This window comes from Desmodus rotundus, chromosome 4, assembly GCF_022682495.2.
Source record: "Desmodus rotundus isolate HL8 chromosome 4, HLdesRot8A.1, whole genome shotgun sequence".
In the NCBI taxonomy this organism is placed as follows: domain Eukaryota; kingdom Metazoa; phylum Chordata; class Mammalia; order Chiroptera; family Phyllostomidae; genus Desmodus; species Desmodus rotundus.
Window position 1 is genome coordinate 142,511,247 of NC_071390.1, and position 144,179 is coordinate 142,655,425.

The 144,179-nt window shown below is 38.1% G+C and overlaps 3 protein-coding genes and 1 non-coding gene across 7 annotated transcripts; all 4 read left to right on the forward strand.

Annotated features, from left to right (window-relative positions):
* The first annotated feature begins 29,529 nt into the window (after window positions 1-29,529).
* On the forward strand, window positions 29,530-33,502 carry COMMD3 (COMM domain containing 3). Of its 2 annotated transcripts, XM_024576294.3 has the most exons (8): window positions 29,538-29,787; window positions 31,078-31,189; window positions 31,295-31,358; window positions 31,466-31,500; window positions 31,858-31,918; window positions 32,006-32,062; window positions 32,154-32,213; window positions 33,142-33,502. In XM_024576294.3, exons 1-8 carry the CDS (start codon window positions 29,649-29,651, stop codon window positions 33,199-33,201), a joined length of 588 nt encoding a protein of 195 aa, XP_024432062.2. In that variant the 5' UTR covers window positions 29,538-29,648; the 3' UTR covers window positions 33,202-33,502. The 2 variants fall into 2 exon arrangements, with proteins under 2 accessions (XP_053778570.1, XP_024432062.2); XM_053922595.2 differs by lacking the exon at window positions 32,006-32,062 and having other exon boundaries at window positions 29,530-29,787.
* An 837-nt stretch (window positions 33,503-34,339) lies between these two features.
* Window positions 34,340-44,787, forward strand: BMI1 (BMI1 proto-oncogene, polycomb ring finger). 3 transcript variants are annotated; one of them, XM_024576275.4, is made up of 10 exons: window positions 34,340-34,957; window positions 39,724-39,854; window positions 40,187-40,283; window positions 40,868-40,923; window positions 41,017-41,067; window positions 41,225-41,333; window positions 41,413-41,458; window positions 41,882-41,980; window positions 42,357-42,437; window positions 42,522-44,787. In XM_024576275.4, the coding sequence occupies exons 2-10, from the start codon at window positions 39,743-39,745 to the stop codon at window positions 42,849-42,851; spliced, it is 981 nt and encodes a 326-aa protein (XP_024432043.1). In that variant the 5' UTR covers window positions 34,340-34,957; window positions 39,724-39,742; the 3' UTR covers window positions 42,852-44,787. The 3 variants fall into 3 exon arrangements, with proteins under 3 accessions (XP_024432043.1, XP_045039798.1, XP_024432051.1); XM_045183863.3 differs by lacking the exon at window positions 34,340-34,957 and adding an exon at window positions 35,218-35,440; XM_024576283.4 differs by lacking the exon at window positions 34,340-34,957 and adding an exon at window positions 38,892-39,129.
* Window positions 44,788-67,637: 22,850 nt separating this feature from the next.
* Window positions 67,638-114,709, forward strand: SPAG6 (sperm associated antigen 6). Its single transcript, XM_071221351.1, is given in 9 exon segments — window positions 67,638-67,721; window positions 74,261-74,447; window positions 97,077-97,279; window positions 98,150-98,321; window positions 99,484-99,635; window positions 102,844-103,032; window positions 111,064-111,103; window positions 111,106-111,179; window positions 114,644-114,709. Coding segments are annotated over 9 exon segments (1,167 nt in total).
* Window positions 84,074-84,180, forward strand: LOC112319673 (U6 spliceosomal RNA). The gene has a single exon (XR_002976351.1). It is a non-coding gene; the product is annotated as a U6 spliceosomal RNA (small nuclear RNA).
* Window positions 114,710-144,179: the final 29,470 nt, after the last annotated feature.

The window sequence follows — 144,179 nt, forward strand, 5'->3', positions numbered from 1 at the left end:
CACTGCAAATCGGGGCTTTATTTATTATTTTGTTGATTGTCTAAAGTTAAATTGATGGAGAAATGTTAATAATACAGACTAAACTTAAAGGTATGTCATGTGTATAATCATTATAGAAATTGAGAAAACATACTTTTTTCCAGAGAGCTGGTTTCACCTACCAAAAGCTTCATTCTCTGAATCTCCCAGAGATTTTTTTCTGAATAAATCAGTCAGTGTATGTTTCTAATGACTAAGGAAACTGATGGATGCACTACTTTATTTATAATGGGCCAGGTATTTTTTTAGTAGCATGTAGCAAAAATCTCTACAATAAATCCACAGTATTCAAGATGGGCAGGATTCTGCCTTTCATTCTGAAGCATAGCTTCAGCCTGTAACAAGAACATTCCAACATTTTGTATAGTAGTCGAATTCCTATTTTAAATTGTTCATCTTTCTATACATTCCAACTTAACATCTCTTCCACATATTATGACATATACCTACTGTCCCCAAATGTAAGTTTATATTCTGTTGTGGTACTATTGTACATACTTTTTGAGGAACCAAGCTACTCACATTAAAAGTCAGAAACATTTATTGAGTACCAACAATTTGCACAATATTGTAGCTGAAACTTTGGGAAAATAAGAAAGTCTTGTTTAGTCCTTAAAGAACTTTATCATACAATACTAGAGATCATGTGAACACAGTGACTATAATTCAAAATAGAATATATAGGGAAACATGAGAGGATTAAATTACTATGAAACCTACCTATTTCAGCTAGATAAACACTAAGCAATCATAACATCTATAACAATAAGCCATGCTTGACAAAGTCATTTAAACAAAAATGTTATTTTTTTTCAGTTGAGAGGATGACTGAGATGAGCTTAAGAGTCAGACAGATCTGGGCTTGAGAAGCAACTCAATAATTTGCTTGCTGTATGTATCAGTTAATAGTTCAATCAGGAAGGCAGAACCACTAGAAGTGATGTGGAATAAGAGATTCATTATAAAGATTACACCTTACACAACTGTGGGAGAAGATGTGGTAGGAAAGCTATGTAAAGGAGGGGATAATTGGAGGATCAAATGAAGTAGCTAACCTGGGAGCCCATAAAGGGCTCTATGGAAGGCTGATTCCTCAGCTGGTGGCCCTGACATCACTCCAGACCAGAAGGGAAGGCTGTTGGTAAGAAAAGCTGGACAAGAAATAGTAACACAGTGTGTTAGCTCTTGTTGTCTCTCACTGCATCTAATCTGTCCTAGGATTGAGAGTGCCTGAAAGAGAAGATGCACAGAAACTGAAGGAACCGCTTACTGCCCAACGCCAACAAGATGAGCCAGGGGATCAGCAATAGTGTGCTTTTGAGTGTCGTGGCTGCCACCTCACTTACACATTCCAAGGCTTGCACAGATTTGTCTTGCAACAACTTTAAATGAGAATCATACAAATCAGGGAATCTTAGGAAACATAATTCCAAATTAGCTAAACTGACAGTGTAAATCTACCACAATTTGTTACCTCGGGTAAGAAACTAAAACTCTCTTAGCTTCAGTTTCCTCATTAGTGAAAAGGGAATAATAATTCTTACCTGGAAGCACTGTTGTGAAGATACATATCTTAAGGCATATCTCTTCTTACCTGGCATGTAGTCTATATTATTATTTATCCCATAAAACAAATAGCTTGAAAGCCTATAATGCCACTTTTATGGTATTTCATTCTATTTTTCACATTATCCTCTTTTGATAAGATTATCATTATGATTTGCTATTTTATTTGCCTGTAATAATTGTCAGTTTTATATGTCTGGCTAAGAGATCCAGAGCTAATTTAAAGTTTACATTTTAGATCTTCTCTAGGATTGGAGTTCGGGGAAGATGGCGGCAACATAGGTGGGAGCAGAGTCCACTTCCCCTCAACGCCAGGGAAATACCTAGCTGATCTGAGGAGCAGAGCGAACAGCCAACAGTATTCCAGCATATACGAAGATCAGAGACCAAAGATAGAGGACACTGAAAGATCTGACGGTAAGAAGAGTGCTCAAGGACAATAAGGTCCACGGGACCCAGGACCGCGCGGTACAAGGGCGGCAGAAGCGCCAGCCCTGGCGCAGGGGCTGCGGCAGGAGTCTTGGGAGAGGGCCAGGCTGCGCTGTGAGCAGCCAGGTGCTTGATTAGACCAGGGGGGCTTGAAAAGGAGGAATTTCTCAAAAAGAAAAAGAAAATAGAGACACTCAGGGGCTAATTAGAGAACTCTCGGTAGTAGCCGAGACCCCTGGCGCCCCTCCCCCTCCACCCCTGGACTGCTACGCTCACCTGAGGTCCGGTCTCGCGCGCGAGCAGATTAGCGAACGGGACCCACACTTGAAACCCCGGAGGGGCGCCCACACCTGAAACCTCCGAGATAATTTGGAGCAGAGACTAGCTGCTCCACCCACAGGCCCAAAACCTCGGAACCGAGTGCCGCGTGATTCAGTCCCAGGGCGGCCCCGCCCGCCCGAGAGACTCAAGCCCAGGGCGGCTGGATTGGGCCCCCAAGCACAGAGCCTGTGGCTCAGCGGGCTGCGCGCGCTCACCAAGCTCAGGGCCGGCTGGGTGCCTGTTTTCCAAATACAAAGCTGCTGGCGAGTGTCCTAACCCCAAGGCGGCTGAATCCGCCACCTGCGCGCCAGCGTTCCAAGCCCGGGCGGCTCGATTGGTCCGCCGGCTGCGCGCTCAGGGCACAAAATAACGTCACAGACCCAAAGCGGCTGGATTCCCCTGCTGCGCACGCACGCGTCACAAGCCAAAGCGGCTGGATTGGCTGATCAACGGACTGATTGACTGCCAGGGACCACACCTACAAAACAGCGAAGAGTGTGACCCAGGAAGAGAGAAAAGTGAAACCAATCCTTCCAACCACCCCCTCCCGTTTCACAGACAGGACACCAGCAGAAATAACCTGACCGGTTTAAAGCCAACAGAAGATTTTTTTTTTTTTTTATCCTTTTTCTTTTTTTTCCTTTCCCCCTGAATTCCTTCTTCCTCTCTCTTTTTTTCTTTTTTTTCATTCCTTCTTCTTCCCATCCTTTACCATTTTTATGTCTTCTTCCTGCCTTCTTTTATCTATTTCTATGTTTTAATTTTTGCTAAAATTCCTTCTTATCTTGCCTCCGATCTTTCTTTATTCCTTCTTCCCTCCTTCCTTCCTTTCCTCCTTTCCTATTTCCTTTTTCCCTCCTTCCCATCTTTGTTTTGGTTTGTTTTGTGTGTGTGTGTGTTTTTTTTTTTTTTTCTTTTCTTTTGCCCCCCCTTTCTCTTTTTCCCACAGGTGAGACAACAAAACCTGGAGTGCTGAAAAGACTAGAGTTAGACCGTGTTAAACACATAAACGTCAGCTCAAGACCAGTGAGCACAGGAGAGTAAGGAGACAGCACCACCGAATCCCATTGGCATTCTACCATAGAAGTTCATATCATAAATCCAGGGAGTCAGAACAAAGCAATTTAAGACACAGAGGCCAACAAGAAGAGCCTCACAAACAATGGGAAGACAAAGAAACAATTCCCAAATGAAAGGAAAGGAGGAAGTCTCAGAAAGAATACTAACCGAAAAAGAGGCAAGTCAACTATCAGATACTGAGTTCAAAGCAATGGTCATCAGGAAACTCACTGAGCTCTCTGAGCTCAAAGAGAACTACCAGAAACTACAAGGAAACTACAATGAACTCACTGCAAACTATATCAACATGAAAAAGGAAATAGAAAATATCAACAAGAGCCAAGAGGAAATGAAGAATACAATTTCTGAATTGAAGAACACAGTAGAGGGAATTAAAAGCAGACTTGACGAAGCAGAGGATCGGATCAGCGAGCTGGAGGATAAAGTAGAAAAAAACACCCAGAAGGAGCAAGAAAAGGAAAAGAGGCTCAGAAAGAATGAAGAGGCAATAAGGGAAATTCAGGACAACATGAAACGTAACAATATCCGTATAATAGGAATACCAGAAGGAGAAGAAGAAGAGCAAGGGATAGAAAACCTGTTTGAAAAAGTAATGATGGAAAATTTCCCTAATCTGAGAAGAGAAAAAGTCACCCAAATCCAGGAATCACAGAGAGTCCCAAACAAGAGGAACCCAAAGAGACCCACTGCAAGACACATCATAATTAAAATGGCAAATTTCCAAGACAAAGAGAGGATCTTAAAGGCAGCAAGGGAGAAAAAGGAAGTAACATACAAGGGAGCCCCAATAAGGTTAGCAACTGACTTCTCAATGGAAACGCTCCAAGCCAGAAGAGAATGGCAAAAAATATTCCAAGTACTGAGAACCAGAGGCCTGCAACCAAGACTACTTTACCCAGCAAGGCTCTCAATCAAGATAGAAGACCAAATAAAGAGTTTCCCAGACAAAAGAAGTCTAAAAGAATACAGCTCCACCAAACCAGCTCTGCAAGAGATGCTAAAGGGACTGCTTTAAGGAAAGGAAGGAAAAGAGAAAGACAGAGGAACACAGGTAGGAAATAATGGCAATGAATAACTACCTATCGATAATAACCTTAAACGTAAATGGATTAAATGCTCCAATCAAAAGACATAGAACAGCTGAATGGATAAGAAAACATGACCCACACATATGCTGCCTACAAGAAACCCATCTCAGGACAAAAGACTTACACAGACTGAAAGTGAAGGGCTGGAAACAAATCTTCCAAGCAAACGGACAGGAAAAAAAAGCAGGGGTAGCAATACTCATATCTGACAAAATAGACTTCCAAAGAAGGGCCATAAAGAGAGACCCAGAAGGTCACTTCATAATACTCAAAGGAAGAATCCACCAAGAAGACATAAACATTGTAAATATATATGCACCCAACATAGGAGCACCCAAATACATAAAGAAAATCTTGGAGGATTTCAAGAAAGATATTGACAGCAACACAATTATAGTAGGGGATTTTAACACCCCACTATCAAAAATGGACAGGTCTTCCAAACAAAAGATCAACAAAGATATTGTGTCACTTAACAATACCTTAGAGGAAATGGACTTAACTGATATATACAGAGCTTTTCATCCCAAAGAAGCAAAATACACGTTCTTTTCAAGTGTCCATGGAACTTTTTCAAAGATAGACCACATGATAGGACACAAAGCAAGCCTCAACAAATTCAAGAAAATTGAAATCATATCAAGCATCTTCTCTGACCACAAGGGTCTGAAACTAGAAACCAACGCCAAGGGTAAAAACCCAAATCACTCAAAAGCATGGAGACTGAATAGCATGCTATTAAACAATGAATGGGTCAAGAATGAGATTAGGGAAGAAATCAAAAACTTCCTGGAAACAAATGAAAACGAACTCACAACAACCCAAAACCTATGGGACACAGCAAAGGCAGTCCTGAGAGGGAAGTTCATAGCAATACAGGCCTACCTTAAGAAGTTAGAAACAGTTCAAACAAACAACCTAACCCTACGCCTACAAGAACTGGAGGAACAACAACAAAGACAGCCCAGAGCAAGCAGAAGGAAGGAAATAACCAAGATCAGAGCAGAACTAAATGACATAGAGACTAAAAGCACAATTGTAAGGATCAATGAATCCAGGAGCTGGTTCTTTGAAAAGATAAACAAAATCGACAAGCCTTTAAGTAGGCTCATCAAGAAAAAAAGAGAGAGGATCCAAATAAACAGAATTAGAAATGAAAGTGGAGAGATTACAACTGATACCACAGAAATACAAAGGATCGTAAGAAATTACTATGAAGACCTGTATGCTAAGAAATTTGAAAACCTAGATGAAATGGACACATTTCTAGAAAAATATAATCTTCCAAAACTGAATGAAGAAGAAGCAGAAAACCTGAACAAACCAATATCAGCAAAGGAAATTGAAGCTGTCATCAAGAAACTCCCATCACACAAAAGCCCTGGACCAGATGGTTTCACAGGAGATTTCTACAAAGCATTTAAGGAAGAACTAACCCCTATCCTTCACAGACTATTCGAAAAAATCCAAACTGATGGAAGACTCCCAAACTCTTTTTATGAAGCCAACATCATCCTAATCCCAAAACCAGATAAAGACACAACGAAGAAAGAAAACTTCAGGCCAATATCGCTGATGAACATAGACGCTAAAATTCTCAACAAAATATTAGCAAACCGCATCCAGCAATATATTAAAAAGATCATCCACCATGACCAAGTGGGATTCATCCCAGGGATGCAAGGATGGTACAATATTCGCAAATCAATAAACATAATACATCACATCAACAACAGCAAAGACAAAAATCACATGATCATATCAATAGATGCGGAAAAAGCATTTGATAAGATACAGCACCCATTTCTGATAAAAACACTCAGCAAAGTGGGAATAAAGGGAGCAGTCCTCAACATAATTAAGGCCATATATGAGAGACCTACAGCCAACATCACACTCAATGGACAAAAACTTAGAGCTTTCCCACTAAGATCAGGAACTAGACAAGGATGCCCTCTCTCACCACTCCTATTCAACATAGTATTGGAAGTCCTAGCCACAGCAATCAGACAAGAAAAAGCAATAAAAGGCATCCAAATTGGAAAGGAGGAAATGAAACTGTCACTGTTTGCAGACGACATGATAGTGTACATGGAAAACCCTATAGACTCCACTCAAAAACTACTCGACTTAATAAATGAATTTGGCAAAACAGCTGGATACAGAGTCAATACCCAGAAATCAAAGGCATTCCTGTACACCAGCAACGAAACTGCAGAAACAGAAATCAGGAAAAAAATCCCATTCGATATAGCAACAAGAAAAATAAAGTACCTAGGAATAAACCTAACCAAGGAGGTAAAAGACCTGTACTCAGAAAACTACACAACACTGAAGAAAGAAATTAAGGAAGATACAAACAAATGGAAGCATGTACCATGTTCATGGATTGGAAGAATCAACATTATCAAAATGGCCATACTACCCAAAGCAATTTATAGATTCAATGCAATCCCTATTAGAGTACCCATGACATATTTCACAGATATAGAACAAACATTGCAGAAATTCATATGGAACCATAAACGACCTCGAATAGCTGCAGCAATTTTGAGAAAGAAAAACAAAGCAGGAGGGATCACAATACCTGATATCAAACTGTATTACAAGGCCACTGTAATCAAAACAGCCTGGTATTGGCATAAAAACAGGCACATAGACCAATGGAACAGAATAGAGAGCCCAGAAATAAACTCAAGTCTATACGATCAATTAATATTTGACAAAGGAGGCAGGAGCATAAAATGGAGCAAAAACAGCCTCTTCAACAGATGGTGTTGGGAGATCTGGACAGCTACGTGCAAAAAAATGAAACTCGATCACCAACTTACGCCATACACGAAAATAAACTCAAGATGGATAAAAGACTTAAATATAAGCCGTAACACCATAAAAGTCCTTGAGGAAAACATTGGCAGGAAAATCTCAGACATTCCACGCAGCAAAATCCTCACAGACACATCCCCTAAAGCAAGGGACATAAAGGAAAGAATAAACAAATGGGACCTCATCAAAATAAAAAGCTTCTGCATGGCTAAAGAAAACAGCACCAAATTACAAAGAGTACCAACAGTATGGGAAAACATATTTGCCAACGATACCTCAGACAAGGGCCTGATCTCCAAAATATATAAAGAACTCACTCGACTCCACTCCAGGAAGACAAACAACCCAATTAAAAAATGGGCAAAGGACTTGAACAGACACTTCTCCAAGGAAGACATACAGAGGGCCCAGAGACATATGAAAAGATGCTCAGCATCACTAGCCATCAGAGAGATGCAAATTAAAACCACAATGAGGTATCATCTCACACCAGTCAGAATGGCCAACATAAACAAATCCACAAACAAATGTTGGAGAGGATGTGGAGAAAAGGGAACCCTTGTGCACTGTTGGTGGGAATGCAGACTGGTGAGGCCACTGTGGAAAACAATATGGAATTTCCTCAGAAAACTAAAAATGGAACTGCCCTTTGACCCAGTAATTCCGCTGCTGGGATTATACCCTAAGAACACTGAAACACCAATCCAAAAGAATCTGTGCACCCCAATGTTCATAGCAGCACAATTTACAATAGCCAAGTACTGGAAGCAACCGAAGTGCCCATCAGCAAACGAGTGGATCCAAAAACTATGGTATATTTACACAATGGAATTCTACGCAGCAGAGAGAAAGAAGGAGCTTATACCCTTTGCAACAGCATGGATGAAACTGGAGAGCATTATGCTAAGTGAAATAAGCCAGGAAGTGAGGGACAAGTACCATATGATCTCACCTTTAACTGGAACATAAGCAATAGAAGAAAAAAGCAAACAAAATATAACCAGAGACATTGAAGTTAAGAACAATCTAACAATAGCCAGGGCGGGGGTGGGGGGTGGGGGCGGGGATAGTGGGAAGAGGGTATTACAGGAACTACTATAAAGGACACATGGACAAAACCAAGGGGGAGGGTGGAGAGGGGGGAGGGAGGTGGGTTCACCTGGGGTGGGGTAGAGGGATGGGGAGAAAAGGCATACAACTGTAATTGCATAACAATAAAAAAAAAAAGAAAGAAAGAAAAAAAAAAAAAAAAAAAAAAAAGTTTACATTTTAGTTGTTTATCTTTTTTTATAATGTTTATTGTTATTCAATTACAGTTGTCTGCATTTTCTCCCCATCCCTCCACCCCACCCCAGCCAAACCCACCTCCTCCCCACCTCCTCCTTCCCCATTGATTTTGTCCATGTGTCCTTCATAGTAGCTCCTGTAACCCTCTCCCTACTATCCCCTCCCCACTCCCTTTGGGCTATTGTTACATTGTTCTTAATTTCAATGTCTCTGGTTATATTTTGTTTGCTTTTTTCTTTTGTTGATTATGTTCCAGTTAAAGGTGAGATCATATGGTATTTGTCCCTCACCACCTGGTCGTTATTCATCAAGAGTTTAGGTGCCCCCCCCCCCCTTGCCCTCATAAGCTTGTTGCAAGTTACTTGATTCTCTTAGGTATTAAGAAAATTTTAATTCTGTCTGTGACATGTGTTCATTAAAAAATGCATATAAGCAAAAAGAAAACTCACATCACACAGAAATAAACACAGTTACGTTTTCAATGTATATATGTATGTATACACACATGGGTGCACACACACAATTTGGGATTTTTATCCTACATAATGTGAGTTGATACTAAATATGTTGTTTTGTAACTTATTATGTTTTACTTTACAACATGGGATACTGTAGGACAGGGGTGTCAAACTCATTTCCCCAGGGGTCACATCAGCCTGCAGTTGCCTTCAAAGGGCCGAATATAATTTTAGGACTGTATAAATATAACTCCTCCTTAACTACGGGCAAGGAGCTCAGCACTGCCGCGGGTTAGACACAAGATCTAAAACAAGGTGGAGGGCTGGATTCAGCCCTTGGGCCTTGTGTTTGCCACCTGTGCTGTGGGGTAAATGGAGGCAGTCTGGCTTCCTCACCCAGGTGTCTGGATGACCAAGGGAAGCAGTTTTATCATAACCTTGAATGGGCCTGATAAGCAGTGTTCTCATAACTTTGAGACTGGGTCCAATAAATGGTTCCCATAACATGAAGTGGGCTCGTATGTGCAGAGTCATGCTATGTTATATATATTTTTTTGGCTTTTTGCTGACTTTGCTTGTCTTTAGTACTTTAGCAGATAGGGGCTTCTCACTAGAGGGATGTGCAGCTTGCAGTGTGCGTGGCTTGCCCACCCGTGAATAAAGGCATGTAAAGCATCCCCATAGCTCTGCGCATTTCCTTCCATCTCCCTGAATCTAGAGTGGACCTGCCCGGCCTTGATAGGCTGCAACACAGTTGGTGTAAGCGTCAGGATTCACATGGTATGGAAATGGAGGAGCCTCTGGGATCTCCCAAGGGGAGCCTCAGTGGGTAGTCTGATATGAGGAGGCTGTGGCACCCGGTGGTGAGCCCCCTGGCCTCATGCGGCCCCCCAAGGGGGTGGCCCTATGTCAGTGGCACACCTGACACCATGGAGAAAGCCCCACAGGAGGTTGGGGAAGACCCTGGAAAAACCCATTGCTCATGGGGCCATGGGGGCCATGGGCTGGGTGTTTCAGCTTTGCAAGCTGAGAAAAAAACTGCTTCCCTTAGTTACCCAGATACCTGGGTGAGGAAACCAGACTGCCTCCATTTACCCTACAGATATATATTTTCATGCATTTGTGTGAAAATTCCCAATTGAAAAATAGAACTGGAGAATGGGTCAAAATATATAATCCTGTAAGATGTTGGTAACAAGGAAACTAAATAAAACAAAATTCCAAAAGATTATTAAAAGTAAAACAAAGGTAAAAGATACATCGGAAAATGCTAACAGAAAGAAAGCAGGAGCCATATTGTACATCAGATCAAAAAAATTGAATTCAAGGTCTAAAGCACACAGGATAAGGACGTCTGTGTAAATGACTTTGCTTTCAATGCATCATCACAAACTTGTTTCTTACTCTTCTTATTTCTTCCCTAAGCCTTTCTAACTCATCTACTCCTCTTAGCATTTTTTCAGCATCCAAACACCTAACAGGACTGTCCTCTTTAAATCCTTGGACAGGATGGGTCAGCCTGTTACTAAGGTTTCCTTCTGCTTCCTGGCTTACACCTCCTTCAGAAAATTGAGGATTTCCTTATGCCTCATGTGGTACATATTCTGAAGGCTGGCCTTCACCAGCCTTTGGCTTGTTCTGTAGTTTTCCTTCATTTTCTTCACAAGACTCTTGAATGTTGAGTATTTTTCTATTACTTCCTTTTTGGATTAATTAATCCTGCATGGATCCAGGGGATTTTTCTCCTTCCCTCACTTGATTTGTGTCATGCCCCAAAAACCAAGAGTCCTGAAAGGACCCTGGGTTTTCTTCTCCTCCAGCAGTAGGGAGCTGCTAGAGGGAATCAGGCCCTTGACTAAAAGGACTTCTGCACATGTCTGATTTGCTATTTTATTTTCATTTCACATTTATTTTTAATAAGATTAAGAAAAGTATTCTTTTGTAAAATTTGAAGGCTTAATCATATTCCTAAGGATTTTTCTTACTAATCTTTTTTTAAAGAAATTACATTTAATCTTTTGAACATATACTAATATTAGGTTTAGTGTGTCATTTTCTTTGGTTAAAAATGATTTTTAATATTATTGAGAGGAAAACTCACGTGCAGTTAACATTTGCATTTATGGCCCCCAAATTGGCATGTGACTTGGATAATATGAGTTTTCTTTAAGTCATCATCAGTCTTGTCCTCAATCTAACTGAGTGGAATTTTTAGATTTCTCCAAAAATTTTGTGATCCTCTTTTGATGCTCTCTTTTCCTTTGAGGCCCTTGAGACCAACATCTATGCCAGATTCAGCAATAGAAACATAAGATGCCCCGTTAAATTTGAATTTAAGATAATCAATGAATAATTTTTAAGATAAGATATATCCAATGAAATATTTAAGACAAACTTATAAAAAAACCATTCATTATTCATTAGAAATTCTAATATAACTGAACATCCTATATTTTATATAGTAACCCTCTCTGATTCCCCAATCCTTCAGAGGCACCCTGACCTCACTAACTCAGGAATCTCTCCTATTGTCATATATTTCAATGCTATTTTGCTGACAAGTCCCATAGCAACTCTACACTCAACATATCCCAAGATGAAGCATGACCTTGACCTCTAAAATGGCTAGCTTTTTCATTAAGACATCTGCATCTGCACTATTGACATTCTTCTCATTTCCTCAGATAGACATTAATTCTTGACTGCACTTCTCCATTTCACCTACTAAATTCTGTTAATTCTTTATTTAAAGTAATTTCCAGGTGCCCACTTTCTTCTTCATTTTCACTGCTACCACCTCTGCCCTCTCATTGGCTAGATCATCTCCTTAACTCCAGTCTCCTTCTTTGATAAATTCTGAATTACATTCATCTCCCTAAACCATTAATGTTTCATTTTTCTGTGCTTCTCAAGAACTTACAACTGCTTGCAATTGTCTACTGTATTAAGCACTATAACTACTGTCAAATCACTCGATCTTTGAGAGATAATGTTAAGAAAATGAAAAGTGGCAGCTCTCTGAATAGTACTATATCCATTTTAAAAATAAATCATAGCTAAAAACATTAAAACAAAGAAAGATGCAGGCCCAGGTGGATTCCCTGAATTCCAAAAAACATTTATTGAAAAAATGATGTTAATTCTGTACAAACTGTTCTAGAAAGTAAAAGAGGAAGGAGGTCAGCATTACCCTGACACCAAAAAGGAGACAAAGACATTAGGAGAAAGCTACAGATCAATATGCTTCATGAACATATATACAAAATCTTCAACAAAATATTAGCAAATTATATACAGCAATGTATTAAAAAATAATACATCAAGACCAAGTGGGCTTTACCTCATGAGTACAAGTTAGTTTCACAATTTAAAAATCAATCAATGTAATTCAACAGACTAAAGAATTGTATGATTATCTCCATAGTACAGAAATTGCCTTCAAAAATAATTAATCATCTATTCATGTTGTTAAAAAAAAACTCCCAACAAACTAGGAATATAAGGGATGGCATTATGTTTCTCAACCTAAGAAAAGATTAGAAACAAGGTAAGGATGTCTACTTTCACCACTCCTATTCAATACCATACTAGAGGTCTTAGGCAGTACAATAAGGCATGGAAACAAATTAAAAATCCACATAGTGGATAAGAAGAAATAGAGCTATCTCTATTTATAGAAAGCATGATTGTCTACACAGGAAAATCCCAAATAAAGTCTATAAAAAAGGTGCTTAATGGGTTTAGCAAGGTCATAGAATATAAGGTCAACACACAAAATCAATTGTATTTTTATATTCTTGCAATGAATAATTTGAAAATGAAATGTTTTAATTATCATTTTAAGTAGCACTGAAAGCATAAAATATTTAGGCACACGAGGTCTGTCTGGAAAAAATCCAGCCATTGTTAATATAACAAGATTGATTTGCACAACACTGATGTAACCTGGCACCCAAGGAGAGTGGACAGGAATGTACACGTGTGAACAATGACAATTTCACTGTACTAGTCAGTTGGGGTGGTAGACACTGTTGAGTGAGCATGTGTACTGTGTGGCCATCTGATTCAAAATGACTGAGTAGAGCAATGAATCTGCATCAACTTTTGAGTTAAGCTTGAACATTGCTTAACTGTTCAGCAAACTATTCAGATGATGCAGTAGGACACAGCTATAGGTAACAGTGATTGGCAGCTTCATCATGACAATGCACCTGCTCATGCATCATGTCTCTTGCAGAGTTTTTTTGTGAAACATCAGATCACCCAGGTGACTCAGTCACCCTTACAGCCCAGATTTGGTGCCCTGTGACTTCTGATCTTTCCCTAAACTAAAATCATTTTTGAAAGCAAAGAGTCTTCATACTGTCGATGAGATTCAGAAAAATATGATGGATTAGCTGATGGCAACTGGGAAAACTATATGAGGTCCCAACATGTATACTTTGAAGATGACTGAAGCATTATTGTCCTATGTACAATGTTTCTTATATCTTCTTCAATAAATGTCTCTATATTTCATATTACATGGCTGGATACTTTCTGAACAGATATCATAAATATAACAAAATATGCATAAAGTCTGCATGCTTAACTATAAAACGTTGATGAGAGAAACCAAAGAAGACACAAATAAAAGTAGAGATACGTCATGCTCTTGAATTGGAAAACTCAATGTTGAAAAAAAAAAGTTAAAAGATTCACAGTACCTGATTTTAAGGCTTACATAAAGCTATAGTAATCAAGATTGTGTGGTATTGACAAAAAGATAGACACATATATCAATGTGTCATAGAAAATCCAGAATTATTATTGAAGATGGCAGTGGAGTAGGTGGAAGGTACACTCCCTCCTCCCAGGACCACACTGGAACTACAACTAAAATATAGAACAATCAACCAGAATAACCAACTGAAGACTAGCCAAACAGAAGTCTTATAGCTGAAGACTTACAGAAGCAGCCACATTGAGATTGTTATAAAATGTGGAGATGTGAAAAGAGCTGACCTTGCTCCTATCATCAGCAGCTGAGATTCTGGATAGTTCAGCTGCAAAGGTTCTCCCTGAGGAGCATGGGGCTCTCACCCCATTCCAGGCTCCCCAGCCTACAGTACCAGAGATGGGAAGAGGTGTCCACCTCTTTATATCATATCTGGTATAAAATATCAGTTGGTATTCTGTCTGCCAGGGAGAGAGAGAGTTTGCTAGAGACACAGGCACCCCCTCTTAAAGGGCCAACACACAATCTTGTTTTGTAGCCACTCACTCTGAGCTCTGGCAGAGGGAGGGTGAATGGGATGAGGGTTGTGTGAGGAGGGACTGGGGTTTGTGAATCTGGGGAGAGAGCTGAAGGGACAACCACCAAGATCCCTGTGCTGAGTTCCATTCCCACACCACAGATGCCATCTTTCTTGGGTAGAGCAATCCCCTCTTTATGGCATCTGCTTGAGGGAATTTAATAGCCCCACCCTCTGGACATCCTGTTACCTCAACCTGTGGAACTCACACCTTGCTGAGGAGTCAGCTACTTGGGCTGGGGAGTAGAGATCCAAGCAGAATCAGGGGATATCAGTGACTGAGTTGGGCAGCTTTGGAATGGGAGCCATTCACCCCACTTTTTCATGAAACTGACTGCACCTCCCCCTCAGAGGAGAACCCCTAGCCCCATCATCCAGGCTATCAAAGGCCCCACCCTGCTGAGTGCAAGCCCCCTAGGAGGTCTGGGATCCAAGACAGACTGAGTTGTGTGGCTCTGGAGTGAGGACCACTTTCCCACATTCCCTTAAGCCTAATTGGCACCACCACCTCATGGGAGATCCACTATCCCCACTCTCTTGACTTCTGGCAGCCCAACCTGTGGAGCTACAGCTCCTGGAGGAATCTGGGACAGACTGAGTTATATGGCTCTAGGATGGGGGCCATTTTACCTTCACACGCTTGACTGGTACAGAGCCTTCCTTTCACACAGCCAAATTTTGGTCCGTCTGGGCCAGATAAACTCTGCTGGGCTCACCCTGACAACTCCCTGAAACCCTTCGCCACCACAAATTTCTGTGGGGACCTGGAAGGGGGCAAGTAGACTTGGTATACTCTGAAACTTTTGCTGAGTGGCCTCAGATCCAGAGCTAGCACCAAGTGTGAACCTGAATCAATCTGGGGAGTACCTCTCACCCCTACCTGGTGACTCACTGAGAACCTACTTTATGCAACTCCATTACCACCAGAGGTTCTTTCAGTGACTCAGCCTATCAGACAGAGGCAGGCGGAGGTGGATCTTGGGATGCCTTGGGTCTTTTGATGACCTCTCCCAGGCTTAGCGCTGGTAGAGGCTGGCATTGGTGCTCAGCTTTGTCCTTCCCACAAACACCCAAACCTAGCCAAGGAAGATACATACTGTAGATTGCATAGTAGCCCCAAACAGGATGCCCAGGGCAACATCTGTAATTGACCTGTATCAGAGACCCTCCTAAGAGGCCCTAGAACAGACACACCAGTGGCCAGATTCAGGCAACATCAAAGCAGCATCCTATTTTGCTTTGTGTGTTCAGTTCCTGATAGTGATTCATACACTGTCAGCCAGCATGAGGGTTGACACCACACATGAACAAGCCAATAACAATCAAGTCTTAATTACATCAGGAGGGCTCACATAATCCACACAAGGGACATTCTGGGAGCACCCAGCTCAGGTGATCAAAGAGACTACACCCTGAGTCCCACAGGACACCTACTGCATAAGGCCAACCTACCAAGACTGGGATATATAGCAGATCAACCTAATGCACAGAAACAAACACAAAGAGGTAGCCAAAATGGGGAGACAAATGAAAGAATAGGAGAAATCTCAAGAAAAACAGCTACGTGAAATTGAGGCAAGCAATTTACCAGATACAGAGTTTAAAAAGTGGTTATAAGGATGCTCAATGAACTTAGTAAGAACTTCAAGAAACTTAGTGAGAACTCCAACAACATGAAAAAAAACATAGAAACCATGACAATGAACCAGTCACAGATGAAGAATACACTAGAAGGAATGAACAGAAGGTTGAATGAAGCAGAGGATTGAATTAGCAATTTGGAAGACAAGGTAACAGAAAATACCCAATCAGAACAGTAAAAAGAATTTAAAAAATAAGGATAGTTTAAAGGAACTTGGGACAACATGAAGCATAACAACATCCACATCATAGAGTACCAGAGAGAAGAGAGAAAGCAAGAAATTGAGAATGTATTTGAAAATAATAATGACTGAAAATGTCCCTATCTGGGTGAAGGAAAAAGATACACAAATTCAGGAAGAACAGAGAGTTCCAAATAAGATGAACCCAAAGAGTCCCACACCAAGACACATCATAATACAAAGACAGAATCTTAAGAGCAGCAAGAGAAAGAAAGTTACCTACAAGGGAACTCCCATAAATCTGTCAGCTAATCTCTCAACAAAAACATTTCAGGCCAGAAGGGAATCTCATGAAATATTTAAAGTGATGAAAAACAAGGACCTACAACCAAGACTAATTTACTAAGCAAGGCTATCATTTAAAATTGAAAAAGAAATAAAGAGCTTACCAGACAAGAAAAACTAAAAGAGCTTATTATCACCAAACCAGATTACAAGAAACATTAAAAGATCTTCCAGAAGAAGAAGATGAAGAAGATGATGATGAAGAAGAAGAAGAAGAAGAGGAAGAACAACAACAACAACAACAACAACAACAACAGAGGAACATAATTATAAAGAATAAAATGGTAATAAATACAAACCTACCAACAATCACTTTAGCTGTAAATTGCTTAAGTGCTCTAATCAAAAGATATAATGTAGCTGAATGGATAAGAAAACAAAACCCATATATATGCTATCTACAAGAGACCTACCTCAGGAAGAAAAGCACACATAGAGTAAAAGTAAATGGATGGAACAAGATATTTCATGTAAGTAAAAGTTTTAAAAAGCTGAGGTAGCTGTAATTTTCTCAGACAAAATAGACTTTAAAACAAAAGCTATAGGACTTCTGGTCAAGATGGAGGCATAGGTAAACCTGGCTCACCTCCTTGCACAAATACATCAAAATTACAACTAAACTACAGAACAAACATCACTCAGAATCATCAGAAAAGAGCATAAGGAAACAAAAAAACCATCAAGCAGAGCTACAAAATGGAGATGAGCATTCTATCAGATACAGAATTCAAAACACTGATTATATTGATGCTCAAGGAATTCAGTGAGTACTTCAACAGCATAAAAAAGACTCAGAAATGAAGGGTATACTAATGGAAATGAACAATGTACAGAGAATCAACAGTAGACTGGATGAAGCCAGGAATCAGATCAATGATATGGAACATAAGGAAACAAAAAACAACCAAGCAGAGCTACAATAAAAAAAAAGATTTCCCCCAAATGAGGATAGCATAAGAAGCTTCTGGGACAACTTCAAGCCAACCAACATTCACATCATAGGGGCGCCAGAAGGAGGAGAGAAAGAGCAAGAAATTGGAATCTATTGGAAAAAAATAATGAAAGAAAACTTCTCTGATTTGGTGAAGGAAATAGACATGCAAGTCCAGGAAGCACAGGGAGCCCCAAACAAGATGGATACAAAGAGGCCCTCTCTAAGACATATCATAATTAAAAATGCCAGAAGTTAAAGATAAAGAGAGAATCTTAAAAGCAGCAAGAGAAAACCAGTTAATTACCTACAGAGGAGTTCCCATAAGGCTGTCAGTCAATTTCTCAAAAGAAACTTTGCAGGCTATAAGTGATTGGCAAGAAATATTAAAAGTCGTGAAAAGCAGGGACCTACAGTCAAAATCGCTCTGCCCAGCAAAGTTATCATTTAGAATCGAAGGGCAGACAAAGAGCTTCCCAGACAAGAAAAAACTAAAGGAGTTCATCATCACCAAACCATTATTATATGAAATGGTAAAGGGACTTATTTAAGAAAAAGATCAAAACTATGAACAATTAAATGGCAACAAATACATATCTATCAACAATTGAATCTAAAACAAACTAAGTAAACAAGGAGAACAGAGACAGGATCATGGATATGGAGTGTCTTGATGGTTGCCAGATGGGAGGGAAGTATGGGGGAATGGATGAAGAGGTGAGGGGATTAAGAAGTACAAACAGGTAATTACAGAATTGCCGTGATGATGCAAAATACAGTATAGGAAATGGAGTACCCAAAGAACCTATGCATGACTCATGGATATGAACAAAGGTGTGGGGATTGCCTGAGGGAGTGGGGGGTGCTGGGTGAGGGTGACAAAAGGGAGAAAATTGGAACATCTGTAATAGCATAATCAATAAAATATAACTAAAAAATAAAAAATAAAAGAGCTCAGTCAGAATCACTTTAGAGTCCCTGAAAGTAAAGAAGTACTAAGCAGTTCAGAAGTTTTTATTTCATCTTATAAGTAGGGGTTTATATGCTTGAGACCCTCAGATGCTTACATCATGTGCACAACAGCTATAAATTTGAATGAAAAAAAAAAACCTATGACAGTAAAAACAAAACTATAATTACAGAATTATGTTATTTGGTTATAATACATGTATGGAGCACATGCATGATTTGGCTCTGAGAGCTTTTTCAAGAGCCATGTAAAACAAGTTGCCATTATTATGCCCACTGTACATTTGAGGAAAATGAGACAGAGAAAATAAGTCCAAGATCATAGAACTACAAGTGGGTAGGATAAAGCTGTAAGCTCCACTTGTTCTGTCTCTGTGCTCTACTATCTTCATTCAACTAACATTCTTGACTAATATGTACCAGGTACTTGTCTAATTAAAGGACTTTTCATAAATACAGCAAAGTAAAAAAGTAACAACCATAAAAGTTTAAATCCCATGAACTTCAGTATACTTTAAAAAAAGCATTCTAACTTATTTTTGTGATTTATTGTGATTCTCACAGTTATTAAAATAAAAATAAACTTTTAAAGCAAAGTTATGAAAATCCCCCTATTAAAAGCAATAGAATACATATCTGGACAAATACCCCCAAAGTATTTTTTATATTTCTTGTCGCTAAATCTTGTTATCCTAATCGAATATGTTATTCAAAAGATTGATATTCTACTTGAAACTAAGGATAAACTCTAATCATTAAAATTGTCATTTAAGTTCTTATATTTCCAAAATAATTATTTAGATTGTCTTAAAGGAAAAAATAGTAACAACTATTTTCACTTTAAAAAAATAGTGCAATATTATTCCAATATACAAAGTAGCATTATCTACTATTCTGTTATATTTAGCTGGAACAATCTTAAAATTTCTGCATAATATAAAACTGTACCTGAGATTCTAATGACATTTCAATGTAAAGTTTTTTTTAAACCATCTTAGAAATCATGATATGTTCAAATATAACCAAAGGGAAAAAGCTTAAGGCAAACACAAATAGACTGCCTTCATGCCATTTATGTCAGTGGACAGATACTTAATGCTTAGGTAAAGAATTTGTGTTACTTTATTGACATATGATTACCTCCCACCCCCCATCCACCCCTCCCCCTGACAATTACCTGACAGGATGTTTGCTTGCAAAATGACTACTTTCCTACAGTCACTCTTGATTTTAATATAACAGGGTATCATTATGACTCAATTTGAACATTAGTCATCATGGAATATCATAGTCTGTACAGACAAATATTGTTCATAGTAACTTCTACAAACAGAATAAAAGCAAAATAAAATTCATTTAAAAGTATTAGTTTGAAATGCTTTAGTTTTCAAAAAATAATTATTGGTTAAAATAGCTCACAAACACTTGGATTTAAGATTTTTATTTATGCCCAACTTATTACAAAAAAATTTAAGGCAACCTTTAAATCTATAACATACATAGAGAATATTGTTTTCCTTATATTATAATTGGCAAACATAAAATCAATATTTCCACTATATACTATTGAAAGAGTTCCTTTAAAAAAGAATGTATATTGTCTAGAGAAATTTATAAAACACAATCCTCTCTTCACTGGTACCACTGGTTTGATAACACAACTCATTTCCATTCTCAAATATTTTAATTACTATTTTAACAAAAACAGAAATTTTCTTAAACCTATGTCAATTACTCATCTATATATTGTAGCTGGGCCTCATTTAAAATTTTCTGTCAGCTTCAATTTTGAGAAAGGCAAATGACAATTCAGTTTTCATGGCTTAATTTGCTGATGTATTTCCATTTATACATTATCAAATCTCTGATTTTTTGGTCTATAATTTTAGAGCAGTGAAAGTACAATAAAATTACCAATATCTGAGTAATTTTGATTTAGAATAATCTTGCTCCAAATGATCCAGGCTTATTTCCACTTAGAGCAAAAGTAAATTAATTACCCAGATGCTATTTAACACAGGTCCGAGTGTCTAATTACATGTACTAAATTGACTATGTTAGTATATTTCTCCCTTTCACCTTGTTGCTAGTCATTCATTACAGATGCTCCTTGACTTATGATTGTATTGTGTCCAGGTAACCCATGTTAAATTGAGAATACTGTAAGTCAAAAATGCAGTTAATACACCTAGCCTACTGAACATCATAGCTTAGACTAGTCTGCACTAAAAACATACTCAAAACACCTATAGTAGCCTACAGATGGGCAAAATCATCTAACACAAAGCCTATTTTATAATGTCCAGCATCATGAGAGCGAATCATATGACATATTGCTACCGTGGGAAACTATCAAAGCTCGAAATTTGAAAAGGTTTCTACTGAATACATATCACTTTTGTCCTATCATAAAGTTGAAAAATCATTAAGACAAACTGTTATAAGCCAGAAACCATCTTTATTTTCTTGGTATTTTATGACATTAAAAACATCTTATAAAACTTGCTCCCCAATCCCTTTCCATAAAATACAGAGACTTCTGGCCAAGATGGAGACATAGGTAGATATGCTTTGCTTCCTCGAACAACCAAAAGAAGGACAACAACCAATTTAAAAACAAAAAACAACCAGAACGGCCAGAAAATTGAGCTGTCTGACAACCAAAGAATTAAAAAAGAAACATTCATCCAGACTAGTAGGAGGGGCAGAGACAGGCAGCCAGGGCGAAGAGGATGTGAGGTGAGGTGGTGGCTGGAGGACCCAGCAGTCCCACATTCATGTGGGATAAGCCGGGAGGAACAACTGGGAGCAAGAAAGACTACAAAACCCAGAATTCCAATACGGGGAAACTAAAGTCTCAAAACCTCTGGCTGTAAAAACCTGTCAGGGTTGCAGAGGCGAGAGAAATACCCAGCCTCACAGGAGAGTCCATTGGAAAGACCCACAGGGTCCTAAAACATACACAAGCCCACCCACCTGGGAATCAGCACCAAGTGCCTAATTTGTTTGTGGGTAGTGAGGGAAGTGACTGAAAGTGGAGCGAGAGCTGAACAAACAGCATTGTTCCCTCTCTCACCCTTCCCCTACATACAGTATGCGCCACAATGAAGCAAAGTGGGCTGCCCTGCCCTGATGAATACCTAAGGCTCCACCCCTTACAACGTCACAGGTGTGCCCAGACAAAGAAATATGACCCAAATGAAAGAACACATCAAAACGTCAGAGAAAGAACTAAGTGATGAGGAGATAGCCAACTTATCTGATGCAGAGTTCAAAATACTGGTAATGAGGATGTTCACAGAAATGGCTCAGTATGGTTGCAAAGTAGAGGAAGAAGTGAAGGTTATGCAAAGTGAAATGAAGAAAAATATACAGGGAACCAACAGTGAAGGGAAGGAAACTGGGACTCAAATTAACAATTTGGAACAGAAGGAAGAAGTAAATATTCAACCAGAACAGAATGAAGAGACAAGAATTTAAAAAATGTGGAGAGGCTTAGGAATCTCCAGGACAAATTTAAACATTCCAACATCTGAATCACAAGGGTGCCAGAAGGAGAAGAGGAAGAGCAAGAAATTGAAAACTTATTGGAAAAAATAATAAAGGACTTCCCCAATCTGGCGAAGGTAATAGACTTCCAGGAAGTCCAGGAAGCTCAGAGGGTCCCAAAGAAGTTGGACTCAAAGAAGCACACTCCAAGACACATTATACTTAAATTACCCAAGACTAAAGATAAGGAGAGAATCTTAAAAGCAGAAAGAAAAGGAGACAGTTACCTACAAAGGAGTTCCCATAAGACCATCAGCTGATTTCTCAAAAGAAAGCTTGCATGCAAGAAGGGGCTGGAAAAAAGTATTCCAAGTCATGAAAGGCAAGGACCTACATCCAAGATTACTCTCTCCAGCAAAGCTATCATTTAGAATGGAAGGGAAGATAAAATGCTTCCCAGATAAGGTCAAGTTAAAGGAGTTCATCATCACTAAGCCCTTATCATATGAAATGTTAAAGGGACTTATCTGAGAAAAAGAAGAAAATAAAAAACTATGAACAGTAAAATGACAACAAACTCACAACTATCAACAACTGAATGTAAAACAGAAACAAAAACAAAAAGAAACTAAACAAACAGCTAGAAAAGGAACAGAATCACAGAAATAGAGATCACATGGTGGGTTATCAGTAGGGAAAGGGAGCAGAGAGAGTGGAGAAAAAGGTACAGGGAATAAGAAGCGTAATTGGTAGGTACAAAATAGCTAGGGGGAGGTTAAGAATAGTATAGGAAATGGAGAAGCTAAAGAGCTTGAATGTACGACCCATAGGCATGAACTAAGCTGGGGAGGGGTGCAGGAGGAGAATGCTAGGGGGAGGAGGGGTGCAGGGTGGAGGGGGATACAGGGGGAAAAATGGGACCACTGTAATAGCATAATCAATAAAATATACTTAAAAACACACAAAGGAATGCAATTTTGAAAATAATACTTGAAAGAGAACTGTATGTTTAACTTTAATAAAACAATCAAAGCTTAGGGAGAAAAAACCTGAGTCTATGGGGGATGGGGGGAATGGAAAGTTTACATGTTTCATAGGTGCCTGTTTTCACAATTATAAAATTACTTTCTGAGCATTTATTATAGTGGAAAAATTAGTTTTGTATAAACTACGGTAATTTCTGAATAGTCCTATCTGTGCAAAAAATACAAGTGAAAGTGTTGAATCCAAGTATTCTAGGATTTTTTTTTTTAGTCCTCACCCAAGGATATGTTTTCATTGATTTTAGAGACAGAGGAAGAGAAAGAGAGACATCGATCAGTTGTCTCCCACATGTGCCCTGATCTGGATGGAACCCACAACCTTTTGGGTGTACAGGTGATGCTCCAACAGACTGAGTCACCAGGCCAGGACCTCTACTAAGTGTTTTAAAAATACGTTTAAAGAGGTATTTTTGGACTGAATTATGCATAAAATTCTTTCAAGTCTATGTTTTATTTTTATAAGGGAGATAAAATATGTATTCTCTTAAAAAATAAGAGATTCAAAATAACCACAAGTAAAATGTTGAATCCCTACCTACTATTATTTAAAATATCATACATATCCCAAAATATTAAAACACTTTACCTAGGCCTTTCTTTGCCAGGTAAGCAAGCACTTTTAAAATATTAATTTTTGTTTAACTGTTTATTTATTTTTTAAAAATTTTTATTGTTATTCAATTACAGTTGAATAACAATAAAGCATACGCCTTTTCTCCCCATCCCTCCACCCCACCCCAGCTGAACCCACCTCTGTCCCCCACCTCCACCCTCCCCCTTGATTTTGTCTGTGTGTCCTTTATAGTAGTTCCTGTAATCCCCTCTCCTCACTGTCCCCTCCCCACTCCCCCCTGACTATTGTTAGATTGTTCTTAACTTCAATGTCTCTGGTTATATTTTGTTAGCTTTTTTCTTTTGTTGATTATGTTCCAGTAACTGTTTACTTTAAATGAGATAAAATCTCATAGTGTTTTTAGTGTTTGTATTGTATTTAATTCAGATTATGTATTCTTATGTACACAATTTCCATTCTGAAATGATTTATTTCATAAGTGATGGTCAAATCTTTCATTCGATAAGCAAGTGTAGATTACTGTTAACTAAGTTTTAGTTTATAAAATACTCCTTGCATATTTTTGTTTCCATTTTATTTAAAAATTATACTCCTTTAAACAAGTAAATATGAATATTTGTATATTAATGAAATTTCAAATTTTAATATGTAAAAAGCATGCTTTCAAAATATAAACTTTTAAAAATTATCGGCTTTAGATGATAGTTCATAAAGTAGGCCAATTTTTTCTATTTTTTGTTGAAATTCACCAATGTGACAAAGCTCCCATTTCTGAGGTATGAGAAAATAGTGTTAGAGATTCCAAAATCAGAATTAAAAAAAAAAATCTGTTAGATACTCTGTTGTTGTAATCTAAATATCAAGATATAGGACATTTTGAAACTGATTAGGTTCTGGACATGACAGATGAAACTTCCAGTCTACTCCGAGCATTATTTTGAGGGTCAGTTGAATTCAGTGTAGCTACACAAATCTGGCTGCAATGGATTGTGTGGGAGAAAATAAACAGTAAATAAGTTTTCTGTGATGTTTCTTCTCATGAAGGGAAAAACTAAACTACCCTCCCTCCCTCCCCACTTTCCTCTCTTTTGTTCCTCTCCTTCCTTTTCTTTCTTTCTTTCCTTCTTTCTTTTTTCTTACACTCTTTCTTTCTTTTAAAAAATATTTAATCTCTCTCTTTTAAAAAATATGATAACAATTTAAGGGGCAGTCTGTATATATATGACAGAATTCATGAGATGTACTCATCAAAGTAAACTTGTTTCAACTTTGCCCATGCTTCATTTTAATTCTCTTGTAGCTAAACCATGGGTTATTCCAGCTGAAGTGGTAATCTTTATAATTTAAGAGGAGAAAAAAAATCAACCTGTTGTTGAGGTAGAAATAGTGCTTGTTACCTAAATTGTCTATTTGAAAGAGTTTATTGGATGATTGGTCAGTCCCTAATGTTCATATCACTGGCAAAGTACATGTGAATTATATGATTTGAGGAGTAAACTTTTTTATAATCCATGAAAAGATAAGTAAATTATAATCATTTAAATCACTGAATTTAAAGATAAATTATTAGTTTTTATTTGTCTACTTAGAGAAATTCTAAGACATAATTCAATCTGTTCTTTTCTCATTAAATGTAATATGGAGTATGATTGCTTTCTTTTTTTAATTCCTGGCCTTTAAATTAAAATTTGCCTTCATCCCTTAAGAAACTGCATTTGTTTATTCTCATTTCCTTTAAAAAAATCAATTCCTCATTTTTTATTAGCTGAAGACTTCACAATTTTAGTCTGTATGACTCAGATGTTGCCATGTAATATTAATTACTTTGCTTCAAAATAAGGGATCAAGCTTCCTAAAATAAGCCCTAAAGGGCAGACATGACTTTTCTAATATGCACAAAATCTTTTTAAAACTTCAGAGTGATTAGATACAAAGATTTTAAATTAAAAATTATAATTTGACTTTTATGTACATACCTTTAATGATAGTCATCTTATTCTGACCCAAAGCTAGTAGAATTATGGCATAACATTTGTTGATAACTCCCAAATTTCACTTCACAAATTCAAAAGTATTCTCCTTTTTTGACATTATCTTGACTATAGAATTTTCTGTTGCAAAGTTTAACAAAATTAAAGTTTGCTAACTTCAGGAAATGCTTTGAGACATTTTCTTAAGAAAATCAATTTCTTAGTAGTGTGATAATTTAACCTGTTAAAACTTAGATTTAAAATATTTAATTGTTTATTGTTTTATCACATTTTGAAGTTTTATACTTGATATTTATTTCCCTGATACAACTATCTTAAAAATGAAATTTTAAAATGGTACAAACTTATGTAAATATTACTAAAATAGCAATTGTATTATGTAGCCAAAATGTTTTGAATAAAAGTTTTAAAAGAAAAATCCCAAACACTTGGGCAAAAACATAAGTATGAATTTGCTAAGTGTTTCAGATAACATTGTATCATTGATTTTCATTCCTTGGTTCTAGTTTCTTGAATGTAACTAGCACTTCACTTTCCTCACATATTAAGACACAATTTCATTTAAATGAATTTGAGTTTAATCTAAAAGTCCACATATACAAGATAGGCTATATTATGTGAAGGAGAAAAAGGCTCTACTTGGTTATATTAATTATTATAGCAATCAACATCTAGAAATTATCAGGAATTAGATTACATATTTAATTTGAAAATAAAAGCTTTGTCATCCCCTCTGAATACTTGATGTGGTCTGTGTGACAACATGGGTGACAGAAGACTCAGTGTGAAACCACTGAACTCTGTGATCATGAATGTGCAAACACTTGACCATTCAGATTCCAAGTCCCACTCTTTGCCTCACCAAGATATTTAATAAAATAAAAGAATGTACACAGATGTTATAAACTTCACTGAAATAATTTTAATCCATACACTCAAACATCATATATAACTCAGTTAAGTATTCCCTCCAATTGTTCATTTGTGGTTTAAATATATTTAAAATAGTAAATTTTATTTTTATTAATATTTCCCTCAAGGCTTTAAGATCACTAACCATCAGAGAATCAGTATAAGGGGGGCAGAGAAAAATGGTTTCTAGTGTATAGGTAATTTTTGAGCATTTTTAACTTTCTTCTCTCTAGAAAACGAGCAGGAATCCCATGGACAGGAATAAAAAAGAACTCCACTAGAATAGTTTATACGCCAGGTAAAACTTCTGGATGTCTCGTGCGTGCTTAAGCACATTGGCTTTTTTTTACTCCCCATGTATGTTCAACAAACCCTTCAATGTAAAGGAATACTTTTCTTCAGCTTTCTTTACACAAAAGCAAAAGTACTTACACTATCTAAAACAATACAAGAAACATTTTACTTCATAAAACTAACAAAAAGAGCAATGAGGCCTTTGGGAAAAACTGACCACATAGATCCTACAAATGCCCTAGACCACTTTAATTGTACTCCCAGTGCAGAAGCCTATATTAAATTGGTTTCAACAAAACAAGGGGGGAAAAAAACCAGTCCAAAGGATACAACACATTTTAAAACACTGTTTAAAATGATACTTCCTAATTCTTTGAATACCTTCTAGATTTTCAAAAAGAAAAACAAATTTATCAGCATTGTCTATCTTGATATTTGCAGTGTAAAAGAAAAAATTCATTAACATGAGAATGTTTAAATATCTATTTTGTTATTTTCAGCTGTGCATGATTGTTATTTTTAAAGGCTCTTTGAGGCCAAATTTAGTCTATTAACTTTAAGTGTACAGAATGTTAAACATTCTAGTGAAAGCTCGAATGCTGTTTTCAGTGATTAAATCACAAATTTTAAATAGTTTTTTTCTTCACACATTTAGAATGTGTCAGTACTTAGTTTTTCTAATAACATAAAATAGGCTCATTTTGTTGCTGAAATCAAGAGAATCTACATCTGGATAATCATGCCATTTTGAGTATCATACTTCAGTGTATTTCTGTGGCTGAATTGTCAAAGACACACGAGTTCTGTCTGCATTGAAACAAATACTTAATCATGTGCCTCCTTCAAAGGGAGTTGAAATAAATGTACCTACAGTAGAAGAATTCAGTTTTTCTAGCATCAGGAAACATTACGGTTAAAATTTTTGTGTGAGCCAGAAATGTACCCATCACTTGGGCCTAACACATAAAATATATTGAGGCAGAAGAAGACAAATGCCCGACAAGAGAAAGTAATTACATCTGCACAAGAGAGTAGCATAACAGCTGTTGGGGACATAATCCTTGTGAATTTTCTAACTTTTATGCCCACAAACTCACAACCATTTAATTGTATTTCCTTTCCTCTTAAAAAAATTAAAAAAAATCTATGCTCAAGCATTAATGTTTTCTTTCTCAACACCAAATTGAATATGATTACAATTTCAACTCAAGTTTTATTACAGTATTAACAATCAGTATTATGCAAGGTCACAAAATATATGTGTAATAAACATAATGAGCTTGGGTGTTAATGTTGTTTAACATTTACACAACTCTGCCCTGTAAAACATACCCCTATGTAAATCAGATATCTGGAAATTTGACTGATATTTTACTACTGAGGGGAAACAAGGAGTTTGGAAAGAAAATAAGAGATGGGAAGAAAAGATGAACATGATTAATAGGTGTTTGTTTTATAAAGAGGCTAGGAAGACTCTTTTAAATCCTTCACTGCTCCTTCCTATGTGCTCACTGAAGTGAAGAGGTAGTTCACATGCCTTTCAAAGCCTTCAAAGAACTTAGTAGTCTGTTACTGATGCTAAATTATTCCACTTGCATCCTGTTGTATATCAGGTGCTCTCCATGTATTGGTGCAAGGTGAAATGTTGGCTTTATTCATTAGAAACTTTCTTTTTCAAGAAAGCAGTTAAAATATGCCTAGAAAAGTCTTTCACGTTGAGTCCATTTCAAATAACCTCTGCTGAAGACTAAAACACCTTTCTAGTTCCTTACCCTTTCCCTCCCTCCGCAAAAAAACGGCATTTTTACTTTTCTTTTTAAATTCTTTTGATTAAAAATGCGTAATCTACTTCGCGTTTTTTTCTTTAAAGAATCACTCTTATTCTCCAACTTCGTAGAAATATAAAGGAGAAGTTACACTTTATTCAACATTTGAATCTTTAAAGTTATGGGTACCCAAAACAGTAACTTAGTTCTAATTAAAATTCTTGCTGTTCCTAACTGTATTTTACTAAGATTACTGTCTGATATAAATATATGAAAATTCCTTGAGTAATTAAAAATGGACTCATAGATGTGCTGAGTACAGTAGCACAAAATGTGTTTGCTTTTGAAAGGTACTTATTTGCAGCGGCTTATACAAATTTTAATAATTTTGTCAAATATCTTCGTGAATAATTTATTAACCCCTTGATCGTTTTAGTACACTACGTACACACGCGCGCTGTATTGTGTATGTGTACACACACGCACACCCTACGCAGGAATCAATTGCCATATACCAGAAATGACAATGAAAAGGGAAGAGCAAGAATTACATAATTAGATGTCCACAGTCTCATAAAAGGGGAGTGCGGGGCTGTTAAGCAGGTGAATAAAAGAAACATCCCAAACTAAAAATCAGTTGCCTCAAATTGGAGCTTTCCGCAGGCTGTCGCGCTGAGCGGGGAAGGCGTAATTTCAAGGAAGTGGGGGTGGGAGGGATCCCGACACCTTTCACCACCTCCCCGGGGGGGTCTGTCAGGGAGGCGGCCGCGGAGACCCGCAGCAGGCGGTGACAGTACCAGGTGAGCACGAAGGGGAAGAGAAAGCACTGAACGCGTCCACAAAGCATGCGGGGCCTCCCCTCTCGCGCAGGACTGGCAGCTCTGCCGGCCCGCGCAGTAGGAAGCGGCAGCCAACAACAGGGCGCGGGTCGCAGGAGGTGGGCGGCTAGGGGCGAGGGTAGGGCGGCTTGGGGCGCGGGCCGGACGGCGGGCGGAGGAAGCTCTGGGCCGGGAGGCCCACAGCCTGCGCCGCAGCCCGGAGCCGCGTGCGCGCGCGGCCGCATCAGCTGAGTGCGCGGCGCGCATCACGTGGTGCGCGTGTCGAAGGTCACAGCGCGCTCACAATGGAGCTCTCGGAGTATGTGCAGAAAGGCTTCCAGTTGCTGGCCGATCCCGACTCTTTTGACTCCAACGCCTTCACGCTTCTCCTCCGGGCGGCTTTCCAGAGCCTACTGGACGCCCAGGCGGACGAGGCCGTGTTAGGTAAGCCGCTCGGCTCTGAGCTGGATCGGCCTGGGTGGAGGGGCGCTCAAGGAAAGCTGCGAGACCGAGCGAGACGGGTAAAAGCCCCGGGAAGAGGAAGTCTCCGGGCTTTGCCCTTCGCTCCGGACTGCAGAGGGTGGAGTTGTGGCTCTGCCAGAACCCAAAGCGGACCCTGAACATTGTTCTATCTCCTGTCGGCACCTGCACACTGCCGGCTACGCGCTCCTGGCCTGATTACCCCCTCCCAGGCTCTTTGTTGCTTTCTAAAGCCCGTGCTTAAGTCTTGTTTGTGGCCTAAACATCTAAGGTTTTCAGCCTGGTCTGGGGAAAAAGGCTGTTTGACACTTGGATTTCATCAGGCGAGCTCTCTGGCAATTCAAGCTTTTAGTGCTAGGCTGGCAAAGGTTTTAAAGGGTCTGTTTCCAGAGTAATTACTAAGGCAAATAGTGGTGATATTTTACAACTTAGAGTAATACCTCAAGTTCCTACGATCACTCCAACACTCTAGTTAGGTGTGTTTTACACCTAGAACGTTAAGAACGGTGCATAATGTTTTGTTCCGCACCAGTTACCAGGAGGCGAGTCTCTTTTAAGTGGTGTGGTCAGTGATTGCCGACTGGGTGAATGTATGGGTTGAAGACATATTTTAAGACAGATCGCTTTTAGATAATTTTCTTAAATATAAATATCCCAGCAGTTCAAATTTTTGTGTTTTTTTCCCTGTGGTTTCATAAACTAAACACTTGTACAAAAAATATGAAAGTGGAAGTTCTTTAAACGAAAATAGTAACCACCACCTGGGTAATTTCAAAAAAAAGGATGGCTGTCAAAATCTGAAAATATTTTGAAAATTATATTTAATATTCTGAACTCGTGCCCTCGCTTCCTTTGATGTATTAATGTCCATGGAGTCATTTACCCTATAATTAATCTTTAGAAGGAATGTTTATTCATTCTTAAATTTTCACCATGTAAAATATTTATGTTCTTATTTTCTTTTGAATTTACTCCATCCAGTATTAGAATGAACACTGCATGGTTATATTTTCTTTAGGACCATAATGCTTTTTAAAAAACAGAAAAAAGACCAGGAACAGTAGAATTATTGCTGCGCTCTTTATTGTTTTGCCACTGACGTTGTTGCTCATCTCATTTACTTATAATTGCCAGTCCTTATAGTGGAATTATTTTTGCTATCTTGTTAAAGGGGGGGTTTACCCAAATTAAAATATCCCTTTTAGAAAAGACTATAAAAAATTTATTACAGGCATCACTGGCAATTTATTTTAGATCATCCAGACTTGAAACATATCGACCCAGTGGTTTTAAAACACTGTCATGCAGCAGTTGCAACTTACATATTGGAAGCAGGAAAGCAAAGAGCTGACAAATCTACTCTAAGGTACGAGATTTATTTAAATTCCATTTATTAGCAAATAGTAACTTTATGATTCCAATTTTAGTTTTTAGTATGGGAACTAAACTTTGGCTTCTTATTTTCCTTCAGCACTTACCTAGAAGACAGTAAATTTGATAGAGAGCGAACAGAACTATTTTGCACGGAATATCAGGTTATTTATGTCAATTTTTTAAAATTAAGAATTACTATTGTTTCCTACTCTGTTTGCAAATTTGTGTTTTCTTTCATTCTTTTCTCTTCTTTTTTTTTGTCCTCCAGAATAATAAGGATTCCCTAGAAATCCTACTGGGAAGGTACGTACCTTTATAAGGTGTCAAGTTGAGCTACTTTTCACTTGCAGGTATGAATGGAGAATGCTGGTATGAAAAAAAACAGGGCAAAAAAACAGGGATCTTGACCAAACGAAAAGGGGCCAAAGGGCAAGTTAAACGATTGAAGTTAAGCTAATGTTTTTAAAGATAAGTTTATTGAGGTAATTTTAAAAATGTTCTTTTAATGTGCAGAACTTGAAAATGAAGTTTAACAATATTTCAAGTTCAGAATGGATTAAAATTATGTGGGGGAGGGTTGGAAGGTAGACACCATACTTAGTAAAAATACTGAAAGTTTTCTGTAGATATTATGTACAAAATTATGCTTGTATCTTTCAGTATAGGCAGATCTCTCCCTCATATAACTGATGTTTCTTGGCGTTTGGAGTATCAGATAAAGGTAAAGTTTAACTGTTCTCTAGGGTTACTTAGGAAAGTTTTAAAAATATAGTTAAAGACTGAAATGGGTTGTGTTGTGTTGTTTTAGACCAATCAACTTCATAAGATACACAGACCTGCATATTTGGTGACCTTAAATGTAGAGGTATTTATGCATTAGCCCTGTCTAAAAATTAAATGTGTGATGGAATTTAATTTACTTGTTTTAAATAAACAGCATTTTTTTCCTTCTCTAGAACACTGATTCCCGATCCCACCCAGAAATTAGTTTTAGTTGCAACATGGAACAATTACAGGTACAGTATTAGTATCTGTGAATATGCCCACCTTTTTATAGATGTTTAACTGAGAATTAATGCTTTTAAAAAGTTCAAAAGAAGAATAATCTAACCCATCTATCAGTAGATAATGAAGGTTGGTTAAGGATTTAATGGGAAGGGGACTTCAAAAGCAATATTTTAATGTAAGCTTCACTTTTGAAATTAAAATGTTACTAATAGAGAATTGATGCATTTTTACTGATCCCTCCAATTAAACTTCTGAAGTGTGGTGTTGAGTGAAAATTCCTTCAGTTTGTGATCAGTTTGATCCTATAGGACAAATAAAGTTACAAATACGGCTTTTAAAATGTCTTCTTTGCTTTCAGAAATTGAATTAAACTTTCAAAACAGGATTTTAAAACTGGTTTTAAATGACTTTTGATAAATGGGAAAGTATACATAAAATTCTAAAACTTTATATTGCCAGTGTAAGACTGGGGAAATTAAAAACTACATTGATTAGTGGACATGACAGCGAATTTATTTCCCACCACTTAAAAAATGAAGATCATTGCTTGAAATGATTTTGATGAAACTTAACTTTCCAAAAGACATGTCCAGAGTTGTTTTTAATGTAACCATTAATCAAACTTGGGACTTTGAGAAAATGTGAATACACTGTAATCTTTGTTAGAATAACATGGGAAATTTAATTTAGATATGTCTTTCCTGGTAGGAGAATTTGGTTATAAATCATATTTCAAATCTGAGGGCAAGTAACTTATTTGAAGATGAACTATTTTAGAGGAAAAGCTTCTTTTGATGGTCTGTCAAAGGTTAATATCCTCGTGAATTTTAAACTTGTTTATCAATTATCTCCCGACTTTGTTCTTGACTTTCTCGAACTTGGATACTTCTTTCCCGTGTTTTATCTTAAAAACTTAGCATTATATACATCTTTTAGGACTTAGTGGGGAAACTTAAAGATGCTTCGAAAAGCCTGGAAAGAGCAACTCAATTGTAACTTGGGGAGGTTAGCGATCCGCCCGTGTTCAGAAGACCAGGAACTCCTTGCTGTCGGCAGAACCATCGTTTGTGCGAAGTGGATATACTGCTTTTTAAATAAAAGAAAATTCTTTTTGGATTTATGCCGTTCATAAACTTTGACGCTTTTTTTTACACTTGTGAAAGTTAAGAGGGAAATTCTGCCTAAGTATTTGAATCTTTATTAATTGCACATCGATCAATTTTGATCACTTTTCAAGTCTTACAAAAGGAAGTAGACAGTATTTACATTCTGAATAAATAAGTTCCCACCAAAACTACTGAGCGTTTGTTTGGATGTGAGTTTGTATGTCAATTATTACTGTGAAGACAGAGCTATTAGCGTTAACTTTTAACGACCGCCTTTTCTCTGGATTAAAATTAAACTCAGTGGGAAAGGATGCGATCTCCGGGGTTTGTTGAAGACTCCAACTTCAAGACTTGGAGAGCAGGCGCGGTCCCTCTGCCGGGGGGAGCTGGCGCGTCCCGTTACCTGCGCCGGAGGGCTCGATAGCAGCCGGGGCCTCCCCCGCGGGGCTGCCGCGGTCCGCCCGGCCGCGCGGAGCCCCTGGCCGGAGAGAACAGCTGCCCGTGCGCGCCCCTCCTCGGCTGCTGGCGGGAGCTGGTGCGGCCGCGGGAAGACAGGGGCGGGCGCTGTTGTTTCCACAAGCCCAACTCCGGCGCAGGTTCCGCGCCGCGGTGCCGGAGTCTGGGCCGCAGCCCCTGCGGGCGGCAGGGCCGAGAGGGGGTTGGTGACCAGTGCTCTCTTCAGCTGGAGCCCTGGGATTGTGCGCCGCGGGCGGAGGCGTACGGCAGAAAAAAAGAAATAACGGAGGGGGTGGGGTGGGCTGAGCAGCGAGCAGCGCCAAAGCGATGCCGGCGTCGAGAACCGGGTAGCGCGTGTGGCGTCGTGGAGAAACCTCGCCGCTGCCGCCGCCGCCGCCAAGAGCGAGGGGGAGGGGGTCGGGTCGCGCTGCTCCGAGGGGAGGGGGCATCCACCGGCCCGACTACACCGACACTAATTCCCAGGCCGCCCTTAAGGAATGAGGGGAGCACGTGACCCGGTGGGGGGGCAGGGGAGGGGGCGGGCGGACTCTGAGCCATTTTGGAGCCGGTGTCAGTTTCCACTCTGCCTTCAGCGGTGTATTTTTTTCCACCCTCCCCTCCCCCCTCTTCATCCTCCCTCCCCTCCCCCCGCCTCTCCGCACGCACATACACAGCGCCCCCCCACCCGCCCTTCTCTTCCAATAGCAATATGAAATAATAATCGTAGTATTAAAGGCAGAGATCCGGGCGAGACAATGGGGATGTTGGCGAGGGAGCCCCGATCCGGATTAGAAACACCTCCCAGCCCCGCAGAATAATACTGATCGCGCCCCCTCCGCGCGCTCCCTCCCCCGAGTGCGGAGCGGGAGGAGGCGGCGGCGGCCGAAGAAGAGGAGGAGGAGGAGGAGGAGGCCGAGGAGGAGGCGTTGGAGGCCGAGGAGGAGGAGGCCGAGGCGGAGGAGGAGGAGGCCGAGGCAGAGGAGGAGGAGGAGGCCGGGCTCGGGAGGCAGCATGAGCCGAGCGCGGCGGCCGCGGCTCCTCTCGGCTGCGCTCGTTGCCCATTGACAGCGGCGTCTGCAGCTTGCTTCAAGATGGCCGCTTGGCTCACATTCATTTTCTGCTGAACGACTTTTAACTTTCATTGTCTTTTCCGCCCGCTTCGATCGCCTCTCGCCGGCTGCTTTTTCCGGGTACGTAAGAGGCGAGGCGCCTCCAGGCCTGGGCCGGGGGCCGGCGGGGGCCGCGCGGGGCTGGAGCCGGCCGCGGGTGGACGGGGAGCGCCCCCCCCACCCCGCGCCTCGCCCCGCCGGCCGGGAGGGCGCTGACAGCGTGGGCGCCGAGCCCCGCGCCGCCGCCCGCCGCCGCCGCCGCCCTCCGGCCCCGCGCGCCTCCCGCGCCCGCGAGCACGCGCCCGCGCCGCCCGCCGACTCCCGCGGCGCCGGGACCGACCCGCAGCCCGCGCCGCGCCGCCGCCGCCGCCGCCGCCAGCCGGGCTCGGCGCCGCTCCAGCCGCCTCCCGCTCAGCCCCGGACGCGCCGCGCGCGGCCCCACGTTTTAGTTGCTTTCTCCCCTCAGCGCCCCTGTACACCCTCGCGACGCACATGGCCCCCGAGAAGAACACTTGTACTTGCAGCCTCGGCGGCTCTGGCGGCCGCGGCGCCCTTTGTTGAGAGGTAGATTTGGGCGAAACGGGGACGGGTTCCTGAAATCGGGAGCTGCTCGGGTCCAGCGGCTTCCCTCCTCTCCCGAAGAAAGGGCTTTTGAGGGGTTTAAACGACCAGAGAACGCCCCCATTTTATAGGGACGGGTTACGCGGGGGGCGGCGGTCCTGCCAAGGTGGATGTTAGACGGGGGGGAGCCAAGAGAAAAATGTTATTAACTTAAGTTGGAGGGACACTTGTGTGAAATTGGATGGCTTGTAAGATGGCGGTTCCCAGTGTTTCCAAGGTCTTCTGCATTTGTGTTTAAAATGGTAAAGTTTTCAAGGTGTTATTTGTTATTAGTCTTGAGTAAGTTCTTTAAACATCACTTGGGAAGTGCTCACTGGGAAGTGGCCATTTCAAATTTGGAGCTTTTTTTGGGGGGGGGCGAGTGATGATGGTGACTGGACGTTAGTCTTGCAGGAAGGTTTCCTTTCTTTCGAGCTTCTTTTTCCTCTTTCTCTTTTTCCCTTTCGGAAACTACAACTTTTCTCAACCTCTATTATGGGATGCACCTAGAACCATGACCTAAAAGTCTACTGCCTTTTATACGTTTTGCTAAATGCCATCATAGGTCATAATGGCAAAGAGATGCTTTGGAAAAGAAGCACAAAAAAAGTGATTGGATGTGTTTATGCAGTCTTCTGGGTTTGACAGCTATATAGCGTGATCTTTTTCACAGAGATTTACAGTTAATAATTGGAAGTAAACAAGTAGAAAGACTTTGATCATTTCCAATTGCAACAAAAGGATTTAGTGGGCTTAGTAATCACAGTAAAGTATTTGAAGAAAAGGATGTATTAACCCCTTCCCTTAACATAGGCAAAATTCTGGGCATGGTTTTTCAAATCCGACTGTAGGTTGGTGGTACCTGGAATGTTATGGGCAGTTCAACTTACTCCTTAACTCCCAGTTCTGGATACACATGGTACGCTGTATTAAATACTTGGCCCTTAGAGATGCAAATTGTTGACAGTATATACTAACTTATGAGACTATGTTAACATTTGAGTTTTAAATAAACTAATCAGAATCCCTTAGAGGTTGATTTTATGAGCAAACTTATAAATTTTTCATAGTTGAGTACATTCCTATACTTCTGCCCCAGAGTGCACGTGTTTGAAATACCCTACTTGTGCAAGTTATACATCTAGTAACAGTATCTTTAAAGCCATGAAAAAGTCACTGTATGTGCACTTGTGTGTATGCACACACACACTTTTGTAAGATGGATGAGCATTTCATTGTTATTGATAAATCAATTAAGATTCTACCAAGTTCTTGGATGTGCATTAAGTGCCCAAATAGGCAAAATTCTCCCTAGGAGCCAAGTTAACCCCTACTTCACCCATACTTGTATTGAGCTGTGAGCCTCAACTGAGGTTATGAAGTTCATTTGCATTTCTTAGATTGCAGTAGTCAAGCTGATTGTTAACATAAGAACTTGCTTCTGTTTTCCTTCATTTTGACATTACTGGTGTCAGGCCTCCAACCAAATTGACATCCCCAACTAAGTATGCTATAATGGGAAGTTTAACTATTGAGTATTTTTACCATTGTACGTTTGGTGCATCTTTGCTTGATTAGCTGGCAGTTTCTGTGTTGGAACCTAGACGGTTTTCATTTCTAAGATGCAAGTGTTTCTTAAACCTTATCAACATGTCAAATGTTTTCATTTTTCATTAAGCTGCCAGTACTTTCAAATGGAATAAAAAGACAAAGAGCTGGTTTTTATATAGTAACAAAGTTACACTATTTAACATTGTAAATGATAATAAGGTTGTAGCCAAATTCTTCTGAACTTAGGTTGAGGAGTTGTATGAATTAAGACTTAGGATGAATTTGAAAGGGTTTTGGTGAAGTACATGTGAGCTAAATGTTTAAAGCCAATCAGTGTAGATTACCCTCCACTGAGATTTGATTGTTCTGTGTGTTAATATTTGTGTTTGTTGTTGGTTTTCTGAAAAGTAAAGAAGGAAAGGCAGCTCTTTTTATTGAAGCCCCTAACTTAAAACTTCATGATCGGTGACATTAGTGTGGTATGCTTTCACTGGCAGATGGAAGTATATCACCTTACTTTCTAGGAAAGGTCCTGCGGTGTCCCAAGGAGAGTCGTCTTTAACAACCAAGAACATTTGTCTTTAATCATCAAATAGAGTGGATTTAAATATTGCTACTCTTTACGGACACTGCTCCACCCAAAACTCCTCTGCAACCCAACTTAGATTTGTATCAACAATATGTTGGAAAATTCTTCTAAACAGGTAACCCAAAGATAACCGAGGAGTCAAACATGAAGCTTTCTGGTTGAAGTCGGTGGTTGCCACTGTAGGCACTTTCATAAAAGAGGTTTTGTTTTGTATTTTATCATTTTTTAGTACTCCAAAGCTTTAGTGGTATTTCCCTCTTCTACCCTCCTCTTCTACAGTAAAATTTCCTAAGAATTAAAACCTCAGATACTTCAAGTTTCACAAGCTCCCAGATTTCTATTCAAGGCACCTTTGAGAATGTACTTCAGACAGGTCTAGAAGCTTAGTCTTATTTTATGTTCTGAAATGAATGAAGTGGGAGTAAGAAATGTTATTTTTCAAGACTACTACACGAAGTAATTGACTTCCTGGATTGTACATTGGTGTATGGTTTCTGACAGTACACCACCGTGACTTTTTGTAACATATACTATCAGTTGGGAATGTCATTTCATCGTGTGGGGGTCTCAATGGAGTTTAGGCTGAAAAAAAATGACATTTGTTTTTCTCTCCTATGGTTGCTCTGGGTTGACAAGGTGTTGATTTAGCCTTGGGAATGGGTTGGTCACATGGTTCTTTACATATTGTCACAATTGTACCCATTAAAGTAGTTTTTCTTGCATCCAGCATAGCTCAAATAAAATACAGGGCTTTGCCCCATTCTTATCTTCTTGTAAAACAGATTTTAGTTTTCAGCCTTTCTAAAACTTTATCGCTCATCTAACGATAGAACTTCATATTAAAGAAAAAAGTTTTAAAGAGGTTCAGTTTAATAAACATTTTTGCAATTTGAGCCCTGAAGGTTTGGGGCTAAGTGCACCTTTGGCAATTCTCAAGAGATCCCTTTGTGAAATTTTTGACCTAGTGATTGCTAACAGGAGAGACCGAAAGAGTCAAGCGAGATCTGAAAGAAGCGCGGAGTCGACGTGGAAAGAGGCCCCCAAGAGTGTCCGAAATGGCCGGGAGTGCGGTTTGCATTTTCCTTTACCGCTCGCCCACTCCGGGGTCCTCCCAGCTGCCCTGCTGGGTTGCAGCGGGCGGGGGTACCGTTCCCTAGTGTCTCGGGCCTCGCGGGGCCGCCCCACCCCCCCCTCCAGCGCTGCTGCGCCCGCACCCCACCCCGCCCCCGCGCCGGCCCCGCCCCCGCGCCGCGCCAGCCCCTCCCCCTTGCCCGCCGCCGCCCCGACCGCCCCGCACGCCCGGCCGAAGCTCCAGCTCGGCCTGGGTCCGCACTGAGTTGTAGCTGTGGCCGGATGCCAAGTGTAAGTGTAAGTTGCTATGGAAACCCCGACTGAGGCCAGTGCCGAATCTGGAGCCAGACGGAGCCACGGAGCCAAAGAGCTGGATCCGCCCCTCGCATCCCGGCCCCCGAGTGTCCGCGCGCTCAGGCCCCAACCCGAGGCCGACTTGGAGGTGCTTCTCCTGAGGCCCCAGCACCCAGCTCCGGAAATGCCAGGGATGCAGATAGAGCAGAATTTGTTTTCCCTTTGTGTTGCGTAAAAAACGTGCCAGGTTCTGGTTGCTGGAAGCGCCTAAAACAACAGGAACCCCTGGAAAGCCAGGGCATGCTCCTGGGTTTTCGATTGAAGATCCATAAAGAAGTTTTACAATAAATTCAGAGACCGAACGAGCCCTAGTGGTTGGTAAATATCTGCGAGGACCGTGTAGCGACTGCAGCGGCAGTGGGGCTGTTAGGCTGGAGGACAAATGGAAGAAAGAGACCCGAATACTCTTGGCTCCCTGCCCCCACCACAGACCTTTTCTTTACCCTGCTGGAATGACTGGAGGGACCACAAGTTAACTTTAGTTGGAACATTTTTCACCATTTTAGTAGACTTGATTCGAGTCAGATTGTAAATTTCTTCTGTAGAAAACATTGGGACAATCTAGTTGTACAGTGTTAAGAGTTTCACGAAAGCCTCAGCATTTCAAAGTGTACGGTTACTAAAAGTTGGAGATAATGTCGATTCTCTTTCTGTGAATTATGGCCATTTCTATGTCTTGTAGGATTTCTTATCAAGCAGAAATGCATCGAACAACTAGAATCAAGATCACTGAGCTAAATCCCCACCTCATGTGTGTACTTTGTGGAGGGTACTTCATTGATGCCACAACCATAATAGAATGTCTACATTCCTGTAAGTACAAAGTTTTAGACCTTTTTTGTGTCATAGATATTTCCCATTTCATCCTGAAATAGGGAAATTTAACAATTCCGCAGTCCTTGAGAATGTTGTTAAAAAGTGATGGAATCGATTCTTCTCTTTCATTTAGTGACTTTTTATTAATATAAATTTAATAAAATATATAAGTATGCAATGTGTAAGTGTTTATCAGGATACAAGTTTAATTAGTTGAAAACATCTTTTGGCATTTACCATTTTGCTAGTATTAGTTCTCCATTTCTGACACTTATTTTAATGGTTAGCATATAATTTCTAAGCTTACAAAATGTGTCTGTATTTCTTAGTCTGTAAAACGTGTATTGTGCGTTACCTGGAGACCAGCAAGTATTGTCCTATCTGTGATGTCCAAGTTCACAAAACCAGACCACTACTGAATATAAGGTAGGAAAATACTTAAAAGCCTTGTTTGTAAGTGTTGTTGGAATTGCATAATTTAGTGAAGTTTATTTCTTCACAGAAAATACATTCTTGAGTCCCACCTAATATGTAGGCTTTTTGGAGTGTAGCCCTTAATTTCTTGCTGTGTTAACAGTGACTAATTTTAAACAAAGCTCAGTGTTATTCAGGGGATTTTAAGATTTTTAAAAACTGAATCAGTTCTCCATTTTTGCATTGCTTTATTGACTTCATGACAGGCAAAAAAGTGAATGTGTTTAAAGTGCTTCTATTCTCGTCCCTTTATTCCTTCATAGCTAACTTAGTAACTTAAAGGGCACATGTCTCTCGACTTAGAGAAATGTGAAGAATTTATTGGTGAATATAAAATATATTTCTACTGATTTTTGAGTGCTACTACATAAAGAACTTTCATGCCTATAATTAATGATCAGATTGATGTAATTATAGACAGTATAATTAAGTAAAATACAATAGCATCAGGAAAACAAAGAATATATTAGTAACTTATGAGCATTTTTAGCTTTTGTCATATTGATAGTTTACTTTTCTAATTTATTCTTTTTCAGGTCAGATAAAACTCTTCAAGATATTGTCTACAAATTAGTTCCAGGGCTTTTCAAAAGTAGGTAACTTCCTTAAAAATGAATTTTTAAACATTATCAGTTTTACCCATTATACCAAATGTTTAAGTCTTCCCCTCCCGTTCCCCCTTTAGATGAAATGAAGAGAAGAAGGGATTTTTATGCAGCTCATCCTTCAGCTGATGGTAAACTCTTGGGAGCTGGGAAGACATTTTATTTGGAGGGAGAACTTATTCAGTAATTTCTCAAAATTGAATTTAATTTGAAGTATCACTTCTCATATATATAATATCTAATTAAATACTTAATTTTTTAAGATTGAATTTCAAAATGTCTTTATAGCTGCCAATGGCTCTAATGAAGATAGAGGAGAAGTTGCAGATGAAGATAAGAGAATTATAACCGATGATGAGATAATAAGCTTATCCATTGAATTCTTTGATCAAAACAGGTAAATTCTTTAGAAATATGTTTTATATTTATGTGTTTATTAGATAAATTGTTTCACTAATAAATGATCTGTTTCCTAGATTGGATAGGAAAGTAAACAAAGACAAGGAGAAATCTAAGGAGGAGGTAAGGTTCCATGTCCCCAAAGCATAAAAGAAACATTGTTTAGATTCTAACATTTTACAAGTATATGTTGCCCTTTAGAATATTCTAGGGTCAGATGATGCTGTCAAATAGAAGAAATTTGTCATGTTTGATGTTTAGGAATTATCTATATCTGGTAGTTAATAAGTAGAATTTATTTTCTATGTGATTACTATTGTTACAAAATATTTTAAATAATTAATGTTTAATGCTTTATTTAAAGTTTCCTTATTATATCAGGTACCCTTTCATTTAATATTTATAAAAATAGTAATCTCAAAGCATAGTTGAGAATTTAGTCATATCCCAGTTTTGGGGATACCTTTTATTATATTCAGGCAACTTAAAACTTTTTTTAAATCTGGAAATTAAGAATAAAAAAATTATTTTTGTAAATGTGCTTAGGTGAATGATAAAAGGTATTTACGATGCCCAGCAGCAATGACTGTGATGCACCTAAGAAAGTTTCTCAGAAGTAAAATGGACATACCTAATACTTTCCAGGTATGTACTTTATATCATTTGTACGTTTTATATAGATCTCTCTCTCTCTCTGTCTCTTTTTTTAATTCAGTGACTTTTTCCTTTTTGGATTCTGAACCAAAAAAGCAATAGAATTTTTTTTAAATTTAATGTAATTTAGTATTTAATTTGGAAGTATCTTTTAAAATAACTTCTGTCTTGTGCTGTGAAAACAAATACCTAAATAATTCAGGAAATATTTTCCCTCGTTTGAGATTTCAAGAGGGATTTTTTTGTCCAAATGTTTGGAGAAAATGTTTTTTTAAAGCATGTTTGGATTATATTTACATGACAAAAGAAAAATCTAGACTGACTTTTGTTCTGTGTCATACTTAATTGAAATACCATTTTTCAATAGATTGATGTCATGTATGAAGAGGAACCTTTAAAGGATTACTATACGCTAATGGATATTGCCTACATTTATACCTGGAGAAGGGTAAGTAGGATATCTAATACAGATTTGTGGTAAACCGTATTTAAAGAGTTAAGACTGATTTTTTTCCCCCTTTTGACTTTGTAGAATGGTCCCCTTCCTTTGAAATACAGAGTTCGACCTACTTGTAAAAGAATGAAGATCAGTCACCAGAGAGATGGACTGACAAATGCTGGAGAACTGGAAAGTGACTCTGGGAGTGACAAGGCCAACAGCCCAGCAGGAGGTATTCCCTCCACCTCTTCTTGTTTGCCTAGTCCCAGTACTCCAGTTCAGTCTCCTCATCCTCAGTTTCCTCACATTTCCAGTACTATGAATGGAACCAGCAACAGCCCCAGCGGTAACCACCAATCTTCCTTTGCCAACAGACCTCGAAAATCATCAGTAAATGGGTCGTCAGCAACTTCATCTGGTTGATACCTGAGACCTTAAGGAAAAAATTTTGAACCCCTGATTTATATAGATGTCTTCATGCCATTACAGCTTTATAGATGCTAATACATGTGACTATCGTCTAATTTGCTTTCTTTTGTAGTGACGTTAAATTTGGCTATAAAAGATGGATTAGATGTGATACTGATGTGGACGTCAATTGAAAAGAAAGATTGTTCCTATAAAGAATTGGTTTCTGAGAAGGCAGGCAAGATTTTTTTCTGTGTGTTAGGAAAGACATGAAATGGCTTCTGTAACTGTTTTTTGGATTTGAAATTACTCTGCAGTGGATATAAAGATTTGGCCATAGTTTGTTAATTTCAACTAACGCCTACATTACATTCTCCTTTATTGTTCTTGTTATTAAGCTGTTTTGTGAACCTGTAGAAAACAAGTGCTTTTTATCTGGAAATTCAACAAACAGAAAGAATATGCATAGAATAATGCATTCTATGTAGCCATGTCACTGTGAATAACGATTTCTTGCATATTTAGCCTTTTGATTCCTGTTTGATTTTTACTTCTGTTGCTACGCAAAACTGATCAAAGGAAAGTAAACTTCAGTTTTACAATCTGTATGCCTAAAAGCGGGTACTTCCGTTTATTTTACTGACTTGTTTAAATGATTCGCTTTTGTAAGAATCAGATGGCATTATGCTTGTTGTACAATGCCATATTGGTATATGACATAACAGGAAAACAGTATTGTATGATATATTTATAAATACTATAAAGAAAATATTGTGTTTCATGCATTCAAAAATGGTTGTTAAAATTCTCTAAACTGGTTCGACCTTTGCAGATACCCTATGTTTGAGCCTTCTCGGCATAGAATATTTTTAACGTGGATATCTAATTCTAAAATCTGTTCCTTTGGAAGCAATTGGCAAATCATTACACTGACTTTCTCTAATGGTACATGTTTACTTTTAAAATAGTTGCAGTAAAGAAAAACTTTTAACTAAGGAATTTGGAAATAGTGTCTTCATTTCCCATTGCTTATAGTGAAATTAATGTGTTTTTAAAATACATATTGATCACTATGACCTGAAAACAAATTTTAAAATAAACCAGCAAATTGCTGGAAGAAGGCATTTTATCTAAAATTATTTTAATATGTGATATAGTAGTAACTTCAAATTTAAGATTTGCTTTTACAGTTTTAAACAATGGCATATGCCCTTTCTCTAATGTCTGGAAATAGAAGCAATTTATTATGAGCTTCTACAGGTATTAATTTTTAAATAGAGTGAGCATGTTGAATTTAAAATATGAATAACCCCAACGCTTTTTAGTTTGTGTTTTGCTTTGGTCGAACTTGGTGTGTGTTCATCACCCATCAGTTATTTGTTGAGGGTGTTTATTCTATATGAATATTGTTTCATGTTTGTATGGGAAAATTGTAGCTAAACAATTTCACTGTCCCCAGTCTGCGAAAGAAGCACAATTCTATTGCTTTGTCTTGCTTATAGTCATTAAATCATTACATATATTGCTGTTACTTCTGCTTTCTTTAAAAATACAGTAAATGAAGTTTTATGAAACCACAAAATACATATATTTTTATTTTGACCTAAATTTGTACAGTCCCACTGTGTTGTTTCTAATTATAGATGTATAATTAAATTTTCATTTGTAATTTGGAAAAATCCAATGAAAAGGATATTCATTTAGAAAATAGCTAAGACTAATAAAAATTTGTTATGAAAAGCACAATGTGCAGAAATTTTGGAAACCCTATTGTGGATAACAACAGGTTAAAAGCTAAAGAGAATCCATTGATGTCTTAAATAGTGATGTTGCTAAGAAGTACATGATTTGTTGTATAATTAATTGCTTGAAAGCCCAATTGAAAGATGTATCTGTTTATTTACTTTATAATCTTTGAAGTAAAAGTTACCCATGTTTGCCAATTTCGGTGCCAATTTAACTCATTTTCTAGGCCTCAAGTTTTTCATGATTTTATCTAAGACAAAGAAAAGTTAGTGGAAGTTTCAAGTGGTAATTTTACTTTGGATGATCATGTGTATAAAAAAAACTTTTTCAAAGGCTAAAAACTTCAAATGCTAATGGACTGTCATTTGACTTATACAAAACCAACTTATAAGATCAACATGGAACTTTAACAATGGACTTATTTTTGAATTTATTTATTAAGACATCGGCTATTGCCTTTATGACTTAACACTTGTCATACTTGAAAACGTACATTTATTAGAAAAAGGACCGACCCCCCCCCCCATTTGGAAGTTGCTTCAGGCTATTTCAGCTAAAACTTCTTTGTTTTTTATTGAAACAGAAGATTACATTGTTTTGCATTTTCCCATTATCAGCCATCACAGTTCTGACAACAAAGATTTAAAACTTGCTGAACTACCACTTTAGAAAATTTCAACCTTACAAAAACCTGTACCAAAGCTGCTAACTTTTGTAACTCTTAGCCGTAAAAGCAGAGTACATGAAAAGTCGGCTTTAAGTTTGGCTTTTGCCTCTGAAAAGTATCCTAGGATTCTATATTACAAAGTTAGTACTAACAATATTTTCCACAGAAAATGCCTAAATTGATTTCACAGATTTTAGCTTAAATGCAGGAAGAGAATGAGGCTGTTTGCTGTTGTGTAAATAGTGATCTATCTTGCTCTACACATGCATACCACTTTACAAGTACATTTTGCTTTTAAAATTGCCGGCCGTTAATTGCATTGGGTTGGGGGGGGGGAAAAAGTTGCCTTACCCCACCACATTGCTTACTTTCCATCTCTGTACGTGCAAATGTTAGGATCTCTGGAGGAATAATGCAGCCGGCAGAGTAATCTAGTAAGGGGCTTTTCTTCATCCCTTCCTCTTACTATTTTCCTGGTATTTGCAGTTTTAGTTCATTTGCGAAGTCTTTTGATACACTCATACAGGCCTACCAAGGTAAAGTTTTGTTATGAAATCTTAACAGGCATTTAATAGGACATACTACTTGCATTGCCAACAAGAAATGAACATGTTTGGTTTTTTAAGAATAGCTTACAGTAATCTTAGAGGGGATGGGATTCTAATTTTAGAAACAATGTGAACAGGGAACCTACACTATTGTAGAATCCTGGGGTGAAGGAAGTGTTAGTTTTTCTTTTGTATATATGTCTATATAAAGTTTTGATAAATGTATCTTTTCTCATTGCCCCTGGAATGACTGGAAATTCTGATTTAGTTTAGTGCTTTCCCCCATTAAATCTAATGTGAATTTTTCCCAAAAGTTCTTGATGAAATTACATTTAAATGACCCTTTTAAAAAAACGAGACATTTTTAAAGACATCTAATGGTGCAAAGAACGCAACGCAGCTCCAACATAAGGCTTTGGGTTAGTTAGATAACATCATCTCACTTCAGGATGTTACTTCGAGTATAAAATGAACAGTACAACAGGTGGTTCTTGTTCAGGTCGCTTTAGAAAAAAATTGACTCCTCTAAAATAAAACCTTGAACTAAACTGGGACCTCAGATTTCAGGTAGTCGAGTCCTTCACTTATTAGAGCCTCCCAGTAAATCAGACTTGGGGAAATAGCACCGAGAAGACTGTGAGCCTGTAGATCTTGCAAATCTCAAGATCGCCCAGTTTTGATTATGAAAGTCTCCGAAAATGTTTACACAGTCGAGTGTTTCCTGTTTCCGCAGTTAATTTTTTTTAACGTTTTTCTTCTTTTGGTTCTTGAAACGGATTTCCTTTATTTGCACCAGTTTCTTTTTCTTAGTGTGCATTTTCTAGAGGTCTCATAAAGACTTCACCATCAACTTTTGTCTTCAAGTCAACGGCATCAAAAGTCATTTATCTCTGGAAAGATAGCACTCTAAGGTACTTGTGGGTTTTCTGAAGAAATCCAAGTGCACTTGGAAAACTCATTGCGAAGTCTCATTTAACCCCTCAAAAAAAAAAAAGAAAAGAAAAGAAAAGAAAGTAAGCGTTCCCAAACTTCCAATGAATGAGTTCTATCACTCCCATGATGTTAACTCTTGTCTTTAAGATATTTTATATACCCTTCCAGACACTGTCAGAAGGAACTCCCCAAATAGTACGTGGTGGTGTTCCCTCAGAATCACTTACATTTCAACACAAATACTACTTCTTGCTCTGATTGTTGGACGTGGGGGCCGCCGTAAAATCCAAACCTCACAGCGAACGTGATTTCAAGTCCGGAACCGGTTCTGCGCTCCCCAGCCTGCGTCCTCCGAAGTAGGTAGAACCCCACTTGCGAGGAGACGTGGACAGCTGAGGAGCAGGTGCTGGGGGAGACGGGCTGACGACTGCGATGAGACGGGCATCGTCACAGAGACAGACAAACCGACCGGCGGGTGACAGAGGTCTGCCCGGGCCTCCACACCCTCCGGGGTGGGAGCTACTGCAACGCAGCCCGAAGCCGAAGACAGGCGCGCACTGCACGACTCGGACGAGAAAGCCGGGGCGACGGCGTTTAGGGTGGAAAGATCAGTGGCTCTCCATCAGCCCCTAAAAAGCCTTTTTATGTTCTGGGGCTCAGTGGGAAGCACCCGAGACGCCCGCCTGCGGAAAATGACCTCCCTTTCTCGGCAGCGCTGCCTTCCCGGTCAGGGCACCTTCACCAAACGGACACGTTAGGAGGAAAGGGCCCTTCTCCCACTCAGGATTCCACCGGCAGCGGTCCGAGGAGCGCGAGGAGCCGCGGCCCAGGCCTCCGCCGCCCCGCGCGCGGAGGACCCCGGCCGGCCGGCGCGAGCCCGGGGCACCGGGAGGCCATCTTGCGCGTGCGCCGCTCGCCTCGCGCCGCACTCGGCCCGGCGGACTCGCGTCCCGCCAATTTTGAAAGCTAGATCGTCAGGCCCTTCGGGGCTCGGCTGGCGGGGAAACGAAGTCGTTTCTCCAACGTCTGCCCGGGTGGTGATCGGCGGCGACAGCAGGGTGCTCAAGGCAGCACAAGGCGGCCTCCTTCCTGCCGGAGGCGAGGCAACCACGGGCCTGCCCGGCGGCGGAGGCACAGCGCCCGCGGGCCACGGACCCACGTCGGGGGGGAGCGGGCAGCGGCCTCCAGGGCAAAGCCCGCAGAAGCGCGGTTTTGCGGGGCCATTCGAGATGACCGCTTCCCTCTGACTCCTGCTTCAAGTCCTGTGTCCTTTCTCCTTCAATAACGAGGTGTCCTTGGAGTTGGGGATTTTGGTGGATGTATCGTAAACTAAATTAACAAAACGCAAACCCGCCACCTTGAAGGTTCCCCGAAGCTGCGCTTCGCAGGCACACGACTGGAAAGGCCGATGAGAGAGTTCTGTCCGGCCGGGCTTCTTGGGTCGGGAGAACGGGCCCTGATGCTTTGGGAAGGAAACCTGACCAGGCGACAGAGTCGAGGAGAGGGGGTGGCCGCGCCGCAGGAATCCGAAGATCTTGGCGAAGAACCACACCTTGGGACCCACCGGCGACGCCTGTGTGGGCCCCCGGGCAGGGCAGACCTGGGAAGGGCCGGTGCCCCCGCACCCCCGGCGCCCTGGGCAGAGAGCGGGCGGTCGGAAGTGCAAAGTCGCCTCCGAAAGCCTCGGGGACGCAGCCAGCTCCCCGCAGAGCCCGCGCCCGCCGGAGCCCCCGGGAATAAACGCCCTCTGACCCGGGGTCCCGCGGGCGCCCGGGCGCCGGGAGAGCGGGGAACGACTTTGGGGAGAGAGGCTCGGGGGGCGGCAGAGACGTGGGCGCGGCCTGACGCGGGTGGCGCGGGCGAGCGCTCTCTGCGAGCGGCCGACTGCAGGAGCCGCCATTTGGTGGCGGGTTTCGGCATTTCAGTAGCACGTTGTGTTGAACGTCACAACTGGCTTGTCTGTGGGGCACGATTCCGTCCCCCCAGCACGGTTTTAAAAATGTAAATCTCCCCCTGGGTTCTCCCTTTCCCCCTGGGAGTGAGCCCCGTGCCCACTCGTGGGCGGCTCCGCTTCGTCCAGCCTCTGGACCCCGGGGTGGGGAACTTTCCCTGGGGCGACCACGGCCGCCACCGCCCGAGGGCCAGGGTGACGCGCGACCTAGTCCCGCGCAGCCCCGCGGGGGGGTTTCCTCCCCGTTTTTCCAAGACAGGCTATTCCTCTCCCCGGGAAGAAGAGTCTCGTTTCCTTGGGGTCCTGACGGCCTCTCCTTCCCGCCGGCCCGCGGCCCCCCCGGGCCCCCGCCGCGCACCTCTGGGCCGGGAGGCGGGCGAGCGAGCCGGGCCTCGCGGGCCGGGAGCCACCCGACGAGAGGCGGCTCGTCGCGGAGTGGCGGTGGGGATCCCGCACTCGCACTTCCGACTCTGCCCGGAGCCCCGCAGAGACCGGGGGACTAGAGAACGCTGTGCAGCGCCCGGACACCTGGGGTCCCGGCCCGGGCCGTCCTCTTCGAAGGTTTACACGAAAAGCCCCCGAGTGTGAGGAGCCTACGGAGTGGAGAACAAAGGGCCGCGGGCTTAGGGTGAGGCGGGGTCGCACGCGAGGTTGCCCCGCGCTCCCAGGCTCCCAGGCCGAGCGCGAGCAGGGCGCACTCCGGACCTGGAAGGAAGCAGGCGGGTGCTTTGGGGAGCCCACAGCCCCCGGCTTCCCTGCAGACTGAAGGAACCCAGTGCTGGAGCCCCAGCTGCCATGTTGCATTCACGGAGGGCGCCAGTAATTTGACGCTCCAGAGGCAAAGACACCTCCAACCCGGGAGCCCTTGGGCCCTCCGTGCGGCACAGCTGCGGTCAAGGCCTCAAAGGGCCGCAGAGCGCGGGCGGGCGGGAGAGTCCTCCGGGCGGCGGAGTCGCCGAGACCGCGGCGCCGCAGCCACTTTCCCTTGCCGCCACCTTCCTTCCAGGAGCTGCGTGGCTGCGCGCTCCGCAGAGGCTCGGTTGCCAGTAGCAACCACACGACGGCGATTTGCAGCCGGGGCCGCTGCCGCAGTCACCGCTGCCTCCCGGCACACCTCGGGGTAGAGCATTTGCAGCTCTGGGGGTGGCCCTCGTTGACATCGCTGGTCCCCGCCCCGGGTCCTCATTTTTTCAGGATCCTCAGCTCCGCTCCAAAGCCAGCTCCCGGGGCTTGGCCCTGCCCCCACGGCAGACAATAGGGGAGCTAAGAGCGCACTCGGCAGCGCCCGCCTCGCTGAACGGGCACCTGAGCCCCCGAGAGAGGGGCGCTTTGCTTAGTCCCAGCCCCAGGTGCCCTGTCTGCGCCTTGAACCGAGGTTCTTTGTCAGTCCATTAGAAAGCTTTCTTAACATCATTAATAAGGATGGTGGGAAAGAAAGAAGACCAGACGCCTACTCCCTTTCTAGTAACGTCATCACAAAGAAAAGCTTAAGATTGTGTCTGCTCTTGGTAATGGTGGCTTTCCTCTGGGTTAGAGCCACAGGCAATTGCTACTATCTTCCATCTTTGTATGCCACGAATATTTTGCACGAAATCCACAATGTAAGCACTCGTGTTAGTTTAAACATTATATCCATATACTTATCCTTGTTTATACAGAAGTGGATGGTTCATTTCATCTGATGAACCACATCACCCCTCGGCAGTGTGGACTGAGTGGTCTAAAGCATAAAGAAAATGACTGACTGACCCACACGAATGTTTCTGCCTTTTCTACTTTCTGTGGTTCTGGGACACTGATTTATTTTTTAAATAGGACCCCTTTTAAACAGGTTTTTATTGAAGAAAAATCTCCAAAGTATCCAGGAAAATCTTATTTAGCGAGTAGGATAACTCAGGAAATATGTACACTGCTAAATTTCTTCACTCTTAATAACTGTCCTGGCTTTAAATAGTTATTTAGTTCAGTGTTCTTCGTGGATTGAAATTTCATGTAAATCATAGGTGTGCTGAAATTTATAAGTAGAAAGCTTCTTGAGGACAAGCATCTGTTTTATTTATCTTTGTATGCTCCAGAGTCTTTTCTTTTTTTCACACAACTCAACAAATATCTGTTGAATTTCCAGAGGATTCCAGAAGTTCAACAACCCTTATTAGAAAAACAAAACCTTAGTAATAGCTATTATAAAGCTTGGATATCTTTAAAGAACTCATTGAAAAGCTAAACATTTACAAGGCTAGTGGCATTAATCAGATATCTTCATTCATCATATTTTTACCTAATTATATATCAGATATGGTACATTGTACTAAAAGTATCTGACAGATGTTTCCAGAATTCAAAGAATAATAAATTGTAAATAAGAAGTTGTAACTTTGCTGTTTTCCCACCAAAACTATCTGAAAACTGGTTAAATAGCCATAAGTAAGATGAAATATTAAAATGACTTTCATAATTTCATAGAGCACAGATATGCCATTAACTATCTTTAGAGTTCAACAGGAACATTTAAGGGGCTAGTATGGGATATTGCTAATTTTGCTAACACAATAGGATATTTCTTGAAATATCCTATTTAAGTAAGCTTTTAAACATACTGAAAGTAGTTAATGTCTTAATCATATCAGATGGCAAACTCAAATCAACATGACTCCTAAAATGACTCTTAGGTATGATGTTATAAAAGGGTTTCACCTTTAATCTGCACAAAATGTCAAGTTCACTAAATGAGACAGTTTACTTCAAAGAAGAAAGTTAGCACTACTTAGTTCCTGGAGGCAACATAATGACCTGTAGCTTGCCCAAATACCCCCACCACCACCTTAAAAATAGGAAAGCAAGGCTTTAGTGAAAAGTTCCTTTCTATGGTCTTTCAAGAATGAAAAGCTCCAACAACTTGCTTTGGACCAAGTTAAAGAGATTATCTCCCTTTTTCATTACAACTGTGTCTTTCAATGAATTGAAGGATAAGATCAAAGTACATTCATATTCATGTGAATTATCGCTATTGACGTGAATAATGATGGATTTCATTGTTTTATTTAAACTGAAACCAGAAAGCTGCTGCTTTTGAGTCTATACCCCTAAGGCTGTAGAATTTCTTCCATGAGTACTCAAAGGCAAACAATTAAGTTTGACAACCACGTCATATACATAATGTACTTCCGCACAGAGGACCTTTTATTGGAATTGGTTACATTTCTATAGAATTTTACTGCATAATTTTTTACTCCATTCCAACATCCTGAACAAAACTCCATAGTTCAATAAACACACTTCCAAAATATGTAAGTATACATTGTATTTGGAAGATTATGTTTAGAAAGCATCTAGCTGTTCATGAATCAGAAAATTAATGTTATCAGTAATTAACTCAGGATAGTGTTTTTGCTTTGAACATGATTCATTACAGTTTGTTTTCTAGTGTAACTGAAGAACTCAGAATAAGCTTGGGAAAATGTGTTTACCAGCTGTTTCTTTCTACATATGCCTCATGACAATTTTCTTAAAATATTTTCACTTGGGTTCTCTTCAAATTATCCCATCACTTTCCAAAGAAAAAGAGATTATGAGATCCAGTGGACCTTATTCACTTGTATTAAAAGATCACTCTGCTCAAATTACTCACCTGTTAACTTTTTTGTCACTTTGGGAAACACTTTTAAGGAAATTTACTACAATAAAGTAAATTTACAGTGGAATAAGTGCAACCTTTAAAGTAGACTTAAGGGGATGCATTTTTATGAACTTTAATATACACAATTCATATAGGCTCTCTAAACTTAAAGAGACACTCTAGTGCAACATCAGGCTATTATAATGGTCTGCAGTGGGTTCTGGGCATATCCTTTCCCAGAAAGTTAATTGATGCCAGTTACTCATAGCACTCACAAACTTTTGCCATTCATTTAAAGCATTAAGTATTACATTTTTAAAAATAAGGTTTTTCTATCCATCTATGCTACAAGAAGTCTGCTAAAGAATATCTTTACTATCGCCATTTGGTATATTTAGTATTGCAAGGCACTCTTTAAGCAAAGAGTTTGTAAGTTTGTTTTTCTTCAGGACTTGACCACAAACATACTGGCATTATTTGTAGAGTTCAACGTGTACCTGTAAACCTCCAAGACCTTTACCCTTGACTTATAATTAAAATGACAAGCAATTACGTGATTTTTCACCAGGAAGAGAAAAAACACTCCTAGAATAAAGAGCACTTCTTTATAACTCATTTCCTACCTTACTAATGGGAAAGGTGTTAGTATTTTCTTATAGGTGGCCATTAATCTTTTCTTATGCTTTTCATATAAGAAACTTTATTCCCTTTAAAAAATAAATATGGGGTAATGTTGGATTATGAAGTAAAGTAACCCAGCTTTAGCAGCATTCAGATGTTTTCTCTGAATCAAAGAAAAAATGACGGGAGTTGCAAAGTGTAGTGCAAATATCTCCTCTTAAAAAATGAGATGCTGTGCCATCACATCTTCCAATTAGTCTACGTTAAGGTAACTCTACGCTCTGATAATCCCTGTGGGGACATGCAGAATGGATAAATAGCCTATGCTATTTTTGTGAAAGCAGAAACATTGAAAACCGTTTCTCTGTACTTTTGCTATATTTCCTAGGCGTCAGAGTAATGCATGAGTAAAAAATTTGGCTTGCGTCTTGATAAAGAGAAATGACGTCAAAAATTAAAAAATTGAGGCTCGCACATGCGCAGTGAGGTGCAGCTTTTTTTTTTTTTTTTTTTTTTTTTTAAAGTAAGCTTTTGGCTCTTCACACAGCCACTGGGATTCCGCCTGCGCGACCAGGTCTAGGGAGCTAGGTGGCTGATGTAAGGTAGTGCAGGGTTCCCCAAACCCACTCCAGCCGAAGAGTCTGGAAACCCCACAGACTTTCCTCCCCTGCTCCCCGCCCCCCAGTAGGACTCTCTTTATAAGTCCTCGGGGCAGAAAGTCAGCGGGAAGCAAGGCCGACCCAACCGGCCGTGGCGAGTTTTTCTGGCTGCGCCAATGCTTCGGTATTGGCTCTGGGTTCCGTTCGCCCCTGCGGGCCGACCGCCCCACTCCCGGGCCCACCGGTCTGTCGCGCGGTGGGCAGGCTCGGGCTGGGGGCCGGGACGTCTCCGCGGAAGCTCGCGCGGGGTGCGGCTCCTACTGGAGGCTTGGCCACGGAAGCAAAGCGAAAGAACAGAGGCCTCTTCATCTCTCCCCGCTCCGCCCTTCCCCACCCCTTGCAGAAGCCGGCTCTGTGGGACCCACGGCGCCTTCCCTCCGGGTCTCCAGGCCCGCAGCGCGCGGGGCTGCGAGGGAGCTGAAGAGAGGGACGCCCCCCGCCCGCCCCCTGCTCCACGCCTGCGCTCCCAGCGGCCCGGGAGGCCCCGCGGGACGGAGGCCAAGCGGCCGAGCCTGCGCTGCTCTTCCGCACTCGCGCCGTGGGGCCGCGCGCCGCCCCTTCCTCCCGCCCGCGCTCCCTGCCCGGCCTCACCCGCGGCCCCCTTTTCGGCCTGGCCCAGCGAGTCGCGCGGGGGCCGCAGGGGTTCTAACCCGAACGGTAGCCTGGCGTAGCCCCCACAGACTACCGGCACCCTGGCTCGTTAGAAAGTGTGCGGGGAACGCAGAGGTGCTCGCTGGGGGTTCTAGAAACTTCGGGTTAAAGGAAAGGTCCTGGACGTCAGGGAGGTGTGCATCTTTCCCTTCCTCTCCAACTCCAGCACCCCTGCCAACACTGAACTGGGTGTCTGCCCGGCCCGCGCCTTCGAAACCGGAACCCCGCGACCACGCCGCGCAGGGACCCTCCCGCGTCAGGCTTTGCGGCACTGGTTGAGAACCCTGGGTGCGGGGCTGGCAGAATCTGCAACTGGCAGATCATAGCTCTGATGCGGGCTTGGGGGGCTCCAAGGGTCGCTTTACTCTGTGGCACCTCCTATCTTAGTCTCTTGTGTCTTGTACTAATAAAAACGTGGTACCTATCTTCTCAGAAGTCCAACAACACCAAGATTTTATAGGGGTGGTGGGCTTGGGGGGCGTTTAGAGGCTGACACTTTTGGCAGGGCGCTTAGAGATTTCTACCTGGTGACATGGGGTTTGGATACAATTTTTGAAGAACACCCACGTAAGTCTTTAGAAAGATGATATTCATACAAATACACACACACACACACACCAATTAGCAATATTTTATTTTTATGCATGCACATTGTCTTAGAAAATATTATGCTGTATTTCAGACTTCTACATTAGAAGCATCAATCAATTTTTAGTATCAATCACTTTGTGGTATGTGGTGTCTTTGGAGGTGAAATTGTTCTTGTGTGTAATCCCCCTGATGACAGTTTACTTTGGGAGTGTGGAAAAGCTCTGTATCTACTGAATTAGTGGAAAAGATCTTTAGAACTTTGGGGCCAGCTAAATCACTGTCATCTTAACATTTTATTGACATTAACACTAAAAAAAAAAAAACCCGTAAAAACTTTAACGTTTAAAATGTAAACAGTTGACTTAAGTCTTGAAAAGCAAACAATGGGAGTAAGACATGGAAATGTTAGTCTTCCCCTTCTGGACCAAAAAGTCTGAGAGTCTTCTGCTCTGCTGACAAACTTGATGGCAAAATTGGTCTGCTCAGACCCAAACGTAAACTCATGGCGTTTTCCCCCAAAGAGTGGCAATGCAACATTTAAGATGTAATATGTTTGTTTACTTCATTATAGATATTTTGAATCCACTAACTTGGTTATGGGGTATGTAATGCCTTTATTTTTTTATTAAAAGTATGTAAATATGGAGTTATTTCATTAATTTAAAACTTAGTGTTGGCAAAATGACTATTGTGTTCTCATAACTTGAATTACATGCAGTTGCCAAATGAATGCCTATTTAAATACTAACACTATGTTTTAATTGTTTGAGGGAGGAGAGAAGGAAATTTTATACCTAGATAAAACAGCTAATTTTTCTTAATAGCAAGAAGCCTTTTTTTAAAAAAAAATATCTATTTATTTTTAGAGAGAAGGGAAGGAAGGGAGAGAGAGGGAGAGAAACATCAACGTGTGGTTACCTCCCCTGTGCCCCCCCACTGGGGACCTGGCCTGCAATCCAGGCATGTTCCCTGACTGGGAATCAAACTGGTGGCCCTTTGGTTCCCAGGCTGGTGCTCAAACCACAGAGCCATACCACCCAGGGCTACAAGAAGCCTTTTATTATTTAAGTGATGTTTTAGATAGTCTTACCACTTCACTTAGGTTACCCTAAGTCCTTCATGTTTGCTCCCAAAGCACTTACAGTGCTTAGAGCAATTACAGCCCTTAAAACAGGCAGGATGCAGTACGTGCTTGTTGAATGAATTACATTCAACAAGCACATACTTTGTTTACATGTCTGTCTCCCACTAGATTTCATGTCTTAGAAGACAGGGACATTCTGTTACTAGCAAACCATCTAGCACATACGTATACACACTTGATTCATCTCAAAGCAGTTTTAAAAACGTGGATGTTAATATCTAAGTACCATATATAAAGCTTTAATTTTTAAAATTGAGCTAGGAGATAAAGAAAAAAACCCACGTATGTTAAAATTAACAAAATTTCTTTTAGGCATGTGTAGAATATATTCCCATGATAATGGGATTTTCTGAATTTCCAAAGCAGGTTTTTAAAGAGATATGGAACAGAACTTTTCAACTAACTTTATACTGTCTTTTGGGAGTTTCATTTATATAGAGGAATACAAAGATGATTTTGAAGTTACATAAGGTTAGCTTTTTACAAAAGAGCCAAAGTCTTCCAAATAAATCTTTCATGGAAACATTTTTGCAAGTTTTTTAGATAATATGTTTCATTCTCAATCAAATGTATTATTTCATGTGTCAAGTACATTGTATATCTGTATTTAAGGTCAGCTGGTACTTTAGGAACTTTAAGTTATTTTAAATAGCACTTTGAAAAAAACCCTGAAATATCCCTTCAAATAGTATTTTCCCCCTCACTGCTTAGCTGTTAGAAGTGTGTATGTGTTCGTGGGGGCATTCAGTTAACTTTGTAAAAACAGAATGGTATTTTAAAGTTAGGAAGTTGGGAAATGGGTCAGAAAATACAGCTTGGCTTTCTTGTTAGTAACAATAGTCTGTTGCCATATTTTATTTGAATTCCTAACTATATTTATATTATGATCATTCTCTTATATTTATCCATTTAATTTTAAAGACTTCTAAAAAGAAAGCTAGAATTAAGGATGAAGGATCTAGTTTCTTTAATATGTCCAATTTCAGATATGAAGGAGGAATGCTATATTGTGTTTTATCAGGAACAATACAATTTAATCCATAGACATTGTTAATGACAGGCTCTTAGCAATCTATAGTTAAAAATAAATTAGATACCACCTGAACTTAAGTTTTCAAACTTTGTAGCATTTCTTAAATAGACTTAGGTTTATAGGTTTAGACCCTTTTCACCACTGAGCTCTAATCTCAGTACTTTTAAGGTAGAAAATACATAGTAAAAGAAAAGAAAATACATAGTAAAACGTTTACTAAAAATGGAAGCTGTACTAACTTAGGAGTTTAATTGTTTAAGGACTGAAACCAATTATGGAACCTTTTAGTTTTAAGGGGATTTCTTTTTTCATAATGCAACAAGGAACTGAAAACAAAATTACAATGAAGGTTTATTTGTAATTTTAATTATTTGCTTAATCAGTTTCTCCCCACATCTCAAAATAAAAACATACAACAACCTTAATTTTAAAGGCCTGTTTCCTTATGGAAATGTGGAGATCATTGTGAAACTTTTGCCTTGGATTTAAGTAAAGGGATTGTGGGTATCACTGGCTTCTGAACTGCGGGGCAAAAGACAGGCAGGCACCTGCCTTACTGAGCACACTGCTCTCTCTGATTGCTGGCCCATTCCCCAGCTATTTGAGGACTCATAGAATATCAGGACTTCATCAGAGAGCTCAAGTCAGAATGAAATCTCCAAGATTATTTTATAGGACTCGCCCCAAAGATAAGAAGCAGCCACGTTTGCATGCTCCCTTCTATTGAAGAAGACATATCAAGAGGTTTCCTGTCTTGGCACTACTCAGCAGCAGCTGTGACTATCTACTCACTTGGCACCTGGTGAAATTGTAGTTTCTGCTGGGGAAACATTTCAAATTGACACCTGTGATTGAAACATATGGTCTACAGTTTTTTAGAGAAGCTAGAAACCAGTAATAGACTAAGTATACAATTTTTGTTAAAAGAGATCCAGTAAAGAGTTCAAGTTGTATAAGCTAGGGAAGTCTGGTTAAGATCATTTGAGTTAAGAAATTCCAGGTAAAGATTCTCTCCCCTCCACCTTTTTTTTGAAATGTCATTCAGCAACAAAATGAGCCTGCATTTTCAAAAGTGAAAATATTCTAAATATCATACAAAAGTGAGGAAAACAACAAAGCTAGAAGTAGTAGGAGAAAGTCACCGAAGACAGGACATTTATCCCCTTGTTTCCCCTTCTGCTTTTCTCTTTGATTATCTAGGAGTGCTTATTAAATGCTTTCAACACACTATAATTCAGTGTATGAACATCGTGTCTTGACCCAGCAGGAATTCTGAAAACTGAAATGCCAGGTATATGAAAGCTGAACTAAAGGGGAAAACGTTTGGCTTTAAGGTTGCATTGACAATAATATATTTGTCAGATTATACCATGCCACACTGAGATTCCTCTTGACTGTCGAAGGCAAGACGACTCGTTGACCACTTTCCTCGTGTCCCCGCACTTGCACCGGGTTTTCCCCGCGCGTGGGGTTCCCGTTTGGAGGAGTCGCGTGCAGTCGGGCCATACGCAGGTCTGGGGCGGTTTGTAAAGAGCCTATGCTCCTGGCGGCGCCCTACCGGCGGGTTAGTGACCCCGGACGGTGCACGACTCCTGCAGCGGCCGGCGCTCGCGGCACGTCGGGGGCGCCCCCAAAGGCGGAGTTCCCCCAGGGCCGGCCGTCACTCCCCGGGCGAACCGTGCGCCCTGCGGCCGTGACGTCACTCCCCGGGCTGTCGGTAGCAGCGAGACGGCCGCATTCCGGTTCCGGTAGGTTGACCGGGAGACTCGGGTACACAGACTGGACCGGCTCCCGTCCGAGGCCGAGTCGTCGTCTCTGTCGCCCCGTCCACTCCCGGACTCACGCGCCCCGCGGGCGGACTAGCCGGTGCCGGGCGGAGAGCCGCGGGCGCCCTGGGGCAGAAGCAGGTGCTACGAGACAGGGGCTGGGGCGGGCGCCCCGACGGCTGGCGGCGGGAGCGGGGACGAGGGGGCAGCCCGCTCCACGGTGTCGCCGGCCTCAGGGTTCGAGCAGGACCAGAAAGCCCGGACTCAGCTCGCGCAGATGGTGGCAGAGCGGGCGACCGGACCTCAAAACATCGAGAACGGGGCGAGCCCTCGCCGGAGCCCGCGGAGCCGCGGACCCGCGGGGCTGTGCCACCTGGGGCCCCCGCCTTGCTCAGCGCCTCGAGTGCTCAGTCTTGTCCCTTGAGTCCTCAGACCTGCCTCGCCGTCACCCGTGTCCCCAGCCAGTCGCCGCCCGCTGTCCCCCGACCTCTCCTCGCCCCGAGTCCCCGGTTCCCCTCCCCAACCCTCTCCTCACCCCGGCCTCCTTTCCCACCCCCTTCCCTGCTGGCTGAGTTTTGGGGAGGAGAAAAATGGAAGGCTGGAGGACGGCGTCCCTAAATTCCCCCAGTTCACCGCGAAGGCTGCACAAACAGTCAGACCCTTCAGCGGGGGTTTGGGGGGGAGGCTGAGACAGTGAAGCTTACAGACTGGTGTGAGAGACGCCCAACGTCCCTATTTCCATCTTCATCGCAACCAGGCAAGTGTCAAGTTGGAAGTCAAAGCCAAAGGAATTGCCTGGAAGTCATTTTACGTGAATGGGAATCCACCCTAATCAGCCCCGTTTTATCCGGGTGCCGGTGCATGTCACCCTCCCTTTGATCACCTTCCACTTCTTTACACCAAAGGAATTCCAGAGTGGTTGACACATTATTTCTCGTTTTGCATTAGTGAAAGAGCAATGATGTGCTTGAATATTTTCCAGGAGATTCAAAGTCGGTAAAGACCTAAATTTGAGAAATCCTTATGGTGTTTTTATTTCACCTCTCAGCCCGAACTCATGCAGACTATAGAGGAAGAGTTGTGTGCTTGTGTATGTGATTTGCTTCTTATCTGTTAACAAAGCGATAAGATAACGAAGGCTCTCTTTTTCTCTGCTCTTTTCTTCTCCTCCTCCTCTTCCTCCTCTCTCCCTCCCTCCTTTTCTCTTTCTCGAAATCTCTCTCTCATTAAGCATGATTCCATCCACAATCTGAACTCAAAGTAAGATTAACATTTTATCACTATGGTGTCATGAAAAACCTTCAATTTTATATGATATGATCTTTAAAACTTATTTAAATTAACATGGAATTAAAAGAAAATTAAGAACATGTGGCAGGGCAAGAATATTTAGACATAATATTTTCTCTGTTCCCCAACCTCCAGGGTAATTACTAATGTACCTAGATGATATATTTTTAAAAATTTTTGGTCACAGGAAGTGATTTTGGTGTTTATTCCTTGTATGTGTTTATTTGGAGTCAGGAGATGTATTTAGAAGAGAAAGTGTATTTTATAATCACTTAAAAACTTCTTATTTAGGGATAATTGTAAATTCACATGTAGTTGTAAGAAATAATAGATCCTGTATACCTTAAAACTGTAGTATGATATCACAACTAGGATGTTCACATTGATAATTCATTGATTTAATTCAGGTTTCCCCAGTTTTAATTGTACGTGTGTGCTCTACAGTGTTATCCTGTGTGTGTCCATCACCACCATAGTTAAGACACAAAACTCTTTCATCTCCACAAGGATGGCCCCTTATATTGCCCTTTTATAGTCACACCCACCTCCCTATTGTCCCTAACCCTGGGCAGCCACTGATTTGTTTTCTATTTAAAACCTTTTGTCATTTCAAAGTTGGAAACCTTTTGTTCTACATTTGTTTCATGTGGATGACTTACTTTCTTCTGCACGTATGTGTGTGCTTTCATGCATGCATATACTCCTCAAAGTACTCAGAACAGTCCTGGATACACAAATTTTCATATATACTGACTAATTAAAGATGATTAGATTATATTACATTTTTTAAATGCACTCATTTTTTTAGATTATTTTTTTCTTTCTCAGTCCTACTCAATGGACTTTGTAAATGGAAATTTGCAATTTACATATATTTACTTTTTGGACAATATAAAGCTAAACTAAAACAATTTAAAGGGTAAAATGATTGACATTAAAAATTTGATACTGAAATATGGAAGTATAGATAACACTTAAGACACAGACTGCTATGCTTAGTGTAATAGTAGCGAGTTTTCTCTTCCCATAAATGTACAATGTAGAATATATTATGGAATTTAATCAATCCAAACTTTTAGGCTAAGTGATCACCAAAATATAAGTGACTTAGATATGAAATTTTAAATAGCCAACTATTTCCACTTATGGTCTGGCTTATGAAGGAATGGAATACAAAAGGAATATAACTTAATGTTTTAAAGTTACCTACACTTGACTAAACCTTGATGGAACACTAATAAGATTTTTCCTTTCCTGAGAAATCTATTTTAACATATTTCATGTTAGCTAGATTTAATTTAAGTACCTGTTTAGTTATTTTAAATAGAGACAGATCATGAATATTTGAATATATTTATTTTTAATTAAAAAATAATCTGTAAGCTTTGTTATGAAAACATTTCTTAATAGTTTATAACTTAAATATTCAAATGGTTTATTCTTTTAAAAAATCTGGATTTAAAAATGCTTTTGAAGAAGTCACTGTATGTATGCATCAATTATATGTTCTCATGAAGCTTTGTTTTTTCAGACATATGACTTTGTTTTGGTAGCCTAAGATACCAGTGCATTTTATTCCTGACTTTGACATAATTTCTGCATACATGGGAAGGTTTTTACTCACTTTTTCTGATAAACTACTTAAATAAATACATATCATATCCAAGATCATGTGAAAAACATTTCCATATACGCATGATGATAAATCAGTAGTTCACTTGGTAAGAATTCTTGAATTCATTCACTGTGAAAGGACTTTAAAGGTGAAAATCACCAATGGAGTTTTATTTCATTTTAAATCTCTGCTCTTTTTCATTGTGTTTTTGATGTGCTAATCAGTTAATGAGAGAATTTGTCTTATTAAATATTCCCAAAGTAATTACTAAAGCAAGCGAAGTGTTGCTAGATATATTCTTCAGAGTACTTGGACAAAACTAAGTTTGATTTCTCATCAAACTTGGTTCTAGAAAGACTGTACAATGTGTCTATAACCTAGGATTCTTTTTTCTCATTGAGATTTTATTTCTTCTAAATAAAAAGAGCATTCATGAAAACATTAAAAAGTTTATTGGTTGTGAAAAGTCTCTTTATGTACCATCAAACCCTGTACATTTGAACCATTACATCTTGCAACTATTTAAAAATGAATTTTGATACTTTTCCTGTTTGAGTAATGCCTGTAGTAGTAGAAATATATATTGCTACTTCCACCAATTGTAGAATTTGAGCAAGTTAAGGTGGCTTTTTGGTTATAAAATATAAAAATCATGTTTTATGGCATATTAGAATACCAGGCCACTCTTAGGTTGTTTAAGAGGTCTTTTGAAATAAACCAATAAAAGTTCCAAGTAAATTATTTTTAAACTGCTTAGCTAAATAAAATAAACCTTTCTGAAGCAGATATTTTTATAAGTAAAGTGGTGGTAAAGTTTAAAATAGTACCTTGTAATATATTACATGTAACCTATAGTAAAACAGTGAACATGGCAAATTAGTAGGTATGCACATTTTCAGAAGAGTAGAAATACAGAAGTTTGCATAACACTTAAATATGCATCTGTCTGAAGCTGATTTGCAAGTTCAGTCAATTTAATGGGTTCAGAATTCAAGAAAATAAGTAATATATATTGACATAAAGTGATTTTAAATTACATGTGTCTGGGGCAGGGTTAAAATCTTCAGATTAATTATCCAGCACTTCAATTTGCTATGAGAATGAAAAGCCTGTGGTAAGCATTTATGATGTATTTAAAACACATGTGGTAGGTAAATGTATCATGATTCTCTTACAAAAACTGCTGTTCAATAGGATAAAGATAATTGGTGGAGCAACTTCAAAAGACCTAATGAATTTTGCGATTTAAACTTGCTGCATTTTGTCAATATAAAAGGAGTCATAGTTGTAAATATATGGTAAATCAAAGCACTGATCTTTTTTTTTAAGATAGGGATAGAGGTTTTTTTCACATATGTTAAAGTGGAAAATATTCTATGGAAGTATAAAATCCTAAAAATGTAGCATCTAACAATATGTCCTAAAATCAAGATTATTCTGAATTTTATTGTATTCCAAACCACTGTTCCTACATGAACATTTATTTATTTTGTTATATAAGCATTGGCACATAAATAGAAAATAATATAGTGAGGTCTGTGTATCATTGCTTTCGTAGGAAAAACTGGGTGATTAAGAGAAAAAACAAAACCCAAGCTATCAATCAGCTTATAAGAATGGGGCTTAGAAATGGCAAATGGTGTGGGTTAAATTTAAATGTTACATGTTAAATGTTTTTGAAAGGTTCTTTAAATGTTTTTAAATTCCACTTTACATTTTAATGTTTCTTTATGGCTAGAACCTTTTCCTATACTTCTTTGCCTAATTAATTTATACTCATTCTTTATGAGCTCTGTTTAGATGTTGATTTCTCAGGGAAAACTTCCTTGGGCCCTCATAGTAAGTTAAGCCTCCTGATTTATCCTTTTCTTGCTTCTAATATTTCTCTTTCATAACACTTATTCTAATTGCAATGATTTAGTTTCTGTTTTCTCCACTGTGAATTCCATGCCTAGTATAATGCTAATCATAGAGTAGATATTTAACATGTTTAAAAAGAATGAAGATGTAATTATTTTTGTGTTTTCACATCTCTTAAAAATCAGGGTTTTGTAACAGCTGAGGTAGGTAGAGTATAGATCTTCTACAGTGTGGATACTTCAACAAGGTTGAATAATTACCCTCATCACAAAGTGAGTTAGTGGCCAAAGTGGGACTAAGACCTGTTTTTTAATTGCTGCCTGACCTTGTGCTCTTTCTGCTTGTAGGAATTAATAAACCATTTCTAAATGGTTCTAGGAATTCCTAATAAACCTCAGTGTTAACTGTTAAAACAAGTTGTCTGTTTAGGCCTTTGGGTACCAAGGCTGTCCAGTAATTGTGTATATAATTGCCTTTTGAGGTTTCCTTGAGGACCATTATGGGAACTTGAGTGGAGGCCAGATGCAGAGGACTAACTTTAATAAATATCTGGAGATTTGAGGGAAAATGAGTTAGGAGTATTAGGTTAAACTGGACTCAGAGCTCTAGAGGACCTTCTGGCTTCCTGAGGCTTCTAAGGAAAAGCCATATCAAAACAGAAACTCGTTTAAAGCACCTAGGGAAAAGTGTGTAATTCACTGGGAACTGAGACCCAAGAGAGTACTGCAGAGAGTTGTTGGACTGAGACCCTGCCGGGATCAGGGAAGGTGCAGAGGAGACTTCATCAGAGCCCCGGGCCCTGTGATTGATTGCCTTTTCTCCTGGGCTTTTTGATAACACATGAGGTAGAGCACAGTGAAGGGGAAGGCACTTGATAAATGTTGGTTAATTGAACGTATACTTAACACTTCCCTTTGTTTCTCATTTAACCATACTTTATATGAAGGATTTTTCTTCCATGTTTTTTGTGGGGCAGAACTTTGGGATTTCTACTGAAGTAGATGTACTAACCCTAGGAGAAATCCAGGGCCACATCTAGAGAAGAAAATTTGGCCTGGCCTTGCAGTGTGCATGGGCTGGCCCATCAGAACAGAAGTCAGACTTCCCTAATTTTCAAAGTAAATAATGATTTGGTTTTGCTATTTGCTCCCACGCTTTCTATCATTAGGGTAGCTCATTAAAAAAATTGTTATTATTTAAGTTCTGTTAAAAGTCTAGGTTAAATCAAGTAACATTTGTGTTTGTGTGTATGTGTGCATGTGTGTCCTAAGGAAATGATTTCTACTTTTCCATATATTCTGTCTCTGTATCAAGTCAGAATCACTATTAAATTATGTAATTTACTAGATTATATTAGTTTTCCATAGAAATGTCTTTGTAGAATTAGTCTAATAAAATGCCCTCTATTTAATTTTTAAATCAAGGGCTTATTTTAAAAATAGACAATTTCCCATAGCTTCTTTAAATCTGCCATTGAAGATATTGTCCATTTTGTTATTGAATGTTTTTAATATAAAGATACATACACTCTTTTATTTAACTGTCTTAACTATTATATGTCAAACTAACCCCTGGTATGGAATTTCCCAAAAAGAACTGCTCCTACTTTATTTCATGATATATTTCCCTTTTTACTTTTGCTAACATAAAACTCAGTGCTTTGTTCAGATCTCAACTGAAGCAACTCTCCCTAACCTATGTTTCTAATGACATTCTCAATCCATGTCTTCACTACATGGCTCTTAATAATTATCTTTGTATACATGTATTTTAGAGTAAAGTACCTACAAAGAATTTAGCATAGGTGGAGTATGAATAAAATAAAAATTAATTCTATCTGAAGATACATTTTTGAACTAACTACCTTCAAAAATTTTCCTCTTCAAATGTCATTCATGAAAGCTCTTGGAGCAGACAGTCCTTCAGAACTGTCCTATATATTCTCTATATATTAATTTTCACCATTTGTTCATTCATCATTCAATCAACATTTATTGAGTGTCCAAGTGCCAGATGAATGCTTAGATGCTGATCATATGAAAATAGAAAGCCCTTAAGGGGCTTATTTGCTAATGGAGAGATATATAAATAAGTGAAATACTGTTTGATAAGTGTCTAAAGATAGACATATGGAGCACATATGGAAGGTACTTAACTCAGGCTTTGGGAGTGAAGGGTGCTGTTTATAGGAGATTTCTAGGAGGCATTCCTAGGAGTTAGCCAGACGAAGGAGGGGAAGGAGAAACTGCATACAGGAAGAGGGAAATTATGTGGAAAGGCACAGAGACAAGAAAAAATGTGGTATGTACTTGATAGAAAAGACAATATTTAGGTATGTCTGGAGCTTTTGGGGGGTAATAAAACAAGGGAGAGAAAAGTCAGTGTCGAGAGAGGAAGACAGACCTAATTATGAAGAACCTCTTCTAAAGTTTGGATTTATCCTGATATTGATAGAAAGTCATTGAAGAGTTTTAATTAGAGGAACACTGGGATCCATTTTGTGTTTTAGAAAGATGATTTCCCCAATAGTATAGAGAATAAATTAGAGAGGATTTAAAAAGGATCAGGAAGACGAGGTATCAATTTTTGCTGTACCAGTCACACTGGATACAAGATATGCAAGACTTCGGACTTAGTAGAAGGGGCAGGTAAGGAGACATGAGTACATGCTCATTCAACTCAAATCTCACATATATAGACAGTGATGGCTATGACATAGTGGAGAGTCAGACATACTGGAGAAATGAATGGAATTTCAATTTAATAAAGTAATAATGACAGCTACAGTAATGTTGGTGTAGAATAATGTCAATCCAGCAGGTTATACCCTTTGTTATGCATTCTAAACCTGGCAATAGGCCAGTTGTAATTGGTAAGTAGTACATGCTACATATCATTAAATTAGTAAATAAATACATACTCTGCTTCCTTGCCTTCTTAGAAGAGTTGCTAGCTTGTTCAGTGAGTCCATGGTCTCAGTCCCATATTCCTCTCACCTCTCCCCCTACAAAGTGACATATCAGGTGTGGTAGCCCTTCACTCATAAACAATTGAGTTAATAGTGAATCACCAAATAAAATTCAGAAGATACTAACTATAGTATTAACTATAATGAGAATAATTTTTAAAGGAGAAAACAGATGATTTTTTATCTTAATGTAAAAAGACTATACATACATTTTGTGATTCATTATGACCCTTTAAATCAATTATAAGACTCTTTGTGTGTTGTAAGGGATATAACATCTAAATACATAATTGAGAGACTTCCAGTCAAGATGTAGGCATAGGTAGACACGCTTCACCTCCTTGCACAACCACAAGAAGGATCAAAACTAACTTCAAAACAAAAAACACCCAGAACTGCCAGAAAATTGAACTGTGTGAAAGTCCTACAACCAAGGATTTAAATAGGCCATATTCATCCAGATGGGTAGGAGGGGCAGAGATGGGGAGCTGGGGTGGAGAGGATGTGGTGTGGTGGTGGCAAGGTGACAGCAGTGGCTGGAGCAATGGGTGGTCTCATATTCACATGTGGTGGATAAAAATTGGGAAGGATAACTGGGGAATGAGTGATCCCAGCCCCAGGCCAGACTGTGTAGCCCAGGGTTCCAGTGCCAGAAAATTAAAGCCTCATAACTTCTAGCTATAAAAACCAGTGGGGGTTGGGGTGGTGGAAGAAACTGCTGGTCTCACAGGAGAGTCTGTTTGAAGGGCCCACATTGTCCTAGAACTTATGCAAACCCACCTACTCTGGAGCCAACACCAGGGCAGCAGCTAGAGGGGCACCAGTCGAATTCGAGAAGTGGGTGCATGATTGGAAGCAGGGAATGTGCCAAGCAAGCCTCCAGCAGCCAGGCAGTGGCATTGGCCCCTCTCTAACTCCTCCTCCACATACAGAGCCACAAAATGGTAAAGCAGTTTGCCCCACCCTAACAAATACCAAGGGCTCCACCCCATACAACTTAACAGGTGTACTAAGATAGGGAGTCAAAGCAGCTCTACGTAATACACAGAAACAAACACAGGGAGGCTGCTAAATTGAGGAAGCAAAGAAATGTGGCCCAAATGAAAGAACAGGATAAAACCCCAGAAAAAGTACTAAGCAAAATGGAGATAGCCAACCTGTCAGATGCAGAATTCAAAACACTGGTGATAAGGATGCTCAGAGAACTCATTCAGTACAGCAAAAGCGTAAGGGGAGAAATAAAGGCTACACTAAGTTAAATAAAGAAGTTAAAATAAAGGGAACCAACAGTGGAGGGGACGAAGCCTGGAATCAAATCAACAATTTGGAAGATAAGGAAGAAATAAACAGTGAACCAGAACAGACTGAAGAAATAAGAATTCAAAAAAAGAGGAGAATATAAGACGACTCTGGGACATCTCCAAAAAAGGGCCAATATCCAAATCATAGAGATGCTAGAAGGAGAAGAGGAAGAGCAACAAATTGAAAACTTATTTGAAAAAATAATGGAAGAAAAATTCCCTAATTTGATGGGGGAAATAGACAAACAAGTACAGGAAGAACAGAGAATCCCAAACAAGTTGGACCCAAAGAGGACCACACCAAGACACATCATATTTAAAATTCCAAAGGTTAAAGATAAAGAGAGAAGCTTAAAGGCAGCAATTGAAAAGTAAATAGTAACTTACAAAGGAGTTCCCATAAGACCGTCAACTGACTTCTCAAAAGAAACTTTGCAGGCTAGAAGGGATTCAAAGTGATCAAAAGCAAGGACCTATAACCAATGTTAGTCTACCCAGCAAAGTTATCATGTAGAATTGAAGGGCAGAAAAAGTGCTTTCCAGGCAGGGTAAAGTTCATCATCACCAAGCCCTTATATGAAATGTTAAAGGGACTTATATAAGAAAAAGAAGATCAAAACTATGAACACTAAAATGACAATAAACTCACTATTATTAACAACTGAATCTAAAAAACAAAAACAGCAAACTAAGCAAACAACTAGAACAGGAACAAAATCATAGATATGGAGTTCATTTGGAGGATTATCAGTGAGCCGGGATAAGGGGAAGAATGGGGGAAAAGGTACAGAGGTTAAGAAGCATAACTGGTAGGTACAAAATAGACAGGGGGATATTAAGAATAGTATAGGAAATGGAAAAGCCAAAGAACGTATATTCATGACCTATGGATATGAACTAAGGGGAGGGGATTGTTGGGGGGAAGGCAGATACCAGGTGGAGGAGGGGAAAGAGGGAAAAATTGGGACAACTGTAACAGCTTAATCAATAAAGTATACTTTAGAAAAATAAAATAAAATCATAATTGATTGGATAGTTATGACAACGAAAAAGCATTTCACAGAAAACAAAACAACTAGACATATGATACCAAAAATTATTATTTCTTTGTTTTTAAGATTTTATTTATTTATTTTTAGACAGAGAAGATGGGAGGGAGAAAGAGAGGGAGGGAAATAATGTGTGGTTGCCTCGCGTGCATCCCCCACCAGGAACCTGGCCTAAAACCCAGGCATGTGCCCTGACCAGGAATTGAAACCAGCGACCCTTTGGTTCATAGGCTGGTGCTCAATCAACTAAGCCACATCATCCAGGGCAAATTTATAATTTCTTAATCAAATGCAGGAACAGTAGCCTGAAGTACATAATCATAGAGGCTGGGAGAAATGAAATCAAGTCCTGAAAATTCTTACTCTTAAAAAAAAGCAAGGGAGGAACACTTAAATATTTTCAAATAAGATATGACCAGTGAAGGAAAATGAGAATGTCTTAAAATTCATCAGTGTCATGAAACTTGCTTCAGTAAAAGAATAACCATATAAATGTATTATCTTATTATAGAAATAAAAAATTAAATCTATTAAAGTTGATGAGTATAATTGGTTAAACTCTTTGATAGGAGAAAATGTAGTGTTTAGAGTAGTAAAATCAATGTGAGTGGTGGTTTCTAGAGCCAAGAGTACAAGAAGAGTTAGTTGGGCAGTGTCTGGCATGAATGACACCCCTCTTTAGTCACAAAATCTTTTATTACAAAATCATAAGCATATAATTATGTAACAGAACAATATCAATCTCAAGCACACCATATGACATTTTAGGTGAAATGTTCAAACTGCTGGAAAATGTCCACATTGTGTCAGACATTCATGTATCCTACCAACCACTCAAGCAAGCCTTACTTCTGCCGGAACCTTTATATTCAGAACTGTGCTAGATACTTTGAGAAACAGAAGAGAAGTATGAAACATAATCTCTGCTCTAGAGATGCTTATTATTTTACTATGGAGATAAGACATTTTTTCACATAAATCAAACTAGATAACCACATAGCATGCTATGTCAATAATGGCTGCTGTGCTTTGCACATCTTTGAGAGTACCATTTATATCATAATCTATATGAGTAGCATCCCCTGGATTTGTGCGGTACACAGCCTGCTCAGCCATACTTTATGGACCTGGGAATTATTCAGTCTTCATTTTCATTTGTTTCCCTGAGAGTAAGTAGTAAAAACAATAAAGGTTCCCATGGCTTCCCATTTCACTAGAATAAGACCACAAAATCTTAATTTGACTGATTGCTAAATTTGATCCGGCCCCAACCAAACTCTCTAGCTTTATCTCTTGCCACGTCACCCCTCCACTTGACATTTCAGGCTGATCTGAATTTATCACGGATTCTTCAACAATCTGCTACAATCATGCATCCCTTGTCCAAGCCAGAAACCTGAAAGTATCACATTCCACCTTCTTCACATTAATCAGTTTGTCTCCTAAATGTCTCCTTAGACCTTTAGCTTTTCTCTTTGAGTCTTGACATTGCTGTTCACCTGGTGTTGGTTCCTACAACAGTTTCCTAAGTCGTCTTCTTGTCTCCAGACTTGTCTATTTTTACCTTTTTCCCCATGTGTAATCAGAGTGGTCCTTTACAAAGTACAAATTTGATTCTGTCACAGCACTGACATTAATGGTCACATACAATTCAAAATACTTGCCCTGGCTGGTGTGGCTCAGTGGACTGAGCATCAGCCTGCAAACCAGTTGCTGGTTTGATCCCCAGTTAGGGCGCATGCCTGGGTTGTGGGCCAGGTCTCCAGTAGGGGGTGTGTGAGAGGCAACCACACATTGATGTTTCTTTCTCTTTCTCCCTCCTTCCCCCTCTCTCAAAACATACATTGTAAAAATCTTTTAAAAAAACCCCCAAATACTTAAAAATACTATATTGGACCCTTCAGGATTTTTGTTTCTGTCAATTTCTTAGTCTTCTTTCTTGAACATTCTCTCTCCCCTCTTGTACTTTAGTCACACTGCACTCTCAGTTTTGTCAATATATCAAACTGTTTTTGGTTCTTAGCTACATAGTTCCTTTTGGTTGGAATACTCTCCAATCTATTTACCTCTCTACTCCAATTTGTTAGCAGGCAATCTGCTCAGAAGCCTTCAGATATAAACTTAGGTGTTACTTCTCCTGAGTTGCCTTTTCTGTGTTCTTTAAAGCCTGGGTTAGATGTTCTACTCTATGTTTGTAGAGCACACTCTACTTCTCATTTAGTTGCATACATCACAATGTGTTGCATTTGTTTATCTCTCATAGTGTCTTTATAAATTTCTTGAGGTCAAAGACAATTGTGTTTCAGCACGTAGTCTAGTCTCTCTCTCTCTCTCTCTATATATATATATACATACATTTTTTAAATTATAGTTTATATTTGATATTATTATGTATTCATTTCAGATGTACAGCATAGTGCTTAAGAGATCAGGTACTTTACACTGTGCTCCTCCCAATATTTCAAGTACCCACCTGGCCCCATACATAGTCATTATGATATTATTGACTATATTCCCTATGCTGTAATTTACACCCCCATGATTATTCTGTAACTACAAATTTGTACTTCTCAATCCCTTCACTTTTCTTACGCATCCCCCCAACTTCCTCCCCTCTGTCAACTGACACTCTATTCTTTGGATCTGTGAGTCTATTTCTATTTTTTTTTAATTTTGTTCTTTAGATTCCCCATTTAAGTGAAATCATATGATATTTGTCATTGTCTGTCTGAGTTATTTCCCTTAGCTTAATGCCTTCTAGGTCCATTCATGCTATCACAAAAGGTAATATTTCATTCTTTTTCATGGCTGAAGAGTATTCCATGGTGTCTATGTACCACAGCTTTTTTACCCACCTGTCTATTGATGGGCACTTGTGTTCCTTCCATATCTTTGCTATTGTAAATAATGCTGCAATGAACATAGAGGTACATATATTCTTTCAAATTAGTATTTTGGTTTCCTTTGGATATATTCCCAAAAGTGGAATCACTGGGTCATAAAGCAATTTCATTTTTACTTTTTTGAAGAACCTCCACACTAATCGACATTCCCACCAGCAGTGCATGAGGGTTCCATTTTCTCTACATCCTCAACAACACCTATTGTATGTTGATTTATTGATGATAGCGTTCTGACAGGTGTGATGTGTTATGTCATTGTGGTTTTGATTTACATTTCTCTGATGATTAGTGATGTTGAGCAACTTTTCATATTTCTACTGGCTGTCAGTATGTCTTCTTTGGAGAAATATCTATTTAGGTCTTCTGCCCACTTTTTAATTGGATTATTTGTTTTTCTGGGGTTGTGTTGTATGAGTTCTTTATAAATTTGGGGAATTAACCCCTTATCAGATATATGATTGGCAAATATTTCTTCCATTCAGGAGGTTGTCTTGATTTTGTTGTTGATTTCCCTTGCTATGCAGGAACTTTTTAGTTTGATATAGTCCCATTTGTTTATTTGTTTATTTCCCTTGCCCAAGAAGATATGTCAGAAAAAATATTACTCAGAGAAATGTCAGAGATTTTACCACCTATGTTTTCTTCCAGGAGTTTTAAGGTTATAGGTCTTACATTTAAGTCTATAATCTACTTTGAGTTTATTCTTGATATAGTGTAGTAAGGTGGTCTAGTTTCTTTTTTTGCATGTATCTGTCCAATTTTCCCACTACCATTTATTGAATAGACTTTTTTTTACCCAATTGTATGTTCTTGCTTCCTTTGTCATAGATTAATTGAACATATAGGCATGAAATTATTTCTGAGCTCCCTATTCTGTTTCATTGATACATGTGTGTTTTTATGCCAGTACCATGTTGTTTTGATTACTATAGCCTTGTAGTATAGTTTGATATCAGGTAATGTAGTACCCCCTACTGTGTTCTTTTTCAAGATTTCTGTTGCTATTTGGAATCTTTTGTGCTTTCATACAAATTTTTGGATTATTTATTTTAGTTCTGTGAAATATGCCAATGTATTTTGATGGTAATTGTGTTGAATCATAACTGATATGTCTTGAATGAATTTTTCATTCCATGGTAATTTCTAAAATATGTGGTAGAAAAGGCTCAATTTATGGGCCCATAAAATCTTAAATTTTTCTTCATCAGAATAGAAGGTATTGATTAATATACACTACTAATAATAAAATGTTGGGAGCAACCTAAGTGCCTATTAGTGAATGAATGGATCAAAAACCTATGGTACATTTACACAACAGAATACTACGCAGCAGAAAGAAAGAAGGAACTCCTACCCTTTGCGACAGCATGTATGGATCTGGAGAGCATTATGCTAAGTGAAATAAGCCAGGCGGTGAAAGACAAATACCATATGATCTCACCTATAAGTAGAACCTAATCAACAAAACAAACAAGCAAGCAAAATATAACCAGAGACATTGAAGTTAAGAACAAACTGATAGTAACCAGAGGGGAGGTGAGAGGGGATAATCGGGAAAAAGGGTGAAGGGTTTTCAGGAACAAGTATAAAGGGCACATGGACAAACCCAAAGAGGGGTAGGATCAAGGGTGGGAAGTGGGGATGGCTGGGGTGTGGGTGGGGGGAGTGGTGGGCGGAAAATGGAGACAATTGTACTTGTACAACAATTAAATAAAAAGAAAGAAAGAAAGAAAACCAATTTTTTCATTCAATCATAATAAATATCACTGAAGTGTACTAAAATTCAAACAGTAAACAACAAATGATAAAGGTAAAACTACCTTTAAAAAACTCTTTTATGTATTAAACTATGCATGATTATTTCCATTATAACAAATAAAGTAACACTATAACAGGACTACTGCTATTGATTTCTAATCAAGTAGCAAATTAGTCTGTCAAGATAAACTTAGTATGTTGTCTGGTTCAGTATTATAATTGCATTCAGATATCTTATGCCAGCTTCAGTAAATGGTAAAGATGGGGTTTTCAATAAAAATACTTGAGTATTTTAAATACTTAAATGTAAATGTGTTAGTAATATCCATATTAATAACCATTGCCAGCTAAAATTTTAATTATTTTGATACAAATAATACAAAATATATTTGTTTACTACAATCAAATTAGAGATAAAGTGTCAGAGGAATAAAAGTGATTCCTTAATGCATCTACTAAATTGGATTTTGTAGGTAAAGTTTTTATAAAAATGTATTTTAATATTTCAGCTTAGTTTGAAATCAAGAACTATGTTTGCATTTTTTAAGTTCTACATTTTTGTGTACATTAAACTTGGTAAAAAATGGGAAAAAATCAAAATATGGCAGGATGTTTTTCTTTCGTATATAACAGCTGTTGAGGTTTATTATATTAATGTTATCTTTACGATGGTTTTGGTCTATTTTAACTTTTTGTTATATAAGTGCTCAACTCACTTTGAGTTTTGTCTCTTTTACCTATTTTATCCTTGTAGCATTTCTACAAGAAAGCAGCTGCCTTTGTATTACAAGTAATTGATAAACATTCTCCTCAACTAGCTCAGGCAATAGTTGATGGTGGAGCACTGGATATGCTGCTGATATGCCTGGAAGATTTTGACCCTGGATTCAAAGAGGCTGTAGCCTGGCCACTTGGATGTATAGCAAGACATAATGCAGATAATGGAGCATATTTTAAACTAGGATTATTAAAGTTTATATTTATTAGGTAAATCTGGCTTTGTTTAGTAAAGCATAGGTGAGTTTTTAATGATGTTTCTGTATATTATGAGACATAAGCTCTAAATGATGCCCAAGTTGTTTGGGTTATAAATTCATAAAAATGTCTATACATTCCAGTCTTTATCTGAGTTAGCAGAAGAGAAATCTGTAGATGGAAAGAGAAGGGGGCAGGAATTGGGCAAATGACATATTAATTCTTAAAGGCCTTGGCAAATTGGTTCAGTTAAAAAATTATTCTAGTTTATCACCCCTCAGGGTACATCGAGTCTTCACTCTTACTTATAATATAGGGTATTCCAAATCAGTCAGGAGCCATATCATATAAGTGAGTAATGCTAAACGCATATGGACATAACCTGCGAGGACATGTTGTATTCAGCTTGTATTGGGCAGGGAGGAGGAGAAAAAGAAGGACCACCTTTGCTTATAAACTGACAGCTCAGTGCCAGGACTTCTTGTGTGAAGGTTATGCTGACGCACCTGATCAGTAAAAAATACATAGGGAACAGAACTGCCCCCTTTATCGAAGTTGCTAAATAATATGAACAAATAACACAACAAGCCTATGCAGTTTAACATATGTAAAAATGACCTACTTTGTTAGTAATCAAGGACTGCATATGAAAACATCATTGTAAACATCTTTACCCCCTTTTATTACTTGGGGGAAAAAAGAGTAAAGCAGAATTAGAGCCAAGCGGCTAAGAGCATTGTGGTGTTAGACAGGACGAGTTTGAGTCCAAATTTTATCATTTGTTTGCTATGTGACATTGAGTATGGCTTTTAAACTTTCTGAACCTTTACTTCCTCATCTGCAAAAAGAGGATAACTACTTCAGAATTACTTCAGAGATTTGTTGTAGATGGTCAAAGTAGCTACCTTAGAGATTTGTTGTGAGGATGATGAGATAGTACATGTCAAGCACTTAAAACAGTGCTTGACACATGGTAAATATTCAAAAAATGAAAGGTATTAGTATTAATACTGATAGTTAGAGAGGACATGATGATGTTTTATACCCATTGGTGGAGGCACTACAAATTGTATAAACTTGTGGAAAGTTGTTTGGTAAAACTAATCTAAGTCACAAAAGAGTTTATGGTTATTCTAAAAAGTCTGCTTTGGGAATTGCTCCTAAGGAAATAATTCCACAGAATGAAAAAGTATATTCATGCAAATGTTATTGTAACATTATTTGTAATAGCAAAACCCCCCAAATATTTGGCAGGAATTTAGAGGTTAAATTATGGTAGTTTACTTAATGGACTCTCATTCAACAAAAAGTGATTATAACATAAAAAAGAACAAAATTATATATTATAACTATAATAATATAAAAATAAGTTTTTATGTGAATGTAAATTATAAAAAGATACATGTTTGCATTACTAGGGTGTTAGAATTAAGGATATTTTTCTTCATTTTCCAGGTTTTCTTTCTTTGCTTTTTTTTTTGAAGTCTAGCTTTTTCTAAAAATCTTTCTTGTATCTTTTCCATTACATTTAGTCTTTATACACCCCTCTCACTCCAGCAATCACCACACTGCTGCCCATGTCCATGAGTCCTTTTTCCTTTTTGCTCAACCCCTCCACTCCCTAACTTCCCCTCCCTCCGACTGTCATCTGTTCTCCATCTGTGAGTCTGACTCTGTTTTGCTTGTTAAGTTTGTTCATTAGATTCCATATATGAGTGAAATCATATGGTATTTGTCTTTCTCTGGCTGGCTTATTTCACTTAACATAATGTTTTTCAGGTCCATCCATACTGTTGCAAAGGGTAATATTTTCTTCTTTTTTTATGGCTGAGTAGTATTCCATTGTGTAAATGTCACATAGTTGTTTTATCCACTCATCTATTGATGGACACTTGGGCTGCTTCTATGTCTTGGTGATTGTAAATAATGCTGCAATGAACATAGGGGTGTTTATGTTCTTTCAAATTAGTCTTTTTGGTTCCTTAGTATTTATTCCCAGAAGTGGGATTGCTGGGTCAAAAGGCAGATCCACTTTTAATTTTTTGAGGTATCTCCGTACTGCTTTCCACAGGCAGCTACACCAGTCTGCATTCCCACCAACAGTCCAAAAGGTTCCCCTTTTTCCACATCCTCACCAGCACTTCTTGTTTGTTGATTTATTGGTGATAGCCATTCTGACAGGTGTGAGATGGTATCTCATTGTGGTTTTAATTTGCATTTCTCTGGTGATTAGTGACATTGAGCACCTTTTCATATGCCTATTGGCCATCTATATGTCCTCTTTGCATAAGTATCCATTCAGATCCTTTGCCCATTTTTTAATTGGGTTGTTTGTTTTTTTGGGGTTGAGTTTTCTAAGTACTTTATAAATTTTGGATATTAACCCCTTATCAGATGTGTTGGCAAATATGTTCTCCCATTCCGTGGATTGTCTTTTTATTTTGTTGATGATTTTCTTTGCTATGCAAAACCTTTTTAGTTTAATGTAGCCCCATTTGTTTATTTTTTCTTTTACTTTCTTTGCCTGGGGAGATATAGCTATAAAAATTGATATGAGTAATATTCAGAGATTTCACCACCTATATTTTCTTCTAGGATTTTTATGGTTTTGGGTCTAACATTTAAGTCTTTTGTCCATTTTGAATTTACTCTTGTGTGTGGTGTAAGAAGGTGGTCTAGTTTCATTTTTCCTGCATGTATCTGTCCAGTTTTCCCAACATCATTTATTGAAGAAACTATCTTTAGCCCATTGTATGTGCTTGCTTCCCTGTTGAATATTAATTGACTATAAAGGTGTAGGTTTATTCCTGGGGTCTCTATTCTGTTCCATTGATCTATGTGACAGTTTTTATGCCAGTGCCAGGCTGTTTTGATTACAATGGCTTTGTAGTATAGTTTGACATTAGGTAGTGTGATTTCTCCAACTTTGTTCTTCTTTCTCAGGATCACTGTTGCTACGTGGGGCCTTTTGTGGTTCAATATAAATTTTTGAGGTATTTGTTCTATTTCTATGAAATATGTCACTGGAATCTTGATAGGAATTGCATTGGACCTATAGATTGCTTTGGGTAGTATGGACATTTAAATGATGTTAATTCTTCCTGTCCATGAACATAGTATGTGCTTCCACTTATTTGTATCTTCTTCAATTTCTTTCTTCAGTGTCCTGTAATTTTCTGAGTACAGATCTTTTACATCCTTCATTATTAGGTTTATTCCTAAGTATTTTATTCTTTTTGAAGCAATTGTGAATGGGATTGTTTTCTTACTTTCCCTTTCTGTTAGTTTGTTATTGGCATATAAAAATACAACTGATTTCTGGGTATTAATTTTGCATCCTGCTACTTTGCTGAATTAGTTATCAGCTCATGTAGTTTCTTGGTGTGGAATCTTTCAGGTTCTCTATGCACAGTATCATGTCACCTGCAAATAAGGACAGTTTCACTTCCTCCTTTCCAATTTGGATGGTTTTTACTTTTCTTCTTGTCTGACTGCTGCATCTAGGACTTCCAGTACTATGTTGAATGAAGAGGTGAAAGTGGACATCCCTTCCTTGTTCCCCATCTTAAGGGGAATGCTTGCAGTTTTTGCCCATTGAATATGATGCTGGCAGTGGGTTTGTCATTTATGGCCTTTATTACATCTAGGCATGTTCCCTCTATTCCCACTTTGCTAAGAGTTTTTTTTTTTTTTATCATAAATGGGTTCTGGATTTCATCAAAAGCTTTTTCTGCATTTATTGATATGATCATGTGGTTTTTATCCTTCACTTTGTTTATGTGGTGAATCATATTTATTGATTTGCAAATGTTGTACCATCCTTGCATTCCTGGAATAAATCCTGCTTGATCATGGTATATGATCTTTTTGATGCATTGCTCTACTCAGTTTGCTAATATTTCATTGAGGATTTAGCATCTATGTTTGTCAGGGATATTGGCCTATAACTCTCTTTATCTGGTTTTGGAATTAAGATAATGCTGGTCTTGTAAAATGAGTTTGGGGGCCTTTCCCCCTCTTGGATTTTATAAAATAGTTTGAGAAGGAGAGCTGTTATTTCTTTTCAGAATGTTTGGTAAAATTCACATGTGAGGCCATGTGGTCCAGGGATTTTTTGTTGTTGTGAGTTTTTTGATTACTACTTCAATTTCATTAGGTGTAATCTATCTACTGAGATTCTCTGATTCTTGCCGATTAATTTAGGAATTAACCCAGGTTGTCCAGTTTGTTGGCATATGGTTGTTCATAATATTTTCTTACACTCCTTTGTATTTCTTTGTTGTCAGTTGTTACTTCTCTTCTTTCACTTCTGATTTTATTTATTTGGGTCCTTTCTCTTTTTTTTCTTGACGAGTTTGGTTAAAGGTTTGTCAATCTTGTTTATTTTTTCAAAGAACCAACTCCTGATTTCAATGACCTTTTGTATAGTTTTTTTAGACTCTATTTCATTTATTTCTGCACTGATCTTTATTATTTCTTTCCTTCTACTCACTCTGTGCTTCATTTGTTTTTCCTTTTCAAGTTCCTTTACATGTAAAGTTAGATTGTTTATTTGAGCTTTTACTTGTTTTTTGAGTTAGGCCTGTAATGCTATGAATTTTCCTCTATAATTGCTTTCCCAGTGTCCCACTGATTTTGGGTTGTTGTGTCCTTAATTTTGATTTGTTTCAAGGTATCTTTTGATTTCTTCCTTGATCTCATTTTGACCCCCTCATTGTTTAATAACATGTTATTTAGCATCTATGTCTTTGTATGTTTTTCTTGTTTTTCAGTGTTCTTCTTCTGATTGATCTCAGTTTCATAGCATTGTGGTCAGAGAAGGTGGTTGATGTGATTTCAATCTTCTTAAATTTATTGAGACTTCTTTTGTGTCCTAACATGTGGTCTGTCCTAGAAAACATTCCATGTGCACTTGAAAAGTATGTACAGTCTGCTGCTTTGGGGTGAAATGCTCTGAAGATATCAATTAAATCCATTTGATCTAGTGTATCATTTAAGGCCATTGTCTCCTTGTTGATTTTCTGCTTGGAAGATCTATCCATTGAAGTCAATGATATGTAAAATCCCCAACCATGCCTGTATTTCTGTCGATCTCTCCCTTTACATCTATCAAGATTTGCTTTACATATTTAGGTGCTCCTAAGTTGGATGCATAAATGTTCATTAGGGTTATATTCTCTTGTTGCATTGTTCCCTTTATCATTATGTAATGTCCTTCTTTGTCTCTTACTATAGCCTTGGTTTTAAAGTTTCTTTTGTCAGATATGTTTTTTTCTTCTGTATTTGCATGAAATATCTTTTTCCATCCCTTTACTTTTTGTCTGTGTGTATCTTTCAATCTGAAATGGGTCACTTGGAGGCAGCATATATGTGGGTCTTGTTTCCTTATCCATTCAGCTACCCTATGTCTTTTGGTCAGAGCATTTAAACCATTTACATTTAAGGTGATTATGGATAGATACATATGTAGTGCGATTTTATTGTTAGACTGTTTTCTTCTATTTTTTTTTCTTTCTCTTTTCCTTCTTCTTACAGCAAGCCCTTTAACATTTCTTGCAGTACTGGTTTGGTGTCAACAAATTCCTTTAGCTTTTTCTTGTCTGGGAAGCTCCTTGTTTCTCCTTCGATTTTCAATGATAGCCTTGACAGGGTACAGTAGCCTTGGTTGTAGGTCCTTGCTTTTCATCACCTTGAATATTTGACGCCACTCCCTTCTGGCCTGAAATGTTTCTGTTGAGTAATCAGATGCCAGTCTAATTGGTGCTCCCTTGTAGGTCACTACCTGCTTTTCTCTTGCAGCTATTAAGATTCTTTCCTTATTTTAAAGCCTTGTCATTTTAATTTTGATGTGTCTTGGTGTTGGCCTCTTTGGGTCCAATTTGTTTAGGACTCTCTGAGCTTCCTGAACTTCTGAAACTTTTTCCTTCATCAGATTAGGGAAGTTTTCAGTCATTATTTCTTCAAATAGGTTCTTGATCCCTTTCTTGCTCTCTTCTCCTTCTGGTATTCCCATGATATGGATGTTGTTATACTTCCTGTTGTCCAAAATGTTTCTTAAGCTCTCTTCCTTTTTAAAATTCTCTCTCTTTCTTTACTTTTTATTTATTTATTTATTTTTTGCTACTCTGGGTGTTTGTTTCTACCTTGTCTTCCAAAATGCTAATTTGATCCTCTGTTTTATCTCATCTACTGATTATTCCTTCCAGTGTATTATTTATTTCAGATATCGCGTTCTTTATTTCTGACTGGTCCTTTTTTATGGTTTCTGTGTTTTTTTCCATGCTGTTGAGTATCTATATAATCATTATTCTAAACTCTGTATCTGATAAATTGCTTGCCTTCAATAGTTCTAGTTCTTCTGGAGAATTCTCTTGTTTCTTTTCATTTGTGGCCTGTTTCTTTATTTTCCCATTTTGGCTGCTTCTTTGTATTTTCTTAGTTGCTAAACTAATCAGTCACTAAACACGCGGCTGTTACTCTAATAATGAAGCTGTAATCAGCAGCTGGGTTTAAGCACCATAGGGTGGGGCAGAGTAATTTCTGTGGGTGGAACTATTGCTTCCCCTCAGGCTGATGCTATTTGGAGTGGTCTGTCTGCGAAAGCTGGCTTCTGCAGTATGGGGAATGACTCAGCACAGGGATCCTGGTAGCTGTTCCTTTAGTTCTCTCCCCAGGGCCACCAGCCCTAGACTCACCTCAAGAGTCTCTAGTCCACTCTGCCCTCTCTCTGCTGGAGCCCAGGGTAACTGGCTGCAAACAAAATTTTGTGCATTGGCCCTTTAAGAGGCTCTTTGCATCTCTATCCATCTCTTTGTGGCAGACAGAAGCCCTGTTGCTTTTCACAGCTAGATGTTATCTGGCTTCCTTTCTGGCTCTGTTGCTGTAGGCTGGAGTGTCTTGCTTGGGGGTTAGACCCCACACTTTTTAGGGGGAACCCCCTGGCCACTGAAGTATCCCTCCAGAATTTCAGATGCCATCCATGGGAGCTCGGTCAGCCCTCTTGTGTCTCCACACTCCCTACCAGTCATGTTGTGGTGAACTGGTTTTATCTCTATGTGCGGTTATAAGACTTCTCTCCAGCTAGTGTTCAGTTGGTTATTCAGGATGCTTTCTCTACAATTCAGTTGTAATTGCAGATTGGTCCTGGGAGGAGGTTAATGTAGCTTCCACTTATTCCTCCACCATCTCGGATCCTCGCTTCCAGAGTTTTGATGTATATGTACGTATAAAATAATAGCTACCATTTACTGAGTAATTAATATATGTCTGGCTCTGTACAGTGTGCTTCAGATACATTATCTCATTTTGATTATGCTACCCTTATGGTAGATATTACTCTTTCTGTTAAATAGAGGAAGAAAGTGGAACTTAGAGAGGATACCTGAAATTATAATAAAGGTGGACCTAGCATTTGAGCCTAATTCTGTCTGAATGCAAAGCCCATGTTAACTACTTTTTCATACAGCTTCACTAAACACTTCTTGAAAGAGCATTGAAGAAGAAATTCAAACAGAAACAGTTAGAAGTTCTCTAGTGGTTATGTTTCATTTGGTTCTAAAATGGTGACACTATTAGAGACAGAAAATGAATAAAATGATATAAAAGAACTGAGAAAGTAAACTATTGTCATGCATAGAATGATTCAGAATTAGTATATTAAAATTATTTCCTTAATATCTGGATTTGGTTTTCTAGATAAGTTCACCTTAGGATTATTGCTTAATACATGTTGATTGAAAAAACTAAGGTAGCGTTTTAAATCAGAAGCTGGTTATTATGGAGAAACTACATGAAAAAAATTTAACTATATATTTTTTAATGTCAGAGAATTTTATGGCAAACAGATTATATTGGATTGCCTAAAAAGTCTATATGTTTTTTTTCTGTAAAATAAAAGACATTTTTCATTTTCACCAATAAATGTATTGATTTGGATATTTTGAGTGTGTTGGCTATTTCCCACATGGTATAACATCAATTGTTATCAATTAATGTCTCAATTTGATCGCTATCAACTTTAACTGGTGTACTTCACTGTGGAGCATCATCCAGTGAGAAATCTCTAGCATGAAACTTTGCAAACCACTTTTGACATCTTTGATCAGTCACAGCACCTTCTCCATACACTGCACAAATCCTTTTTTGAATTTCAGTTGTGTTTTTACCTTTCTTGAAATAATAAAGCATAATATGCCAAAAATGTTGCTCTTTTTCTTCCACCTTCACTATTAAATGGCTACACAAAAATCCACCAATTTTGATGTTTTTTAAATGCATGCTGATATAATAGTTGTCACAATACAATCTAACAAAATTGTTTTTGATGAAGTTAAAGACAACTAAGAGCTTGTGGAAAAAACCAAATTAACTTTTTGGCCAACCAATGATATGAGTATTTCAAAGGGTGGTACAAAAGAGCTTTGAGGGACAACTGTACAGGTACATTCTCAGGCAGGTACCCATTGATATCCTTTCCATACCTCTTTTATATTCAGTTTGAGGCTAAATGATAATGGTTTTTAAATAGAATCTGTCTTAGGGATTCCATTCCATTTTTTTTCTATAATCTGGTTTCCACACGGAATTCCCTCTGTAATTTCAGTATTTCATGGTACTTAAAGGCCTGGGACCCAGAAACTCCCAGAAGAGATTACTGCATAGGTTTCTCTGAAAGAAGGGGAAATGTTATTAGTAAGAAATAAAACAAGTCATCATTCACATCCTGAATATCAGTGGAAATAGAAGATTTACCTCCAAATAACCTGGTTTCTTTCTTGACAAAAATGGAATATATTGAGATTAATGGGAGGATATTCATTCAGTGTTTTTTTCTTAGTGAAGAAATGTTTAAGAAGTTTAAGAAATATAAACTTCAAATAGAGATGCAAAAGAAAGTGTATCTTTAAGGGCAATAAAAGGAAAAGATTTTGGGTATAGGAAATAAAAGTAAAGTAAGCAGCCCTAGCTCAGTGGATTGAGCACAGGCTGGCAAACCAACGCGGTTGCCAGTTCAATTCCTAGTCGGGGCACACGCTTGGGTTGTGGGCCAGGTCCCCAGTAGGGGGCATGCAAGAGGCAACCACACACTGATGTTTCTCTCACTCTCTTTTTTCCTCCCTTCCCCTCTCTCTAAAAATAAATAAATAAAAATCCTTACAAAAATAAAGTAAGCATACAGTTAGTAGAGGAGAGAATGAATGGGCATCATCTGACTTTTCCTTATTTGAAAAAATACAATTTCAACTGGGTAAATGTGACCAATTCATGAATTGGGCAGCATCCCATTTGTAAATTGAGAATAGCCCCAAGGATCTGCACAAAGTAAAAGGTTTTCAGCCCTGGCTGCTGTGGCTCAGTGGATTGAGTACTGGCATACAAACGGAAAGGTCGCTGGTTTGATTCCCAGGTGGGGCACATACCTGGGTTGTTGGCCAGGTCAACTGGTCAATGCATCTCTTACACATTAACATTTCTCTCCTTCTCTTTTTCCCTCCCTTCCCATCTCTCTAAAAATAAATAAATAAAATCTTTTATAAAAAGGTTTTCATAGAAACTGGGTAGGACAAAAATGTTATTAACAGATAAAAGAAGGGTGCTCACTTTAGCAGCACATATACTAACACTGGAGTGATACAGAGAAGATTAGCATGGACCCTGTGCAAGGATGGCATGCAACTTCGTGAAGTGTTGCATTATTTTTACTTTTATTTTTTATTTGTTTTTTACACTTTATTTGTTTATTTTTAGAGAGAGGGGAAAGAGGGAGAGAGGGAGAAAAAAAAGAAAAAATACAATTTATAAAGTCTACACTTAGGTATAGATTTTAAAGCATGCTACTGATAATCAAAGGGAACTGGGGGCTAACAACCAGAAATGACAGGTTTAAAAAAAATTCTGTGCAAATTGTATCTAAATTTCTATGATTGAACCACCAGTTATTAAACACACTTGATAATATGTACCTCTTACTTTGAAGATAATTATTTCTTTATATTTTTTCCTGCTCCTTAATAAAGGCTGAGGTAGAATTCTTTTCACATTGGTTGTCTCTTTTTCTTTGTTTCTATACTCTTTCACCCCATAGAATCATTCTAATCAATGTCAAATTTCTCACTATTTCTAAAGATTAGTCTTGCTTTTGGAGATACAAGTAGTGAGGCAAAGGGGATGGAAGTGTGAGAGGTAAGGCAGAAGGAACCATGGCTCTGTGGAGCCACAGTGCTTCCTCTGGGAGGGCCCCAGAAAGTTGCTTCACCCTGCTCAAGGTCCTCCTTCCCTCCTCCCACCTGGCAGCTTCTGTCTGCCTGCCTTGTTACTCTTTGGAGCACAACAGCTTTATGGAGGAGTGCTTCCAATGAACTTGTGTTAAGAGCGTGGCGTCAGTTAGAGTACTTAGTGAGGTGAGGGCAATAGCCTGACTGAAAATGTGATGAAGGAGGAAACATATAAGTGTTTTTTGTATAATCAATCTTTCACATTTGGCCTCAAAAATAAGTTTTAAGTGTTTATTTTGGGAGCTTTAGCTAAAAATCCTGTCTTTTGTCAACTTGGTCTCATAAATTTTGGCTGTTCTCAAGCCTGGCAAACAGAAATACATTTGATTAGGTGTTATGAAACATTTTAGTTATTGATATAATTGTTCTATATTATAGATGAGGAAACTGAAGTAGAGAGGTTAAAGGATTTATTCTGGTCAGACAGCAATTAATGGTGGAACTGGTGGAACACAAAACCTCTCAGAAATGTTTTCATTTTTATAGTGTGAGAAAGGAAAGTGTATGACAGTTCATCATTCTTCATTTTAACTTCCTTCTTGTATTTGAACATCTTGCCAGATACCTCTGTTTTAATCCCTGATGGCTGGTTTCCACATGTGTAACTATTCTTTCTCCTGTAGACCTGATTTATGCCCTTTGGACCTAAATCAAGTGAGAAATTTCCATTCCAGCTCAGTAGCAGTTAAGAGATGAGATCACAGTGGCCGAAGATGAGCAGCGCTTCCAGGAAATGGCTGATTTGGACACTACAGAAACAAGTAATAGAGTGTATCCTATACTAAATAAGTAATGTAAGGAAGGAATCCAGATGGAACTGGCCCACCCAATTCTTTTTTATCTTGTATAGAATGATGAAATGATTAAAGGAGATAACAATTTAAAAACTCACAAGTTTTGCAAATATTCTTCTCATGCCCCTCATGGCACCTATATATAAATACCAATATCCTAAATTGTGTGGAACAGGTTTGGGAAACAGTAATTAACGTTTCAAAAATCCACATGTTATTAGCAGATATCTGAATTAACTTTCTAGTGCATGTCTTAGATGTACGGGAGAAGGGGACAAGAGCCTGGTAATTAAAAATTATTTCAAAAGCCCTACAGACAACTTTCTTTATGGGTGCCTATAGATAATGTTGATTTTTGTACCATTTTATTATTTTTATTGATATAAGTTTTTTTTTTATCTTGGAAGGGTTGAGAAACACACAAGCATAAAGGCAAATGATGTTTATGGCATTATATATATTATACCTATTTTTATCCTAATATTTATTTCCACAAATACTCTTCTGTTTACTTAGGACTTGGTGAAAAAGAGAAAGTGAACATAAATGTCTCTTTTATGTTCTTTGGTCATACAAGCCAGATGTGTTAAACAAAATAACATTTTAATTATAACTTTACTCAGTAGTTACCTCATTTGTTAGTAACTTTTGGAGTTAGTTTGTATGCTAGTAAAAAAAAATATGTTGTAAATCCTCCTGAATTTTCATTCATTGTGATTTGAGTATTTGAAACACTTAGCCCTCTACCCCACACAGTGCTTCCTCTGCCCGATGGCCCCTAACATTCTTTTAGTCTGAGGCTTTGTTTCCTATTTAGTGCAAATACCTATGTGTGAAAATGTCACTAAATGTGTGTGCTGAGTGAATAAAGGGAAAAGTATTTGTATCCTAGTGGTTTCATAAACCAAGTTTGAACAGTGTATTGTAACGTATTTTTAAAATTTGAACAAAATTGTTTCTCAAACTTCAGTTATTTTCCAGTCACCAGTGTATAAGTCCTCCTAACATCTTTTAAGTATTGAGGGAAACATATTTTTGTGTACATTTTACATTTATTTACATTTGAATTTCTAGAAGTGCATTGGGCATAGTGTACTTGACTGAAATTGGAAAGTACTACAATTAAGCATTTCACAAACATCGACAAGAGACTTTAGCTATTAAAACCTTAGGACTTTGTTAGCATAAGAATTATACTTTGACATTAGTCATGTTCATTACCTTATCTGGACAATTTTTTTAAGTTTATGTCTATGAGAAAATAGTTGCTGTATAATTACTATGTTATCTAGTGAATTTGCACAGTTAACTTGGGGGGCTTACTTCATCCCTATCTGTGGTTTTAGATGAATGAAGCAACTTGCTATAAAAATGTAGTACAGGTTAATTGCATCAAAGCATTTTGCTCCAGATAGGACCTCTGGCCTTGAACAGGTGTTAACTGTAGCTGTTTAACCATTTGTGTCATTCTCTCTCTCTCTCCTTTGATTTCACACCACAGTTTTACCTATATGGTAACCGGTAGCCACATATTACTTGAATTGTGACTAGAGTACCTAAGGAACTAAGTTTTTAATTTTATTTACTTTTAATTAATATACATTTAAAAATGGATGACCTGTTATTGGAACTCTTTTAGGCATGATTGGAACAAGTTGAGTATGTGAACCTGCTTTTTAAACTGTAAACTTTTTGAAATCTAAATAGAGATTGAGTATTCCAATGAAAATATAGCAGATTAATTGAGACGTGCTGTAAGTACACAATACACATGGGATTTCTAAGACTTGGTTTGAAAACAATGTGCAATATCTCATTAAAATTTTAAAATATTATTTACATGTTAACATTACAATAGTTTGCATATCTTATGTTGAATAATGCATATTATTAAAATTAATTTCACCAACTTCTTTTTATTTTTTAAATATGGTCACTAGAAAACTTTATATTATGTATGTGGCTCATGCTCCTCTTGGACAGCACTGACTTAGAATTATCGTGCCTATGCTTTGTAGTTATTTGTCAAAAGGCAATATGGTAGTAATGCTGTGGTCTAAAAGGTCACACTTAATATTCATGTTTATTAATCAGTGTAATTCTATCATAGTTTTAACTCACTATAGTATGCAGTAAGTCGAGGATATGGAACTAAAAATACCATTTGGGGAGAAGTAAATGATGATTCAACTTTAAGCAATTACTTAGTGGACATAAGGGCTAAAATGAACTTTATAAGGTAAATGGCCAAACTGCCAGCTTCAAACATTGTCTGTAGAGACATATACTGATATGTACCCTTTGGAAACAATACTGCAATGCACATTAAGTTGACATATATGAAATTACCTATACTCGACTGGTTTTGACTTAACGGCAGTCTCGTGTTAGTTTAATCTAAAAATATCAAGGACCTCAAAAAAAAAGTCAATATTCTTCCCCTCAGTAATTTCACTTCTGGGCCTCTATCTTAAGTAAATACACACATACATGAACATACATACATAGGTATGTTTGTATAACCTGTGGAGGTATATATGTATGTAAATCCCATGGTAGCCACCTCCAAGATGTCCCTCAAAGATCCTGGGTCCTTGTATTCACGTCCTTATATAGTCCTCTCCCAGATTGACCAGGATTGGTCTGCATAACCACTAGAATACAGCAGAAGTGATGGTGTGTCACTTTTAGAGAATAGATAACCAGATTAAACCAACCAGACTTCTGTCCTGGGGTCTCCCTCTTTATCTGTCTCACTCTCTTGCTCTCTCACTCTCCTCTCCGCATCTCTTCACTTGCTTTGGGGAAAGCCAGCTACTAAGACCTGAGGATACTCAGGCAGCCTATGAAAAGGTCCATGTGGTGAGGACCTAAGGTCTCCCAAAAACCAGCAAGAAATTCAGCTCCCAACAACTACATGAGTGAGTTTAGGAGGAGATCTTCCCCAAATTGTGCCTTTAAATGACTGCAACCCCAGCTGACTATGACATCAACTTCATGAGAAACTCTGAGCCACAACCATCCAGCAAGGCTGCTTCTGGATTCCTGACCCACAGGAAATGTGAGATAATAAATAATGTTGTTTTAAGCTGTTGAGTTTCAGTCACTTGTTACATAACAGTAGATAACTAATGCATGATGTTAATGCACAAAGAGGTTCACTATATTGTACTTTATAATGGCAAAATCCCAAACCAAACAAAACAAATGTCCTAGAGGAGGAGAATCAGTAAGTATATTTATGGCATATTTACTCAGTGGAATATTATGTAGTTATTAAAAATGTTGGGCTGGCTTCATCTTCAGAAATAAAAGTGGATGGTGGAAGCCCACAGGTAGCTTCAAGGAACTAATCAGAAGGAGTCGCACTAACAACTGCTGACCAGGGACCACTTTTGTAAAAATACCATGTAAACTTTCTAACCATCCAATATCTCATTTCTGTCTCCTTTTTCTGTTTCCTCTTTCTTTTGGGTGTTCTTGCAGAGAATCCCACCAGGGCACCAGTAATCCTATACTATTGAGCTTCCTCCATTAGCTTGAGTTCCTTAAAGGCAGGGACTTCTCTGAAATTGGGCTGGAGCAAAATGTGAATGCCAGTGAAGTTTGAACAATAAAATAAGAATTTTCCATTTAAGTTTTTGTTAAGCAGAATACAAAATTATAGGTAGGGTGAAAATACAACTGTGATTGCAATATTATGTCAAGCAAGTGGAAAACAAATGTAAAAATTTCTAGGTAGAAAAAGTGTATTTTATAAAGCTCTGATACCAAAGAGTTCATTTTCTTCACTATAAGAGCACTCCAAACTCTCTCTACTTTTGCCTTATTCTATTCAGCTTAGTCTCAGTTATTAAGTAGTTATAAGTCAAAACTTAAAAATTGATAAAATTGGGGTTTTAAAAATTGCTTTAAATCTTATGCTACTTATTATTTTCCAAGGCCATACCCAAGTCTTTATCTTTTCCTACCTTCTGTTTCTCTCGTCTCTACTTCTTAACACATTTTGAAGCCCTTTTATACTTGAGCCCTGTAACAGTGTGCCTTCCATTCCAGCTGATTGTAATTTCTTACAAAGGTCCCATTAATTTCAGATCAGTGGCTCATTTGACTCACTTGACTTTTTAAAAGAGCCAGAATTACTTAACGTTCAAAGCATATGTATGTATGTATGTATGTTAACCCTTAATCTCTCAAACACTCAACCCATCCATGTGTAAGGGTTAGAGCAGTGGCTCTGAAGACTGGGTGGAGAACAGTGGTGTGGAAATGATGAGAATAGGAAAAAATGACATTTGCAAGGGTGAGGGTGGCAGGGAGAAGATAGATAAAAATTTATGTTAGATTTTTTAATAATATGCAAATTTCTTCTCCACCCTTTTCTCACTCTCACCTGTAACTGGAGACATCAATTTCTTAGCTCAGAATTATAGCTATAATGAGTGTTACCTGTGGGAGGACGTTGCCTCTCTCAGATGTGTTGGTGAAGAATTAAAGGGCTATGGTAGCCAGCCCTCAGGATGGCCCTCTAATGTTGCCTACTTCCTCTTATTCACATCCTTATATAGTTTTCTCTTACATTGTGCCAATGAAATATAGCAGAAATGATGGTATATCACTTCTGAGATTAGAGTATAAAAGACTGCAGCTTTTGATTTGGTTTCTCTCTTTTGGATCATTCACTTTGGTGCAGGCTTCACCTTGAACAGGCTGTGGAAAGGCCCCCCAAAAGAGAAGGAACTCCGAGGAGTATGGTTGGAAGCAGATACTCTACAATCCCAGTCAAGCCTACAGCCCCATCTTGACTGCAGCCTAGTGAGGGGTCACACAGATCTAACCACCCAGCTAAGCTGCTCCCAGATTCCTGACCTACAAGAAACTATGAGATAATAAATGTTTCCTGTTTTAGGCTGCTAAGTTTGGTGTGATTTGTTACAAAGCAGTAGATAACTAACCCAGTTGTAAACAGCTGGGTTAGACCAAAAACTAGACAAATTTCTTCTACTTTGAAAGTGACATTCCTAAAATCATACTGGAATATGGTCAGTATATAACCAGGTTTGGCAATTGCAACAGCATATTTGCTTTTACTATAATTTCATCAAATCATGAAAAATTTGGCTGAATAGGGTGACTGATTATTATAACATTAACATCATAAGTAGTAACCAAATTTTAAATGGTTTTTAGGACTGCTTTTTTCACAAAGATTTTGAAGCGATATAACTATATGTTTTAAAGCTAGATACAAAAAACAGCTTATTTTTAAAACTGATCAATAGGGCCACCTAAGTGCAGAGAAATGATGATTTGTGACTTACTTTTTAATGAAACAAAATATAACTTTTTGTAGGGCTTTGGAACAGTGAGTCAAAAGTAGTATTTGAAAAAATAAATTAAAAAAGCAATAAAATTAATAGAAATTAAAATTTCTGAGGTGTTTGATTTGCCTGATTATTTTTGAATTAGTGTGCTAAATACATACAGAAATATACTTCCCTTCCCTTAATCCTTCCTTTTGGAGAGTCTCTTCATTGTGAATTCTTTTCATCAGTTCTCATGATGGATCAGTTAATTTTTCTTTAATTTTCTCCTTACCTCCCTTTAAGACCAAAAATTAGTTGAGATTAATATGTTTAGATTAATCCTTTTTTTAAAGAACAATTTTTAGGTTTTCCTCAATTTCTCCTGTGAATTTTCTTATATAACCACTAGAGTGGTTCTTCCTTTAAGACTCGAAAACGGGGCCACAACTGCAGAATCAAAGGTAGCCCCTCCCACAGGCTGGTTTAGAAGGTGTGAGGTGTAAACCTGAGGGGTCTACAGGAGCTACTATAAAGGACACGAGGACAAAATCAAGGGGGAGGGTAGAGGTGGGGGAGGGAGGTGGGATTGGCTGGGGTGGGGTGGAGGGATGGGGAGAAAATGCAGACAATTGTAACTGAATAACAATAAATAAATAATAAAAGAGCAGTTGCAGGCTGTAGCTGCCTCATAGATGGATGTGTTTTACTTGGCCTGCACTATATTCTTTTAAAAAAGTGTTGGCAACACTTAAAAACCAGGCAATTTCACATTAAAAATCAGATTTCTGGCTTCTCTTGAAAAATCAAAAGATCTGTCAACAGTAGGCCTATATTCCTACATGGCCACACTGGGCTGAAGCTGAGTAACTCCTATTCTTACAGCTGGTGCCTAAACTTTTCCAGTGTACTGCTGTTCCCCCACTGGGTATTTTTCTTTTCTTTTTTAAATTTATTGATTTTTAGAGAGAGGAAGGGGAAGAGAGAGATACAGAGAGTGAGGAGAGGGAGAGAAATATCAGTTTGTTGTTCCACTTATTTGCGCATTTGAACCTGCAGCCTTGGAGTACTGGGATGATGCTCTAACCAACTGAGCTACTGGGCCAGAGCTCCTACTGGGTATTTTTCTTACACCCTCTGGCTTCTCTATTCTAGTTACTGGCCTGGGTCTTGTGGACATTTCAGTTTACCACTCTTAATCTTAACAAACAACTAGCCATAAATAACAGTTAAGAGGCAGGTTTAAGGCCATTGTGAGAACTACTAAAGCAAAATTACTTTTGCCTGATTTATCTAGCTTCACCTGTTGTAGTCATGACTATTATACACTGATGGGCATTTCTATCTGTGCTCTTCCCATCTAGTCAGTATGAAGTCATTTCTAATATCCCATTCATCCAGCTTTAGATAATACTAATTTTAAAAATGTTGTTGATTTTTAAAATCCTCTTTCATTTGTGTCTCTTTTTGTTTTACAATTAAATCTAAAGTTATACTGATCTTTGTTGATTATTCTAAATTGAAGATTCTGATCTGTTTAAATGATAACACTTCATACCCATTAGTGAGAGAGCACTACAAAGTCAGATTTTTTTTTAGAGGAGGGAAAAACTCCTGAAAGCAAAAATCCAAGCAGCATAGAATAAAATTCTTAAGAAAAAAAAGCAACTGTCTAAGAAGCAAAGAGTTGTCACCCAAAATTTTCACATTATTAATATTTTAAGAGTTTTATGCATATAAGCCTCAAAAATGTCATTAGAAAGAACCATAGAAAAACTGAGACAGGACTGTATAGGATGACTCCACCACCATCCTTACCACAGTCCTATGGAGGAGTGTTTCTTCACTCAACAACTCATGAGGCCCAATCGAACTAGTTATTCCTTACTGAAAATAGCTAACCATCAAATTAGAGAACTTTATATTCAATTGTATACAATGTATGCTTTTAAAATTATTTTTAATAAGGAAGGTGCTATTAGATAGTTTATTGTCTCTATTTATAATCTAAAAACATGAAAAATGATGAATAAATTTTAACATTTAACAATGTAATATTTGAACTTAAATGTAATAAAGACATGGATTAAGGTAAGAGGGAAAGTGTGAAAAAGTAAATGGATAATATTTTTAATGTATATTAGTAATTCTTAAAAAAATTATATGCTCTTTCCTAATGTTTTCTTTAAAGAAGACATACATTCCCACCATTTTCTGCCATATTGAGAAATAAACTAAAATGTTTATTTGCCCTTTATAATAGTAATGTTAATATAGTTAGCCTTAGCAGTAGCTATGTGTGGCCAAAAAAGTTTATATTTTTTTATTTTTAAAAAATATGTAATCACATTGAAGAAAATTTGGAAAATAGAGAAGAAAAATATATCACCAATAGTACCTCCAACTCAATGTAATTCTTGTAGGTATCTTGGTGTAACACATAGCTTTTTACTCTGCATTTGTCTTTACATAACTACTACTAATCTTGCTTGTTATTAATAATATACAATTATGTCAGCTGTTATGCACAATAGAAAGTGTATTTTTAAAGAATAAATCTTGAAGATTCACTTAAAATTTAAAATAAGACTAAGATATTTTCAGATACAAAAGATAAATTTATTGACTCACTGCTTTTTCTGTCAAATCTTTTCTGAGCATCTGAGTCTATATCAGTCTTCAATTTCACAAGCACGATAATTAATTGAACCAAATTAGAGTTGAAAAATGAGCTCTGTGAAATTTCTCCTATGAGAAGTTTATTCTTAAATGTTATCAGAATTTTGTATGATTTGGTTATTACTGCTTTTTTTAGAGTAGAGAAGTATAGGGGGGAAAAGAGAGAAGGAAGTAGGGTGGGAAGCACTGCCTGAAATGGCAACCCTGTATACATTTTCTCCCAACACCTCACAAACTTGACTCCTAGCTCTGCTCCATACTTGTAGTGGTCTGTTTGTATATTTGCCCTGGGCAGAGTCTTCCAGAATAGACAATGTTTTAGTCTATTATTCTGCTTCCCCAACATCTGGCCAAGTTTCTAGCACATAGTAAGTACTTAATACAGAGTCAATGGCAAAAGGGAGAGGAAAATATGCACATACATTGAGCACAAGAGAGGGCAGAATTACATCGGGATGTTTTTGGCTGTAAGTTACAGAATATCAAATATAAGGTTCAAACAATAAGGACATTTTTTATTTCACATGACACAAAGTTCAGAGTCAGGGCAACTCCAAGACTTTATGCAGCTCAGCAGTGTTGTGGAGGACCCAGATGTTTTTCATTTTTGTACTCAGCCATCCTCATCATATTGGTAATTTCTTTCGTTATAGTTGCAAGATGGATGTAGGAATTCCAGATGTCATTGCAGAAATGGCCATGTCCAGCAAAGAGGCAGTGTTTCCTCCTGTGTATCTCTGTTTATGACTGAGGAAAACATTTTACAGATGCTTTTGGCTGATTTCTACTCCAGCCCCATTGGCCAGGGTTGGTTCACAAGCCCATGTCCTGGCTGACAAAGGCTTTTGTGTAGACAACAACAGTCACTGGCACTGAAAGGCCAAAGGAAGCAACAGTAGGAAGAGGGGAAAGATATACCATGGGAGAAAGAGTAGAGTGATAGGAGACAGGTTGAAAGAACCTGTATTTTGTATAGCATAGTAACATGTGTATTATGCAGATGCCAGTCTTAAAGAATCATATAAATTCAGAGATGTAAAACACAGGAAATCACAAATACAAAATTATGAGGCCCAATGCAGGTCCTTGAATGCTTTATTACCTTTATGGAAAATCTTTCTGCAGTGCAATCCTCAGCCTTCCCACATTTAACATCACTACTCTAGAGAGAACAGAAAACAGCTTGGGTAATACATCAGAAGAATAGTTTGCTTTATTATTCACATTGTAGAGTTCAGGGAAAAGAGGATATGATGCTTTGTTTTTCAAGAAAAAGATAAAATGTGTGGGGATTACAAAGAAAATGGAATTTTTAAAAAAGAATCTTAAATTTTTATTAATAGTACTTTTAAAGGGTTATAGTTTTCCTCATATTTTTGACTCAGAAACTATGTTTAAAAGTTATCCAGGGATGTCCAGCCTGTAACCCCCAGGCTGCCTGTGGCCCAGGATGGCTGTGAATGCAGCCCAACACAAAATCATAAATTTACTTAAGACATTATGTGATTTATTTTTGTGATTACATGCCACAATGTATTTAATGTGTGGTCCAAGACAATTCTTTTCCTTCCACCGTGGCCCAGAGACACTAGAAAGTTGAACACCCCTCTCTCAAAACAAAATGTTCAATCCACACCCTGTCTGGTGTGGCTCAATGGATTGATCAGCTTCCTGTGAACCTTCCTGTTTGATTTCCAGACAGGGTACATGCCTGGGTTTTTGGGCCAGGTCCCCAGTTGGGAGCATGCAAGAGTCAACCGAAAGCTGTCTCTCTCATATCGATGTTTCTCTCCCTCTTTCTCCCTCCCTTCCCCTCTTTCTAAAAATAAATAAATGAAATCTAAAAAAATGTTCAATCCATTCTATATATCTATATCCTAGGTGCCATTAAATATGTACATATAAAGTTGATATTTTTGTATAATACCTGCATAATTTGGACTCAATTGAATTAACATATTAATAATTAACTAAAATATGAAGATTATATCTAGAAATTACATATAATGTCACACTTTCTGTTTCTTTCCATTTCCTCTGGGTGGGGTGGGGTGGGAGGGAGAGTGAAATAGTGATCACCCCTTTCACCTGCTGTCTTGTTGGTCTTTAGGCAACTGCGGCAGAATCACAGAGATGTTACTGAGGAATGTTATAGTGCTAGGCTGATACTCTAATCTGTTGCTGCTTTTGACTTTTTTTTAAGAAGCATTTTTCTCTTATCTGCTTCTGGTTCTTGATTACATATTAACTTCCCATTGTATTTCATATTTTGCACTAGATTTTTAAAATTGAAAGATATCTGCTAATCAATGTAGTGTTAATTTGTAGAAGTCTGTCATCTGTACTAGAGTTGAAAGCATCTGGCACATAATAACCTTCCATTAATACTTGTTTAATGAAAGAATGAATGGTTTATACAATATTGAGACTTCTAAGATAATTGTAATAACTTAAGGAAAACAAATATTGGATGATAACTTATATTTTCTAACATTGTTTCCTTTTAGAAAATGTGGTATTACCCATCTTTTGAAAAATTAAACACCATATTTTCTTTGAAGACTTTAAGTGATATGCTGATTGATAGTTTGGCTCTTAGGACATAAATTGTCAGGGCATTACAAATGTGGAAAAATGAGAACATATTTTGAAAGGAAGAAATTATAGATATGGTAACATGTATTCATTAATGGAGGCCAGGAATACAATAAAAGTAGGATTTTGTAATTATGTACTGTGCTTTATGTTTCTCAAAACATTGTTTCACATGTACGGGTCTGCCTGACTGTCTCTCATATCTATAATTTAAAATGTGTTATTTTTATAGCTGTTATTCTTGGATACACAAGTAAATCAATGTGTATATTCAAAAGATGTTTATTTCTGACAAGTTAAATAGTTAAGATAAATTTATTCCTTTATCTAAACATTAACATTTATATATTAAAGTATGCTGCTTAGTTATAGATCTTGTTTTGAAAATGTTTTTATGAGTACAATAGAAATGCACATTTTTATTTTGTATAAAGTTTTTAAAAAATCTTTAAAAAATACTACGTGATGAATGGGATTTAAAAATCAACATTGTTAGCACAAGATTCATGTTAATGTTTACTCGTGTAAATAGTACAAAATACTGCCTAATTAACATGGTTGGTAAATTTTTGGTACTTTAATTTTCTCTGTTATTGTAAACCATGCATAAAATGCTTGCCTATTGAGGAGTGCAGAATTGTCAGAGCTTAAACAGCTGACATCTGCTTACTCTCTTAAAAAAAAAAAAAAGAATAACAAGCCATTTCAGCCTAATCTACCTCAAATGTGTTCATGTAAATGGAGGTCCATCTATTGACCTGTATTCTTTTCAGCTCAGGATTGGTCCACATGGTTTATGAAACCAGGAAGGCTGATTTGAAATGCAGATGTCGAGACAGTGAAGTACCCCCTCCCCTTTTTTCTTTGCTGTATCTGTCAGGGTGAAAAATGGCTTGCACAAGGGTCAGTCACCCATACTCACTTAATTACTTTTCTTGGACCCACAGAACTGTCACAAGCTGTGGTGGATGTGGGAGCAGTTCCTCTTTTACTACTCTGTATCCAGGAGCCAGAAATTGCTTTGAAAAGGTTGGCTGCTTCGATCGTCACTGGTATTTCAAAGCATCCTCCAGCATTAGCACAGACAGTAGTGGGTGCAGGAGCCATTGCTCACTTAGCCCAGATAATTCTGAACCCTGATGTTCAATTGAAGGTATTTAAAAATAAGATAAAAAATAAACAAACAGACTTTTGTTAATATAAGAAAATGAAAATGTATATAAATATTATATTTTAAGAAATAATTTATAAATTATATTGAAAACAGATGTGACTATATTATGTATTTGGTCTTTTAATTATCCTGTAAAATTATCCTGTGAGGAATAGACAACAAAGACATGACTGGGAAAAATATGTGCAATGCTAAAAATTAGAAGTAGCATCAGTATTAACATTAATCACTAAAATAAGGAATCACATAATGATTGAATCTGAGGGCAGGAAAAGATCTAAAGGCTTTCTAGCTCACAACTATTATAGTAACGTGTCTTATGAAAATGTTCATATTTGTCTTTTTTATAGCTTTCTAAAGTCTGATTTTCAGTTAATAGTCACCAATTAATTATGTCCTATAAATTTTTTGAATTGTTAATGTTAACTAGACAATAGAAAGTTCTTTGAAATGTTATCAGCATCATGACAAAAATAAGATGTTAGTTCTGCCTGATCTTTTTTTGTACTATATTACTACATGTATTGTAAATTAACAATTTAAGCATTACATAATTAAGAAATAGTATTTATCCAAAGGTCATATTCTTTGTTCATCTGCAATAGAGTTTTAAAAATTCTATAGGACACTAAGACATTTAATTTGGAACTGAGGCAATTTAAGAAATTCAGTATTTAGGTATAAGACTAAGATGTAAATGTCTCAAGACTCAGAAATTTTAGGTTATGTTAGACGTAATTATTTTTCTTTTTATAATGGAATTTAACTATGTATAAATAGGTGTTTAAATTACATCTGCACTTTGCATTGGACCTTAAGTAATGATTTATTTTGGTTTTTCCTTGACAGCATCAGATCCTTTCAACTCTCTATCAGATTGCAAAACGTTCTGTGGATCTGGCAGAAATGGTGATTAAAACAGACATTTTTCCAGTTGTACTTACTTGAATGAAAGACAAAGATGAATATGTGAAGAAAAATGATTCCACTTTAATTGGAGAGACTGCAAAATATATACCCGACATTTAAAAAAGAAGCTTTAACTACAATAACATTTGTTAGTTTTTGTTGTTAAGTAAAACATCAGTTTGTATCCAGGTGCTATGCTGCATGGTTTCGTTAGGTCAGGATTTCTCATCCTGAGCACTATGGACATTGTGGACTAGATAACCCTTTGTTGTGGGGAGCTGTCCTGTACACTGCAGGATGGATATTTAGGAGCATCTTTGGCCCCTGCTAGTAGCATCTTTTCGCACATCATGATACTTGAGATTGTCTCCATATACTGCCAAGTGCTTCCCAGAGGATAAAAGTGCCCCCTGTTGTGAACCCCGCTGGGTTATATCATTGAAGTTTGAAACAGAAATACCAGTTTTTATCATTTCCTGTTTTCCATTTCTACATTGTGGGTCCATAGTCCTTTGCCATTCTTGTCATTTCAGGTCAGCTGAGAGTAGTGAGAGGTTGTACAGTTTCAGGGTGGGAGAGACCACCAGGCCCCAAGCCCCGTGTAACTAACTGCTCTAGTGGCTGCTCTTACACGGTGGTTCCCGCTCTGAGTTCTTAGATGCCAAAGGCATAGAGATGAAGCAAGCCTGGGTGGATTCTGAAGTTGTATCTTATTCTGTGTATATTTTGATTAATCAATTTCATTTTACTAAAGTTTAAAGTCCTCATTCTTTATTTCACCTAATATCTTACTTGGTTGCAATTTTTTATGACTGAAGTGTAATCAGCTAGTAATCATTGTTTGTGAAGAGAGGATAATGAGGCTAGAATAATTCAAGTCTGACATTGTCGTTCAGCATTCAATGATTAATCTGCTTCATACTCACACGTTGTGATTGGGGCTTTCAGTAGTTAGTTATGAACTAGCCCTAGGCTTAGTGTCTAGGTGAGGCATTTTGACAACCATTAGAATAGGGATAAAAGTTGTGCCATCAATGCATGAAAAATTTAAGCACAGGATAAGCTCCTCACAGTGAGTATATTTGTACATTCAAAATAGGATTATTATACTTGTATATTTCTTTAATAAGTATAGTAATTTTACTAAATCATATTTCAAATTTCGCCAGGTGTTTTTAGGTCCTAAGTAAAAATGTTTGGCAATAATAAAGTAATATTTAAAGATTATCTTATGCTTTTTGGTTACAATTACCTAGCTCTCCTTCCTTTCCCTTAGCTTTCGAAGTTGATAGTTAACATAGGAGGAGTTGCTGCCGTGATTGATTGCACTGGGTCTTGCAAAGGAAACATAAAGCTGCCTGGCATCATGATGCTTGGTTCTGTGTCCCACTCTGAGAATCTGGCAATGGCAGTGATCGTTTCCAAGGTTTGTTCTTGCTTGATTTTCTTCTAGTTATTGTAGTGAAAAATTCTAAGACAGGACCATAGTAATACTCTCCTACAGATTACAAAATATAACTGACCAGAGTTTTCAAAGATTATTAGTAAGTTTCTGAAAGCAATGCTTGAAGTAAGGTTTATTTTGTAGATAGTGAAAAGTTTTACTCAGTATTTAATATATACAAATATCAATACTTCTGAGTATCAGTATTATATCAATTGAAATACATTATTCAGTGTATTTGTAGCCTGAAAGATTGACTGTACATATTTACAAACATGTAAAACATACTTTGATTAAAGACAACTATTTAAATTACATGCCCAGTAGTTATTCTCCCTTTTCCTGTCATTTGGGTAGGAGATGACAATGACTAAGACATCCCTTTTTACCTACTTTCCATCAGGTTTCATGAACTCATTTCTCTTTTTAGATGGGGGAAATTCAGAGCACATATCAGATAACAGTGTTTTGTGTCCTTGCTGTAGGAATTTGGTGTCATCTCAATTTACAACTTGGTAGTAACCCACCATAGAGTGTAGCCCTGACACATAGTGGGTGTTCAAAAATATTGATTGAATGAATAAATATTGATCTCCTGAAGAATACTTCAGAGGCTCTGTGCTTATAGTATCTTTGGCAACCCTCTAGGGTGTAGGTTTCTTATCGGCAGAGAAAACCTGCTGCTGTATGTTAAACAGAACTGTGGATTTCTTTTTTTATCCCTTGCTAATCCTCAGAATAAAAAGGAGCCTCAGATCTTTATTTTCTACCTATTCCTTGATAATTCTTTGCTTTACTTGCTTTTTTATCCTACACATTTCTTTTTGTTCTTCTATTACCAAAGACTATGACAGAGACTAGAATAGTCATGCTGCTTTCTGAAGGGTCACTGTGGGAATATTACTGGGAATTTTGATTCTTGGTTCTTTTGTGGATCATCAGAAAGCTTACACGAAGGAAGAATGATGAAAGAAGCAGCAATTGCTTTTGCTTCCTTTATTTCCTCCCCAAACTAACCAGGAGGTGCTTCCCTCCTTTGGTCTGGGGTTGCTGCTGGCCTCTCCCACCTAGCTGTCTCTCAGTTAGTTGAAGATCAATGTGGCAGCAGCAGCTTTAGGCAAACTCACCTGTGTCAGTCTTTCTTTTTCCTACATGGTACTGTAAGGACTAATACCAGCACATCACATTTAAATAATACTTTATAATTTCCAAAGCACATTCATGTTTCTTATCTCATTTGCTGTTCATTACAACTGAGGCCAGTTAAGTTAAAGTTTGGAGGATGTGGTAGAGAAGGCTGACTTCCTTTCCTCCTTCTTCAGTCTTGATTTGCCCAAGAGTATGGACTTTCTGGAAAGTTGCCTCATTCTGAAGACAAGTCTGACCTTTTGTATTGGCAGACAAACATTTTTAGTTGGAAAAAAGAAGCCAATGAAGAAATATGGCAGGTGTCTTCAGGAAATTGGTCTTAATAACCACATTTAAAGGTACAGGGGGGAAAAGTGTACATGATCATTTGGTCTTTGCTATGGTAGCATGACAATATGACACTGACTTTTGTGGTACTACATTTAAGGTGCCCAAGCCCTTATTATATGAAATATTAAAGGGACGTACCTAAGAAAAAGAAGTTCAAAACTATGAACAGTAAAATGACAACAAACATACAACTATCAACAACTGAACCTAAAAAACAAAACCAAAAACAAACTAAGCAAACAACTAGAACAGGAACAGAATCACAGAAATAGAGATCACATGGAGGGTTGTCAGTGGGGAGGCAGAGGGGAAGAATGGGGGGAAAAGGTACAGGGAATAAGAAGCATAATTGGTAGGAACAAAGTATACGGGGAGATTAAGAATAGTATAGGAAATGGAGAAGCCAAAGAACTTACATGTATGACCCATGGTCATGAATTAAGAGTAGGGCATTGCTGGAGGGAAGGGGGTTGCAGGGCAGAGAGGGATAAAGGGGAGAAAAAATGGGACAACTATAATAGCATAATCAATAAAATATACTTAAAAATAAAATAAATAAATTTAATGTGATAATTATTATAGTCTCAAAATAATTAGAAAATTATTCTTGTACAGAATCGGGAATTATAATTTGATTTGGCTATTTGATTCTTCCTTAGATATAGAAACTGTGATGTATTTGATGTCCTTTAGTTAATTCTGTTATGATTATTTAGATAAGACTGAAGCCTAAATTGCAAAATATAATCACATGCTATCTGTGTAACAAAAGTAATCATTTCTACTTTGACATTTGATCATGTTAAAATGGGCAAAACTGTCATTTAAAAGTTGTCCAAAACTAATTAAAATTTATTTAGTATTTCAGGAAAGGTTTTAGTGAATAAACTTAATCTAAAAATTACTTATCTGCCCTGGCTGGTGTAGCTCATTGGATTGAGTTTGGGCTGTGAACCAAAGGGTTGCCAGTTCGATTCCCAGTCAGGGCACATGCCTGGGTTGTGGGCCAGGTCCCCAGTGGGGGCCACGTGAGACCCATGAGATTTTGCCCATTTTAACGTGACCAAATGTCAAAGTAGAAATGCTTACTTTTGTTACACAGATAGCATGTGATTATATTTTGCAATTTAGGCTTCCCTTCCCCAATCACATATTGATATTTCTCTCCCTCTCTTTCTCCTCCCCTTCCCCTCTCTCTAAAAACAAGTAAATAAAATCTTTAAAAAAATAAAACTTACTTAAATAGAATTCTGGCTCACATTATTCATTGGATTTCAAATCTATAGTAGTTATTTTGTTGTCAGATTTATTATCTCAGTTTTAAAGGATTCTAAATTAACTTTTTTTAACAAAGGAAAATAAAAGGTTTTAAAATCTAAGCATTTTAAAGCTGTCACAGTAGAATCTGGTTTTGCCTATATACTAATCTGTGTCATCTGTTGTTTGGTTAAATGCTTCTCTATTTGGGGAGTAAATGCTAGTAGAGATTGTCTTGGCTTAGTTGAATTGTAACAGATAATTAAGGTAAATTAGTTCTAGTCATTTTATTGACTTGAAAAAATGACAGCCCCTGTGATGTACTCACTTATTGAACCATCTAGGGAAAAAAGGATTAAGGCCAAAATGATTTCTTCTAATGTTTGAGAGACATGGAAGACTCTTTAATCCTACTCTAGATTCATAACACTTGCTCTTTTGATCAGCGCTGCAGGGTGTGCCCCAGTTGTCGGTCTGCTTGTCAGAAGAACCAGATCATATTAAGGCTATTACTGCTTGGACCTTGGGACAGAGAGGGAGACTCACCCCAGGGCATGCACAGGCTGTAGCAGTCACAAACACTTTGCAAGTTCTGCTTTCTTTGCACATGTCAGCAGAAAGCTCTGAGGGTCTTCAAGTAAAAGTAAGTGCTTATTGATGGTAGCCATTCTTACAGGTATAAGGTGATGTCTTGTTGAGGTTTTAATTTGCATTTCTCTGATGATTAGTGATGTTGAGCACTTTCTCATATGTTTGTGGGCCATCTGTGTGTTCTCTTTGTAGAAGTGCATATTCAGCCCTGGCTGGTGTGTCTTAGTGGATTGAGTGCTGGCCTGTGAACCAAAGGGTCTCTGGTTCGATTTCTAGTCAAGGCACATGCTTGGGTTGCAGGACAGGTCCCCAGTAGTGGGTGTGTGAGAGGCAACCACACATTGATGTTTCTCTCCCTCTGTTTCTCCTTCCTTTCCCCATTCTCTCTCTTTTAAAAAGTGTGTTTTCAATTCCTTTGCCCATTTCTTAATTGGGTTGTTTGTTTTCCTAGCGTTGAGTTGTATTAGTTCTTCATATATTTTGGAGATTAACCCCTTGTCAGATGTATCATCGGAGAAAATGTTCTCCCATACAGTGGGTTCCCTATTTGTCTTGCTAATGGTTTCTTTAGTTATACAGATTTTTAATTTGACGTAGTCCCATTTGTTTATTTCCTGCTTTGTTTCCAGTGCCTTAGGAGATATATTGATCAAAGTGTTTCTACATTGAATATCTGAGATTTTATTACCTCTGTCTTCTTCTAGGATTTTTATGGATTCGTGACTTACATTTAAGTCTTTTATCCTATTTGAGTTTATTTTTGTCTATGGTGCAAATTGGTGGTCTAGTTTCATTTTTTTGCATGTCCTTGTTCAGTTTTCTCAACACCATTTATTGAAGAGACTGTCGTTGCTCCATTGTATGTTCTTGCCTCCTTTGTCAAATATCAATTGCTTATACAGACGTGGGTTTCTTCCTTGGCAGTCTGTTCTTTTCCGTTGATGTGTATGTCTGTTTTTGTGGCAGTACCATGAAGTTATTACAGTGGCCTTATGGTATAGTTTAATATCAGGAGTTGTGATATCCCCAGCTTTGTTCTTATTTTGCAAAATTGCTGAGTCTATTTGGGTCTTTTTTGGTTCTATATACGTTTTTGGAGTATTTGTTCTAGTTCTGTGAAATATGCCATTGGTATTCTAATAGGAATTGCATTGACTGTATAGATTGCTTTGGGTAGAATGACCATTTTAATGATGTTTTTAAAAAAGTAAGTCTTAATTATTACTGTTTTGTGAAGATTCATTAGATTGTGACTCATTGTTAAAAATATGTAATTTAAAATGTTTTAATTTTCATTATGGACAATATTGCTTTTAGAGGTCAAGAAATACAAATTTATCAAAACCGAGGAGACTCTTCTTTGAAAATGGGTTACCTTTGTCTCTAAAAATCTGTGATACATTTCAAAGAAAGTTTTCTGCATATGCGAAGTTGTCTGTAAAATGAATATCTGTCTGTTGCCTTTTACATTCCTGCTGACTTTTTTTATAGAATAGGAATTGAGGAATAGTAAAATTTTGGAGTTAAAATTAGGTGAAGAGAACTTTAGTCCATCTTACATTAACAAATTGCGTCCAAACGAATTTAAGGTGTTTTGAAATGTGTAATGTAACTGGGCAGGAGGTGTTCCTGAAGCCATGATCTACCTCTCCTAACTCCAAGTTTGCCAGGTCTTTTAATTATATGTCTTAAATTTGTTTCTTGAAAGAAAAATGTCCATACTATTCACAAAATTAAACATTTAAAAATATGCATTAAAAAAATCCAGCTTTCTGAAAAAAATGTTACTAGCTACTAAAATTCTTCACAAAAAATGAATATAAAGTAGGATATATTGTTTCATAATTATAGAATTTCAAAGAAAGAAAATATTTCTCAGCATACTATCTTATTAGGAAAACATGTAACTTTTTGAAAACAGCTTTTAGAATTTACTTGGATTAAAGGAAGTGCACAGAAAAGGCAATAATTCAAAATAAAGTTAACAACAGTAAGTTAAATTATATTTAAATTTTAATTAAAACAATAAATTAACATATAAGAAAACATGCTTGCTGAAATAACTTTAGATGATATAATGAGGCAGGAAGTTTATTAGAATATAGTTCAGGGACTCTGAAAGTTGTTTATAGTGAATTATTTATTTAATTACCAATTTATATATTTATAAATTTAAATTTTGGTAATTTATAAATTTTATAAAATTAAAATATATTTGGTTATGTCCACACATTATTTCTCTACAAATTCATTGAGTGAAGTTAATTTTTAAGACTAATTTTTTTTCATTTTTTAAAAAGATTTTATTGAATTGTTTTAGAGAGAGGAAGGGAGGGAGAAAGAGAGGGAGAGAAATATCGATGTGTGGTTGACTCTCATATGGCCCCCACTGGGGACCTGGCCTGCAACCCACGCATATGTCCTGACTGGGAATCGAACCAGCAACACTTTGGTTCACAGCCCATGCTCAATCCACTGAGCTACACCAGCCAGGGCTTTTTTTCATTTTTTATGAGACTTTCTAAATCAAAGCAATGGTTTGATAGATTTGGGGCTCCCCTTATATTTCTCTGATGTTAACTGCATTCCTTGGCAGTGGTTGGTAGGACAAGTAAGATTGACAATGTGCTAAGGCCTTTTGCCATTTAAGAATTCTGTGATTCTTTGACTTTCTGGTTGAGAAATCACAACCCTATTTTCAGTTCTGAATGGCTCAGAGCAGTTTATTTACATATATGTAATTTTAACCTATACATGTAGCTCTCTTTTGGCCTCAGATTTCTTTAACCCATTATCATTTTTGTCTTCCTTCCACGCCCTTCCCCTAACCCCCCAATTCCTCGTCTTTCCTCTTCCTTCTTCCTTGCTTCTCATCCACCTGCCCCTTACTTCTAGTGATCTAGTGGCATGGCTCCTCTGCAGGATTTCCATAGGCATAAGCTGTGCCGCCCAGGTATAATAGTAATTATGTTCAACTTCTAGATTATCAACAAATACATTATCAAATACTCTATCACTTTCAGATTCCTGCACTTAACAACTTTTATTTTCCTGTAAGTTTTGGGAAAATAGGAATATGTGAGCTACAGCATGAAAAATTAATAGTGGGGAGTCAATGGTAATTATAGCTGAGAAACCCTTGCAAATAGTCTCTTAGGTAGCACATACAGGAGTGGGCAAAAGTAGGTTTACAGTTGTAATATAAATAAATAATACAATAATACATGATAATACAAGAATGAAGTCTGTGTTTCACATACTTACAACTGTAAACTTAGTTTTTTTGCCCATTCTGTATACTTTTTATATACTACCAAGTTTATATAACTTGGTTTTTAATTATTATGATATTATAATGTATACATTTCAGTGGAGTAAAAGTAAGATGATTTTTATTGCATTTTATTTTAACAAAGGTGGCTTTAGTAAAACATTTAGTTGACTAATAGAAGTTAAGGTTCCTTCTGTCTACCTTTGATACAATATTTACTTTCAGGAAACACACTGGTTATTTAATTAAAAAGTAGGATCTTTATCATTCATTGTTCTATTAGCAATCTTCCAAAGTTTCAAATTCATTTAAATATTTTTTAATGTAGGGACTTGATTATTTTTTTTCTTTTCCAAGATCTCTTGGATTGTATCAGTTATTGGACAGAAGTTCAAGTCTGTTTGATTTGACACTATCTCAGCGGGGAAAGATGCAACCAAGAGCTTCAGGAACTGTCTAATGGTATTTCTTATTTGTTACTCTGTGGCAGCTTTCAAATTATAAGGCTATGTTGAAGTTTATTTTGTCCCAAAGGCATGTCAGCTTCTGTAAGCATTCTGTAATTTGTTCCAATCCAAGAGAACCAATGAACTAATTTCTTGCATGTTTTCACATAAATTTAACATCTGCCTGTGTCTGTGTTATTTCAAATACCTTATTAAAAACTGAAAAAATACATCTTTTATTTAATAAGCTTACCTACATATATATTTTAAATATTCAGGCAATTGCATTCTCAATTGTTTTGACTTAGAGGCATCCTATGTTCCATGTTAGTTTTGGCATTAAATAAGTTCATTATATTACCTTAGTTATAAAACTATTTCTAAGATAATTATTTGATTTATTGTGTTCTTATCATGAATGTTCCTTTTAATTTTTTAGCAGCTTTATTGAAATATAATTCACATACCATATAATTTACCCATTTAAAGTGTACAATTCATTGGCTTTTAGTATATTCAGAATTGTGCAGCCACACTATAATCTAATTTTAAAACATTTTTATTCCCCCATTAGCCATCACTTCATATCTTCCTTACCTAGCCCTGGGCAACCATTAATTTACTTTCTCTCTTTGTCTCTTCTGGACATTTCATTTAAATGGAATTGCACAATATGTGTGGCCCTTTGTTCCTGGATTCTTTCACTTAGCATAAATTTCAAGGCTCACTCTTGTATGGCATATATTGATATTGTGTTCCTTTTTATTGCCTAATACAATATTGTTTTTTGCATTTGTATTGATATACCACATTTTGTTTGTCCATTTACCAGTTGGTTTGTTTCTATTCTGACTATTATGAATAATGCTGCTGTGAACATTATTGTACAAGTTTTTGTGTGGACTTTCTCTTGGGGAGATAGCGGCATTTAGTAGTACAATTGCTAGCTAGTACAATTACTCTGTTTAACATTTTGAGGAACTGCTAAGCTGTTTTCCAATGTGAGTACCATTTTGTATTCCCATCAGCAGCATATGTGAATTCCAATTTTCTACATCCTTGCCAACACTTATTATCTTTGTTTTTTATTATAGCCATCCTAGTGGGTCTGAATTGGAATCCTCATCTCATTGTGGTTTTGATTTGTATGTCCATAATGGTTAATGACATTCATAATCTTTTCATTTGCTTATTGGTCATTCATCTATCTTCTCTGTAGAAAAGTCCAATCAGACTCTTTTCCCATTTGAAAATTAGGCTATTCTTGAGTTGCAAGGGTTCTTTGTATATTCTGGATACAAATACTTATCAGAGGTATGGTTTACAAGTATTTTCTCCCAATCTGTAGATTGCCTTATCACTTTCTTGATGGTATTATTTGTAGCACACTTTTAAATTTTAATGACATTTAATTTATATATTTTTTCTTTTGTTGCTTATGCAGTTAGAGCCATATCTAAGAAGACTTTGCCTAACCCAAAGTCATGAAGTGTATTCCTATGTTCTTCTTTCATTATAGCTCTTTGGACCAGAATGCTTTAAGAACAAAACTAACTTTTGAGTAAGAAACATTTTTTAAAATTTTAAACATTAAAAAAAAATCATCCATTAAGCAAAGCAATAATGAATATTTCTTATTATTCCTTTCATTTTTTTGTGTGAAAAACAATTGAAATGGTATCAAGTGTTTGTACTGACATTTTTATTTTGTTAATTACTATTCTTAAGTATGTTATTAAGAGGTAAAATATAGTGTTGCTAGTCACTTACTGTGGTTTTTACAATAGCTTTGATCAGTGTGGACAGAGTCAATTTTTAGAAAGGACAGAAAAATGAATGAATATAGAACTATAGATGCTACGCTAGTTCATAGAAAACCAGGCTCAAACTCAAGTTGCCCTAAATAGATGGATAGCACCTGACTCCTTCTCTGACATCATCATGTATTATGTATGTCTAAGGATAAACACTAACTACTAAATGCAGTGATAACTAGTGAAATTCATAATCTGTTATTCATAAGTTCAAAGTAAGATATTACTTGATCTACTGAGTTAACTAAATAAAAGCATTTTTTTGACTTCATATAATTTCTTTCCAATCATAGTATGAAGTTGTAGAACTATTTTATTTTGCTAACATAGGCACATTTACTAAAGACAAGCAAATTTCAAATTCAACATATGACATGATCTTGTATGTAGAAAACCCTATAAAATTCACATACACACACACACAGAAATGCTAGAACTAATAAGAGTTCAATAAAGTTATATAAGATCAAAATATAAAAATAGTTATATTTTGCTAACAATGATCCATTCAAATATGAAATTAAAATAGTTCTATTCACAATAGCATCAAAGAGAATATATTACTTAAGAATAAATTTAACAAAAGAAGTATAAGACTTGTACACTGAAAACTACAAAACATTGCTGAAAAAATTTAAAGAAAATCTGAATAGAGAGACATTCTATATTCATGGATTGGAAGATTCAATGTTCTTAAGATGGCAATATTCCCCAAATTAATCTATATATTCAACACAATCTTGATCAGAAATCCCTGCTGGCTTCCCTTCATCACCTTGAAAAGCTGATTCTAAAATTCACATGGAAATACAAAGGGCCTGACTATCCAAAACAATCTTGAAAAAAAAAGGACTTCCACTGTCTAATTTCAAAACGTACTCAAAGCTACAGGGATAAAGATAGTGTGGTACTTATTTACAGAAAGACGTATATATCAGTGTAATTTAATTGAGAATCTGAAATAGAGTCTTTTTTGGTCAATTGATCTTTCACAAAGATGCCAAGGCAATTTAATGTGAAAAGGATAGTATTTTTAGCAGATGGTATTTTGACAAAGTACCAAATTAGTTCTAACATGACAGAGATTTTTATTTCTGTAATGCTCTATGAAATAATCCTAGATAGGAGTAGAAAGAAGACTTATTCAAGAAAGTACTTTACCATTGGTTAATTCTAATAGTTCATTCCATTTGAGGGGTTATTTTGTTTGCTCCCCCCCCCCCGTTTTCTTTAATTTTGCTTATATTAGAAAATTGTATTGAAAGTTATTTTAACCTTACATAAAACAGTATCCTTCCTAAAAGAATATGTGTGTAAAAATTAACTTTATTTTCTTTTCTTGAGAAAAGATTTTCACATTTCCTTCATTTAGTGATTTCATATGTATTTTAGATGTTATATAAACTGGAATATCATTGCATTTGTAAATTATATGTAGTAGATATACACTTTATACACTTTAAGGATATATCCTATACACTTAATAGTGTACACAATATACTATTGCTTTGGTATATTTTATATGTATTAGTATTTTCAAAACTAACTTATTGAAACTCTTTTGGTCAAGAAGTTCTCATAAACTTCCCAAAGTGCATAAACTTATACCTTTGGAAAGAATTTACTTGCAGAATATACATGAACAGAAAACAAATTTGAATCTTAAATAAAATTATTTTTGCCCATGCCTGTACATACAAGCAGATGTGGATTTACAGGGGAAAACAGCTGTAGATAAACCCAATTGTGAAGCCTTCCAAAGTGAGGGGGGCAGGCTTTAGCACAAAGAAACAGAATCACAACCAGCCACGGCCTTAGAGCTGCTGCAGGAATGTGCTGCAGTCGCATCAGAGCCCTTCTTCAGCTACACTTTTGGCAGGGGGCAGCACCGTATGGTGTCACCATGAAACACAGAGTAATGGGGGAGAGTGGGAAAGGTGCCTGCAGGTGCCTATTCTTTTGCTTGTGGGTGATACACTCCCTGGTTTTGAGCTTTTCTCTGCCATTGAGTAGGTTCTGTTTTGCTTCTGTCTGTGGGTAGGGCAATTTCTACCTGTGATCTGTAGCAGTGTATCTGCAAATGCTCATTCAATAATGCACACGGTGGAATATTTCTGACTACATACCTATAAGCCAGGAAGCCTTTTGGAGAACATAGAATGACTGATACTAGCTTTCTACAGTAAACTATTTTCTCATTGTTATCTCACAGTTTCATATGCACACATTTTTACACTAATAAATGCAATACATATTAATTTATAGTCTATAGCTTTATGATTTATAATTTTAATTTCCTCATGGGTATTTTAAGAGCTCAACAATACACCATACATTCTAAAATTTGACACAAAAACTGGCAGAGTATTCTATGATGCAACCAATGAAAGACAGAAGGAATTTTTCTGACAACTATTTTAAAAATGAAACAACTGGAGCTTAGACCAGGAAATTGATTTCATTTTCAAATTCCAGGAACATGAGACATGAATTTTTGTCAAGCTTTCATTGATTGCTTACTTTAATATGCATTTTGCTTTGTACTTCAATAGAGTAAAAAAGCCATGAAGAATACCTTATGAAAATGCACCTATTACCAGCCCTTGAGCCATTTCAATATGATGCTCCTCCCAATATTCTGAAGCATGTGGTTGGACAGTTCAGGAAGGTAAGAAATGCTCTTATCCTGGAGGTGGGGGAAGAAAATGAAAATGAATCAACTTGTTTTTTCCGTTGGGTCAATGTATTCTTCTGTAAGATGGAGGCAGGGTCCTACTACCTTACTGTCATTGATTGTATTGACAGGGATGGTGATGTAGATCAATGAAATTCACACGTATAATTCACACTTCCTTCTGCCTCACAGTTTCTGTACTGTCCTTTTTAGTGTTCTTGGGGAGTAAATAGTATGTCAACACATAAAAACCTCATAATACGTATAGATAATTTATATTGGTAAGTAACTTTTAGTAATTTTTCTGGTATCTGTTAGTTTCACTCATTTGGGAACACTGCAACGATCTTTGAAAGGAAAGGAGAACAGTCTCTGAGCCGCTGAAATATTTTCCACAAAGTTCATGCACTTAGCATAGATGCTCTCAGATAGTCACTTAAAGTTTATTGACTTATTTTATGAACAATTTTAACAAATGTAGCTGTTAACAATTTCTTAGATTATTGTAGATTAAAAATAGTAAGGTAGGAAGGTCAAGCTTCTAGCAGTGGGCAACAGCCAGCAGTACTGACAACTGATAGCAAAGGCCGAGAGAGAGTAACTGTGTTGCCAAGCCATTGGTGGCCAGGATGGTAACCCTATGCCATCAAGGATTGGTTAAATTGTGCTCAGGGGATTTGATTTAAGAAAACAGGGTCTGTAGAAATAATATCCTATAATGGCTCTGAGATCAGGCTGTGGAGTTGGGGTACCTGAATTTACATTTACCAGTTATAATGTCTTTAGCAAAGTCTTAACCTCTCTAAATCTTAGTATGATTACCCATAAAATGGGAATAAGAGTACCTCTTTCATAGGGTCATTGTAAAGTTAAATGATATGTTATATGAAAAGAGTTTAGCTCAATCCCAAGCACATATTAAGCACTTGAACACACATACACACAGTTGTTTTTAAGGTATAGAACATGAAAGTAAAACTGATTTAAAATTAATAAAAATGGAGGCCAAATTTATTTGAATAGTCAAGTGTAATACTGTATAAAGGAGGTACTACTATCTGTATACTCTTTTTCTGCAAATAATGAACAAAACTGTATATTGTTATAACTTGTAAACTAGTCCCTACAGTTAATTAGGTCTAGTTTTAGGTACTCATCTGAAAGAAACTAATAGCCTCCACTGCTCTGAACTCTGTCCATGATCTCTAACAGTTTGGCCGACCCTCAAGCACCATAGCCAGTGGACAGTACATTTTATATTGCTGAAGCTACTCCGCCTCCAACCCCTGCTGGGAGCTAAGTAAGAAACTGACCAGCTAAAAGTGGGGGCAGGTGGGGGGCTGGCAATAACGAGCTGAGTGGATCATTGACAGACAGAGATGATCCAGTTCTTGAAAATGAGTAATAGACCTTACTTCTGAAAATTTCATTTTGTAGTCTAATCTTATAGGCTACTGAGTTATTCTAGTTTTCTTAAACTTGCTATAAAAATGAACACTAACCCAAACTGTGTTAAAAATTAGTCACTAAAATAAATAAAAATAAATTAGTGAGATTTGTATAAGGTTAGAGAGCTATGATAAAATAAAGATAATACCTTATATTATGTAATCATATAAATGTGCCTTCAGGAATATTTGCTTCAGGCAGAATTTTATGTTTCCTTAATCTAAGGATACTGGAGCACTAAAAAAAGATGGGAAAGCAAGGCAGTAGGTAAGAGATAGTAATTTAATGTGGCTAGGAACAGGCATAGAAGGTATGAAAACTCTCCAGGTCAAAAAATATTTAAAACTTATATATATGTAGACCATCCCATTTTTTAAAAAATCTCACATATGTTTATTGATTTTAGAGAAAGAGAAAGGAGGAGAGAGAAAGAGAGAAACATTGACATGAGAGAAAAACACTGATTGGTTGCCTCCTGCACATGCCCTGACTAGGAACTGAACCTGCTACCTCCATTCCATTTTCTTCTGTTCCAGGTAATATGTATTAACATTCTATTAGCCATATCATTTTGTAGTTTTAAGTATTTGTTAAATGACTACATGCACCCTGTACAGCTTTGAGGGATAGACAAAAAAAGAGTAAGACAAAATTCTTCAAGGAATTTTATAATCTAGCTGGGGAGACCAGAAGAAACATTAGAAAATGCTTTAATGTGCTAAATTTCACAATAAACTTTTATTTTTTTAATTTAATTTAAATTTTTTTATCCTCACCTGAAGACATGCTTATTGATTTCAGAGAGAGGGGAAGGGAGAGGGAGAAAGAGGGAGAGAAACATTGATGTGAGAGAGAAACAATGATTGTTTGCCTCTTGCATGTGCTCCAACTGGTGACTAAACCCACAAGCTAGGCATGTGCCCTGACCAGGAATAGAATCTGCCACCCTTTTGCTTTATGGGATGATATTCCACCCAACTGAGCCACACTGGCCAGGGCGAGACCAATGTATACCTTTATTTTTGCTCTTGATTGCTTTTTTTTTTAACCTCAAGTTAGTGTTCTGATTGACACACACATTTTCAAGTTAAACTGGAATGCCATTTGAGACATTTCTATACTAATTTAAGACATGTGGTACTAAAAAAATACCCAAACACAGTGCTCAAATTAAATTAATCTTAAATGTAAACCTGATTTAGAAAGGGCCTATAGATTCTGATTTTCATAGTTCTCTGCATATTATTATTTTTAAGCTCACCATTATATTAATGGGAGTATTACAGATAGAAAAGAAACATTGAGTGTCAAAAATAAAGGTAAAATTTATATTTGAAAAATTACATAAATAATATTGTGCATGATATGCAGGTGCTTCATAGTAATGTAGCAGGAAGCTACTTTCAAGATTAATTTTTTTAAATGAGGTTGATTTGAAGATCATTAAACCTAAGCCTCAGACCTTATAAGCATAAAAGAGAACCATACCACTAAACCTAAAATAAATGAAATGAAATATACCTCCTTGGTAACATTTTTTTATTATATGTTCATATAATAAATATGCCCAAAATACACACAGAATTAAATATGCATTCTAATTGTCTTGAGAATAATCTCTAAGACAATTAGAATGCAGAAGTTGATTATTGTGTTGTCTAACAAGAAAAAAATCTATTAGCTACTATCACCATAGCAACATTAGTCACTTGACATAAGTCACTTTAATAAGATACCTTCACTGTATTTAAATATCTTGCTTTGCAAATACCCATTCTTTGCCACTGTATTGATATCCCTTAAATGTTTTGTTATTTATATAGCAGTCTTGTGAGTTGGTGTTCTCTTTCTTGATGGTCTCTAACCTTGTTCACAAAGCATTACTAGAGCATAATTATTCAGAAGTTTCATTTATAGAATTATTTCAGATAAAAATCTTATGTTGAATCTTTTCTGCCTACTGTGCCAAATCTTTTCACCAGTACCTAATAAAAATTTTTATTTTTCAGATATTATTCTCCTGAATATTTAGATGCACTTCTACAGAGAGTGGACAGCTATCAACCACTTTCTAACTAAGTTATGTTTTTCTACTTAAATTAACATCAGAGTGGTTATGAATAAAAGTTGTTAAATAAAGCTCTTTCTAAATATTTGAACTAAGTACATTCTAGATTTATTCAATATGAAATACCTTTACATAACATTTTCTAAATTTATATAATAATTAAAAAATTAGTGGCTTGAATATTTGAGAAGCTATTCATAGTTGTTTACAGAAGATTTACTCTAGAGGTAGATTTAAAAAGACATCAAAGAATTTTTTTTTAATTTTTATTGCTATTCAATTACAGTTGTATGCCTTTTTTCCCCATCCCTCCACCCCACCTCAGCCGAACCCACCTCCCTCCCCCACCTCCACCCTCCCCCTTGATTTTGTCCATGTGTCCTTTATAGTAGATCTTGTAATCCCCTCTCCTCACTGTCCCCTCCCCACTCCCCCCTGGCTATTGTTAGATTGTTCTTAACTTCAATGTCTCTGGTTATATTTTGTTTGCTTTTTTGTTTTGTTGATTAGGTTCCAGTTAAAGGTGAGATCATGTGGTATTTGTCCCTCACCGCCTGGCTTATTTCACTTAGCATAATGCTCTTCAGTTCCATCCATGCTGTTGCAAAGGGTATAAGCTCCTTCTTTCTCTTTGCTGCGTAGAATTCCATTGTGTATATATACCATAGTTTTTGGATCCACTCATTTGCTGATGGACACTTAGGTTGCTTCCAGTACTTGGCTATTGTAAATTGTGCTCCTATGAACACTGGGGTGCACAGGTTCTTTTGGATGGGTGTTTCAGGGTTCTTAGGGTATAATCCCAGCAGCGGAATTGCTGGGTCAAAGGGCAGTTCCATTTTTAGTTTTCTGAGGAAATTCCATACTGTTTTCCACAGTGGCCTCACCAGTCTGCATTCCCACCAACAGTGCACTAGGGTTCCCTTTTCTCTGCATCCTCTCCAATGCTTGTTTGTTGATTTGTTTATGTTGGCCACTCTGACTGGTGTGAGATGGTACCTCATTGTGGTTTTAATTTTCATCTCTCTGATTGCTAGTGATGCTGAGCATCTTTTCATATGTCTCTGGGCCCTCTGTATGTCTTCTTTGGAGAAGTGTCTGTTCAAGTCCTTTGCCCATTTTTTAATTGGGTTGTTTGTCTTCCTGGATTGCAGTCATGTGAGTTCTTTATATATTTTGGAGATCAGGCCCTTGTCTGAAGTATCATTGGCAAATATGTTTTCCCATACTGTTGGTTCTCTTTTGATTTTAATGCTGTTTTCTTTAGCCATGCAGAAGCTTTTTATTTTGATGAGGTCCCATTTGTTTATTCTTTCCTTTATGTCCCTTGCTTTAGGGGACGTTTCTGTGAGGATGTTGCTGCGTGGAATGTCTGAGATTTTCCTGCCAATGTTTTCCTCTAGGACTTTTATGGTGTTATGACTTATATTTAAGTCTTTTATCCACCTTGAATTTATTTTTGTGTATGGCGTAAGTTGGTCATCGAGTTTCATTTTTTTGCACATAGCTGTCCAGATCTCCCAACACCATTTGCTGAAGAGGCTATTTTTGCTCCATTTTATGCTCCTGCCTCCTTTGTCAAATATTTATTGACCATAAAGACTTGGGTTTATTTCTGGGCTCTCTATTCTGTTCCACTGGTCTATGTGACTGTTTTTATGCCAGTACCAGGCTGTTTTGATTACAGTGGCCTTGTAATACAGTTTGATATCAGGTATTGTGATCCCTCCTGCTTTGTTCTTCTTTCTCAAAATTGCTGCAGCTATTTGGGGTCGTTTATGGTTCCATATGAATTTCTGAAACGTTTGTTCTATATCTGTGAAATATGTCATGGGTACTTTAATAGGGATTGCATTGAATCTATAAATCGCTTTGGGTAGTATGTCCATTTTGATGATGTTAATTCTTCCAATCCATGAGCATCATACATGCTTCCATTTGTTTGTGTCTTCCTTAATTTCAAGACATCAAATAATTTTATAACATTTGTTATTGTTCTATTAAAAACCATACATACACACACCCCTCCAACTAGACAGATGAAAGATGGTATTCAAAAACTCATAGTTATTTTGGCCAATTTTTATAGGCATAGGCAAGGAAAACTAACCTTGCAAATTCCATAGTAGGCTATAGAAAGGAAATCGTTGAAAGAGGAATCTGATTACAGAACTACAGGAAATACAGAAGTACAGAGACTCTAATACTTGTGACATAAAGGTATTAACCAAATACATAGATTCTATGGATAACCTGTCATAAATAAGCATAAGAACCAAGGAAACTCCTTTTCATCCCAAGTTTTCTAAGCTTTTTTCTTACCCTACCTAAACTGTTTCTTACTTTTCATGGAGCTGGAGAGGATGGAAGTCAACATTAAGTATTATTCAACTGCAGACATGGTTTCCACTTTCATTGAAAGGTTTCTTAGTCTAGCTCTGCTCATGAATAAACAAGGAAGCAGGCATGTAAAACGGGTCATCAGTATTCTCTTGCCCTAGCTTCACTTTCCCAATTTTGAAAAGTCACATTTTCAGAGATTTAAGACATAATTTGAAAACAATACCACCAGGCTTGGACTTTACATGCATCTTCGTTCACTTAGGGGGCTAAAATGGGGTGAGAGCTGGTTTCAATAAAATTTTAAATAAAAACAACATCAGAATAGTCCTTTTCATTCTTCCTATCTAGTGTGTTGGGGCCTTGGGGAAGATGTGATTAGATTTAGAAATCTTGGTTAGTTGGCATGTGTATGTCTTTTGACCTAAGGGGACAGCCCTTACAGTTACCTCCCCTGGAAGACTGGAGAGGAGGTGAATGATAACCAGGGAGCCCTTATACCTCAGTGCTTCCTGTCTGGCTGGCTTGCATGTTTCCTTCTGAGGCTTTTTATTCCTTCTCAAAAGGAACCTACCCATTTATTTTTGGTATTTTCTGGATACATCTCTGTCATTATTTTCTAACAGTGCATAGCTTTTTGTATCTTTTTAAACATTATTATATCTAAGATTGTCCCTTTTTGCCTTATATCAGCCAAGGATTTCTTGCAGTTTGACTTTTTAATACCTCTTTGGACCAGTTTGCTTCCTTGCAGTAATTTCTTTGACTTATTGCATAAGAAAAATATAATTTTTATTCCCAATTTTATAGCCTTTGTTCCTCTTTCCTGTCTGCCTGCTTCTTATGAAACTTTTAAGAATCTGAGAAAATAAAGGCAGTTTTCATCTTTCTTGCATTAAGACCTTTTTTTCTTATATGACCACGTTGGTAATGAAGAAACCAGTCTATGTAGGATAAAACCTCCTTTAATGTTATGGGAATGGTGAATTTCCTATTATGTATTTCTTGCCATTGTATGCTGAACTTGAAAGTTTTCACTTCACACATCCTTTCATATTTTTCAAATAGTATTAAACTAATAAAGTAATAAATATTTAATAGTGCGTGCATGGGTGCTACAATTTGATCATGTGAAATTTGGAAAATTTATACTACAAGGGGGGACCCCAAAAACCCGGAATTATCTTCTCAACCAGGGACACTTGTAGTATAGGCGTCCCTGGCTAGGTGAGTGTTCTAGGAACCCATCTATATCAGCGTACCACATAGTGTTGTTGTGAGAGGCTGCATTCAGCTTCAGTGAATCTTTTTTGAAGACTCTTTCAATGCATTTGCTCATTTCATCATGGGTAATTTACGAGCGCACCTGCCCACACCATGCTGAGGGTTCAGCAGTTTTTAACAAAAATGGCATGACCACTGTGCCCCGCCCTACATATTCACCCAGTCTCCCCCGAGCAACTTTTTTTTTTGTTTCTCCAGATGAAAAAGTCCTCAAAGGGAAACATTTTGCTAATGTGGAAGAGGTAAAACAAAGAACAGCAGAAGCACTAAAAGGCATAACAATTGAAGAGGTGAAAAACTGTTTTGAGCAGTGGAAAAAATGTCTCAAATGGTGTATTTCGTCAAATGGAGAGTACTTTGAAGGTGACTGAAGTTTAAACATGTAAGAATAAATACACAATTTTTAATAAATAAATTCTGTTTTGGGGGGGTTTTCCCCTCATATGAAATATTCCCTGACATAAAACACTTTAAAAGCAAATGAAACTTTATTTTTTGAAAACTCTATTATGAGACTTTTTAAAACATAAAAAAATATTTTCTGTTTGTATAGTGTCTCTCATTGATGGTGTTCTTTGATATTTTCACCATGGTTTGAACTTTGTCAATTCCAATTCTCTGGGCAGACTAACTTCTGTCCCCACTGTTTCCCCTCCCCCTTTGCAGATTATTTAAAATTCATCTATTATTGGATATTTCGTTTAGCTGAACAGTTTATTTTTAGGACTTCAGTTCAGAAATAGAAGTGGTTGAATGTTATTATTGCTTGACCTGTTCATTCAGTTCACCTGTTGTTGAAATACAGATGCCTATCGGTAGCGCCTGAAAGAGATGTTGAAAATCTGGGTTCTAGTCATATCTGTTAAGTAGTAAGAGTGATAATACTTGTTCAGCTTACGAATAAGATGCTTGTGAAAATAACCTGCAATGATGCGTGTAACCATTTCGTAAATGGTTCCATTCTGTGCAAGCCAATATGTGATTTATGGGCAATGATAGTCCATGACAGATTACATGTTTCAGCCCAAAATCAAGCAATTGGGCAGACCAGGCCCCATACTCTTAGATACAGATTATTTATAATAAAAAAGCTACAATTTCTGCCCTCATGGAGTTTTCTAATACAAACACATTTACCTGGGCATAGGGAGTAAAATAGTCACAAGACACTAAACACAAAACAAGTATATTTTATTTAGTACAAAAAACAAATGATAACCTTATATTTACAGGACACTGGCCTGCTTTTCTAACCTTTTCCTCTCAAACTACTCCCTTAAAGAAAGGATTAATGATTTGCTTGTTTCTAAACTTGATTTGAGGTCCTGCTTAATATAAACGCTAATCTTAAACTCCTCGGATTTTACACATCCAAGATATCAAGTTTAAAAACTAACCTTGAAAGAATGAAGGACTTGTCTGTTGTGTTTCCAAATCGTCAACCCTTTCCTTAAGTTCACAAACACTGACCTTAAATTCCTGGGTAAGGATATTTCCAATCCATGATGTCAAGTTTAGAAACTGTCCTTGAAAGATTGAAAGATTTATCTCTTGTGTCTTCAAATGCCAACCGTCTGATTAAGTTAGGTGCTAGCAAATGCTGAGGCTTGTGTATACTCTGGCTTATTTTGCCACAAAATTTACTGTCTAGAAATATTGATTTGTAGCTAATCTGTTTCAGAGATTAAACAGATCAAATTATAGTCTTAACCATAACTGTTGCATTTACCAGTTGTTTAAGGGACTTTGGAATTTTAAAATTTGATTTGTCTAAATAGTTATTTTTATAATAATACAAATACTTACATCTTGCTTTTAAGGGGTCTTGGTAGGCCATAGAATTAGACACATATTCAGTGATAATTGCTTTAAAGAATGGTGAGTTTTATTGCTTGTAAAAATCAGTAAGTTTTTTTTTCATTTTTAAAATTTAGGATATATGAAATAAATAAAAAGGCAAAAACAGCACACCAAACTTCACAACCCAGAAAATAATTGTCATTAACAAGTTAATATAATTCCAAGTTCTCCTTTGAGTCTTTGTACACATAGAAAAACATTCAGAAGAGTGTATTCATGCTATAAACGTTATTTTAAAATAAAAAGCAAAGGTTATAGCAGTTTGCTTGTTTCACAGAAGGTGGAGTTTTTACTTTTTTTATTTTGGTGGTTTTAGGGAAAAGGTTTCCTCAATGACAAATTAGGGATCAATATAAAATACGTATAAATGGCTTGCTTTTATTAATGATTGACTAGCATTTGCTATGGAGATTTTAAACTGAGTGCTATTTATGGCTAATGAGTTTTACAACATTGGATCAAGAATATATCATTCTGTAAGATAATTTGATACAGATATTTGTACATCTTAAAAAACCTTCCCAATGCATGTAGAATTTGTGGTAATTCAGTCTTGCTAAAATTTGTACTAGAGTATAAAATTTATAAATCACTGATTGTATTTACTTAATGTATTTTTGGTATAAAGAATTTCAGTTCTTTGAGAACTAGTGCAAGGTATATTGGGTTCTCTGTATTTTTGAATTTCTATAGCATGTATGGTTTAAATCATATAAATGTAATTAAAAGGCCTAAAAGAATGGCATCATTCTCCTATTTTTTTCTTTACTAACTCAAGTATGAACTTCTGGGATGAGTGATATGTACCCTGCTCCTCAGTCCCTAATGGCACCCAGCCCTGCGGTAAGCACACAGTAGAATAGGTGGCAGGCTGGACTGAGCATCTGGGCAGCAAGGCTCTCAATAATCAAGTCTCTTTAAATCCCCAAGCTGTAGTTTTCTGAAATATCATTGCTTCCTGCAAAAGAGGACAGACTCTAGAGTTAGAGACCCACGTTAGAGACCCACATTAGAATCTCAAAACTACTTCAACCTTACTCACTATCTTTCTGCAAGTTACTCATAGCACCCATTTCATAGGATCCTGAGGATTCAGCAAGGGTGAGTGAGCATAGGCCCTGGCACATAGTAAGCAGTACCACCACTAGTCTATATGATACCTTTATGTATATAGAAAAAGTGCACTGTCCTCAAGACACTTTACTTCCATTTGGCAGAAATTTTTGTGATTTCCTGATTTTGTTTGAGCAAGACACTTTACTGCCATCTTCTGGATAATTTTCTTAATAAATACACAAATAATGATGTTTACAGTGTGAACCACACCCCCTTAGGTGTGTTGGTTCCCTCAGTCAATCATAACCTATATGACTGTGCACATAGATAACTGTGCTCAATAGACAGTATTTGCTACTCTTCACTTTTATAAATGGGGTTTGGAGGAAAATTCCAGATAATGCTATTATTGAATGAAGGAATTCATTTTATTTTATTTTAAAGTATATTTTATTGATTATGTTACTACAGTTGTCCCAATTTCCCCCCCCTTTTCCTCTCTCCACCTGGTATCCCCCTTCCCTCCAGCAATGCCTGCCCTTAGTTCATGTCCATGGGTTGTGCATATAAGTTCTTTGGCTTCTCTATTTCCTATAGTATTCTTAACCTCCCCCTGTCTATTTGGTACCTACCAATTATACTTCTTAATCTCTGCACCTTTCTCCCCCATTCATCCCCTCCCAGATGATAACCCCCCAACTGATCTCCATACATGTGAATCTGTTCCTGTTCTGGTTGTTTACTTAGGTGTTGTTGTTTTTTTTTTTTTTTTAGGTTCAGTTGTTGATAGTTGTGAATTTGTTGCCTTTTTAATGTTTATAGTTTTAATCTTTTTCTCTTTCTTAAATAAGTCCCTTTAACATTTCATATAATAATGGCTTAGTGATGATGAACTCTTTTAGCTTTAACTTGTCTGGGAAGCACTTTATTTGCCCTTCCATTCTAAACAATAGCTTTGCTGGATAGAGTAACCTAGGTGTAGGTCCTTGCTTTTCATCAGTTTGAATACTTCTTGCCAGTCTCTTTTGGCCTGCAAAGTTTCTTTTGAGAAATCAGCAGACAGTCTTAAGGAACTTCTTTGTAAGTAACTGCTTTTCTCTTGCTGTATTTAAGTTTCTCTCTTCATCTTTAACCTTTGGCATTTTAGTTATGATGTGCCTTGGTGTGGTCCTCTTTGGGCCCAAGTTGTTTGGGACTCTCTGTGCTTCATGGACTTGTTTGTCTATTTCATTCACCAAATTAGGGAAGTTTTCTTTCATTATTTTTTCAAATAAGTTTTCAATTTCTTGCTCTTCCTCTTCTCCTTCCGGCATCCCTATGATGTGAATGTTGGCATGTTTGGAGATGTCCCAGAGTCTTCTTATACTATCCTTATTTTTTTGAATTCTTATTTCTTCTTTCTGTTCTGGTTGAATGTTTATTTCTTCCTCATGTCCCAAATCATTGTTTTGAATTCTGGCTTCCTTACTTTCACTGTTGGTTCCCTGTAGATTTTTCTTTATTTCTCTTAGTATAGCCTTTATTTCTTCCTTTATGTTGTTGCTGTACTCAGTGAGTTCTTTGAGTATCTTGATCACCAATGTTTTGAACTCTGCATCTGATAGGTTGGCTATCTCCATTTCATTTAGTCCTTTTTGGGGGGTTTATTCTGTTCTTTCATTTGGGCCATATATCTTTGTCTCCTCAATTTGGCAGGCTCCCTGTATTTGTTTCTGAGTATTAGGTAGAGCTGCTTTGACTCCCTGTTTTAGTGGCATGACCTATTGTAGAAAAGACATCTGTAAATTGTGTGGGGCAGACCATTAGGTAATTGCCAAGGTGAGGCAACCTGCTTCACTACTTAGTGGCTTTGTGTAGGGAGAGGGCTTGGACAGGAGACTGTGCTGCTGCCTAGCTTCTGGAGATTCATCTGACACTCACCCATTTCTAGTCACTTCACCCACTCCCTGTATGTGACTGGCACCCTTCTGGCTATTGCCCTAGTATTGAATCCCTAGTATTTACATACATTTTAAGACTGTGCAGGCCCTTTAAGCAGAGTTTCCTGAAAATCCTGCAGTTTCTCTGGCTGCCCCACCCCCCAATTGTTTTTTACAACCAGAAGTTATGGGGATTTATCTTCCCAGCTCTGGAACCCTGGGCTGTGTGGTCTGGCCTGGGGCTGGTATTGCTTGCTCCCAAGGTGTTCCTCCCAATTTTTATCCACCATACATGAATGTGGGACTGCTCATGCCCATTCCACCATTACCACCTTTCTGCATCACACTGTTGTCTCCTCATCTCTTTGATCCTCCTACCTATCTGGATGAATGTGGCTTCTTTAAATCCTTGGTTGTCAAACTTCCATACAGTTCGATTTTCTGACAGTTCTGGGTGTTACTTGTTTTGAGATTTAGTTGTGATTCTTTTTGTGGTTGCATGAGGAGGTGAAGCATGTCTTAATTACACCACCATTTTGATCCTGCAGTCTGGCCTGCAGCAATTCATTTTAAAATGAATCAGCATTTTATTACAAATCCTGGAACCATTTGAGCTTTCTGCTTCCCTCACTTCCCATTTTCCCTGCAGAAAAGTATGTTGTACGATAAAACCTGCAGTTTAAATTAGTAGAGATGCTAAAATTAAGACATTACTCTTGTATTTTATAAATTTGAATGTAAGACAAAATTGGGGGACATATTTTATGTATGTGAAAGCAAATCATATTTTGTAATAATCCATATAGCCTTTTAATATTGATTTTTAAGATTGGATCAAGTATATTATCATTGCAAGATGGTGGAACTTTGGAAAGCAACTCCGCTGGGGATCCATTCACCTTTATTCATCCTGGAACATGAGCTAGGATAGTCCTTATTCAGAGAACATTTTAGTACCTTTTTTTGCACACAGAAGGAAAAAATTCAGCTCAAACATAGCAGTATAATCTATGTACTGAATTTGGATTACGGAGAATTTGTTGATAATGGGAACACTCCCAGGATAAAGATTTATCACCCTAAGAAGGACCCAGGTGCAAGAATGGCTCTTAGAAGTTTAGAGAAATCAACAGCCCACATTAAGTGAAATGGAAATGCCAAAACTGTTTGGCTGACTGAAAAAGATATCAAATGGCTCATAGGGGTGGATATGCACTTCAGCATGTGGGGAAGGAAAACCCATCAGCTGACTGTGTTCAAAGTTCCAGAGAACACACCATTTACCAAAGTGATAAGGAATGCATTATTAAGAGGGTAAGGGTCACTGAGAGTTTCAGTGATGGCGGTCTTCTGTTTGCCAGGATTGACTGGGGGAGACACTGTTATGGAACTGGGCTCCTTAATAAGGATGCGAGGATCCAGACAAAATAGAGTTCAAGTGACAGTACATAACTCTCAGAAACAAAGTTGAAATTATGGCAATGAATTGTGAAATTGGTGTGGCATCCACAGTCCCAGTCTGTGGACAGTTATAGTGGTGGTTAGTAGAACTCAATATTCTTAGAGGAAAAATAGATAGGCAGTAATAAGGGTATCAATTTATAAAGTAAAATCAAGAATGGGTGGTCAGCAGGCTAAGGGCAGCTGCCCCAATAAAAAGTCACAGTCACTGTGGTTAATCGTGAAGCAATATCAGTTTCCAAACCTGAGTCAATTCTCAGATCTAGAGCCCATTGACTAGAGAGAAGCTGGTCCCTATGACAGTGGAGCCTGAAAGACCTCCATAAATTGTGTTTAGTGATTATTTCCCATGCGCTTCAGAGTACTGTTTCAGTGCTTATACCAGGTAACAGAGTTTGTAAAAGACTGGCTATGCAGCAGGTCTAGGCACCAGTACAAGCAGCCTTGCCATATCATTCAGCAGACTCCATGCTGTTAAAGGTTATCTGTGTTGGGAAAAGATGCCATGGAGAGTTACCAGTAATCCCACTAGGAGAACCACAACACAGATTCCTAGGATTCTGAAGCAAGGTCATACCATCCCGAGTAAAGACCTATATACCATTCAAATAGATGTTTTTAAAGTCTAATGACCCTTGATAGAGATGGAGTATCTGACCATGAACCTAACGTAACTTTGCAGCCAGAGAAGATATCATGAGCTGGGTTCTGTCAGATCCAACAAGTCATAAGTAGGGTAGGCCCAGCAGCAATCCACCACAAAATGGAAGTGGCATATATAAGACTGGATGTAAGTAGGGCCAAAGGACATCAGTTCTATCACCTGATGACCCAGATCCCCATGCTATCTTGTGCTGGGTTCACAATTACGGTGTTCATACCTATGGTATAATCTGCCTAGACCAGCATGGGTACTAGCTGAGGCTGAGGCAAATGTACAATGGGTGGTGGAGAAGGGAATAAAGTATGTTACTTCAGGCCTGAGATCCATCGCAGCTGCAGCAACTGTAGTTTTCCCACTAACTTTCTTGTGTTTCCTCAGCAATGAAGGCCAACCAGAGTCCCAGAGTTGCTGGCGACTAGACAGCAGGACTTACTGTAAGAAGCAAGTGGATCTGAGCACCACAAGGGGTGAACCATAATAGACAGTCTAATGCTCCATCAGTGCACATCTCCTCTTCAGGGCCAAGGGCCAAAGCAGCCATCCTGCAGCTGCTGCTGTTTTCTAGTCACACCTTTTATAGCCATACCACAGATGCAAACTGAATTAAGTCCTCAACCCACAACTAGAATGGGCCTTAATAATTTGCTAAACCTTAAAATTAACACCTTAAGTTGAACGAAAAAATTAAGAACTTTTAGGCGACTAATTCAAGTTGGAAGCAAACTAAGCCAGAACATCAAATTTTCTCAGATCTAAGCCCAAACCAAAAGTTCCAGACACTTTGCACATATAGTTGTGGGTAGACTCTCTGTGGCATTAGCAGCTCTTGCTAATTTGAAGCTCCTGACTTTACTCTGGCAGTTTAGCGGATGTCTTCCAAAGTGTGCTCCACTGAGGTTAGGGAAAATGACTGGAATTTTAAAAATTAAGTTTTACTCAGTTATCTATATGGCTCAGTTGGGGAAGAAAACATCAATTATTTTTTTTAAAGTCCATACTACCCAGCATCATACCCATAAAGTCACATCATAAAAATAAGTGACACCTGACTGTGGTTAATTGCAAACCAATCTCAGTTCTCATCTGATGTAGCCTAATTCCCTAAATACAAGCAGTGAAATCTTAGCCACATTAACAATGAGATTGCCTCACAGCTCAGACAAAATCCTTGGGCTTCTTGTCCAAGAGGATGGGGGATGGAGTTAAAAAAAAAAAGGTATTTATGTGAAAACTTATTCTTAGAAATTCTTACATTGTTGCTCACATGAGATACAGATCTGGGTTTAAGCACCATGAGGGCAGGAACCACGCTTCTTTGTATCCAGCACATCACTTAGCATAGTACCCTGGTACTCAATGGGTAATCAGTAAATAATGATTGATTGAATGAATGAATGAATGAGGCTGCAGAGGTCCACAAACCAGCCTTGTTGTTGGCCCCTTTGAGGGGACTTTGGCCAGGACATTTCGAAAGCGTAGCTCAACCAAGCAAGAATAGGCTGTTTTTAAGCTCCATTCTGTCAAGACTGCTGCCACTTTGTTCACACTTGGCATTGAAATCTGGCTGTGCTGTCTGCCACATCCATTCAATTCAAGTTAGCAGTGCTTGAAATAGTTCTTAGGATTTTAAAATGGTAGCAAAAATAACCGGTTTCAAAGAAATGAACCCACACTGTAGTATGATTTTCAGAATTTATTAAACAGCGTGAGCTTGAATACACACAATGAGAGACAGAGAGAGGGATGGAGGGAGTTAAGGGAGGGGGGAAGATTTCTCGAGAGAGAGAGGAGAGAGAGAGAGAGAGAGAGAGAGAGAAGGAGGATCAGATTCTCCTGGGAATTTTGGAATTTACACAGAGAGCCAGTGATTAGAAGTTGGTAGCTAAGTTGTTAATGCCAGCTCTTTGGAAGAATTAGTGGATTTCAGCTTCTGAGGTCCTGAGAACTGCCACGGTCCAGTTCTCACTGAGGAAGTCTTGGTTGTTTAACTCTCTTGGGTTCCATGAGATAAGGGAGTATCTGCCAGCAATTTTACTTTTACTTAAGGTCTCTCTAGTTGGTTTCTTTATTTGCAAAGAGCAGGAACACATTTTAGAGGAAACGTGTATTTTAGAGGAAACAATGCATCTAAGTTGTTCTCTGGAAGAATGGTGGTGTTGCTGAAAGAAGTGGTGAGATGTGAGAAGGAAAGCTACACAGAAAGCTGGGGTGAAGGCTCTAAAACTAATCACTTTTCTACTGAGAGTCAACTATGGACACAAGAAACTGCCAGCTGTTGACTGGACCTCAGCACAGGGCTGCCAGGGGCCACACTGAGTAAAACTGGTTTTAAAATATTTATTTCAGAAGATGAATTCTTTGTCTTTATCCTCTTCTCTGCTTGGGAATCTCTCCTATGCTTCTTGACCCACCATCTTGTTTTGAGTCTCCTTGCCTCAGCTTTTCTCTACCTTTCAAGGTGTTAATTGGCCCACAAGAGGGCTATGTAGTATTTTCTTTGATTCCAAGAGATTTCTCTGAATTATTAGCTTTTTAATTGAGCCCAAGGAATGAACTCAAATAGTGACTTAATCTTTGCCCCTTTCTTTCATCTTCCTAAGTACATTTCTCATTGTGAGAATGTGGAAGGCAAATTCTGCCCCTGGTTCAAGCTGTCTATTTAGATGAATTTATTGGATGCCACTGGGAAAGAAAAGCTAAACTAGAAAAAGGAAGATTGTGAATTTAAGAAAACTACACCAAACTATGAGGGAGGAGGGAAGGAAAAGAGGAGGAATTTGAATCATTTATTTGCAGCATGTCTTACTGTCAGTTAAATACAGTGATTCGCTCTGTTTTCTGCCACTTGCTGGTTATTTAATTAAATTCATGAACTAGGATGCTAACCAGCCCCACATCTAAAATAATTGCTTCTCTGTTGGTGAGATGTAAAGCTGGGATTGATTTTCCCCTGGCCGATAGCTCTCCTTTCTGAGTCATGAATGTCATCTTCACTCTCCTCCCCACGTAATTTTATCTCCGTATTTGATCATTGTTTAGTAGTACACTTCCCCAAACAGATGTCTCAGTAATTAAAATCCCACATGGGCACACTCATCAGTGAGTTACATCTATTTAATAGTCAGCTTAGAAAACTTTTCACCCTCGCCTCTTCTCCTGTCCTGGTGTCATATATCACTGGCCTTTAGCAGGCTTTAAGTATGAGAGTTCAAACTTAATGTTTGTTTTCCTGCATTCATAGAAGCGCTCTCTTCATTTTCTGACTACATTTTCCACACAAGCCCCTGATCTCTTTCTCCTTTAACTCACCTGGATTTTCTGTACAGTTTTCCAGCAGCACTGAAATTCTCATTGGATGAATCATCCTATCTTTCATTCATGCCAGCACCAGCAATTAAAAAAACAAAACAAAACAGAATAGTGTTGTTAAAACCATGGATTAAGAATGTCTTTTATTTTTTTTCCCTTGAGGCATAACCAAATATTTCAATCTGAACAATCCAATTTTTTTTTTCTTTTTAACTATTTGAGATCAAATACAGGAAACCTGTTTGGTTACCACAGGTCAGTAAAGGATTTTGATGACAAAAAATTATAGAAAAAAAGAATATGTGTTTGGAGCAGGAAGGGGAAGTTAGAAAGGGCTTAGTGCATGGAATTTACTTACTTTTGAGAGAGGATTTAGGTGGAAATTTATTAAAATATTTACACCTGAAGAGAGAATGTTATTATGATAAATCTTGTGGTACTGATAGTACATTACATAAAACTTGAGGTTAATGCTGTAATTTCCAGTAGGTAAAAAGGATTTCCCTTGCAGTTGAAGATGCATCTTGATTTTAAGATGGTTTTGAAATAAGTAGAGAATATATGTATCTTTTCTGATACTTACCAATTCAGACTTGAACAAAAATCAGATAAATGAGTGGGCAACAGTCATATAGCAAAAGGATTCTTTATTTTTTTTCTTTTAAATGGATAGAATTCCACTGTATTTAACATAGATTGTTTTATATAAGTTTGTCAGAACATGTATGTTTCTTACAAAGTTCCTTTGAATTCACAATATTATGGAATTAAAAAAATAATGTGATTAAAAAAAGCAAGCAACAAGTTCAGAAGTTAACTAATACTGTTTTAGTTCTATGGAAGTAAATTCTAAAAGTATTTACATAAACTTTATTATCATGGTTGTTTTTAAAAACTAGGTGAAAATCCTATTGTGCAATGGTAGTTTTGACACTTCTAGACTTGTCATCTAAACAAAGACCATGTTAAAAAAAAAAAAGAAGAGATATAAAGTTAGCAGCAGGATTCTTAGGCAAACAAGGACATGGAAAAGGAGGAAATATTTCAAGAAGGTAGCTGCTGAGTTCAACATAATGGGAATGCTGGGGATGATTTTCCCACTGTTCATCATCTAGCTTCATTATAGACCATATGGCTCGTGAACTGGAATAATTCTCACTCTCACCTTGCTCAGGATAACCTCCTCTTATCTGTTACTAGCTCTCTTCACTTCCGTGCAGTTTACATTTAATCCACTTAAAGTTCAGGGTGCTTCTTTCTCTGATCCAAGTCCTTAAGCCTTGTTTTCCCTCCAGTGGTTCCTTACCACATGTCCATCCATGCTCTGCTGTCAGCGCCTTTCAGATCATTAAAGAATATATACTAATTCCAATAACTCATTTCTGGCTTCCCACTGCCTTAGTGTAAATTGGGGAGAATATTTCCCGACCTTCACACAAAATTGTGAAGGTCAAAGGAGCTCTTGTGGATGAAAGGGCTTTCTTTGTACATGGTTAATATGTGGCCAAGGAGCTTGGGCTCCAGCTCCAACTATCTGGCTCAAATACAGCTTCTAACATTTTTCCAGCTGTGTGTCTTCAGCAAACTACTTAATTTCAGTGCTCCAGTTTCCTAATGTAAAAAATGGAGATCTTAAAAACACCTACATCCAGGGTTTGTTTGGTGATGGTTACACGAGACAGTTCATGCATATTATGAGGTCAGAAGACTCTTAAAACAGTCCCCATTTTAAGCCCCAATAACTACTAGCACAAGTGCAGGCATCAGACAGTATTTCCCATTGAGGTCAGCCAGCTTCTTCGCATCCTCATGTCTCTCCCACCAGAGGCCTCTGGGACCTGTCCTCATTTGGGCACATTGGAAAGCTAGGCTATATCCCTTGGTGTGGAGACATAAGAGACATACCTTTTATGTCTCCTTCCTCCTTTATAATTTTTTAATATTCTCTCTCTTTCTTTAATTTATTGATTTTAAGAGGGGGGAGAGAGTGAGAGAGAGGGAGAGGAGAGAGAGAGAGAAGAGAAAGAAACATCGATTTGCTGTTCCACTATTTATGCATTCATTGGTTGATTCTTATATGTGTCTAGAACCTTGGGTCAGATGATGCTCTAACTACCTGAATTGCCTGGCCAGGGCCCTCTCTCTCTCTCTCTTTTATTAAATAGATTTGCCAGGAATTTCTCTACTTTCTTCCAATTTTTCCCAAAAAATATTTTTGGATGATCAATAATTATATTTTTTTGTTTTTTCCAATTTGTTAATTTCTGCTTCAATCTTTCCTTAATTCTCCTTTTCTCACAGTTTAATTTTTTAAAAAAGTACTACTTGGTTCACTTATTTTTAATCTTTTGTGTTCAATTTCCCTCTGCTAAACAATGTTACTTAAGCTTGGTCTGGTTTCAAATGACTTTCGGGTATTTTAAAAAATTAAATCTACCCTCAGAGAGGAAGATTTGCTATCACTGAAGATGTCCATTTAAAAGAATACGACTCAGTCTCTTGTGACAAATTTCTAAAGAATTCTAAAAATATTTGAGTAATGGCAATATAACTACAGCAAGCTTACAACCTATACTGAAGGGGCCAACATCTATTTGTATAAAGGGATGGGCAAAAGTAGGTTTACAGTTGTAATACAATTAAATAATGCAATAATTAATAAATAATACAAGAATAAACTTTTGCATATTCACAACTGTAAACCTACTTTTGCCCACCCCTGTATATTTGCTAGAACATTATCTGCCCTTTATGTTTGGAAAGGATCAAGTGCCAGGAGTTAAACAGAAGGTCTCATGTTTGTTTAATGGGATGTCCTCAGATACTGTATGTTTGTAACTCACGATATTTAAAAATATTTTTTTCTTTTTGTGAAAGGCATTTAAATACATTTTTCTGTACAGCCTGACTTCATGATTGGAATTAACCTCAGATAAAATGTTTTTCAAATGCAAAGATTAAATATTGTTCACATGATAGGATAACAAAATTTTCTCTGCAAAAAACAATTCACTATGATGATATAAATGTAGGCAGAACATGCTTTTAAAAATATTTTTTGAATGCTCTTATAGGCCAGATTATAAACAAGAAAAATAAGTCTCTGATAAAAAAAAATATTGTGACAATAGAAAGGTAAATTTGCAGGTGTGACCTTTGCAAACATATGTCTCAGATCATCAGATCCATGTGTTTGTAGATTATGTAATAGTGTTCCAAATTGGCCAGGAAGGGGAGGATTTTGTGGTCAAGAAAGTGGAAATGTCCTATTTAACATATAACCCTTGCCTGTCCCATCTCAAATTACTGTTGATCAAGTTACAGATGGTTGGCAAGCCAGGTGGGAGGGAAGAAAAGATCTGACAAACTTGACAAAAAACAGGAGGCTGGAAAGCCAGTGTCTACCATTAAAAACATGAACTTACTGAAGTCTTCAATATTTAAAATAACTCAAAGAAAAATTGTTTTGCAAAGCATTCTGGAACAGAAGTAGTTCCTTTGAAAAGCTTTACCATAGCCTCCCCTGAAAAGATTTTAGGAATGGTAGAACATGACTTTATGAGTGAACCAAAAACATTTAATTAGACAACCCCACTCCCAACTAACAGCTTTATAATCATGATTGAAAAGTATTTTCTTTGTTTTGCATCCACTTGCATCTCTAGTTTTTCAAGCTTCCAAATGTTTAAGACATTGTAAGTGCCTCTGGTCTAGAAATTTACTCTTGAGAGGAAACACTACTGGGCACCAATTAATGGAAAACCAAACTTTTATTTCCACCAACTTCAAACAGAGGCATGTATATATAAATGTATGTATTACCAGTGGTCTCAACGATGCCTTTTAAAGTAGAAGTTTAGGGCTAATAGGACATTAAGCCAGAGCCCAAAAATAATCTTAATTTTGTTTGTTATTGTGGCTATGAAATTGTCAGTAAAATAGAGACCTAAAGCCCCAATGCCGCTAAAGGATTACTTAGAAAGCAGAGCATGAAGCCAAGTTTAAGTATTAAGATTTTATAAGGAGCAATCCCAGGGCAGTAAGGGTGAGATGCAGAGAAAAGCTAAAATACAAGGAGATGCAGCCTTGAGCTGAAAAGAACTTCACAAGAAAATATAGTTTATTGCTCATTCCCAAAGGACAGCTTCCAGACAAGCCATGCAGAACCGTCATGACTTGAGACCCTCTGTCCAAGGAGAGGCAGAGGAGTGTATGCTATCTGCTTCTTGCTTTCTGCACTCTTTTGATGGAAGTTTGTCTTATGGAACCCTCATGCCCCAACTCTTCTGGGTATAGCAAATGATCCTTCCTTTCAATTGCAAGGGAAGGAAAAACCTGTTGAGTGAGCCGCTTGGTTTTTCAGGGGAGTCTAACACTGGTGGGAGGAGCCAGAGCCTCCCTCAGAGCCTTGGTGTGACAGAGGCCATACTGAAGCCTGACCTTCACCTCGGGGAGGCTGTCCTGACGGGAAGCCACAGCAGCAGAGTCCAGACCCCTGCGCTGGGCCAGAGGCTGAAATGATGGTAGTAGGGGTGGGTTTTATGCACCAAATCTGGGGAGGTGCATAAACTGGGTGTGGTGTAGTGTATCCTTCTTGGACCTGAGCTATTCCTGGGCTGGTGTGCACTGATTCTCAGGAAACAAGGAGCCACTCAATTCAGAGACAGTACTCATTTAGCGCTTGGATTTTGTAAATCGTAATTTTTTCCCACCAACCTGTCCTTTGTTCCTCAACTACCCATAACCACTACTTTAACTCTTTTCCTCCTAACTTTTTTGAGATGCGATTGGAATATATTAAAATTCACCTACTTGAGGACTACATGTGATGTATTTTGGCCACTGTCTTTGTCCTGAACTACCACTCCTCCTCAAGATGTGGTATTGTCCTATTACCCCAAATAGTACTCCTGGCATTCCATCCTCTTCCTTTTTCACCCCTCTCCAGGCAACTGCTTCTCGTAGTTTTGCCTCTTCTAGAATTTCACATGAACAGAATGACTATAGTCTTTTGCGTTTACCTTTCCTCCTTAGCATAATGTTTTGAGATGCAGGCATGTTGCCGCACGTGTTATATCGTGCCCCTTTTTATTCCTCACTCTATTTGGAGAAATTACTGTGGACGTTACCTATGGGCATGTTAACCTGCATCGTCTCACTTGGAACCCTCACAACCATCCCGTTTCCCAGCAGAGGGGCCGGAGGCTCGGGCTCCCCGCGGACAAGTTTGGGAGGGGCACCGGGCCGAGTCCCGCCATTCACTCAGCCTTGCTGCCAAGCCCACCGCGGTGCGAAGCCCAACCTGTGGCACCTGCTGTCAAGCTTCAAGGGGCAGAGAGGGCCTGGCTGTGTGCAGGCTCCGGCCAAAGGTACCGGAGCCACTGCCCCCTCGGCTTCCCGCGCCCCCAGCCATCAGCCTCTCGCGCAGCCTGCTCCCGGTGGGCGGCCACAGACAGTACTTCCCCAGCAGACTCAGGGCAGCCACCGGATTCCCACGCCGAGAGCGAGTGGAGCAGCCGCAGACTCACTTCTGCGGACGCGTCACCTGGCGGGCAGTAAAGCACGCCGCGCGCCCGGCCGTTTCACCCGGCGCCGCCCGGAAGTTTCCCTCCGCGCGCGGACGGCACTACTTCCCGAGGAGCGGAATCTCTGGCGTGGGCGCAGCTTCCTAAATCCGAGGGGCGAGGTGAAGCGCCGGCTGCGAGACGACTCCGCCCCTGGCGGAGGTGGCCGCCTGTCGCTGCCTGCCACAAAAGAGCGGGCGAGAAGAGTGGTTGGCGTCCGTTTTCTCCTCCGCGCGGCTTCCTCGTTAAAATAATATTGGGACTCTTCATTTTACGGACGCGGTGGAAACGTATTAGGGCGTTTTGCCCTCTGGCGTGGAGCGGCTTCCCCGCTGCTTTTGTCTGGCTGTTTGACGAGCAGCAGTAGCAGCTCCATTTTTCTTATCCCTATCGTGGTTATTCGGGGCGGCAGAGGAACTTAGAAGAAGGCTTTGTCTGAGGAAAAGAGCTGTTGCAAAACGAACTCTCCTGAATGGCCGCCTGCCGCCCTCAGCGAGGAGCGCTCCGGGGACAGTTGGCATTTTTTTTTCCTTCCATATCAATTAAAGGAAAAATTTGCTTTTTTCCTCACCACATGTTCATTCCGATTTCACTCTTAGCGTCTGCGGTAGTAGGAAGCTATCATTCTCCTTAATACCATCTCCTTTAATACCGTATTCCTTCGCTACTCTAAAAATTCCTACGTAACCAAGTTGTATTTGGGCCTTTGTAACATTTTTTTCTTTTCATCTCAGAAATAAAGGGATTTGACAGAAAACTGAAAGTGGGCGATGCTCACAGAACGAGAGCCATGTTGCCTCAGACCCAGGCCCCGACCGAGACAGCCAGCTGAGGGGAGGAGAGAGTGGGGAGGAGGATTAGGGTGGGGGTGGGGGTTAACGTTTTTTGGGAGGGTGGTAATCCCATGATTCAGTGATTTTTATGAATATCCGAGGAAAGTGCCTGGTCACAGAAGGTGGGAGGCCCTTGAACCTAAGAAAGTGGCTTGGAGTGAGCCGAGAGAGCATCTATTGTTTGATTATACAACAGCCTGCAATGTCGGACAAGAGGGAAGTAGAATATTTCTTTATAGCACCGTGTACACTTTGGGTTTACTTAGAGCTGTGACTGCTTGTCTCCCATACGCCTTGTTTATTTCTCTTCATAGCCGTATATTGTAGTATATTTTGCATACTGATTTATTGACTTCTCTCCCCACTTGGTAGAAAACCCGTGGTTGCTGGGAGTTGTGTGTTCAGTGTTGTTCCTCGGAGCCTAGCACAGTGTCTGGCTTGGGGCTTTGTAAATGTTTACTGACGTAGTGAATAAAAAACAAACACGGCACTCATTTAAAGACATTATGAGAGAAGCATAAAATTAAAACCCACAAGACGTAAGGAAAATTGATCTCTTCAAACCTGCTTTTTTCATTTTGGAGCAATAATTGATAAAGAATAGTCAAGAGATAGTCAAATCACCACTGCATTTTCCAAAGAATAACAATGAAAGCAACGAACTCTCCCTTGCCACTTCATTGGAGGGATTGTGTGGGGGAGGGGGATTTGGGGGCTGGATGGGGTTGAAGGGGGTTCGGGGACGGGTGAAGGAAGTCAAAAGGTAGGCTCTCAGTTACAAATAAGGCATGGGGTGTAATATACAGCATTGCGGCTATAGTTAATATATTGCATATTTGAAAGCTGCTAAGAGAGTAAATCTTAGTTCTCATCACACCCTGGCAAAGTGATTCAATTGGTTCGAGTGTACCATTTACACCAACAGGTTTCAGGTTTGATTCTCAGTCAGGGCATATACCTAGTTTGTGGGTTCCATCCCCAGATGGGGTACCTATGGGAGGCAACCAATCAATGTTTCTCTCAAATCAATAAACATATCTTCAGGTGAGGATTAAAAAAAAGTTGTCATCATGAGAAAAAAATTTTGTAACTCTCTGGTGATAGATGTTAACTAGGCTAATTGTGACTATTTCACAATATATGTAAATATTGAATCAATATATTGTACATCTGAAACTAATATATGTCAATTATACCTCAATAGAAAAAAAAAAGAGCCATAGCTGGTGTTGCTCAGTGGATTGAGCGCCATGGCGCCTGAGAACTGAAAGATGGCAGGTTCAGTTCTCCCTAAGGGCACACGTGTGGGTCGCTGTCAGTACCCAGTTGGGGGCATTTGAGAGGCAACCAATCGATATTTCTCTCCAGCATCAATGTTTCTCTCCTTCTCTCCCTCCCTTCCTTTTTCTCTAAAACTAAATAAAATTTTTTAAAAAATAAAGAAAAGAAAGAGAAGTAGAAAAGTGTTAAGGTAAAAACAATTGATATACTTTGCTAAAAAGATTGGGGGAAAGGATGCCCTGGGCCTGAGTCCCACTGAAACTCACTTAGATATAAGCAAGTCTGGGAATTAGCGTGGCTGGACCAGGATAGCTGTCAATATCCCTTTGTACTCTAGAAATTTCCAGTTGTCGCCAGTGGTTAATAGGAAGTCAGGAGCAAGATTTCTGTGCCCTGTTCCTAGTTCTGAGAGACTATGGACAAGTTCCTATAACTACTCTGTAAGTTGGTGTCTATAATAAAGTTAAATGGAGCAATATTTATAAATGGAATTGAACACTGTGGGGAAAAAATAGAAGAGCAGCTATGCCATAGCCAACTTTTGTCTCCAGTGCAATCTTTGGGTTTCCTAAGAGGATATGTGACTATTGAAACATTATTTACTTCAGCTTTACTAAATTAATAAACCCACTTTTCAGGCTGGTAAGCTACCAATTATTGTTAGCTTTTGTAAAGTTCTTCATACAGTAAGATAGAGTTGAAATAATAAATAATAGTATTGCCACCCATAGCAATATGCAAATGTTAGAACATTTAGGGAATTTGAAAAGGTGAATATAGTCCATTCTCTATTTTTAGTATAATGTCTACTCAGGAAAAAAAGATGACTTTGAACCAACCATGTCCAAAGTGTCTCAGACATTTATCAGATGTATTCAATTCTTCTGGACGCCAAAGAATCTTTTAAAAAATATATATGAGATATATTTTTTATTTCTGAATGATGTGGGCTGAAATGATTTGTGGCTAGTATATTAGAGAGTAATACTCTACTGATATTAGGCAATTACCCAGAAACCTATGGACTTGAACTCTGGATGGAATCTGAACTTTTGCTACCACAAATCACTCTTGAAATTAGTTACCAAAACACTAAAAAAAAAAAAAAGATTCAGCAAGGGAAGTTTATTTAAGAAAACATCAGTCTGATAGATTTCTGAAGCTTGGGTTTTTCTTCATTTTAGTTTTGGGTTATTATTTTCCCATTTTTCTAATACCTATATCTTACACATTATATTTATTTAGGAAGCATTTTATTAAATCAGAGGATGCTGATTTTCATCTTAAAGTTATGGTTTCTGTCTCAAAACTGCTGATTGGGAGGAGCCTATTCTTTTACAAATTTGCAATGTAGTTGCAGAATAACTCTACTGGGCTAATACTAATGTCAGGTGGAAAGTGATGCATTTACGGCAATAATTCAAGTAAAAAAATTCTACTCTTGTTTGAATTACCTCAGCTGGGCAGTGCCTTGGTCCTGATGGATTCCCCCTGGTTCGAGGTGGGCTCTTTAAGGACAAAACAATATACCATATAAGGGAATCTGCCCGAGGCTTTCTTAGAGTTTAACCTCAGCAATCCTATAAAACAGCTCGGTTTAGGTCAGACATTCTCAACTAAAGATCTTTTTAGAAGTTACATTTCTACTCCATGGCTGCCATGTTTTGAAATATCTGGACTACCCAACATATAGTAGTATTTATAACTCTTGTAGCCTTTACTCAGGTACATACGTATTTTGGTAAGTTTTTTTTTTTTTTAATGGCATTGGGAACCAAGTGCAGATAACTAGTTATACCTTAGGACCTCAGGAACCCAGCATGACATGAAACTCATGAGGGAGATAAACCAAGGCTTCTAGGTATTTTACATACTTTCCTGCCAACCTGATTTCCACTTCTCACCATCATTGCTCTTCCTCTGGAACTATTGGTTGTTTTAATTGCTTCCTAGTCATGCCATTGGTGAGGAAGGAATTCCTGTTCTAGAGTCATGGGGATGGCCAGACACACACCACCTGACACTGGACAAATGAGATTAACAGCAGTTTGAGTTACCTATACTATGTAAATCCTTTTACATAGTTCACTTTAGCTTTGGGAAAAAGGCCTTTTTTAAGTTCTGAGACAGTCTCTAATAGTTTTCTTCCCCATTCATTCTGCCTAATTTTATAGCTCGCTTTTTCTAATTGTGCACACAAAAGATTAATTCAGAACTATCATAGGATCCTGATTTCGGCCATTTAGTATTAATGGGAGGCTGACTGTTGTGGGGCTTTTTGGCCTCAGAGGCATGATTTTGAGATTTGTATAGTCTGAACAAACTTCTAGGGAAAACCAGCCTTTATGTTCACTTTACAAAAGAACCAAAATGCTGTGGCTATCCCTGTAGGACTGCTTTATGCCCTAGAGGGAAATTCTTTCTCAGGCAACCCCACGAAGTTTCTTAGTCACCTAAGGATACCTGAATAAAGGAGTGAGAGCTTGTTGGACACTGCTAGAACTGAGACTCTTGCCAATGCACATGCCCTCTCTTGGGGTGAACTCATTCCAGGTCACCCTTCCCTCTTCCCAGGGGCTCCTGACAGGTTCTTCATAATCACACTGGATACCTTGTGGCACAGTGGCAACATCACCACTATGGATTTGGGAATCTGAACAACTATCATGACCTTTTTGGCTATTAGGGTTGGGGAAGCAAGTGTCCTTTCTTTTTCAGAGCTAAAGAGAGTTCAGTCTTTCATTTAATCAGCAAAGATTTTGTTCAGACTCTCAGTAATCAATTCAATTAAAAAGTCAAAATTAAAAACAGCAACCCCCTCCCCCCCCCCCTTTTTTTGCTTTTCCTGGGTTATATTAACCCTTAATCACATGGAGGATTTTCGAAGAGCAGCTGAAATAAAGTGATAGCCTGCTTACTTAAAGCAAGGAGGCCAAAAATTCCAAGAGAAAGTCACCCAAGTTCAACCAATATAAAGCAGGAGTTTGGTGGGGCACGATGGGCCCTTCCTTGTTTGTACCTACCTCCAGGTCTGGATCCAAAGGGTGGTCATGGGCGGGATTCTTTGGAATCATGCCAACTACATCAAGTACATGTTGATGTAAGAATGTCCAAACCTGTAGAGAATTTTTGTGAGTTGATTTGAGCTCAACTGATGACATACACCAGGGAGCAAGATCTTGAATGTTCTGCTGTCTACTTGAAATTTTTGTTCCATTGTTTAAAAACAAAAAGTTTTTAAAATTCTTTGATGTCTTGCATTCACATTTTGTAGTGTAGTAACTTTTTAAAAAGTCCTCACCCAAGGATATGTTTATTGATTTTAGAGAGAGGAAGAGAGAGAGAGAGAAACAATGCGAGAGAAACATTGGTTGGTTGCCTGCCATATGCACCCCAGCCAGGAATGCAACCACAACCTAGGTATGTGCCCTGACTGGGATATTGAACCCACAGCCTTCTGGTGTGTGGTGTGACTCTCCAACCAACTGAGCAACCCAGCCAGGGCAATAAAGTAACTTTTAATAATAATTAAAATGATTACCACTTACCTCAATGTAAAAAAATTAAAGTTTAATGTATGAATGTATCTGGTTTTATTGTGTATTTGTGCTAGAATAGTTTCCAAAGGAACATATTTATTTAAAAAGAAGTGAAGCTAATGATAAAATAGATTCTATTCTTAGAAATTAGTTTTCTTAGCCAATTTTTTGGAACACATCTGTTTTTCCAAAGGGATATCTATTGTGATGTCTAGTTGAATCTATCAACTAGTAAGCTATTGTATTTTTTTAAAGATCTTATTTATTTTTAGAGAATGGGGAAGGGAAGGAGAAAGAGAGAAACATCCATGTGAGAGAGAAACATTGATTGGTTGCCTCTGGTACTTGCTATGACCAGGAACTGAACCTGAAACCCAGGCATGTGCCCTGACCAGGAATCAAACTGGCAACTTTTCACTTTGTGGGATGATGCCCAACCAACTAAGCCACACCATTCAAGGCAGCTATAGTATTTTTATATTACTACTAGTTACAGATAGTTCTTAGGTGCAGAGCAAATTTGGAAAAATGGTTTCTAAGCACAATCACCAACAACATTAACAATAAGTAGACTTTGAAGTTTGTTCACTTCCACAAAGTCCAAAGTTCTATAAGTTAAACAGTGAGTTTTGAAGGGTGCTTATCAGTGTGGTTAAACAAGGTGTGGTGATAGCCACACAGGCAGTGCTATCTGAAACAAAAAAAAAGAACTTAATTGAATCAGTTTGTACAATATTTGTTACTTAGAACATTTTATTAATCTGTATCTTCTACTTAACACTACCTTTGATTTTTTTATGATAAATATATTCTAAAATGTAAATATTATTATGTATCAAAACTTGTATTTACTTTTGTCAGACTTGCTCAACATAATCTGAGGAGGAGGAGTCATTATCCTGCACCCACTTACCCCTGAACTCTCACCTTGTGACTTACGGACACTGACTGAGTTGGTGCTTGGAATTGATGGTTGTTAAATGCATGCATTTAATTAATATAACAATGTTACATGCAAAAATTTAATTAAAATAGTTGTAAGTTTAATTAAAAATATTTTTTCAGTTTTAAATGCATCTTTTGAGATTTTTAAAGGTGTGTGTGATTGTTGCTGTATAAATGTGAGTTAGGGGTGGGGGTAAGGACAAACTTCTATTGAACGTGTACTGTGCCAGCTAACATGTTAAGTAAGTGCTTCTCAAGTATTGTTTTATTTAATCCTCCCAATGTGTAGTCAAGAAGAGTTCAACTTTGCAGATGGTGAAAGTAAAGCTCAGAGAAGCAAAGAAAATTGTCCAAGGTCACGCAGCTTGTTAGAGGTGGAGTAGGTTAAGTGTTGGGTACCCTGGTTTACACTCTTTTCCCCTTATGCCCTGTTTAATTATTTTTTCCTCAAGATTGTAAGCCCCTCAAGAGCAATTTTTTTCTTAGTCTTTGAGGCCTTCATAGCTCCTTAATCCAAGTTTAATAATTGTTAAATAATATCAGCAAATCATTCAAGTGTCAATGCCATACAGCTGTAACCTACTTAGGTCAGGAGCTAAAGGTTCTTTACCTTCCTTTTCCAAGCTCATCTATGGACTGGCCATGTACCCTATAACCACTTAAGAAAAACAAGAACATATCTGTAGGCTTAAAATGACATAAAGAAAAAGTGGGAGAAGGAATGATGCCAAAGACAAGGGTCAAGGCTGAGAAAAAATTAAGATTTAAATTTGGAAGATGACAAATCAGCCGGGAAGGTTGATGCAATGTGGGCTTCACTATTTAGTCTTGCTCCAGGACACATAGAGAAATATTGAGTATTTATAATATATAAACATCATAATGCTTTATATATTATCAGAAATGATTAATCTAAAACTTTTTCTATAAAATAGTGTTTCCTATTTAGAAAAAAAGCCTATTTGTTAACATTTTGTAATAAGCATTTAATGAGATGCCTGTGAGTTTCATATAGCATGAAACTGTTCTTACATTATGTTTGCTTCCTTAGAACAAAACTGTTACTTTGTTAAGGAACAGTAAATAAGTCAATTTCTGAAGGCCAATTGCTAATTATTTCTAATACAACAGTTTGCTAATATAATACAACATGGAAAAGCAAAAAAATAGAGTCAGAGAGAAATTGTAATACAAAAATATCTTAAAACTGCAAGTAAATTGATATTATCACTCTGGGTCTAGGGAAGTAAAACATATTTGATGTTCATCTCAACGTAAGATGCATCATGGCTACTCAAAGGGAGCTGTGACTATAATGTAATTTAGGATTAGCAATGCTTTAAATTCAGACTCTGACAGTGTGCTGTCACATAATTAAAATCAATATGGTAAATGTTAAGTGATCGATAGCCAAATGCTATGGTAATAGCCCTCAAATACACTCCACAAAAATGTTCCTCTTTTTCTACTAAGATGAATGGTGAATCTGTTTGTAGGAGTTGATATATTTATTCCAGGTCCCTACACTGAAATCCCCCTCCTTGGATATTTTGTTGAGTAGATAAGTCAACTTAAATCTCAAGGTCCCAAGTCAACTTTTCAAAAGGGGTCCCTATTTAGCCCAGTATTTCCAGAAGTACCCTCTGCATGTTCCGTCTTCTATAAGGCCTCATAAAATAGTAATAGTAGTGGCAGTGGTAATAACAACAACAATAATAACAGCTAACATTTATAAAATGTTTTCTGTGTACCAGGAATGCATTTTATTCAGTTCAGGCTTCTATAACAGAATACCATAGATTTGGTGGTTTAAACAAACAAATATTATTTTTCATAATTATGGAGGCTGAGAAATCCAAGTTCAAGGTACAGGCACATCTGGTACCTGGTGGAAACTCACTTCGTGGTTTGTAGATGTCTGACTTCTCATTGTATCCTCAAATGGCAGAGAGCAGAGAGAAAGCAAGCAAGCTCTCTTCTTATAAGGGCACTAATCCCATTCACGAGGGCTCCACCCTCATGACCTAATCATGTTCTAAAGGCCCCAACTCCCAATACGTTACATTAGAGCTTAGGATTTCAACATATGTATTTGGGCTGGGGTGGATAACAAATATTCAGTCCACAACAGAATTGTTGTTGGTGTTTTCTATATATTAAATCATTTAATCCTGTCAAAAACTCAGCAAGGCAACTATTGAACTATCATCTCATTGTTCCCTTTTATAGGGGAGAACATTGAAGCACAGAGAGATGAGGAGATTTGATTGAGGTTATATAGCTCATAGGGGAATGAGTCAGGATTATGGCTCTAGGCAGTGGTCCTCAACTTTGATTGCACTTTGTATTTACCTGGAGGGCTTTTTAAGCTCTGGTGCCTGGGTCTCACCTGCATTATCCCTCACACCATCCTCCAGCCCCAATTTCAGATGTTAATTTAATTGATTAGGAATTATTTTTAATGTTCTTTGGGCAATTTTAATGAATTGCCAGGGTTTGGGTCTTTGGTCTGGGGCATCTTAGCCTCATATGCAGCCCATGAGAAACTCTTGAGCAGACTATACCTTGGTTCCTATGACTTTCCTTATTGGGCACAACTGGTTAAAGGAACACTCAATAGAAGGAAAAATCACATGAGTGAAATAATGACAACCCTTGGGCTTTTAGCTAGCTACAGGGTTTTGGGCAAGTGTCTGGACATAGTTTATTCATCTGCAAAGTAAAGGGTTTGAATTGAATGAATTTTTGTTTCCTTCCAGTGCTATGAGTCTATGAAATCAATATACTAAACCCTTGATGATCCATGAGAGGATGATCCACAGAAAAATGTTTAATCTGAGAACTGATTTCCTTCAGTCAACCTTCTTATTAATTGGTGTCTGCTCAAGGAGTGCACATCAATTTAATTTTTGGCCTAAGCAGAACTTAATGAGGAAGGAAAGAATCATGCCTGTTTGTGTGTGGGTCCATGCTAAAACCATTCAAAATGGTAAATGACTTGGAGGGGCTATTTGCTGTTTTGGATTACTCACATCACTGCCCCCTCCAATAGCATTGATAATTCAAAGTTGCCTGTAGTCTGATTGCTGACAGCTGAAGGTTCCATGTTGCCAAGGAAGCTATGGCTGTATGCCAAGTAATGACCTGATTAATTATCCTTTTCTTTGTGCTGCTCCAACTCTCTATATTCTTCCCTCATCAGAGTGGTGTCCAGTTTCAGGAGCATGGAAGAGAACAGGAAGTTCCCCAAATGAACAGTCCCTATTTTCTGAGGTAGAAAATACATCAGAGCAACTTTTTTTTAATCCTCATCCAAGGATATGTTTATTGATTTTAGAGAGAGAGAACAAAAGAGAGAGAGAAGGAGAGAGAGAGAGAGAGAGAGAAACATCGATAGAGAGAAACAATTATCAGTTGATTGC

Bases quoted from the DNA above. Each gene is read 5' to 3' on its own strand.
- COMMD3 (XM_024576294.3), top strand. From the start codon at position 29,649: ATGGAGCTCTCGGAGTATGTGCAGAAAGGCTTCCAGTTGCTGGCCGAT. The intron at 31,359-31,465 runs GTTATTTATGTC...TTTGTCCTCCAG, and splicing joins TATTTTGCACGGAATATCAG to AATAATAAGGATTCCCTAGA. The intron at 32,063-32,153 runs GTATTTATGCAT...TTCCTTCTCTAG, and splicing joins TGGTGACCTTAAATGTAGAG to AACACTGATTCCCGATCCCA.
- BMI1 (XM_024576275.4), top strand. From the start codon at position 39,743: ATGCATCGAACAACTAGAATCAAGATCACTGAGCTAAATCCCCACCTC. The intron at 39,855-40,186 runs GTAAGTACAAAG...TGTATTTCTTAG, and splicing joins AATAGAATGTCTACATTCCT to TCTGTAAAACGTGTATTGTG. The intron at 40,924-41,016 runs GTAGGTAACTTC...TTCCCCCTTTAG, and splicing joins AGTTCCAGGGCTTTTCAAAA to ATGAAATGAAGAGAAGAAGG.